Source organism: Diospyros lotus, unplaced genomic scaffold (genome assembly GCF_014633365.1).
Source record: "Diospyros lotus cultivar Yz01 unplaced genomic scaffold, ASM1463336v1 superscaf1, whole genome shotgun sequence".
Taxonomy (NCBI): Eukaryota; Viridiplantae; Streptophyta; class Magnoliopsida; order Ericales; family Ebenaceae; genus Diospyros; species Diospyros lotus.
The window spans coordinates 3575387-3700386 of record NW_026267104.1 but is presented as its reverse complement, the minus strand read 5'-3'; the positions used below and the strand labels follow the sequence as shown (position 1 = coordinate 3700386).

At 35.6% G+C, this 125000-nt stretch overlaps 9 protein-coding genes and 1 pseudogene across 17 annotated transcripts; 5 read left to right on the top strand and 5 right to left on the bottom strand.

Moving 5' to 3' along the window:
• The window catches only part of LOC127793136 (zinc finger transcription factor YY1-like), a 77552-nt pseudogene extending 60897 nt beyond the window's left edge, over nt 1-16655 (bottom strand).
• Nucleotides 16656-20141: 3486 nt separating this feature from the next.
• LOC127793135 (uncharacterized) lies at nt 20142-21869 on the top strand. The gene is made up of 3 exons (XM_052323916.1): nt 20142-20325; nt 20453-21025; nt 21722-21869. The coding sequence occupies exons 1-3, from the start codon at nt 20142-20144 to the stop codon at nt 21820-21822; spliced, it is 858 nt and encodes a 285-aa protein (XP_052179876.1). The 3' UTR covers nt 21823-21869.
• Nucleotides 21870-37526: 15657 nt separating this feature from the next.
• On the bottom strand, nt 37527-46335 carry LOC127793077 (zinc finger transcription factor YY1). 5 transcript variants are annotated; one of them, XM_052323850.1, is made up of 7 exons: nt 46093-46230; nt 44907-44954; nt 44269-44357; nt 43950-44149; nt 43126-43215; nt 38960-39103; nt 37527-38426 (listed from the first exon to the last, which is right to left on the bottom strand). In XM_052323850.1, the coding sequence occupies exons 4-7, from the start codon at nt 44130-44132 to the stop codon at nt 37872-37874; spliced, it is 972 nt and encodes a 323-aa protein (XP_052179810.1). In that variant the 5' UTR covers nt 44133-44149; nt 44269-44357; nt 44907-44954; nt 46093-46230; the 3' UTR covers nt 37527-37871. The 5 variants fall into 5 exon arrangements, with proteins under 5 accessions (XP_052179810.1, XP_052179809.1, XP_052179807.1 ...); XM_052323849.1 differs by having other exon boundaries at nt 44907-44965; nt 46093-46181; XM_052323847.1 differs by lacking the exon at nt 44269-44357 and having other exon boundaries at nt 44907-44965; nt 46093-46335.
• Nucleotides 46336-47704: 1369 nt separating this feature from the next.
• On the bottom strand, nt 47705-49380 carry LOC127793052 (serine/threonine-protein kinase-like protein At5g23170). The gene is made up of 2 exons (XM_052323819.1): nt 48460-49380; nt 47705-48319 (listed from the first exon to the last, which is right to left on the bottom strand). Exons 1-2 carry the CDS (start codon nt 49121-49123, stop codon nt 47859-47861), a joined length of 1125 nt encoding a protein of 374 aa, XP_052179779.1. The 5' UTR covers nt 49124-49380; the 3' UTR covers nt 47705-47858.
• A 7610-nt stretch (nt 49381-56990) lies between these two features.
• On the top strand, nt 56991-59295 carry LOC127792763 (transcription factor TCP8-like). Of its 2 annotated transcripts, none has more exons than XM_052323336.1 (2): nt 56991-58777; nt 58902-59295. In XM_052323336.1, exon 1 carries the CDS (start codon nt 57404-57406, stop codon nt 58769-58771), a length of 1368 nt encoding a protein of 455 aa, XP_052179296.1. In that variant the 5' UTR covers nt 56991-57403; the 3' UTR covers nt 58772-58777; nt 58902-59295. The 2 variants fall into 2 exon arrangements, with proteins under 2 accessions (XP_052179296.1, XP_052179295.1); XM_052323335.1 differs by having other exon boundaries at nt 56992-58781.
• A 3045-nt stretch (nt 59296-62340) lies between these two features.
• LOC127793060 (uncharacterized) lies at nt 62341-65225 on the top strand. Its single transcript, XM_052323827.1, has 2 exons — nt 62341-62504; nt 64687-65225. Exons 1-2 carry the CDS (start codon nt 62419-62421, stop codon nt 64790-64792), a joined length of 192 nt encoding a protein of 63 aa, XP_052179787.1. The 5' UTR covers nt 62341-62418; the 3' UTR covers nt 64793-65225.
• Nucleotides 65226-65930: 705 nt separating this feature from the next.
• LOC127793059 (probable magnesium transporter NIPA4) lies at nt 65931-75201 on the bottom strand. Its single transcript, XM_052323826.1, has 9 exons — nt 74642-75201; nt 73360-73416; nt 70280-70370; nt 70046-70206; nt 69583-69710; nt 69346-69483; nt 68027-68119; nt 66765-66870; nt 65931-66537 (listed from the first exon to the last, which is right to left on the bottom strand). Exons 1-9 carry the CDS (start codon nt 74811-74813, stop codon nt 66428-66430), a joined length of 1056 nt encoding a protein of 351 aa, XP_052179786.1. The 5' UTR covers nt 74814-75201; the 3' UTR covers nt 65931-66427.
• A 5938-nt stretch (nt 75202-81139) lies between these two features.
• Nucleotides 81140-87420, top strand: LOC127793024 (ribosome biogenesis protein BOP1 homolog). 2 transcript variants are annotated; one of them, XM_052323765.1, is made up of 18 exons: nt 81140-81358; nt 81608-81679; nt 81814-81957; nt 82331-82485; nt 82737-82854; nt 83022-83123; nt 83570-83729; nt 83852-83960; nt 84087-84189; nt 84316-84466; nt 84566-84698; nt 84820-84926; nt 85010-85083; nt 85211-85271; nt 85835-86062; nt 86209-86293; nt 86724-86902; nt 87106-87420. In XM_052323765.1, exons 1-18 carry the CDS (start codon nt 81245-81247, stop codon nt 87189-87191), a joined length of 2181 nt encoding a protein of 726 aa, XP_052179725.1. In that variant the 5' UTR covers nt 81140-81244; the 3' UTR covers nt 87192-87420. The 2 variants fall into 2 exon arrangements, with proteins under 2 accessions (XP_052179725.1, XP_052179724.1); XM_052323764.1 differs by having other exon boundaries at nt 81811-81957.
• A 509-nt stretch (nt 87421-87929) lies between these two features.
• Nucleotides 87930-92838, bottom strand: LOC127793025 (nifU-like protein 2, chloroplastic). Its single transcript, XM_052323766.1, has 4 exons — nt 92558-92838; nt 92350-92440; nt 89989-90299; nt 87930-88391 (listed from the first exon to the last, which is right to left on the bottom strand). Exons 1-4 carry the CDS (start codon nt 92687-92689, stop codon nt 88203-88205), a joined length of 723 nt encoding a protein of 240 aa, XP_052179726.1. The 5' UTR covers nt 92690-92838; the 3' UTR covers nt 87930-88202.
• A 653-nt stretch (nt 92839-93491) lies between these two features.
• On the top strand, nt 93492-117170 carry LOC127792830 (DExH-box ATP-dependent RNA helicase DExH7, chloroplastic). 3 transcript variants are annotated; one of them, XM_052323437.1, is made up of 24 exons: nt 93492-93877; nt 94614-94719; nt 94814-95004; nt 97039-97095; nt 105170-105323; nt 105414-105817; nt 106515-106733; nt 107234-107345; nt 107544-107741; nt 108026-108105; nt 108698-108820; nt 108991-109077; nt 109651-109751; nt 109856-109913; nt 110901-110966; nt 112447-112529; nt 112630-112813; nt 113499-113645; nt 113742-113843; nt 113943-114095; nt 114691-114795; nt 116552-116692; nt 116820-116909; nt 117039-117170. In XM_052323437.1, exons 1-24 carry the CDS (start codon nt 93587-93589, stop codon nt 117123-117125), a joined length of 3339 nt encoding a protein of 1112 aa, XP_052179397.1. In that variant the 5' UTR covers nt 93492-93586; the 3' UTR covers nt 117126-117170. The 3 variants fall into 3 exon arrangements, with proteins under 3 accessions (XP_052179397.1, XP_052179398.1, XP_052179399.1); XM_052323438.1 differs by having other exon boundaries at nt 97042-97095; nt 117039-117169; XM_052323439.1 differs by lacking the exon at nt 97039-97095.
• Nucleotides 117171-125000: the final 7830 nt, after the last annotated feature.

Here is a 125000-nt window from a genome sequence, read left to right as displayed (position 1 = left end):
TTTAAAACTTTGTATTCTTGTACTCCTGCTGCTAATTAAGTCCGAACTAAGACTTCTTTCTTTTTCTATTTTCTTTCTTTTGTCTAATTAATTTTGTTAGTAACCTTAGATGTTCCCAAACATATGTAACTTGACGTAGATATATAAGGGAGGGGTGTGTGGATGCATTAAATAAAAGCTTATCCAATTCTTGAGCATCTCTCATCAACATGGCTGGGATTTGAAATGATGACAAGCACCGAGCACTTTCTTTCTCTATTCTGCGACGACATGTTATACTTCAATTATATATGTAAGTTTTTAATTGTATTGATACTTCTGATTATTTTATATTTCATTATATATGTAAGATTTTAATTATTTTATACTTCAAATTAATTTTCATGTTGATTTGAGGTGGTTTGGAAACATGGCCAGAAAGTCGGGTATCACCAGAACCAAGGTTTAATTAACCGATTTGAGGGTGCTTTGGCCAAGCAAAAGGTGCTTTTATCGTGTTCAGAAAAAAAAATTGACGAGAAAAAATCAAAGAAACAAGCCAAAATTAGTTGGCGACGATGAGAGGATCGTCGAAGAAGACGACTAATTTCGGGCTAGTGGGTGTGGGTGCGAGCACATGAAATAAGAGAAAAATAGAAAAAAAGAGAGAAAAAAATTTGGGAAAAGAATTAGAAAATTAAGTTTTATTAAAATATTGTCAAGAAATTATTCGAACACGTGTTTTGAAAGTAAGACACATACGAGAAAGCTTGATGAGCTAAATTAAGGTGAGTGGTTTATTCCAAAAATTTATATGTGATATGTTTACTATGTATGTATTTGTGTGTATATGGTGCAGGAGAGAAAGAGAGACACGAGATGGCGGCCAGTGATCAAGAGTGTTCAAAGGAGAGAGAGTGACTTATGTGGGGGTAAAATAAATATTTTAAAATTATTAGAGAATTTGATAGGAGTGTAGATTGTAAATAGCAATTTTACGGGTTGCTTTATGGGATCATCTGGTAACTTTAAAGTATAGAGCATCCCCTCCACCACTCTCTCCTCTCTCTCTCTCTCTCTCTCTCTCTCTCTATATATATATATATATATAATAACGTATTTAATTTTTGATATCTGAATATATTTATTAATTAATAAAATATTTTAAAATATAATATATTTAATACCAACTAATATAAATATTAATATATTAAAAACAAGTATCTTAGATAAAAGATATTCATTTAACTTTCTTCAACTACGTGCTTTGTAGTTATCATGTACACACTAATTATTTTATAACTACATTAATTTATGATTGGTGATCTCAGTAGTCATTTTGTATTTGATTGTATAAGTAGGATTTCAATTATATAAATAAGATTTCTACTCTTATGGTTAAAAATGTAAGATTTTGATTGTTGGATTCATTAAAAATACAGAATTTTAATTGAATATGTAAGATTTTGATTGTATTGATACTTCAGAATATTTTATATTTTATTATATACACAAGATTTCAATTATATTAATAATTTAATTTAACATATATTGATGTTTTTTATTGAGTTATTACAAAAAAAAAAAAAAAAGATTATAGTATTTATATTCTGTTAGTTTTAACCTATATATAGATATTTCTTATCTAGTTCAAACCAAAAAGAACTAGAAAAAATTTGACACGTTCAGAGGCTAATTTTCACCTATATAGATATATTGTGTTATTATGTTTTCAATTGTTGTAATTTATGTTAGGAAGCTAATTTGACACATTTTAAGTTAGATTGAGTTATAAAATTAGATAAATATTTTTGAAAATTTTCAATTATTAAAATTGCTTTCATCTCTCAATCAAATCTCAATTGATATTCTCTAGCTCCGGACTTAAATGACTCATTACTTATCTTTTTTGAAATAAATAATTTTTTATTGTTATATTCGGATAACAACAATTAAAACAATGAAAGGAAATGATTTTAAAATCATAATAAAAAAAACTATTTTCTTTTATTATTCCTGTAATGAAAATTAAATAATTTTTTTCACAAAAGATTTTAAATAAAAAACTATTTTCTTTTACTATTCTTGTAATAAAGGTAGGTAAAGGATGAATAAAAGCCATGTTTCTAATACTTTGGAAGTTGAAGCAGAGGCTGTGGATAATCTCCCATTTAACACCCAGAATCACTGGGGGAATGAAGCGAATAAGAGATTATCCCCTTGAATAGAATACTTATGCGAAGGGTTTGTTGCTGCCTCGCTCTGTTGTCGTCGATCCGTCAATTGATTGGACCCGCAATTCAAGCTCGGAGTTGGGGACTGACTGGGATTCGCTCCAAAGTCCAGACGATACTTAAAAAAGACATACTTGAGTATGAGACAGAGACCACTCTGTGTCTGTATGTATCTCCGAGTTTCAAATTGTACGTTGTAGCACATATATCCAAATTGAGTGCATATAAATATATTATTGTATTTTAATTTAAAATTAAACTAGATGTAATGTAACATCCTAAAATTAAGAAAATAAACAATGATTATTAATTTTGATATTTAAAGTGAAAATATTTGAGGAATTAAAAGAAAATAATAATTTATGTTGTTTGAGAAAATAGAAAATTAAGGGTAATTAATTAAATTATTTGGGAATGGTTAATCATTATTAATTATTGTATTTGTGGGTTTTATTGTATATTTGTGAGTTAAAAGGAAATATTAATTTTTTTTAGGTATTTGGAGATTTAAGAAAATGTTTATTAATATTATTTTGAGAAAATAATTAATTTAATTGGGAGTATTTATGAAAATAGTGAAATAAATTAATTTGGTGGATTTATGAAAATTATAAGGTGAAAGTGTAATAAAGGGAAAAAGAAGTTCGGGTGTGTGTGTAATTAATGAAAATCTGTAGGTGTTGAACGTGATTTGCGAAAGTAGCCATAAATCACTTTAAATTTAATTGGAACGCATATATGTGTGAGGGAGTAGCCGGAGCCGAGTGGTGTGCGGCAAGTCGTGGGATCGATTTCGTGTGCATGCAAGGCTAGGGGGTTTTGCCCATTTAATTTGGTTAGAGGAGAGACCGAAGCGACGTCATTTCGACCCCAAAGGCGGTGGTCGTGTGCGTGGCCTAGCGGCTACCACATAGTCGCGCCTCTGTCCTTTATTTTGGCCAATTTAAAGGCCAATTTTGGCCATTTTCGAACCAGCAATTCCAATGAGCAAATTGAGAGAAGAAGACGCTCTCACAATGATGAAAATGGAGGGAATTTGGGAGAAACTAGGGATTAAATCAAGATTTAATTGAGTTTTAATTAGCGAAGTAAGTAAAGAAAAATATATTAATCATTCTGTACGGTTAAAATTTTATTTTGGATCCAATTTTATTAATTTTGGGAGTTTATATTAATTTACAGCGTGTATTATTTTAGTAGCGTTCAAGCGTAAAAACATTGTAATTTGCTAAAGCGAGGCAAGCTCCCTCTAACTTTACGATCTACTTTCATTTTATGAACCCCACGTCTTCCCTTAACTCGTTTCGGTGTCGCGTATTAATTATATAAATTGAGGATGTTATTGACGTGATTTAATTTAAATTAAATATACGACTCATTGGGGTTTTATTTACGGTATGCCTACATGGGTAAAAATTATTAGAAAGGGTCTATGTTTAAGAATTTTATTAAGCTAAATTATTTATAGTACACGGTTAGATTTAGTTAATGTAAGATATGATTTTATTAATTGCTATGAAACGTTTTACTTCGTAGCAGGAGTGCAAGAAAGGTAAGAAACGGCCATGTAAAGGCAAGTTCCTAACCCTCTCCTCATATTCTTTAATTCTCATGAAAGTCTCCGTGATTTCTCGTATTTTATACCCTCCCTTACTCCAATTCAGTTCCTAGCATTATTTATTGAGTTATTATCCATTTGGTATCACTTAAATTAAATCTGGGACTTATAGAATTTTATTTGTTATGTGCCTACGGGACTTTCTACCGCCCATATTCCTTTCAGAATAATTCCAAACCTAGCTTTGGGACTAGGTTCTTAGAGGTACGGGTTTATTTATGGACTTCTCGGGTTTATTTATGGTTCGGTTAGGGTTATCGAGCAGTGGGGCAGTAGTTGACTATCTGGTGATATTGGAGTAGACTATCGTACGGCCCCGATATGGATCGACGGGCGGACACTCCTAGTCACTGACCGTTGACCGATGCCGGACACTACTGATTAGCTTTATCGGTATGTGATTTATTGCATGATTTGATATGTTGTATTACCATTCATGGTTTGATATGCACATGGGTACGAGATACATGTTAGGGTATTCATTTATTGAGTATGCTTGGTCACAGACATACTAGCTTGGTTAGTTTGCATCTGACACTAGCATATGCATCGCGTGTGGTTTACTATGTGGGTGGAGCATGGCCTGATGCCTGGATGTATGGGCGTCAGTGTATCACGTTGATGCTTACTACGCCATTGCATTTTTATGTGCATTGCATGGTTACCGACAATTCACAATTCTCGAACGGGATGACCGTTCCGATGGAGCCTACGACTCGGTTATTCTATAGCTCGGGTGTCAGGAGGACAAATGAGAGCATTCGGGTGACGACAGCACCGACCCGAGACAACGCGCATAGGTTTGTTGGAGATATATGTTGCCTTTCAGGGCACCGGCAGATTGGTATAGAACTTGGGTGCCGAGTGTCTTGTGTGGGCCCCAAGGACCGATATGTGCTTTCATTATGTTATACTTTTGTGTTAGAGCGTCTCATGACTTGTGTGTGCTTGAGGGTTGATGTTCTAGGGAGAGTTTATTGGATATATTCAGCCTGTAGCCTTCCTTTCCTTATGCTTGCTGAGTCTCTCGACTCACTTTATTTTCCATCATTCCAGGTAATGACAGCGAAGGTCAAGGGTAAGAGAGTCAGTATCTAGCAGCAGAGTCAGTATGGTGTATAGGCAGTCCCGTTAGTCCCTGTCAACTCTGATGGTTGTGTAGGATTTATTCTATTATTTTTTACTGTGCCTGATCATTCCTCGTGTCTCATGTATGTTGGCACAGGAATTTGTATGTGTTTATTTATCTTGCAATCGCATGCATGTATTTAACTTTACTTTCGCTATTCTTATTTTTGTGTATGCATGTCAAGGTAGTTCCTGTCTTGTGTCTCATTCTTTCTCCTTTCATAAGTTTTTTCGTTCGGATAATTCAAGTGATCGAAGATATCCATACAGAGGTGCTTACGCATAATGACTAAGATATTATACTTTAAAAATGATGAGATATTCCCCTAATCCTTTAGAAGTTGAAATGGAATTTGTTGACATCCAGATTAGTAAATAAGAGATTATCCAATTCCCAAGTCCTCAGTCTTCTAGCCGCCCGTTGCCGGATATGTGCCGGGGCCCGCCTGGATTTGGGATAAAAATTTAGATAAAAATACGGAATTGCTGAGAGTCTGAATTAATGGTATTTACTATTTTGCAAAGAACACTCAGAAGTCGTCATGACGTATGCCCTTTTACATTTAATTTTTAAAAAATTATATAATGATCAAATATATGTTAAAAACACATTTTGCATTAATTTGTTTTAACCAAAAATTAGTAAGATTATTTTCTTTTAATAATATTAAGCACTGTATAATGACAAATTATAATCATAATACTAATTCATTTCATGAGATTTTTCATTTGTTTTATTTGTACGGTACCAGCTTGCTTAATCACTTTTATGGGATCATCTGTTTAAAGTAGGAATCATCCTCTCCACATCTCTCTCTCTCTCTCTCTCTCTATATATATATACTGCACATTTTTCTTTGTAATGATCAGATTCCTTCTATATATATGTATATTCTTATCATTTACCAGTAGTCAAACCCCTGATTCCTACTGCCCAAACGGAAATTAATTAAGGATGGTTCTCTCCACCACTCTCTCTCTCTCTCTCTCTCTCTCTCTATATATATATATATATATAGATGTATGAATTGAATACAACTCACAAAATTAATTAATTTTTTTAATTTTTAATACCTACAAAAATACATATATAATTTATTATATATAATTACATCTAATTAATAAAAAATTATTTAGGTGTCAAATACACATGGAGGATAAATTTCAACTAATATATAATATGACAACCATTTCTGATCGATGCCCAATTACAAATTTATAGATATACGTATATATATAATTTTTAAAAAATTAAAAATAAAAAGTAAGATACCAAATGGTAATATATAATTATATCTATTTAATTAATTATACCCACATATTCAAATGGATAGGGTTTTGATGGCCATTCAATTTTCTTCAACTACTTAGTCATCATGTACACACTAATTAATTTATAACCAATTTTTATTGGATTAATAAATATTAATTAAGAATTAACTACGTACTTTGAAATAATAAAATTTAGTTAAAAACCCAACAAATTTAGGTAGTATGTATGTATGTATGTATATTCTTATTATTATTGTTATTATCAGAATATATACTCTCTCAAATCCCTCAATATTCCTACTCAACTAATTAATAAACTCCATAGCCCTCCCTCCATAACACTTTTCTTAATTTCCCTTTAATAATTAATTGTTTGGAATCTGATAACAATTAATCCCCCTCCCTCCCTCCCCTGCCTCTCTCCGTAACACTTTTCTTGCCCTATAACTGTTTGTTTGGAATCTGATATCAATTCACAATTAAATCCGTATTGGTGTCACGTGGTGATGGGCCCCAAGACAAATTTTATCAGGTTATTTAACATTTTCAGTTTTATATAATTAATTCTTTATTTTATTTTATTTAACAAATTATTTAAGTATTCAAATATTGGCAATATCTGAATTATGTTGGCTATATGGATCCACTGATCATATTTAACATGCATGATCTAAGTCTAGACTCTTTGAGTCCATACTGGATTCAAATTGATCCCACATTTTCGTTTCAAGAAAGATGATTCGATCGTGGCACATTTTCATTGCCATCATAATATTCCTTCTATGTATATTCCTATTATCAGTGGAAAAAAGCCAAAAATTATAGAGGGGGAGAGAGACAGAGACCATGGACAAAAAGGCGAGAGAGAGAGAGGTGCGCGCACCCTGGGGTGACTTTATTTGCCCTTAGGGAAAAGTCAGGGTGCACAAAATTGCACTCGTTCAAAAAGGCCAAAACTGAGAGAGAGAGAGAGAGAGACCATGGGTTGGGGTGAGGCGCCGGAGACTAGTCAGGCACCTTCAATATCATTGAAAAGTGAAGGGGGCATTTTAGGACAAGAAATTTTGAAGGATTTTTTACATGCATGGAAGTATCAATTTGAATCTTGTATGGACTCAAGCTTCTAAAATCAGATTAATTGATCCAAAGCCAACTATATATAGGACTCAAACCTAGCTAAATCATATATACTTCTTTTTATTAGACTATTAAACATTAGCCTAATATTAATAATAGTAAAAGTACATTTTTAATGAAGAGAATTATATATGACTTGGAATAAATTATTGTATTTTTGGTTTTGGATTAAATTAGGCATTATATTTTTAAATAATCCACCAAGTACTTTAGAAGTTAAAGTTGAAGTGGAGGCTGTTCATGACCGGGCCATCCAGATTTGCGGTTGGGGTTTGTGTGGAGGATATAGTAAGAGATTATCCAAGTTTTGAGCTTGCATGTGGGATAAAACTTAAAAAGGTAAGACAAGGCCGCTGCAACTTTCCATAGAACGACTAGCGTGTAAATTAAGCTATTAATTACCCTTCCTATATATCACACTCTAAAGATATATGAGCACACTCAAAATCACAGATATATACATAAGAATACTCAAATCCTCATTCATAATCCAACTTCATCTATATATATATATATATATATTGACACATTCATCCATTTAATCTGCAAAATCTTCTGTCTCTCTCTTTGCAATGGCAGAAACTCTTTTTAGTTTCCAAACAGTTGGGTACAAGGAGTGTTACCACAACTTTGGCGCAGCCGAGGGAAGCATATATGACGGCTGCTGTGAATCCAACTTCAATGACGACATATGTTGTGCAGCTTGTGGTTGTCTCCGGAGCTTCCACCGCCCGGAGAAGGTGCCCAATATTACCGACACAAATATATCTTCCTTAGGTAATCTTCCTCAGGGATCACAACCACTTACATAAGAATACTCAAATCCTCATTCATAATCCAACTTCATATATATATATATATATATATTGACACATTCATCCATTTAATCTACAAACTCTTCTTTGTCTCTCTCTTTGCAATGGCATAAAATCTTTTTAGTTTCCAAACAGTTACGTACAAAGAGTGTCACTACAACTTTGGCGCAAAAATGGGAGGCATTCTATATGACGGCTGCTTTGAATTCAGCTCCAATGGGAATGGCAACATATTTTGTGCAGCTTGTGGTTGTCACCGGAGCTTCCACCGCCCGGAGAAGGAGCCCAATATTACCGACACATACATATCTTCCTTAGGTAATCTTCCTCAGGGATCACAGCCACTTACACCATCTCAACCACCTCCTCCACCGGCGGAGACGGTCGGAGCAACACCGAAGAGACCAAGGATAACGTACACGAAAGAGCAGCGAGTCAAGATGCAGAAGTTCGCTGAACGTACTGGGTGGGAAATAGGCGCCAAACGAGAGAAAGAAATCAAGGAGTTATGCCAAGAGATTGGAATTGGCTCACAAAATTACAGGACCTGGGTCAAGAACAAAAAGGCTGCGCAGAGAAAGAACTGATGATGGCCTAAAATTTGTTTGTGGTTTTCTGTCTGTGTGTGTTTTGCTATGTTATCTTTCCATGAAAATGTAATGTGTGCGGTTCCATTTCCATGACTGTTTCGTTTAAGGTTTTGCTATGTTATCTTTCCATGACATGTAATGTGTGCGGTTCCATTTCCATGACTATTTCGTTTAAGGTTTTGTAGCAATATCTGTTCTCCTAATTAATGAATCGAGTGGTCCTTTACTTTCGTTTGATTGTGACGGCTGGCATAGATCTCATATATGCCAACTTATTTCAACTACTGTTTATTCAACTCAAAAGAGATGGGAAAGTAACAAGTAGAAGGGTGCGCATGCAGAGAAAGAAAGGATGAAATTAAATTGTGGTTTGTGATTCTGTGTGTGTGAGCTTGTGTGTGTGTGTGTGTGTGTTTTCTTCTCGTGAAAACATAATACGTGCTTTAGTTTTCTTGGGGCAGATAGTGGTTTTTTCATTTTCTGTAACTGGGCATGCAGACAGTCATGTGATTGCTCCCAAAATGAGTGCAACTTATTATTATTATTATTATTATTATTATTATTATTATTGCTAGAACGACAGACGGTGCAAATCTTTTAGGAGTCGGGATAGGTGGGTGTTATGCAGACATGGCTTTCTTTCAAAATGCTAGTTAGTTTCAGATGCAGTTTGCAGCCCAATCACAGACAATTCTTATATATATGTGTGTGTGTGTGTGTGTGTGTGTGTGTGTATTCGAATACTCAGCTGTATATATATCTATCTACATATAATCCAATTTCTTAAAAGATGTACTATTTAACGTATTAAATTTTAATATCTGAATATATTTATTAATTAGTAAAATCTTTCAAAAATAATATATATATTTTTAATACCAACTAATATATATATAAATATTAATATATTAAAAACAAGCATATTAAATTAACTACCTAAAGCATATTCATTCAATTTTCTTCCAACTACTTAGTCATCATCATCTACACACTAATTTATAAGTGGTGTTTGGAAGATTAAGTAAGTTGTTAAGTTTACTTAGGTGTTGTGTTAAACTTTTATTGGATTAATAAATATACTTTGAAATAATAAAACTTAGTTATAAACACAATAAATTTAGGTAGTATGTATGTATATATTCTTATTTGTTTAATTTGATTCAAAATCTAATTATTATTTGTATGAGTAATTTATATTGTTGTATTTAATAATGCTTTAAAAGAATTTGCCATCTTTATAATTATGATTAAGTAAAAATGGTGTCCCACTGGACTTCTTGTTCATGAATGTGATAGAAAATTCTAGCTGTAACATTTACTTGTCATTGATATATTCTAGCATATTCATGATTGACAGGCAATAGAGAGGAAACATAGTGCCTTAATTGTAAAAATAGGAGAGTTAGGGGCCAATGCATAGGGGTGCTAAATTTAATTAACCAAATAATTAACAAAAAAAATGAGAATCAATACAATGTGATGAAAGAAGTAAACGAGGAAACTACATATATTTTTGAATGGACAGCTTGATCACCTTACCACACCCTTCATGACTTGCATGGGATATTAAAATACCTTTTAGGCGCAAAACAAAAACTCAATGCTTAATATTTGAGATTTCCATCTAATGATTAAAAAGGCAAAGAGTTTGAATCATTCTAAGTGAAACGTGGATGAATCATCCTGTCTCAATTGCAATACACAATTCACTGAATCAGTGATGATCAAATTCAAATAAAAATATATCAATTACATAGGTATATATATGTTTATTGTTTATTGAGTCATGATATTTGTACATCATTTATGTACACCTTAGACTATATAAAACACATAAATGACATAAATACCCCTCGTCTCATTGCGCCTCACTACTCTCACCACCTTGGGTGAAGATATTTTAGACATTGATATATTATTGTGTAGCCCAAAGTGTGCATAATGATGTACCAATAGCATTTTTCTTGTTTATTTAATAATTAAGATAAAGGAAGTTTCAGACAAATATAGACTTTAATACCTTGCTGTGGCTCACAGACTGCTATCTAACCCCCAGCAGTCTTATGTGCTTTCCCTTTGTATGAATAATAGGACGAAGAGAGGAAATACAATACATGCACGAAAATGGTCCAATTTATTCAGATTTTCACAACTGTTACCAATTTTCCTACTATTGTTTATATTCATCATGTTTGCTCACATGTAATTCATCTACTCAAACAGAAATATTATTGACCTTGAAGTTCTTGGTCGTCATTCTTGCAGTTAAATTTGATAAAACCCAATATCTTCCATATAATGAATACCAGAATGTAAGAAAGGGTCCATCAAAACTAGATCTTGAGTGCTGGCTTATGCTAGCAAAAAGAATGTAGTTTAATAGAGAGCAGATATGCATATGGATCGATGTCATTTGTTTTTAACATGTAATTCGATGTACATATATAAGGGATAGTCTATATATATATATAATCAAGTGCATCATTGTCTTCATATTCCATTTCACTGCTATATATAATTAACTTTTCTTATTATCGGATCCTACTCCGAACTTTTGTGTATCTATACATACATACATATATATATATATGTTTTGGCACTAAAAAAAGTTGGGTGGAGTCACAACTCATTGATTAGATTTTTCGATCAATAATTTAATTCTTGAAATTCGATTATCTAAATACACTTCTAACGAGTTCGGGAAGAACTCTTGTATTGACTTGGTCAGTGAGTTTGTTAACCTTAAATGCAACCAATTATTCGAATCTGTTGGGATTGTTCACAGGTGATAATCTAGAACTTACTCAACAGGTTAAACACGAACTTGACAGTAAGTTCACCATCAAGGACTTTGGTTTCTTGAAATATTTTCTCGGCCTTGAGGTGTCTCGATCCCTCGCCTTCAGGAACTTTCATCTCTCAGAGAAAGTTTGTTCTCAGATTTGGTGGCTGAAACAAAACTTGATAAAGCTAAGTCTTCTCCATTTCCTTTATCTAAAGGTCTGCACTTGCATCCTGATGAAGGTGCTTTGCTTCCTGCTCCTGACCAATATCGTCGGTTGCTTAGTAAACTTTTGTACATCAATTTAACCCGACCTGACATCAGTTAAACGGTTCAGCATTTAAGCCAATTCATGAACAAGCCACGACAGCCTCATCTTACTACTGCACTTCAAGTTATTAAATATCTGAAAGGGACTGCTTCTAAGGGTTTATACTATCCTGCTTCTAACGATTTGTCACTCCAGGCCTATTGTGATGCCAATTGGGCCTCTTGTCCTTGCTCACGCAGATCCCTTACAGGTTATTGTATTTTTCTTGGCAATGCATTGGTATCCTGGAAGACTAAAAAACAGTCTACTGTTTTGCGTTCCCCTGCTGAGGTAAAGAATCGCAGTATGCATGGGATCGACGGTTTGTGAGCTTTTATGGATTTCTTACTTGCTAAGGGACTTCAACATTCCCATGTCTAGTCCTATTCCGCTCCATTGTGACAACCAAATTGCCATTCACATTACAGCGAACCCCGTATTTCACGAAAGCACAAAGCACTCGGACATTGATTGTCATCTTGTGCGTGATCAGTACAAGCGCAGGGCTTTATCTCCCCAGTACATATTTCCTCGTCAGAACAACTTGTGGATGTCTTTACCAAGCTGTTAAGCTCCGCTCAACATCATGTTCTTGTTTCCAAGTTGGGTCTGTTGAGTCCCCAACAGCCTCCAACTTGAGGGGGGCATGTCGAGATTAACAAATTTTAGTTAATTAGTTGAGTTTGGTAGGATTCATTACTGCTATTTATTATTTCTGTTTTAACTAATTAGTTTTTTTTTTTTTTTCAACGTAGAAACCGATGAGATTCGCCTAGCGGCGCCTCTAGCGCAAGCGTTGCCAACCCTATAATCTACGGGCTGACCCGAATCGGACCATCGGGCCAGGCCAAGGTAAGTCCGGGTTAAAAGACCCGTGCCCGTGGCCCCTTATGTAGTTAAGCGATACCTACCACATTACCCAGGATTCGAACACACAACCTTGGCATACCTAACACCCAAAACCCATGCAGTCAACCACTTGAGCTACCCCAAGGGGTTAACTAATTAGTTAGGTTGTTACTGAGTTGTTAATGTTTCTGTTTATTTGAATAGAACTGTTGTCTCAAACTCAATATAAAAGCAAGATATGGGCATGAACTGAAAGATGAATGAGAAACATTACCTTGATTACTCTGTCTCCCGGTGTGTTTTGCTATCTTTCATCAAGCAGCAGCAGCATTCATGTTGGAGGGCGACACCGTTGAGCCCTTACGTGCAACCTTTGTAGGAGGCAGCTTCAGATTTGGATTGGATTTGCTTAGCTTCTGAACTTTACTGCTTCCTCGTTTTCCTCCAGCATAAGCATTGTGGTCACTGACTTCATCCAAATCATTGTCAATAGCAGCAGATTGCGGGTCCTTGGCATTGTCCTCGAGCAAATGGTCATCAGGATGTTCTCTCCTTAGATGAAGGTTCAGCTTGTATTCATGGATGTAGGCCTTGTCACACCCTTCGTATGGACAACTGTAAGGTCGGTCGGACGATGCAGACCCATAAGCACTAGCAGACGCCTTTGAAGTTTTTGATACCTTCTCTGACGGTTGGGCATACTTTGCCGGCACATCCACATTGTTCTGTGGCAATTATTTGATGATGAAGTTTAATACCTAATAAAACTATCAAATCCCATTTTATCTAATCAATAGAGAGAAATAACTATGCAGTTCTTCACAGAATACAAAACTTAAGTTTCCAAATTATAATAACTAAATAAATACAAAATTAAACAGAAGGAAAAATTAAAAAGATGATTACTCTGAGCTAAATGATGGTTAGATAGAATTCAGGTAACTAACAACAACTATTAAGACCCTGTATTCTTGTATTGCTGCTGAGTCCCAACTAAGACATATTTCTTTCTATTTCTATTCTCTTCCTTTTGTCCAACTTGGTTAGTAACCTTAGGTGTTCTCAAAACATTTTTCTAGTGTTGCATGTCTTACAGAAGTTATTAATGAAACCACCATAAAGTTAAGAGTGCTTCAGCATTGACAGATATCTACTCTTTGGTCCACCATAAGACAGTAGAAAATATATATCTCTTCCTCCAAATACCTGCTCTGAATCTCAAAGCATGCAGATAACACACACACACACATATATATATATATGCCTACCACTATGCACGGCAGCTTCATATCACACTCACCCTAAATTTTGACTTCCTTTTTTCTCATTTGACACCTGAATTTTACCACTTCAAGAATAGTTTCTTTTGTTTGACTTTCCAACTCTCTATGCAACTCCTCCAGACCCTTCACCAAATAAACACAGAAAATTAAAACACACGTGGGGATGTCAATAAGGCGACCTAAACTCAATAATAGGTCGTTACAAAATAATTAATAGTGAGCCTGCGAACAACTTAATTTACTTAATTATACTATTGAATAAGCTTGGAAGCAAATTAAGGTGGATTGGCTGATGCAAAAGCCCATGCTGTTGCTTGTTCAGAGGGGTGCCAGCCACAACGATCGATCAAAATCAAATATTTATAAGTTGTTTTGAGAGCTCTCGACATTGAAGGAAAAATGTTTTGTAAAGTACTTTTCAGAAATTAAAATATTTCAGAAGATACAAATCAAAACATTCAAAATATTTCAGAATGTTGTAGAAAAGCATTAATTAGGACTTAGTGTTGGTAAGTCCAAAAAGTGCAATGCAATGCATGCAGCTTCTCGAAGGTGGTGGTGTCATATATATAAATTCACCCACATTTGCAGTCAAAGAATTAATGGGTGGAGAATCTTCTTCTAAAGAAATTCAAATGTTTCAAATTATCCAATCAATAAAGAGAGACACATATACAGTTCTTCACAGAATACAAAACGAAAACTTAAGTTCCAAATTATAATAACTAAATAAATACAAAATTAAAGAAAAAAAAAAACAAGATGATTACTCTGAACTAAATGATTGGTGAGCTAGAATTTAGGTAACTAACAGAGAAAATATAAGACTTAATTTTACCTTAAAGTTATTGGTTTTGTCATTCTTGCAGTTAAATTTGATATATAAAAACCCAATCTCTTCCATGTAATGATTAAAACCTATGACTTAATGCAACAAAAAAAATATAGAAAAGATCATGAGAAAATCGGGAAAACAAACAAACAAACAAACCGAGAAAATTTTAATTATGTTGGGCTTTAATCTAATTAAGCAGATTTGTTCTGTTGCTTACGTTGGATTTACTCAACAGAGGCATGCAGGGGGTGTTTAGGGGGTGGGGTCCACGCCCCTCTCTCATTTTGCTCACGTTGGGCAAATGTTATGTTGTCTGACGTAGACAACATAACATTCTCATCAACTGAAGACTCTAAAATATTAAAATTTCAATTTTGATAGGCAATATAACATTCTCATCAATCGAAAACTCTAAAATATTAAAATCTCAATTTTGAGATGCAAAGTACACGTTTTGGGAGGAAATTGTCATATAGGTGATTTTTGAACTAACAAAACTTGGACCAATAATATAAATCTTCTACCACTAGAACAAAACATTTAGACCAAAAGGAGAAATATTGAAATATTTTAGATTATCTACACTTTACATCCTTAAATTAAAACATTTAATCCTTTATAGTTATCATCAGGTAACAAAACAATGGCTTCCCGCTGGATTTCTCGTTCATAAATGTGAGAAAATTCTAATTGCAACATTCACTTGTCTTTGATATTTTCTAGCAAAAATTGAGCCTTAATTGTAAAAATAGGGTGTTGGCATTGCTTGTCACAATAGGAGAGTTAGGGGCCAATCCATAGGGGTGTTAAATTTAATTAACCAAATAAGTATATGACAAAAAATGAGAATCAATACAATGTGATGAAAGAAGTAAATGAGGAAACAATATATATTTTTGAATGGACAGCTTGATCACCTTACCACAGCCTTCATGAGGACAGATAAAAAATCTCTCTCTCCAATATGAATAAGAAAATGTCTCTTCAGTTTTGAACTGTCCAAAAATTTAGTTTTAATGTTTATGTTTATGGAATCTTGAGGTCAAGATGTTAGAGATTGAGATTGTGTTGTATTATATGAGATTTGAACTACTTTTGATTACAGAGATTTAATATATAAAATATATCCCACCTTTCCTTTTTTATAATCATTTTAATATATAAAATATATCCCACCTTTCTTCAACAGTTTGAGAGTAAATGAAATTCTAATTCCCATAAATTTTTTATTCCGAACAAAAAAATTCATTAAAACTTTAAAATTTAAAAATAAATTCTGATTCCAAGAGTTTTTTTTTTTTAATAAAGGTATTTTTAAATCATAATTTTTTTTATATAAATAACTTAAGCCTCAAGATGTACTTGTTCATACTGAGGACAAAGCAAGCTCTTGTTGTGCACTCAACAAGCACAAGTGCATTTTTTTTTTTTTTTCATCTATAATTACAATTCGTGAAATTAGCAATACGGGCCACAAGGCCCACAAACAATTCAAGATGATCGGGGCCCAGCTTTCTAATGGACTGGCCCATTTATAATTAAAATTAAAATTGGTCAGTTTGGATCTTGCCTTAAAGGATTGACCCATCTGGTCGTGGGCCTGGGCTTGGGATTTGCATTCAAATTAAGGCCTCTTTTTAGCATTTCATGTGCGATTGTGTGATTTCTTAAGAAGAAAAATAATTATCTTCTTATTGTGTGTAAAATCAACAATACAATAGCCGAACAGTTAGGGGTTGAATACTAGTGATGGCTGGGATCGTTAACCTAAAATATAAGAGAAGTACTGATAGGGGAGTGCCTTAGAAAGGCTTACCGTCCATTTTTGTGATGAAACGCCGGTTCTTTCATATGATGAAATTAATGCGATAGTAGCAACAAAACATTACATTTCAAGGAATCTCGTTCCTCTTCCGTCAACCCCATATACGTACCCTCTGGCCAATGTTACCTTACAATGTTCTAATGTTTATGGAATCTTGAGTTCAAGATGTTAGATATTGAGATTGTGTTGTCTTATATGATAGTATTAGTATCTTAGAGCAATTACCATGATATTGAAATATATGGAATTTTATTTGCATGCAAATGAGTCTTTCATCCATTAGTAAATTTTATTATTATGAATAAGAAAATGTCTCTCTCCTGTATTGTATGTATAAGAAAATGTCTCTTCAGTTTTGAACTGTAGATATATATAATTAAGGGAGGGGGGTGTGAATGCATTAAATAAGAAGAGCTTATCCAATTACTGAGCATCTCCTACATATCTCTTGAGCATGGTTGAGATTTGTAATGACGACAAGCACCGAGCACTTTCTTTCTCCATTCTGCAATTGAATGTTTTCAGCTCTATATATGCCCTTAATTTTACATTTAATTTCAAAAAAATCATATAACTATCAAATATATGTTAAAAATTAATTTATGTTTTTAGAAAATATATATATATATTTAATAAAGTAACACGTAATAAGCTATTCATTTGTTTTCAACACGTAAGTATAACTATATAATATATATATATATATATCTTCGTATATATTGACTCCCCCTGAAAGGTTTGTCCCAAACTTCACTAAGCTACATCCATCCAACACTTTTCTCTCTCTCTCTCTCTCTGTGTAATGGCAGAACATCCTTCAAATTTTCAAGTAGCTGTTCGATACAAAGAGTGTAGCATTAATTTTGATATATACATTAGAAGCATAGTATTATACGGCTGCTGTGAGTTCAGCCCCAGTGAAAATGAAGCCATATTCTGTGCAACTTGTAGTTGTCGCTAGAGAAGATCGATGCGTATCAGAGATGAAAAGAGATCTTATTCACAATGCTTAAGGCTTATGTCAAGCGGAGAAAGTATATATATATTAATATAATGCAATTGTAATTTCCAGAAGAAACTAAAAGTCAACCTAACAAAGAGGACTAGCCATTACAACACTAATTGAAATATTTGGATCTAGCTGTGTCCAAGGCAAGGAAAATTTTATTTGCAACCACCCATTTTGCTTTCCACAGCCACATTTTCCTTTCCACACGCGCATTTTTATCCAATGTTGAGTGTGTTGTATTAATAGTCAAATAAAATCAAAGCTAAATGTTTAATTATAAGCATCTATTCATTTTATTCTTCAATTTTTCACACAACGAAAAATAAAAGTAATTTAATTCTAACCTGCTGCTTGTTTTCCTTCTTTTTTTCTTTTAAACTATAAGTAAATTTAGTTTCAACCGGTTTCATTCTCTTTTGTCCTTTCTTTTTGTTGTCCTCCACAAAATTCGAATTCCAAACATAGCTAGGTTTGAGGATTTAGACTTAATTTCTTGGTTCCTGAATTACTAAAACCTAAGATCCACAGTCAGTTTAATTATTCTCATTTCACAAAATTTCCCAGTAATAGGGACACGGAGCACATTTTAAGTATCCACAATGACTAATACAATGTAACGTATTTAAATAGCTAGCTAGGGATCATCGATCCTGTCCACCACTCATGCGCGAATCTCTTACCACAATTTGAACAAGGGCAGATGTGATAGTTCTTTTGTGAATGCATTTTCATGTGTGTGACTTTAAGTTGAAATTCAGTGACAAAGCCTGCATTTTTCATATTTCAAATTCAGATAATTAAGAGCAAAACCTTCTGAATTAATTATGATGAATTGGATGGGCTAAGGCAACACTGATGTCACATACATAAGGCGATGACTTGTCTAATTAGGCTCTCAGATTAATAAGCATTGGATGCGTACGCTAAACCAACTAATTTTCTCAGATAACTTAATAATAGTATAACTAATAAAATTTAGCATCAAGAGACTACATCAATGGCAAAGAAAAAAAAAGGTAGAAAAGATCATGAGAAAATTAGGAAAACAAACAAATAAACAAACAGAGAAAATTTTAACTGTTGGACTTCATCAATCCAAGACCCTAAAACATTGAAATCAAGATGCTCCATACATGAAGACTGTCCATTTAATTTCATTGTTGTGTATAACTTTTCTTATTATCGGATTTGTCAAACCCCGGCCCTCAGTACAAGACAAATTGAATCCTAGCTAGCTATTCAACCATGGAATCGATTCCAATTAAGCTAGAACAAAGGTGGAGAAAGCACATACAAATTGAGTGCATATAAATATAATATTGTATTTTAATTTCAAATTAAACTAGACATTATATTTTGAAAATGATCAGATAATCCGCTCGCTAATCCTTTAGAAGTTGAAGTGGACATCCAGATTCGTAAATAAGAGATTATATATAAGATTCGTTATTATCAAATATAAGTTAAAAACACATTTGCATTAATTTAAGCACTGTGTAATGACAAATCTAAGCATTTTTTTTTTTAAAAGATTTGAAATAATCATTGCTAAAGGAGAAGTAAAAGCCATGGTTCACCTTCGCCGCGATGTAGGGAGTGGAAAATAAAGTCAAAAATTAAAAGGCCAAAGCATAAGTTAAAAAACCAAAAAGGAACTGTTATTTGAAGGAGACCCATATTTCTATTCCATCATCTCCCATTAGCTCTAACCAAATGCGATTTAAATCTTTCATTTTTCGAATTTTATTCATCATCTCTCTCTCTCTCTCTCTCTCTCTCTCTCTCTCTCTCTCTCTTTCTATATATATATATATATATATATAAGAGTAATTATAGGGACATTTCAACTAGGGTTTTGCCGTCAAAACACCCATTTCTCAATGAATTTCCAGGCTTGACCGTCCCCACGTACGCATGTTACTTTCAGACGTGGTTTAAAGCCCAGCCACAAAGGGCGACGCAAATTTTTGAGCTACAGTTCATTTTTTGTTTTGGTGGCGAATTATCCCCACATCTTAATTAATGAACTTGAGGGTTTTGTGCGTGTATATACTTCGTGAATAGAGAGTGGATGCAAGTAAATGTTTGGCTAGTACTGAACCCCATACATAACAATAGCTCGCTATAGCCAACAAATAAAACTTTCTTTTCGCCAACCTGTCCATGACAAGCAAATTAAGCTGTTAAGTGCCTCTCTATATATCTCTCTGTAAATACGGTTCAAATGACATTTGTTTTCAACATGTAAGTAATCATTCTCATCAGCTTCCAGATATATAGATTTTTTTGTTATAAGAATCATCAAATCCCTCATTCCTAATCCTTATATAGATATCTTTGTCATATGAATAGTCTCATTCCTCATTCCTAATCTGACCTTCATCTGCGTATATATTGAATCCCAAACTACACTAGGCAACTACCTTAACCTACAACTCCCCCCCCCCCCCCCCCCCCCTCTCTCTCTCCTCATCAATGACAGAATATCCTTCTAATTCCCAAATAGTTCGATACGAAAACAGTGAGAGCACACATGGGATCACTATATTAGGCGGTTGCGGTGAATTCTCCCCCGGTGGGTGTGAAGGCATGTTCTGTACAGCTTGCAATTGTCATAGAGTTTTCCACCGCCGGGAGGAGATGGCAGGGGCGGATCTATGTGTGAGCTGCCCTGGGATTCAGCCCAGGGCAGCCCACAACCAAAATAAAATTTGTAGAATAAATTTTTTAATTATTTAGTATTAGCCCAGCCCAAAATCAGCCCAGCCCACCCTAATTTTTTCCAGCCCACCCACTTGCCTGCAAGCCACGCCAAGCTCGACCTCTCTTCTCCTTCCTCTCTCGACCTCGCTCTCGCTCCCGGCTCACCCTCTCTGCCTCCTCTTCTCTTGTTCGTCCGCTCTTGCTTGCCCTCGCTCTCTGCCTCTCTCTTGCTCTCGCTCGCCCTCGCTCTCCGCCTCTCTTACTGTCGCTCGCCCTCGCTCTCTGCCTCTTTTGCTGTCGCTCGCCCTCCGGCTCTCGCTGCCTTTCTCTTGCTCTCGTTAGCCCTCGCTCTCCGCCTCTCTTGCTGTCGCTCGCCCTCGCTGCCTCTCGCCCTCGCTCTCTGCCTCTTTTTCTCTCGCTCGCCCTCCGGCTCTCGCTGCCTTTCTCTCGCTCTCGCTCGCCCTCACTGCCTCTCGCCCTCGCTCTCTGCCTGATTGCCTCTCTCTTGCTTTCGCTCGCCCTCACCCTCGCCCTCGCCCCCACGCTTGCTCAGCCAATCGGTTTCGCCCTCTTGCTCGCTGCCCTGCCTCTGATTCAGGTCTTCATTTTACCCCCCCAAGCTTCCAAATTTGCTTCATTCGAGCCCAGCTACCCAGGTATGTTTTCTATTCATTCAGTTGTTTGATTCTCTCGATTGATAGCTAAATGTAGATAGTTTTTTTATTTTTCGCCCATTTTTTTTTTCTTGTTTATGCTTGATTTGTTGTTGAAATCACTGCCTTTTTTCAAGTTTTAAGTAAGTAATTTTCTGCTAATTTTGTGTCTGCTTACCTATTTGACTACTGCATTTAGTTAGGATCTTAGAAATTGGCTTGGCTGGAAATTTGAAATTTGTTATTGGAAGCCTAAAATTTGTTATTGTGAATCTGTTATTGAATATTTGAATCGACCATACTTTTGCCTTCTCTTGTTTAAACTCTAGAAATACAGTTGTTGTATTAGACTTTCATTTGCCTCAAATTTTGAATTAAATATTTTAACTGTTAGATTATTAAATTGTGTTATTTTTTGTTTGTGTATCCTTAGAATTTAGAATGAAACAATAAGAAAGGAAAAATATTATTATCTTTTTTCAGAAAGAGAGATGATTACACTTGTAAAAATATTTCAATTCATAGTGAGCAAAATCAATTTAACATAAGTTTAATGAATTTTTTGTTTTAAAACCTCGTCGAGCACAAGTTTAATGTTGTATTGACTTTTTGATTACATAAAAATTTTATTACATTAATTTTTTAAATTTCAGCCCCCCTAACCTAAATTCTTGGATCCGCCCTGGAGATGCCTATCAGCGACGAAAATGAATCTTTCTGGCCTGACCTCTGGGACAGGGTGGCTATCAGCAATGGAAAAGAATCTTTCTGGGAAAAATCTTTCTGGCTCGATGTTATAGAGAAATCACCATCATTATCACCACCACAACCACCTCCACTGGCAGCGGAGGCTTCGTCGGAGGCGGCTGGAGCGAAGAGAAAAAGGACAAAGTTCACTGAGGAGCAGCTGGCCAAGATGATAGAATTTGCTCAAGATTCTGGGTGGCGAACACCTAAAAGGTGTTGGTTTTGTTTATCTGGGCTTTCACCAAGTTGAACTCTCAAGTACAAGAATAAAGGAAAACAAACTAATCACAAACTCTCTGTTGTGTTATTGAACTGAACTTTGCAAAACCCATTTATAGGGATATTACATGCGAATTACAAGGAGGAAATAAAGCATAAATCAAAAACAAATTAATACGTTGCTAACAACCAAACTATCTGCTGAAGAAAAGGTCTTCAACTAACCTGCCTACAAACAAGGCCATTATTCTTCCATCTTTCTACAGACCCAGTCAAACACACAGACCTGGTTTGCTAACTCCAACATTCTCCTTCAAACTAGGTCTGATTGAGCTCTCCTTCAAGTTTGACTTCCTTTATACCAAGCATATCTCTCAATTTTGTGAAGCTTTTAAACGGCAATGGTTTGGTAAATATGTCTGCTACTTGCTCAAGAGTATGACAGTAAGCTAACTCCACCGTTCTCTGTTTAACATGATCTCGAATGAAATGGAACCTGGTATCAATATGTTTGATTCTACCATGTTGCACCGGAGCAAGCTTGATTGCTGATACATTGTCTACATAAATTTGAACTGGGTCTTGCTGTGGATACTTTAATGCTCCCAGCAGATTCTTCAACCATATTGCCTTACATACTGTAGAGGCAGCAGCAACATATTCTGCTTCACAAGAGGATAATGCTACAATACTCTGTTTCTTTGATGACCAAGAGAAAGCAGTTGAAGATCCAAAAAATACATTCCCTGTGGTACTTTTCTTTTCTACTGGATCACGTCCCCAATCACTATCCGAGTATCCTTTCAGCTCAAACTTTTCTCCACATGCATAATAAAGACCAAAATTTAAGGTTCCTTTGATATACCTTAGTATTCGCTTTGCTGCTTGCCAGTGTGACTCCATTGGTGTCTCCATATAACGGCTCAGTAAACCCACCCCATATACTATGTCAGGTCTTGTTGTTGTTAAAAATCTCAGGCTTCCAATTAAGCTCTTGTATTGTGTTGAATCAACCGTATCTCCTTCACCTTCTATGGATAGTATATGATTTGTCACAACAGGAGTATTAACTGAGCTACAATTACTCATCTTGAACTTTTCCAAGTATCTCTCCCATATATTTCTTCTGAGAAAGAGAAATTCCAGCATCAGTTTGATGTACCTGGATACCCAGAAAATAAGACATAAGTCTAATGTCAGTCATTTCGAATTCCCGGAACATGTTCTGCTTGAAATGATAAAACATGTCTTCACTATTTCCTGTGAACAATAGATCATCCACATAGATACACACCACCATGAATTTGCCATGTTTGACTTCCTTGGTATACATTGAATGCTCCTATGTACACTGCTCAAAACCATCATTTCTGAGATACCCATCTATTCTTGAGTTCCAAGCTCTAGGAGCTTGTTTGAGCCCATACAAAGCTTTCTTCAAGTGATAAACTTTACTCTCATCTCCTGGTACACAAAACCCTTCTGGTTGTTGTACATACACCTCTTCCTCAAGTGTTCCATTAAGAAATGCGGACTTAACGTCAAGTTGATATATCTTCCACCTTTGAGTTGCTGCAATTGAAATAATAAGTCTCACAGTATCAAATCGAATTACTGGTGCAAATACCTCATGATAATCGATCCCATATTTTTGTCGATACCCTTTTGCTACCAGCCTTGCCTTGTAGCGATCAATACTACCATCTGCAGCTTTCTTAATCTTATAAACCCATTTTACACCAATTGCCTTGTGATGTGGAGGAAGTTCAGTGAGTGTCCAGGTGTTGTTTTTCTCAAGAGCCTGAATCTCTTCTTTCATAGCAATCTTCCAGCAGTCTTGTTCATTTGCCTCATGAAAATTGAGAGGCTCATGGTCAACAGATAAACACAACAAATTTGAATCACTATCTTCATCAAAATTGATCTCATGAGTCACTTCATATAAGTCTGTTAGACTCCTTGTATGTAAAGGAGATGGTGAGCTAGATTGAGAGGTGACACCATCGGCTGCTGATTGTGGAGAAATCTGAGCCGATAATGGTGTTGCAATTGGTGTTACAGCTGGTGTCTCTTCTACACCTTGGTGATCTTCCATGAAGTGCAGCAAAATGGAGATGTAACTTTAGTCTACTGCAAGTCCGAAGACCAGCTAGCAGACCTGTTTACAAAGCAACTTTCAGTCAGCAAATTTGAACTTCTAAAGGCAAAGAATTGGAGTGTGCAGTTCCTAAAGCAAGGAGGAGTGTTAAATATTTGCTTTATGGAATGCACGTGACTTTTCTAAATTCTTGTTCCAGATATTTAAATGAACTTGCCTAGTCAATTGTATTCCTATTCTAAAAGAATTTGTTAGATGTGCAGCGATATTCAGGATCATGTTGCTTTATTTTCGTGAACGGCACCAACTTTCAGTTTGTAAATCAGCTATATATATGAGCTGATAGTTGAATAAAATTAATTATCTGGACTGCAGCATATCTATTCCTTTTAGTGTCTTCTGCCAAAGTGATCTTGGACAGATCCTTTGTGTTTTCCAAGGAGGTTATTGAAGCTTCATATTTTTCTGGAACGGTTACAAGAATTTTTTCAACAATCCTAGAATCAGGAAATTCAGTGCCAAATAACCTTACCTTGTTGGCTATGCTAAGTAATCTATCAGAGTATTCTTTGATTGTCTCTGATTCTTTCATTTTTTGCATCTTAAATTCTCTTATTAGGTTCAGCACCTTCATGCCCTTTATTCTGTCATCTCCTTCAAATTCTTTCTTCAAAAAATCCCAGATTTCTTTTGCTGTTTTGAGAGACATAATTCGCGAGAATACAGTTGTTGAAACAGCAGCAAACAAACAAGCTTTTGCCTTTGATTTCCTGGTTCTTCTTTCCTTGTGATTCTTAATTTGAGCGATGGTGGGGTTAGCCGGCAGCGGAGGAACTACATAATCTTCTTCCACTGCTTCCCAGAGATCCAAAGCTTCTAGGTAAGCTTCCATTCGAACAGCCCACATGTTGTAATTTTCTCCTTCTATGTTTGACATTTTTGTGTTTATGAATAGTGTTTGATGATCTTATCACTCACAGATCCCTCAAGAAAAAATGCTCTGATACCAATTGAAAGTTTTTAGAAGACAAATAAGATGAATGAAGATGAACAGAGCAGCTACAGCCGGCAGAAGACACTAAAAGGAATAGATATGCTGCAGTCCAGATAATTAATTTTATTCAACTATTAGCTCATATATATAGCTGATTTACAAACTGAAAGTTGGTGCCGTTCACGGAAATAAAGCAACACGATCCTGAATATCGCTGCACATCTAACAAATTCCTTTAGAATAGGAATACAATTGACTAGGCAAGTTTATTTAAATATCTGGAACAATAATTTAGAAAAGTCACGTGCATTCCATAAAGCAAATATTTAACAGTCCCACTCCCATGCAGCTACCTCATCAAAAACAACATCCCGACTAATTAGAAGCTTCTTTGTCAATGGATTATACAATTTGTAAGCCTTGGAGTCTTCACTATAACCCACAAATATACATCGCACTCCATGATCATCAAGCTTGTGCCGTCGAGCCTCAAGTATTTGAGCATAGGCAACACATCCGAAAATTTTAAGATGTGATACACTAGGCTTTATTCCACTCCATGCTTCATGAGGGGTCTTGTGCTGGACACTCTTCGTAGGACATCTATTCAGCAAGTATACTGCACATGCAACAGCTGCAGCCCAGAACTCTTTTGGCAACATTTTTTCTTTGAGTAGAGTTCTGGTCATATCCATAATGGTGCGATTCTTCCGTTCTGCGGTGTCATTCTGTTGTGGAGTATAGGCAGTAGTAAGCTGATGTTTGATTCCATTATCCCTGCAAAACGTTTGGAAAACAGTGGAGGTGTACTCCCCTCCTCGGTCTGATCTTATAGTGACAAGCTTATTGGCACTCTCATTTTCAGCGTAAGTTTTGAAATTTTGGAACACCTCAAATGCAGCAGATTTGTCTTTAAGAAAATAAACCCAAATCTTCCTACTAAAATCGTCAATGAAAGTAATAAAATATCTATTACCTCTAATTGATATAGGCTCAAACGGCCCACACAAGTCTGTATGGACAAGTTGCAATGGTGTTGTAGCTCTCCATCTTTCTTTGGTAGAAAAGGGTTATTGCGTCTGCTTCCCAAGAATACAAGTAGAACACACATGATCTAGCTCATTAATGCTGGGCAGTCCTTTTACCATACCCTCTTTGTGTAATAATTGTAGCCCATGCATATGAAGATGCCCATAACGCAGATGCCATTTCTCAGTTTCATTCTCAAGGTGGGTGGAAAGGCAATTTCCTGACATTATATTTAAATGTAAAGGAAACATTCGATTGTGAGACATCTGAACTCGAGCAATGAGTTGTTTCTCAACATTTCTCAACTCTAACCAATCCCCCTCCATATCGATCACATGTCCCTTCTGAAGTAGTTGTCCAAGACTCAAAATATTGCTCTTCATGTTAGGAATATAGTAAACATTGGAAATATGTGCAGTAGAGCCATCTTTCTGATAAATAGCTACCTTTCCCATACCAGCCACTTGTAGCTTTGATCCATCTCCTAAACTGACAGTCCCACCTGCAAGTTCTTGCAACGCTATGAAGAAGTCCCGTCTTCCACACATATGGTTGCTTGCACCTGAGTCTAGATACCAAATATTACCTTCTTTGAGTGTCTCACTTCCAACTACTAGTAACGTTGGCTTCTCATTTGAAATGTTTGATCCTTCAACAAGTAGTAATGTCGGTTCATCAAAAGTATCACTTGACTCTATAGCAAAATTGGCCATCTTGTCATTCTTGGTTGAACAATCAGAGGCATAATGCCCATATTGCTTGCAATTCCAGCATTGTACATTCACTTTCTTTTCATCATACTGAGTCCCTCTTGCCTGCACCGGGCTGCCACGACCTCCTCTGCCTCGATAAGAAAAGCCTCCACGTCCCCTTCCTCGTCCTCCAGTCGAGGACAAGCTTTGATTTCAAAGCATGTTCAATAGTAGTGCCCTCTCCATTTTTCCGAATGCGTAACTCGTGTACTCGAAGTGATCCGAGCAGCTCCTCTGTGCTCATAGCTTCCACATCTTTTGACTCTTCTATTGCTGTTACGACATAGTCAAAATTTGAGGTTAATGATCGTAACATCTTCTCATTCACTCGACTATCATCGAGCTTCTCTCCATTTCGTCGCATCTGATGGACAATTCCAAGCAGATTGGAGTGATAATCTGACACAGTTTCACCTTCCTTCATGTGAGCTTCTTCAAATTCACATCTCAACGTCTGTAGACGTACTTTCTTCACTCGTTCTACACCTTTGTAGATGATTCCCAACTTGTCCCACACCTCTTTGCTAGTGATAGCTTCTGAGATCTTTTCAAACGTGTCATCCTCCAGTCCCTGATAAAGTAAGAACAGGGCCTTCTTGTCCTTCTTTCTTTGATCCTTTAGAGTATTCTTCTGCTCCTGAGTATACTTACTTTCTTGCTCAGCAGTAGGCTCAATATCTCAATATAGCCATTGCTGACTATATCCCACAGATCTTGGGAACCAAATAACGCCTTGAATTGAATGCACCATTTGCTGTAGTTGTCTTTCTTTAACTCGGGTACTTGTAGTTGAACCAGGTTGGACGCCATCTCCCAAGATCGTGAAAAGCTCTGATACCACTTGTTGGTTTTATTTATCTGGGCTTTCACCAAGTTGAACTCTCAAGTACAAGAATAAAGGAAAACAAACTAATCACAAACTCTCTGTTGTGTTATTGAACTGAACTTTGCAAAACCCATTTATAGGGATATTACATGCGAATTACAAGGAGGAAATAAAGCATAAATCAAAAACAAATTAATACGTTGCTAACAACCAAACTATCTGCTGAAGAAAAGGTCTTCAACTAACCTGCCTACAAACAAGGCCATTATTCTTCCATCTTTCTACAGACCCAGTCAAACACACAGACCTGGTTTGCTAACTCCAACAAAAGGGACAGAGCAAGAATCAATAAGTTTTGCCAAGAGATAGGAGTTCAAGAATTAAATTACAAGATCTGGGTCAAGAACAAGAAGGCTGGGCAGAGAAAGAGTTGATGATGGCCTAATATTTATTTGTGGGTTTTTCTGTGTGTGTTTTCCTATGGGATGCCAAAGAATTGAGTTTGCTAAATATGGGCTGTTTTTTCGTATCAGTGTGTGTTCTAATTTGCTTCTTAATTTGTCCGTGTGTGTTTTGCTATATATGTTTTCTTCCCATGAAAATGTACTGTAATGTGTGCTTTGTTTATCTCATAAAAGAATAAAAGGCTCCTCCTTGGGTTTACAACAGTTAGGGCACTGACCCTTTCTTAAGGTGAGTCCTGGTCTGCATGGGGTGTATATGGTAGTAATAGAAACAGCAGTAAGAAGATTGTTGTTGCTAATTAATATATCTTGCTGTGCATAATCAGATGCAACGCAACGATAGAAAAGTTTAGAGAAATGCTACTTTTCCCCTCTAGCTAGGCTACCCCCTTGGCTACCCAAATATTTTTTACCTTTTCCATCCACTCATTCTTTTTCCTCCCTCCCTCCCCCCCTCCGTCTCACTCTCTCTGTCTCACATGACTCTCTCTACCTCTCACGAACCCCCCCCCCCCCCCCCCCTCTTTTTCTCTCTCTCTGTCTCGATTAAACACATCTAATTAATTGAGTTTTTAAATTATAAAACTAAATTATAAATGTGTTTGTAGTACATTTTCTGTTAAAACAAAATTATAAATGTGTTTGAGAATTACAACACTTTGGGCTTATAATTCAACTAGCAGTGGAGTGAAACAAATGTTTAGCTCTCTAGGCAACAAATAAAACTTCGTTTTTGCCAACCTGCCCACGACAGGGACCTCTCTATAAATCTCTCTGTAACTACGGTTCAAATGACATTTGTTTTCAACATGTAAGTAATCATTCTCATCAGCTTCCAGATATGTCTTTGTTATAAAAGTAATCAAATCCCTCATTCTTAATCCTTCAACTGCGTATATAATCCCAGACCACACTAGGCAACATGGATACACCTTAATCTACAACTCTTATCTCTCTCTCTCTCTCTCTCTCTCTCTCTCTCTCTCCATCAATGGCAGAATATATATCTTTCTAGTTCCCAAGCAGTTTGCTACGGAAAGTGTGAGAGCACCCATGTCTTAGATAATAAGTGATCTACAACAAATCTAAACGTCTTATAGTCAGCCCCAATAATTAAGAAAGATTCATGGAAAGAGTATAATAGCAAAAGCATTTAACAGTAGGCTAATGTACGTAATATCGAAAGTATGTTTTCAAGAAGGTTGGTGGCTGGCCGGAGGGTGGGGCCGACAGTGTCTGCTAGAGGAACAGTGAGAGAGAGTCGGTTGTGTCTGATACAGAGGGGGAGAGAGAGAGAGAGATGGTTTTGAGTCATTTATCACAGGGCAAAATGGTCAGCCCGGATTTGGGAGAGAAGTTGTCAGCCCCCTTGCATTAACTAATTAACTATCCCTAATACTTTTAATACCCCAAATCCTAACAGGAGACTGTTAATTAAATTATTAAAAATCCTAAGAAGGGGCTGTTAAATTATTAAAAATGCTTGTTAGAACAAAAATAAAATAAAATAATCCACTAACAAAAGCGGCCCCTTAGTAATTGGAGCGTCACCTTCCAATTATATCATTGAAAAGTCATGAGGGACTTTTTATTAGACTATTAAACCTTAGCCTAATATTAATAATAGTAAAAGTATGTTTGTAATGAGGAGTAGAAGAAACTTAGACTTGAAATAAATTAAGGATCATAACTCACTAACGATCATCCTCTCTCTTTTTATATATATATATATATATATACACTATAACAAATTTTGGATTAAGAGGCATTTAAAAATGCCTTAATAGATAGTTTCTTGGGGCATTTTAACTATTAGGGCATTAATAATAATGCCCCATGTAACTGTGCCCCAAAAACGTATTGAGGCACTTATAAATGCCTTAAAAACAATTATAAATTTAAGTTTGTTGCGACACTTAAAAATGCCTCAAAAATTACTGTAAATTTATTTTTCATATCCCCCACAAGGGCTTCTCTTAATTCTAACTTACTTCTCCCTCGACTCGAACCCTAAACCTTTCATTCTTCTTGCACACGCGTGACCACCTAATCTACATATCATCTTATTAATATATGTGTCTATGTTTATTTTATAGTATATCTAAGTTTCATTAGAATTATTCTATTGGGGCACTTAAGATTTGTCTATTAGGGCACTTCATCAGAGTGTCTTGTTAGAATTATTTTAATGGGGCATTTCAAAAATTATGCCCTATTAGATTTATCTATTAAGACACTTATATTTGTCTATTAGGGCATTTCATTGTTGTGCCTCATTAGAATTGTTATATTGAGGCACTTTATTAAATTGTGTCTTAAAATAATATTTTATAGGGCACTTAATTGTTGTGCCTCATTAAATTTATTGTATTGGGGCACTTTTTTAGATTGTGCCTTAAGATGGTATTTTAGAGGACACCTTCTAAAAAATACCCTAAAAAAGATGCCTCAACAAATCATTTTTGTTGTAGTGATATTTAAGTAATTGTACCTACGTTTCAACTAGCTAGCTAGGGTTTTGTGAGAGTGTGGGCATGTAAGTTTGTCCCGTGAGCACAAACATATATACCCGCATGCCTATTACAACTTACAAAATTAATTTTTTAATTTTTAATAGCTAAAAAATACATATATATATATATATATTATAATTACATATAATTAATAAAAAAAAATTAGTTAGGTGCCAAATACACATGAATAAATTTCAGCTAGTGAAAGATCATTAATCATGAGAGCCTATAATTAAGGAAACTCTTACTAATAAAAGAGTTATTGAAAAAAAATTCTTATTACTATATATTCCTTGGAAGTTTGATTCAATTGTTACTTCAATTGAAGAAACAAAATATCTCTCAACACCAATAGTGACAGAATTAAGGAGCTCTTTAGAAGGTTATGAGCAAAGGTTGAGTAGACAAGATAATTACATAATAGAAAAAGCCTTTCAAACTATATAAGCTCAAGATGAGGTCTCAAAATTCCAAAAATGGTGGGAGAATTAATAAACAATTTTGGAGGAGAAAATTCTTGAAACAAGGGAAATTAAAGAAATATTAATTCAAAGGGAGAAGAAGGGTAAATTCCCTCCATGCAGCATTTGCAAAAGACTAGTCACGCACCTAGAGAAAGATTGTTGGCATCTTGGAAAGACAAAATGCCAAAATTGCAAAAAAAATAGGCATATTGAGAGGGAATGTCAGCAAAAATCATCAGGCCAAGTATACTGAAGAAATGGAGAAAGAGCAACAATATTTGTTCTATGCTAGTTAATCTACCAAGAAGAAAAGAAGGTCAAATGGTATCTAGATATATAGTGACTAACAATCATGACTGGAGATGAAACTATCTTCTACAAAATTGATAAATAATACACTTTCCGATGGTCAATGGCAAACTTTTATATATATATATATATATATATAATTTTGAAAAATTAAAAATAAATAAACTTATAATCATAACACTCATTCTATAAATAAAAAGAAAATATTTATTTTGTGATGAAAAATATTTTTATCAATTTGAGTAATAGCCATTTCATTCACTCATAACGACAACCAAAACAAACGTTATTAATTGAAAGGGACTCATATTTATATTCCATCACCTCCCATTATCTCTAACCAAATGCCACTTAAATCTTTCATTTTTCGGATTTTAATCTTCCGCCCCCTCTCTCTCTCTCCCTCCTATATATATATATATATATCATTTACACACTAATTAAATAATTTATAACCAATTAATTTTTATTGGATTAATAAATATTAAGAATTAATTAATTTGAAATAATAAAATTTAGTTAAAACCCAATAAATTTAGATGGTATGTATACATATTCTTATTATCAGAATACTCTCAAATCCCTTATTTTGTGTGTGTGTGTGTGTGTGTGTGTGTGTGACATATATATACTTGGTGAATAGAGTGGATGCAAGTAAATGCATGTTTGGGTAGTAAACTCGTTTACTAACAAATAAAACATTTTTTTGCCAAACCTGCCCACTCCAAGTAGCAAGAGAACTAGCTACCTTGCAAATTAAGCTATTAATGAGCTAGCCTCTCTGTCTGTCTGTCTCTCTCTCTCTCTCTCTCTCTCTCTCTATCTATCTAAAGATATGGTGTATGAGCACAGTGAAAATCACGTACGAACGTAAGGAATCGAAGGGTCCATCAAAACTAGAGCTTAAGTGGGCTGCCACTGCCCCAGTGCCTGTTTGCCAGCATCTCACAGAGAGCAGATACGCTTATGGCCCCCCCATGCATAAAATTATAATCATAACACTCATTTTCTTTTTCCACACTCATGCCGGCGATGGTGAGTGAGGAAAAAGAAAGAAAATGGTGTAACCCAACGGTCAATGGTGGGCTCCGTGCAGAAACAGAGGTTAGGCGGTTGCAGCCTGGTTCAATTCCGTTGTTGCTTGAGACAATAGATATATTATACGTATATGTATGTGTATATATATATGAGTATGTGCGTTCAGGAGCTCCCGAACCCTGGGGTTAGCGAGAATCCAAATAACTCCTCTCTCTCTCTCTCTCTCTCTCATATATATATGAGTATGCGCGTTCATTCTCTTTTGTCCTTACCTTACCTTTTGTTGTTCTCCACGTATATGTAATTCTAATTCCAAACACATATAGAGGTTTGAGGATTTAGACTTAATTTCTTGGTTCCCGATCGAATTAATTACTAAAATCTAAGATCCACACTATCAATGAATTTAATTATTCTCATCATTTCACAGAGTTTCTCAGTAATATTAATATATATATATATATATAACAACACGGAGCACATTACAAATTGAGTGCATATAATTATATTTTAATCTAAAATTAGATAAACTAGACATTATATTTTGAAAATGATCCTTTAATTAGAAGTTGAAGTGGAATTATATTTTGTGGACATTCAGATAATTCGTAAAAAAGAGATTATTCAATTCGATTCCCAAGCTTAATTCCCTGCCCAAGTCTTAATTCAGTCTTTGGGATTCGTCTGCCGGGGCCCGCATAAAAGTAGTACTTTAGATGAACAGAGGAGCTAGGTAAGTCTGCATAGCACGTGCATTGAGGATTAAATGACTCTTCTTGTTCGATATTGAGGATTATTAAATGAATATATTATTATTGAGGAATTTTTGCAACGGGAAAAGGAGCGTACGTAATTGGAGGAAGAAACAAACAAGGAAAGGAAGGCTGCCAAAATATTATTATTATTATTATTATTATTATTATAATAATATAATAAAGGGAGAAGATATATGCAGTCCAACTGGAGGAGAATTAGAATAAAATAATGCTACACTTCCAGAATGCTTCACAGAAACTCGTACAGCTAAGTTTTATTTTCTTGCATTCTCAATCACTAAAAAATTGTTCGTCCCAGTTTTCTCTAAAATTGTGAATGGTAACACATTCACTTGAAATAAGAAACTTTGATTGCACAAGATCAAAACTTCAAACCAAGCATATATGCCATTATCTCCTCACGGATGACAAAAGGCAAACCTTGCACCAAAGTACTGGAAAGTGGAAAAATGTCCCCTGCACAGTTCAAAGATCTGATCAACTCTTTAATTTGGGGTGCATGCAAACATGAAAACTTCATCAGCTTGGTTCTCTGTTATCCATTTGACGTCTATCATCCTACCCTTAATTAGTTTGTTTGTGTATATATATATATATATATATATATACTTGGTGAATAGAGTGGATGCAAGTAAATGTTTGGGTAGTAAACTCCATTACTAACAAATAAAACATTATTTTTTTGCCAAACCTACCCGCTCCAATTAGTAGCAAGAGAACTAGCTAGCTTGCAAATTAAGCTATTAATTAATTAGTCTCTCTATCTGCTGTCTATGAGATGCTGTAAGCCCAAGTTTTGATGGACCCTTCCTTACATTCGGTGATTTTCACTGTGTTTATACCATACCTTTAGAGAGAGAGAGAGCATCCACGCATGCATGGTAGGTGAAACTCAATAATCAACACATAAGCCTTTTAAGGGAGCGGCTTAGGTTGTGTTCTCCTTGTGTTTTATTTTTGAGTTTTGAGTTTTGAGTTTTGAATTCATTTTAAATTTTGTATTTTGAATATTTGTTTTGAGATTTCTGAAAATGCATTCTCTTTGTCATTTTGAAAAATTGTTTCTCAAAATTAAAAATTGAAAACGCATTTACTTTGTAATTTTTGAAAAATTATTTTACATTTTTTTTTCTTTTCTTTTTTATTTCTTTCCTTTTCTTCCCTTTCCTTTTTCCATTCTCCAGCGCTGCATCTTCTCCGGTCGGCGATTCTGTCGCCGGCGACCACCGATCAGAGCCATTAGAAGCTCCACGCTAAGAGAGTTAACATACCCCAAAACCAACAAGATCCAACGGACAAATCTCCATAGATCTAAGATCGATGGTGGCGGCTTTCAATAGAACCAACAAGATCCAACGGACAAATCTCCATAGATCTAAGATCGATGGTGGCGGCTTTCAATAGAACCAGCAAGATCGACGGTGGCAGTTTTTAGTGGTGGTGAGCGAGGTCGATGGCGGCTTTAGCGGTGGCAGGCGAGGTCGATGGTGGCTTTAGTGGTGGCCGGCGAGGTTGATGGTCGATGCTTACAGGAGAGAGAGTAGAGAGGAGAGTGGCAGCGATGTCGATGGCGAGGCGGTCGACAGCCGATGCTTGCGAGAGGGAGAGCAAAGAGAAGAGTGGCAACGACAGAGATGGCGAGGCGGTCGATGGCTAATGCTTGCGAGAGAGAGAACAGAAAGGAGAGTGGAAATGGCGAGGTCGTTGATGCTTGCGAGAGAAAGAGCAAAGAGGAGAGAGAGCAGAGAGATCAGTTCTGTCGAGAATTTGGCGGGGTAGGGGGGTGGGAGTGTTTTCCTTGTTTTTGAGTTTTCAGTGTATTTTCACTGAAAACGCCCAAAACAACAAATGTTGTTTTGGGTTTTCTTTACAAATTTTTTAGTTATTTTCGAAAATGCGTTTTTAAAAATAACAAAGTAAACGTGTTTCAGTGTTTTGAAAAATTGAAAACTCAAAACAGGCTGAAAACGCCAACGAGAACAGGCCCTTATATTTTGATAGATTAACGTATTTTTTGGCTGACGGTGCTACCTAATCTCCACAAAATAGTACTTAAAAAGGAAATTTAATAAATAATTCTTTTAAGTTAACGTTACATATATATATATATATAAATTTATAACAATTTTATTTAAAATTAACAATAATTTGTAATAGTAAAAAATTTTATGGTTACTATATATTATGAATTTAATTCTAAATCAATTTGGAAAGACTTGTAGCTTTGAAATCTCAACCTAGCTAGCTAGCTAGCAGGACCGTGTCCAAATTAATGGATAAGCTTTTTATTCACACCAATCATTGTAATTAAGCACACAAGAGAATAAACGAGTTGGTGATGTCTTTAAACTCCTCAAGATTCAATCATATGGTTTTTGGTATGGTTTTGAGGTTGACTTGGAATTTCTTGTCATTCAAATGGCCACACATCTTTTAAGTTGTTATTCATCATATTATCACAATCTTGTTTGAATTTTGCTTGATAAATTAAAGGGCATAGCTTGGTAATTAATGAACTCACATTATTCATATATATTATCACACATCTTGTTTTAAACTATTCACACACCATGTATATATAGTTTAAAACATTTTATGTATATTTGGAGAAACAAATAAAAGAAATATGTGAGATAAAGAGTTGGGTATTTTTTATTATTTTTAATTATTTAATTAAAATTAAATAAGAATAACAAAATTACGTGCTATTAAACATTAAGTAGATTAAATAACATAACGTAGTCATTAAATTTTACACTAAAATATAAAAATATCATTGAACTTCAATTTGTAGCTTGAACTTCAATTTAATATACAATTCCATAATTTTTGTTAATTGTCGTTAAAAGAGACTAACAAAATATTAATATTTTTGTATTTTAGTACAAAATTTAGTAATTTTTTTATACTTTTATATAAAGTTTAGTGACCATTATTTGTCTTATTTAACCTTCCACATTATTAGTCATATCAACGTCATGTTTGCCTTTTTTAATTGTGATTGATAATAGTTATAGATTTGTAAAAATATTTATATTTGTGTCGTATTATCATAAATCTCAAAAATACGAAATACATTTTTTACTAATTTTTATAAACTCATTATATCATAAACGAAAATATAATTTGAGAACGAAAAGTGTATGCTTCTAATTTGTTTTGAACATGTAAGTATAACTATTTTATACATATATATATATATATATATTTATCCCCTCCTTTGTATTGACTCCCCTGTTTGTCCCAAACTCCAGCAACCTATATTCAATCCAACTCTTCTCTCTCTCTCTCTCTCTCTCTCTCCCTGTGCAATGGCTGATCATCATGCAAATTTCCAAACCACTGTTTGATATCGAGAATGTCGCCGAAATTTCGGTATAAATATGGAAAGCCCGGTATTGTTATTAGATGGTTGCAAAGAGTTCCTCCCCGGCAACAATGAAAGCATATTATGTTCTGTTTGTGGGTGTCACTGACTCTTTCACCTCCCGGAAGAGCTGCCCTCTCAACCATCTTCGCCGCCGCCACCTCCTCTGTCGGCACTATCACAAAAGTATAATAGCAAAAGCATTAAAAAATAGGCTAATGCATGTAATAGCAAAAGTATGTTCTCGAGATCTTCTTATTTGTGGTTTTCTGTGTGCGCGTACGCGCGCGTGCATTTTGCTATGTTTATCAAACAATGTAAAAGAAAAAAATGGAAGTGCTTTATTTATCTAAAAAACAATAAAAGGATTTTTTCAAGATATTTTTTTAATATCTTCTTGCAATAAAAGCGTCTTGTTATCAATTATGTTTCTCTACGTCTCAAAATGAGAGCACACATCATATACTTAACGAGTTTTGTGATATAACAATTTTGCTGTACAAATTATTTCATAGATTTGACACATTAAGAGGCTAATTTGACCTATTTAGATATATTGTGTTACTTTGTTTTCAATCGTTGAAATTTATCATGAAAATTTAATTTAACACATTTAAAATTAGATAATTAGCGTTGTAAAGTTGGATAAATATTTTTGTTATTTCTCAAATGTCAAGAATGTATCCTCTTTTTATCAAATTTTACAGATGTAAAATATAATTTATTTTTAAAAAATAATTAAATAAGGATTACAAGTGATTCAATAATGTGTTCAGTAATGCATAATCACGAATGCATTGGGTGCGCGGACTTGTAATTTAAGATAATTTAAAAAATATAGCATTTCATTTAATAATTTCAATTTGTTAACAAATAAAATTATAGCACTAAAAGATCTAACAAACAAATAACTAAAACTCAGGAAAGGAAAACTTCAAAATTTAAAACTCCTCTCAGCACAGGCACAGAAAGAGAGAGGGAGCTTTCAGTTTCAACGCTACAAATACAATGCGAACCCACCGTACGTCAACTTCAAATTAATATTTTACTTGGGAGCGGAGGAGGATCCCCGCCCAGGAGACACGGCAGATGCAGGAGACACTTATAATGTACACTACAAAGCAGTCAAAATCTTGGTACTGGCAAACGGCTGCATTCCAATTTCGGCAAATATTAAGGCATGTACAAAATGAAATCAGCTCAAACTGGGGTGGGATGGGGTGGGGTGGGGTACTCTTTGCAATCCTTCCTAGCTAGTCCTCCTCGTACTCGGTCTCTTCATCGTCGTCCTCGTTATTTTCAGCATATCTCCAACCATCCTCCACATTGTCACGATCCTCTTCTGTTTCTTCGCTATCTTCTTCATATATCTCTTCTTTGACCGGCCATGGCTTTTTTGCAGCAGCAGTATTCATGTTGGCGGGCGACACGGTTGAACCCTTACGTGCAACCTTTGTAGGAGGCAGCTTCAGATTTGCCTTGGATTTGCTTTGCTTCTGCACCTTGCTGCTTCCACGTTTTCTTCCGGCGTAAGCATCGTGGTCACTGCCTTCATCCAAATCATTGTCAATAGCAGCAGATTGTGGGTTCTTGGCATTGTCCTCCAGCAAATGCCCAGGATGTTCTCTCCTTAGATGAAGGTTCAGCTTGTATTCATGGATGTAGGCCTTGTCACACCCTTCGTATGGACAGCTGTAAGGTCGGTCGGACGATGCAGACCCATAAGCACTACTAGCAGACGCCTTTGAAGTTTTTGATACCTTCTCTGGAGGTTGGGAATACTTCGCCGGCACATCCACCACATTGTTCTGCGGCAATTATTTGATGATGAAGTTTAATATCCAATAAAACTATCATATCCCATTTTATCCAATCAATAAAGAGAGACAAATATGCACTTCTTCACAGAATACAAAACCAAAACTTAAGTTCCAAATTATAATAACTAAATAAATACAAAATTAAACAAAAGAAAAAAAAAAGATGATTACTCTGACCTAAATGATCGGTGAGATAGAATTCAGGTAACTAAGAGCACGTATTAAGCCTTCGTATTCTTGTAGCATAAAGTAACACATATATAAAGAGAGAGAGATATATATATAGAGAGAGAGAGAGATTTCTTGACCATTCTCAATTGAGATACCTCATTCTACCATTCCCGTAATTCTTGGTTCTGTTTACAATGATGAATATGTGTTATCCTATGGATAAAAAATTTAAAAAATGAAGCAGACAACCATAAATAGAAAAGTTTAATGTTTTATATACATGCAAAAATATCAAAGTGCCTCAAAGATAGATTAGACAACTAACTACTAAATATGACCCGATGACAAACCTTTTCATGATGGGAGGCAATGTGGTTCTTCAATTTATACTCATGCGCATATCTCTTACCACAATCTTGATACGGGCAGATGTGATAGTTCTCTTGTGAATGCGTTTTCATGTGTGACCTTAGGTTGAAATCCAGTGAGAAAGCCTGCATTTTTCATACTTCATTTTCAGATAAAGCAAAAACTTCAAGAGCACCAAAAACTTCCGAATTGTGATGAATTTGATGGGCTAAGGCAACACTGATGTCGCATACATAAGGCGATGACTTGTCTAATTAGGCTCTGAAATTAATAAGCATTGCTAAACCATCTAATTTTCTCAGACAAATAATAATCTAACTAATAAAATTCAGCATCAAGAGATTACATCAATTTAACTGTTGGGCTTCAATCCAAGACCCTAAAACATTGAAATCTTAATTTTGAGATGCAAATTACAAGTTTTCCCAAAATTGCCAGAACTAACAAACCTTGGACCAAGAATGTAAATCTTCTAGCACTAGAACAAAACATTCTGATCAAAAGGAGAAAGATTAAAATATTTTCAGATTAACTACACTCCACCTGGGGATGTTATCCACTGCCGGTCCCAACCCCGGATAAAGGAGGAGGGTTGTGTTAGGTAGCCGACAGTCAACGTAAAACTTAGTCGGATCCAAAACATGAACTCTAGACAAATTATGAAAAATCGTTTGGGCGTGAGCGTAACCCTTCATAGCGACGCGCTACACTACCCGCGTGTAGTGTCAAGTGAGCTAGGGCCGCTGCATCGGCGCCCGGATGTAGTGACAAATGAGCAAGGGTTCCCGCATTTGTTTGGACGGATGTGGGTAAAGAAGTTAATCCAAAATCAAAATCAAAATCAAAACCAAAACCAAAAACAAAATCAAAATCAAAATCAAAAACAAAATCAAATTCAAAGTCAAAGCCAAAAACAAAATCATAGATTAAGGATTGGGCCATGGAACATAGGAACATTAACAGGCAAAGCTATGGAAGTGGTAGATGTGATGATTAAAAGAAAGATTAATATTATGTGCCTTCAAGAGACGAGATGGGTAGGGAAAAAAGCAAAAATTTTGCCAGAAAATGAATATAAAATACGGTACACAAGAAATGATCGAGCAAAAAATGAAGTGGGGATTATTATGGATAAAAGCTTAGTAGATGAGGTAGTGGATGTAAAAAGAATAGGGGATAGGATTATTATGGTGAAGGTTATTCTAGGAAGAATGATTATGAATATCTTTAGTACATATGCACCACAAGCGGGGTTAGGTGAGGAGATAAAAGCAAAATTCTGGGAGGACCTAGAAGGACTCATACAAATGATACCAAGAGGAGAAAAAGTGATTATAGGATGTGACTTAAATGGTCACGTGGGTAGAGACGGAAACGACTACAGAGAGGTACATGGAGGGTATGGATTCGGAGAAATTAATAATGAGGGTAAGTCTATTCTAGATTTTGCAATGACATATGGGCTCATCATAACCAATACTAGGTTCAAAAAACGGGACGAACACTTAATCACATATAAAAATGTCACATCAAGCACCCAAATAGATTACTTCCTCATGAGACAAGAGGACCGGGTATGTTGTAGGGATTGTAAGGTGATACCGGGAGAGTGTTTGACTACTCAACATAGACTTCTAGTACTTGACGTCCAAGTAAGAAATTGGAAGAGAAAAAATCACATAAAACAAAATCCAAGAATCAGGTGGTGGGATTTAAAAGGGGAGAAACAACTAATCTTCAAAGAAAAATTAAAGGGTAGAAGAGAATGGAATGGAGAAGGACAAACAAACCAAATGTGAAGAGAAATGGCTAATACCCTGAGAAGCACAGCAAAGGTAGTGCTTGGAGAGACAAATGGTAGAGCCCCTAACCTTAAGGAGTCTTGGTGGTGGAATGAAGAAGTACAATTGAAAATTAAAAATAAAAAAAATTGCTATAAGGCTGTATATCAGTGCAACAATGAAGAAAATCAAAAAAATTACAAAGAATCAAAAAAGGCAGCAAAAAAAACTGTTAGTAAAACAATGTCAAAAGCATACGAGAATCTATATAAACGACTTGATACAAAAGATGGAGAAAGAGATATATATAAATTAGTTAAAGCAAGAGAAAGAAAAACAAGGGATTTAAATCAAGTGAAATGCATAAAAGATGAAAATCAAAATGTATAGTGAATGAGAGAGCAATTAAGGAGAGATGGAAGGAGTATTTCACAAAATTATTCAATGATAATGACGACACAAGAGTTAGGTTGGGACATCTTAGTAACTCCGAAGGAAACGTGAGCTATACATTTTATCAACGCATAAATCCAAATGAAATAAGACAAGCATTAAAAAAGATGAAAAATCATAAGACGGTGGGACCGGATAATATACCAATAGAAGCATGGAAATGAATGGGAGAAGAGGGCATCTCCTGGCTAACGAAATTATTTAACGCGATTCTTAAATCAAAAAAGATGTCAGATGAGTGGAGGAAGAGTACTTTGGTCCCTATATATAAGAACAAATGAGATGTTCAAAACTGTGAAAATTACATAGGAATTAAGTTAATAAGCCATACCATGAAACTCTGGGAGAGAGAAATAGAGCAGAGGCTCAGAAAAGAAACAGAGGTCTCGGAAAATCAGTTTGGTTTCATGCCTGGTAGGTCAACAATGGAAGCTATATACCTACTGAGACGCCTAATGGAAAGGTATCAAGAGCATCAGAATGACCTACATATGGTGTTTATAAATCTAGAAAAGACCTATGATAGGGTCCCTAGAGAAATATTATGGAGAGTTTTAGAGAAGAAAGGAGTCTGAATAGCCTATATACAAGCCCTTAAGAACATGTATCATGGTGCAGAGACAAGGGTCAGAACATGCGGAGAGGATACTGAACCGTTTAAAATTACAATAGAATTGCATCAAGGTTCTGCACTAAGTTCATACTTATTTGCTTTAGTAATGGATGAACTCACTAAAGATATTCAGACAGAGGTGCCATTGTGTATGCTTTTTGCAGACGACATAGTGTTGGTGGATGAAACAAAAGAAGGAGTGAACACTGAGCTTGAGTTATGGAGAAACAATTTAGAATCTAAGGGATTTAAATTAAGCAGAAAGAAAACAAAATATATGGAATGTAAATTTAGTAAGAATGCAAGATTGGAGGATGTTATAATAAAATTGGAAGACCAAATCTTACAAAGAAAAGATCATTTTAAATATTTGGGATCAGTGATTCAAAAAGATGAAATTCACGAGGATGTCACATATAGAATTAAGGCAGGTTGGCTAAAATGGAGAAATGCATCGGGGGTGTTATGTGATGGTAAAATCCCATTAAAACTGAAAGGAAAATTATATAGGACAGCTATAAGACCAGTTTTGTTGTACGGCTCAAAATGTTGGGCAGTCAAATACCAGCATGAGCAAAAGACGAGCGTAGCAGAGATGAGGATGTTAAGATGGATGTGCGGCCATACAAGAAAAGATAAAATTAGAAATGAAGTTATTCGTAATAAGGTAGGAGTAGTAACAATAGAAGAGAAGATGAGAGAGACTAGACTAAGATGGTTTGGTCATGTGAAAAGGAGACCAAAAGACGCTCATGTGAGGAGAGTGGATGAAATGAAACAATTAGTCAAAAAAAGAGGTAGAGGCAGACCTAAGAAGACTTTGGGAGAAACATTAAAGTTTGATATGAAGTGTATGGACATCAATGAAGATATGACAAAAGACAGAAATACATAGAAATCTAGAATTCATGTAGCCGACCCCACATAGTGGGATAAAGGCTGGATATGTTGTTGTTGTTGTAACTACACTTTGCATCCTTACTTTAAATTAAAAATTAATCCTTTATAGTTATGATCAAGTAGCAACTTCTTGTTCATGAATGTGATAGAAAATTCAAGATGCAACATTCACTCGTCATTAATATTTTCTAGCATATTCATGATTGACAGGCAATAGAGAGCAAATATTGAACCTTAATTGTAAAAATAGGGTATTGGCATTGCTTGTCACAATAGGAGAGTTAGGGGCCAATCCATAGGGGTGATAAATTTAATTAACAAAAAAATGAGAATCAATACAATGTGATGAAAGAAGTAAATGAGGAAACTATATATATTTTTGAATGGACAGCTTGATCACCTTACCACAGCCTTCATGAGGACAGACAAAATCTCTCTCTCCTGTATGAATAAGAAAATGTCTCTTCAGTTTTGAACTGTCCAAAAATTTCTGCAAGGCAAGCCCATGACTGAGTTAAAACGTTCAATTATTTAAAGGGAAGAACTAAACAATCAATTAGTTTCAAAAAATCCTCAAAATGTGAGAAGAGAAAGGTTGATCACAACATAAGTGACCCAACCTGCATCCACACGATGCATATGGAAAATTATGTGGACCATTACTGGTTACATTTGTTTTTTCAACATCCTCAGATTTCTAGCATTTCAGCTCCCTAGTTTTCCGTCTGTTGAGCTTTTGCTAACTGATTTTTCATAGTATAACACTTCAAATAGCATATCAGCTCTTAGTAATTCTACTAATAAATTGATCATCAATGGTTCTGACATTACACTTGAATCAATCAACATCTCATATTAGTTAAAATTGTGTTAACTAGGAAATGCAAGAGCTGTTTGTTCCCTTCCAGTATATTTTGTTGTCAGTGTCAGATTCAATTTAATGTTCATAAGTCACTAGAGGGCCAATTTATGCGTATTAATGTTTGAAGGAGCATATTCTTTGCTAACGTCTAAGGTACAAAGTACATGAAACATGGATATGAATGCTACACTGAACTAAATGAGCTCCCTCATTGAGATGAGTTGGTGAATTCATGATATTTTCAGAGTGCTGCTTCAATATTTTGCTGCTCTTCCAAGTTACAACACATCTCATAAGACTTACAGAACCCTGTCAGTAACAAAACAAGCAAGACCATGTTAGATTAAAATTTAAAACATTACCTTTCCACACCCTTCATAGTGGCAAACATATTGTCTCTCTCCATGGATGTGCGAGTGCTTTCTCAAAGCTCCAGCATCAATAAATGTCTTCCCACAGCCCTCATAGCTACAAAGGAAAAGGACCTCTGTAGTTGGCTCTGGTTCTGGCTCTGCCACTTCTGGCTCGTTAGATTTCTCTTTCATGGCCTTCAATGTGGCCTCTATAAAAGGAATGGCACAAGGATAAACATTATCTCTATATGACTAAAGCAAAAGGGAAAGAATAATGGTTGCAACACCCTCAGTGCATTCTACTACCCCAGTTCAATAGCTATCCAACCTTTAGGTAATCCAAGCAATCAAGTCCAGTGTTTAAAATCCTGACCATGTAAGGGCATGAACCAAAGCCATCCGGCCAAAACAAACCATCTGCATCTTGATTAACCCACAGATTGGTCAAAAAGCATTGAGCACATTCTCTTATGTAGACTAAAAAACACAAACATGCCTAGCTATCTTCATGACTTTGTGTCCAATGCATGTTAAACAGAGTCAACATACAGACACTGTTAATATCTTTAATTTTCTTGATAACTGGAGACATTTTACACATACACAAGGCATTTTGCCATTGTCTGAACAATCTCCACACACTTATTCAATACAGTGAAACTCAATGGATGCTTAGCTACTTCTGAAATCCTACATTCTCTTAGTTTTGTCAGCAGAAGTTTACTTAAATGTATAATTGCAACTCCTCTCTTCCCTTCCCCCCCCCCCCCCCCCCCCCGGCAAAAGGCCCCTCACAAGACAAAAAAATGTAAAGGCAAGTAGAAAGAAAGAAAGCAATACACACGTCATCTTTCTCAATAAAATATCAAGATAGCAAATTACTTAACCCACTATACTTGTTCCCCTTATATTTAGAGATGACAACAAAATTGGAATAATGCATGATGCAGAACAACCAAAACCAACCTGTAACCCATTTTAGAAGATAGCACTTCCCCCCAGTTGCTACAACGTCTTGGGGCACCCTAGGAGAAAAAGATCCGGTTACTAAAAGATTCACACAGTAAGCTAAGAAACATGATTGGGATGTTAATTCAATAAAGTAGGATGTGTTTATCATCCCATTAGTAAAGAACTTAAGCACATATATCTGTGTGCATGCATGCAAATCATCATGAGGAAGAAGTGTTGGCTAAATTGTAAGGATTTCATCATTAACTCCATCTTATCGTAACCAAGCTAGTGTTCATGTTGAATTATAAGGATTTATGGTAAAGTAATCTGACTACGACACATAAAATACTTTAGATAAAAGGAATGGTTTACTTTACTAAAAACAGAAAACACTGATAGAATGTTCAAATTAGATTATTAATATCTGTATAAATTCAGATTTCTAGCAAGTTTCAGAAATTTTCAATTCTGTTCATCACAATTATATGAACTATAGTAAAAGATTTTGCCCACAGGAAGAGATGTACAGTCAGAAATTGTCACTCCGCAAATATGTATATCAAGTTTTTCCTTTTTTTCAAGTTTTCTATTCAATCATGCTTCATATAAATAGATTTTCAATCTTTTGGATTTTTGAGGACAAAAAATGTTTCACATCAAAGACTCCTCGTACAAGCCAAAGAAACAGTGTTACAGTAACATCAGTTACAGGAAAATGTTTCATAATTTGATCTAGTTCTGTTAAGCATGGGAAGTACTTCAATATGACCTTTACTAACTCGGTTGGGTTGAACCAAACAATCCTCCTCTGTCTTTTTGGTTTTTTTTCTTCTTTTTCATTTCGTTAACGTAAAAACACTTGTTCCTTATTCTCATCTTTCTTTGTTCTGTTTATGCGGCTACAGCAACTAATAACACTCCCACGAAATCATAGCTTGTCGATGTTTCCAGACCCCAATATGAAATAGATTTAGACCCACGCTCAACTGAGTGCAAAACAAGAATTTCATCAGAATGTGCCCCAGTTTTCTCCTTTCTTTTGCCACGAAAACGGAAAAAATGAGAACAAAATAGACTCAAAACGCTGATTCTCTATTAATTTCATCAGAATTCCCAACGACAAACAAGAATAAAGGCACAGATACACATAATATATAGTTCTAAACATGTAGAAGATGAGAATAGGGGGATGTATCACCATTCCCTGAACCATTTAACGGCGGGGGCCTTGGACTTGGTGATGGGGCGTCTGTCAAAGAAATTGTGATTCGTCTGAGTCTCCATCGCTCTCTAATTCAAACGGATTGTCTTCGAAACAACCGAGTTCCAGAAACTAGGGTTAGGGTTTCCACAACAGAGACACAGAGACTTGGATTCCAGGAGCAGACGTCTGGTTCTAATATTTTCATGTCGGGTTGAACCCTGCTTTCATAGCATTGCAGCAATTGAACGAAGGAAAAACCGGCCGTTTTTTTTTTAAACGGACCGGCCAGCCAAACTTAATTCCATGTAGACCCCGTGGGTTTCAAAACTAAGCTAACTCCTAGGGAGTTTGATTTATTTGCAGTGAGACCCCGTACGTTTGTAATTATCCGTACCAACCCAGTTTTCCCTTTTGTTGACCAGATGTCTTGACCTGGGGAAAATATCATTTTACCATTGAAGTCGATGAAAATCAGTTTTTAGTTCTTAACAAAGATTTGTATAAAAGTTTTTACGTATTATAAGAGTGAGAGATTATCTCTATTTATAGAGATTGAAATTGATAAATAAAAAAATATTAATATCTTCAAGTGTCTTAACAGGATGTTCATTCAAATTAAACTAAATTAAAACTGAGAGACTTAAAAATTTTGGATAAGTCCCAATTAGTTTTGAATATTTTTTCATCACAAAGAAAATCTAAACAAAAATCAACCGATTTATACTTTAATAATATAATATATTATTATTATTATTATGAATAAATAATACTATTTATTTTCAATCGATTTTTGATCAACGGGGGGGTCCTGAACCAAAAACCAATTAAATTTACCAAGTGGGCTGAAAATCAAACTGATCCGATTTATAAGTTTAATATATCTACCGAAAGTGATGTTGCAAAATAATTGATATTCCAGCATTTAAAAGTATGAGATTACACAATGGTGTCACGCTTTCAACACTTATATACGTACTACTACATTTATTGATATAATAATAATAATAATAAAGAATGTTATATAAAAGAGAATTCCTATTTAAAATGGAGAAATTAATTAATTAATTAAACACCATTAATTTGAGATATTGAAGCATGGCTTTCCCAAATTCCCATAGCCCACCAACTTTATCCGGGGAATCTTTTTGTCTGATCAGTGAGAAAAGCGGCCCTCGTGCAACAGCAGCTGGCTGCTGCTCCCAACTTCTATGTATTAATTAATCTTAATTTTTGGGAAAACCTTCGACGGCCCAAGCTGTCCCATGTGTTGTGTTGAGCCTTTTTATATCTATTATTATTATTTGCTAAATATTACTTCATAATTAAGAATATCGATTTATGTAAATCTGGGATAGTAGTCTTTACTAATCTTGTGTTTAGAGTTTAAATTCAGATGAAGAATATCTGATATATAATTAGAGGCTCGAAACGAAAGCAAAGCTTTCTCATATGTATATATATATATATATATATTCCCGCCCTCTCCCTCACCAACTCTTTGAAAATCTTGCGCTTGGACCGTATGCTTTGCTTCCTTTAATTAATTTCAATTTTCTTTGGCTTCGAGGGACTAGGCCAGCTACTAGGGGACGACACCTACAACAGCTGAGTTCACGGTTCTTGTAGCTGAAATATATATATATATAATTTGTGTCTATATATATATACAATTGAATGATATGCAACAAGCAAAAGTTTATATAATTTGTCAATCATTTTAATGGGTCGGTTAGAACAAATGAATTAACCTCTTGAATTAATCATTCCAGGGTAACATCAGCCAGCACCTCTCTCAGCAGCATCTTCCGCCGTGAGAACGCGTCGCTCTGGCGATCACCATCTCCTGCGCATGTTAACGTCGAGGTGGAGGTGGAGGAGGCGGCGGCGCTCTTCTTTCGTTTAATCTCCGTTAATCTAGTTCTTTGCCTTTTCAAGAGACTAAACTTAGACAAAACGTTGATCCAAAGGGGGAACCTGTCCGGCTCCACGAAACAGCTCTCCATCTCTGCGACAATTTCCGCCATTGATGGGCGGCGATGCTCTTCTGTTGGGGACACACAACGAGCTGCAATGTGTAGAAAGCGCCTTATAGTGCCCTCCATGTACCATGGCATCTCTACCCTCTTGTCACAAACTTGAACTATTCGATTCTCTTCGATCAGAGGCAGCGCCCATTCAACGATGGAGGACGAAACTCTCGACACGTCGATAGCTTTGGTACCTGTTGGAAGAAACACGAGACTTAAAACAATAAACTTTTGTAGCTGAAGATGCAGCTATTTTCAGAGAGACTGATTGATTTATATGGTATAACATATAAAAACTGAACTCAAATTGCGGAAGAGTGATAAATTAAAGTACCACTGATAATCTCAAGCAACACGACTCCGAAGCTGAAGACATCATTTCTAGGGCTGAGCTTGCATGGGGTAGTGTAATGAGGATCCAAGTACCCAAAAGTCCCGGCGGGTCGGCTCAGCGATTCTACTCCCCGACCAGCCTCGTCCCTTCGGACGGCGAGCCCGAAATCCGCCAGCTTAGCCGTCCAGTTGGAGTCGAACAAGATGTTAGCCGACTTGATATCTCTGTGGATGACGAAGAATTGGCTCTGGTGCAGGAACTGCACGGCTCTGGCGACTTGGAGGGCGATTTGGGCTCGCTTAGGCCACGGCGGAGGCGGCGTCTCGGCTGCGTGAAGCAAGTCGTGGAGAGTGCCGTTGGGCAAGTGTTCTATGACAAGGACTTTGTTCTTGGAGCGGTCGTGGCTTGTTCCGACGAGGTTGACGAGGTGAGAATTCTGGGGAAGAGAAGATAGTATTCGGGCTTCGTTCTCGAGCTTGGAGTTGTCTTGAAGCTTCCGAAGGCCCAGCGATTGGAGCTTTACGGCGACGAGCTTGCCGCCGTTGAGGATGCCTCTATAGACACGGCCGTGGCTTCCTTTGCCGATGAGCCGAGATGGAGAGAAGTGATCGGTGGCGGCTTCAAGCTCTTCGTAAGCAAACTCTACCATTTTAGAACTCTTCATGAGGAAGAAGAAGAAGAAAATGAATATATATGAAGTATAGAAGGCAGAGATTGAAAGAAGACTAAGAAGGAGTATCTAAATATAATTTTATATATTAAAAAACTTAATAACTAATTAACTCATAAACTTCTCTAATCACTATGAATATTCAATTTTTGTCACCATTAAATTAACATCGATCTAACTTTAAGATATATATAATTAATGTGATTATACATACAGAAGATGGAAACTATATATATATAATTAGGGAGAAAAGGAAAAGGGAAGAAAGATGCAAAAGGAAAGGAAAGGAAAGGAAGGCTTTGGAGAAAAAGCAAAGATGTGTGAGGAGGCAATGCATTGAGATGCTATATATGCTCCATTAGCTGGATTGGATGTTGGCGCCGGCCCCCCACCTAACTTTTCTGTTCGTTCTCTCTTTTCTTTCTTTCTTTCTTTCTTTGACAGAGTTAAAGTGGGTTTGGCCCAAGAGGGCCCACAACTTTTATTAATTTTCCTTTTTCAAATTCTTCATTGTGTTTTTATTATTTTCAAAAGCAAAATATCTAAGAATCTTGATTTTTTATTTTTTTTTTTGGGTTATGTTATCTGTCTATGATAATGAGTTTATTAGATAAATATTGGTGATGTTAGAAAAAATAGGTAAATTCATGTGGACAAGAAAGCCGTGTTGCGAAGTCATGTCAAAAGCCAACAGTCAGCCTTTAAATGGTTAAACTTATATTTTTATTTCTATATTTTTATGTTTCTTATATAGTTATTTAAAAATTTTATTATTTTGATTATATTTCTAAATTTTATATTTTTGAGTCAATTTAGGTCATGTACGTACCTTAACATTTTTTTTTTGTGATAATTTAAAGTTTTTATTATTTTAATTACATCTTTAATTCTATATTTTTTAGTTAATTTTTAACTCTTAAATTTTGACATAAATAAAGTATGACATGTATTTTATCATTTAATTTTATCTCTTTTGTTTACACATAAAATTATAGGGATTAAATTAACTTAAAAATACAAATTTAATGGTATAATTGAAACAATGAAAAATTTTAGTTAACACAAAAAAAAAAATATCAAAGTATAGTTAAATTGAACATGAAAATTAAGTTTACGGGTGTAATTAAAATAACGAAAGATCCAAATAACTATATGAAAAAGATATAAAATTATAAAAAATATATATATAATTTTGGCCAGTTTTATATTGACGCTGACCATGTAACTTACAAAGGTTTTAAAGATTCATAGGAACAAAAACTAGAAGTGTGCAAAAAAATTGTCAAAAAAATATCTCTATTACCAAATTTATTATTAAAATAGTATTTTATGATTAATATGAATTGTCAAAAAAATAAAAATAAAAATTAATATTTTATTTTCTAAATTTATGTTCAAAAATAAATCTAAAAAGAGTTGAAAGTATAAATAATTATTGTTAGAATTACAATAATTTCACCTAGATAATTAAAAATGGTCAAAACATATTTTCATAATAGATAATAAAATATAAAATTAAATAAAATAATTTAAAAATTGGTGAAAGGAATTATATTAGTTAATAAAATATATAGAGAGAGAGAAATTTAAATTTTAAAAATCAATTAAATGAATAATGTCAATTAAATTTTAAAAATTGTCAAAACATATAACAATTTAAAAATGTATTAAATAATATTAATTATAAGACTTAAATAAATAAGTTTTTTTAATAAATTTAAATCTGTAAAATGCATTAAATGGTATTAACTATTTTATAAGGGGCATATAAGTAATTGATCCTTATTTTGAAAGAACCAAATAAATTTATTCAATAAAAGAGGTCGGATAAATTTATCTTAAAATGGAAGATAAGAGATCACGTGAGAGATTTTCTAGAAATGATCCAATAAACTTAACAAACACGTTGAAAATACCAAACATCCAAAATACTTCTCATATCTAACATTTTCCCCCTTTTATCTTGATTAACAAAGAATCCCTAAAGTAATATCATCACAACCAAACCCTAAAACAATTATTCTTGTATTTTGACTACGCAAGAATCCTATAACCCAAATCAACATACCACGTATGATCAAAGTCTTGCCTAAATTGAAAAGTTAATCGGTGAATAACTTCTATGTTATCAAATATATATAACGCTTAATGTTTCTAAAATGAGTTATCGTATCATATTTTAACAATAAAAATTATCTCAAAGACAAGATGGTAATCAAATAAATGACATCTTTAAAATACAAGTCATTTTTATATGTCGTGGAATATTTAAATTTACTTTATTCTTGATTGGCTTAATATATATTCCTTAAATAGACTGAATTTATGTAGAATTTCTCTTAAAATTATATAGTATTTTCTCTTTATTATAATAGGGATTTTTTTTTCTCCATAGTTGCTTTCTATGTATACAAAAAGCAATGTTAATCCTTATTCTAACTATTAAATTTTAATAATGTACTTTATTTTTAGATAATAAAGTGCATATATATTAATGTTCTCAATTATTTAACACAATTTTATTAGTTCGTGATAACTATATTGTATTTTGTAATTTTTTATCCAGTAATAAAATTATTTTAGAACTAAGAAATAATAAAAATAATACACCTTATCTAAAAAATAAGATATTTATTGAAACTTCACCATTATCTTAAAGTGTTATTAATCATAAATGCTCGCAAAGGCATTATTCTCTCTCTATATATATATATATATTTTTAAATATAAATGTATAATAGCAAACTTTATACGAATGGAGTATAAAGCACATTCATCGATCTTAATAGAACATGGGCACGTTATAGTGCACAGTTTGTTGATTATGAAATAACTAGAGCATGCAATAAATTGTGGGGTCCAACAGTCATTCCGTGAAAGATGTGGGCAACTGTTGCTTTGTTAATTAATTAGAAGTTTGAGGTTGTGCTGTATTTTCAACTAAAGTACTGGTGTCGTACGCTGGTTGTTTAAAGATTTGAGGTCGGACAGCTATTATGGCAAAAATGTTAAGTCAACTGTTACTTTGTCAAGATTTGGTAGGGGTGTTCAAAAAAATCGATAGACCGCAGAAATCGCCCGCACCAAATCAAACGGCACCGAACTGCGTGGTTTTTTAAGAACGCGGTCTGGTGCGGTTTGAAAAATACCCAAACCGCGGTTTATGCGGTTTAGGGTGCTGGCGGTTCGGTTCCAAACCGAACCGCCCGACTATATTAATAATTAAAATAAATAAAAAATAAAAAATGAAATATATAAAATAATTAGATTATTTTTTGTAGCAGACTAGCAGTCTCATTTTAAATAATTTTTTGTTATCATTTTGGAACCAAAAATCGCACCAAACCAAACCAAATCGGACCTAAACCGCACCAAACCGCACCTAAATTACACAAAACACCAAGTTTCAGCAAACCGCACCAAACCGCACCGCATTATGCGGTGCGGTTTGGTACGGTTTGTCCGCACCAAATCAGACCGCTCGGTCTGATTATAGGTGCAAACCGCATATACGGTTTGGCGCATTTTTTTGGCCAAAAATCACCCAAACCGCACCATATACACCCCTAAGATTTGGGGTGGCACGGTTAATTTCTGAAATATTTTGGGTTGAATTGGTTTTATAGCTGAAGATTGTGGTCTGAATGCCAGGGACAGCAGGTCTTATTGTAATTCATTAAAGGTTTGGGTCAAACAGTGACTTCTCCAACAACTTAGGGTCAAACCTTGATTTTGCTAAGTATACGAGGGAATCACTAATTCAATTCAATTAATAATTTCGTGATGAATCTAGTCACATTAACATGATTAAGCATAGGTAATACTAATCAATGTTGTTAAGCTATAATAAATACATTTTATTTAAAAAATTAAAATGTATTTATTACACTTTATTTCTTTAAACTTATAAACAATCTATCATTGATAATAAATATAAATATAATTAATCGATTAATAAAATTAGTTAAGAACTGAAAGCAAGATATAATAAATATACATTACTTAAGTGGTTAGGTCAGGTGAATATTTTTTCTTTTTTGCTAAATAGTTTTCAATCTTTATCAAATTTCATTGTTACCCTTTTATCTCTTCTGCGTATCATTTTATTATTATCTAAGAAAAATGAAGTTAGAACTAATAATGAGCATTCGATTAATTCAATTATTGAATCAATCGAAATGCTAAAATCAAATAGACTAAAGTTGTATAAAAAATTAAATTGAATTGATCGAGTAAACTAAAAAATTGAATAAATCAAAAATTAAAAAGATCAAACAAATACAAAAGAAACCAAACTGATTGAAAAAAAAAATTAAAAAAATACAAAAAAATCGAACTGAACAAATTAAAAAAAATCCAAAAAAACCAAACAAAAAAGGAAAAAAATCAAAAATTTCGATCATTCAATTATTTTGAAAACTAAATCAAATCGAAATAACAAAAATTATCAAATTTGATAATCAAACTGAATTGACTCTTAGATAAAATCAAACTGAATAGATATTGTCAATTTATTTAATTTAATTATTTCAATTAAATTGAATTTTTGCCCACCCTAATTTAGAATAAAAGACTTTTTGTCATACACAATGTGGATACCTCATCACATAAATGCATGAATATATATAGTATAGATATAACTACCCCATTAGACAACAATAGAATGGCTTTACCCGGTTAAATCATAGTCTTAAAAATGTTTTTTTTTTTTCTCAATTAATGAAGGGAAATAAATCTAGTTGGATAGGAAAGTAAATATGGGGAATTGAAAAGGGCAAAAGGGGGAAGCAGATGGGAACAGAAAGAAATGAGAGTCAATCCTGAAATAACGTTGAAGTAGTGGGGGACTTAAAATTAGGAGGGTACTGTCCAATAATGAACCGCCTTCTGTCTCCTTTCTGGAAGAAAGCAGTCCCGTCTGACACCCCTCTCATTGCTATTACAATTACAATACGAACGCTGTTTGATTGCCCTTAGTAAAAAATTTTGCTACTTCGGACGGATGAGATTGGAGATAGGGAAAATGACTGGCAATGGGAGAGTCTCCATCATGGGTGCATGAACAATAATTCCACTGTGGTTACTGTCCTTGCCTGTCACGCACCACACTCAATTCAATCCCAATTATATTATATTATATATATATAATAACACAATTCTATTTTCATATTTACAAATATACCCACCCCTCTTGCATCATTGTGTCTCTAATATCTTATTTTAAATAAGATCATAATCCCCATTTTATTAAAAAAAATATTAAATTAATATATCGGCTATCTATTTAGACTATACTATTAAACCTTCAACACATAAGTAAAATTCTTGTTAGTCTTATTGTCGAGACTTTTCAAGTTACAATGTAAGATATCTCGAATATGAATAGTTTCTTTTGATAGTAAAAAGAAGAGTTTGACATATAACATTCTCTAAGAGGGGGTTTGTTAATTAAGATATGAGGTGAAAAAATTAAGATATGAAATGCATCTCAAATTTCTATCATTTTTAACCTGTTTGTTAAGTTTATCTGATCATTCTTAGAAAATTTATTAATGATCTCTTATCTTGATCTTTCAAGATATGCATATCTTTCATCTCCCTCAAGATAAACATATTTTGATCCTTACATATAAAAAAAAAATGATGTCTATATCTTCTAATGCATTCAAAATAATTTAACAAACAATTTAATAAAAATTTTAGAATGTTTCCCAACTTTATCTTGGTCATTCCATATCTTGGTCTGAAAATTATTTCGAATTTATCTTGGTACTCCCTTATGATACTCATCTTAACAAACGCTACACAATTGAGTAAGAGTTATAAAGGTAGCTTCATAATTAAGGGTAATTTTCTTAAGTAAAAAAACACTAAATTTTGTGTTGTTATGATATAATTTCACATGACAGATGAAATTAGTAGAGTAATAATCATGAATATGAAGATATATATAGGCATAACATGTCATGGGTAGCAAGGAGAGATTATATGGGAATATTAAATTGGCATTGCATTGTACATAATATAATGAGACAAGTTGATGATTGGAGGTGGGTTGGGTGTGGATATATTTGAATTCAATATGGTTCATGATTATCTACTCTTAATTAATAAATATAATTTAAAAGATCAACAAAGTGGGTCCAGGTGGAATTACCTGGCTGATTGGTGTTTCTTAATCACAAAAATTTTCTATTCATATAAAATTCACATAAATGGATTTGATGATTTGAGCACACCTCATGTTTGATATAGCTGGGTTTAGTTTTCAGTTTGACAAGTCTGCCCCTTCCCCACCACTATCCCAATGTATGGACATGTTTGACACGTCTAACAAGTCCTTCATATAATATTTGGCTGTAATTGATTCTTATCATAAAGTTGTATAGACATTAAAATTTGGTCAAATTTATATTTTTATTATTGTATTTTTATATTATTTTTGTATAATTATTTAAATTTTGTATTATTTTAATTATATTTATAGATTTATATTTTTAAATTAATTTAACACATATATTTTAATATTTTTTAATATGATAACTCAAATTTTTTATTATTTTAATTATCTCTAAATCTTCATTTTTAATTCAATTTAATTTATATACTTTAACATTAATGGAGTATGAAATGTAATTCATTATTTTACTTTATTTTTTATAAAAATATATGAATTTAATTAATTTAAAAATATAAGTTCATGAGTGAAATTGAAATAATAAAAAGTTTTAATTATCACAAGAAAAAATGTCAAAGTATAAAAATTAAATTGACTCAAAAATTAAGTTCAGAAATATAATCAAAATAATAAAAAGTTTGAATTATTATATAAAAAAATAAAAATAAAGGGATAAAATATAAATTTGACCTTAAAATTTAGTAGAGATATTATCAATTTTATGAATTATCTTTGTCTAAAATTAAATTAAATTAATGTAAACTTTGTTTGACCCCTTGAGCCTAACTTAACGGTCAATTGAGGGGGTTATGTTATGTTTTGTTATATTTATTTTGTATTATATTATCAAAGTAATATAAAAAAAATAAGTTTAGTAGTCAAACTTAATAAATAAAATTGTTATCTATTTTATGAAAAGGTAAAAAAAAAATATTACTTTTATTTACGTGCAATTTAATCTATTTTCTAGAAAAAAAATTATGATTTAAGGTAAAAATCATGCTTTATCCAATATTATTTTTTTCTAAATTAAAAAATGAAGGTAATTATGATATAAAATTACGAGAATTTAACAAATATCAAATAGACTGGAGAACTCCAATTTTTTCCCATAACCCCCGCATCTCACGTGGGAGGGCAATTGTGTCTTTTTAACTCGGTGAGACATGGGTGCCCAAAAAATAAAAAAATAATAAATAAAAGGAAGAAAGAGAATGAGGGGGGATGAGCTGTCATCGACTGCATTAGATGCTTTTTTATCTGATGCTTACCTTACCTTACCTGCACTGTCCATCTGCCACCCTGGACTCTCTCTTTCTTTCTTTCTTTCTATCTTTCTTTACTGCCCAGTGAGTGCCTGTGCCTGTGCCTGAGCCTACCTAATTATTCTCCCCCTTTTTTTTATTTTTTCCTCAAAATATATTTATATAAGAAATAATACTATCAATGAGACATGATGGTAATAGCACCTTTCTGGGTATCGTCAACAATGAGTCACATTATCATTAATCATAATTATATACACGATATGAGTATATTAAGCTATGCTTTTAACTATATCAGTGACGTATATATATATATACATATATACACCCAACGATTAAAATTTAGGTACCACATTCTATAATTATATACCGAGTAAGAAAAAAGGCTATCTTTAACCCTACTTTAGTAGGAGCCCAGCTGGGACTGGGAGACCCCACGAGCGGCCTCCCCTTCTGCCATTTTTCTACTTGCTTCGGTCCCCCACCTCTCTCTCTCTCTCTCTCTCTACTGCTACTGCAAATTAAGCTCTGAATTCATGAGGTTGTGAACCGAAGAAAGAAAGAAAGACAGCATTCAATCAGAAGCCCAAGGAATTGCCCCCACAAAAGCCTCCTAAACGCTCTCTCTTTCTCTCTCTCTCTCTCTCTCTCTCTCTCATAGGAACCGGCGGCGGGTGGGGGCGGGAGGGCGGGGAGGATGGGGCTGACGATGAGTTATCAGAAGAGAAGTAGGAAAAAGGGAACCCAGTAGGATCAGCTTTGATTTGAACCAACGGATACTACTACAAAAAAATTCCAGCCCAATTGAGCCCCACAAAAGTAATCCCCCACATGGAGCTTAATAAACAACCCAAGTCCACCTCCTCCGCCACCGCCACTTCACAGCCGCACCTCCTCCGCCACCAGCCTCCCGCCTCCACTTCCTCTTCTTCTTCGCCGCGTGTGCTCCTTTTTGAGGGCCGTTCTCATCAAGCCCATTTGACGCGCCCTGCTGGCGGCGGCGGTGGAGGAGCAAGTGGGTCAGCTGCGGCCTCGCCGTCTACGTCCTCCACTAGCGCTTCGACCGCTTCCGCCACGCCGCCCCACCTCGTCGACGCATCTCTCGCCATCGCCACCAGATCGGAATCCACCGACCCGACCAAGAAAAACAACCAACAGCTGGCAATTGCGACCAATCCGCCGAAGCGGTCGACGAAGGACCGACACACCAAAGTCGACGGCAGAGGGCGGCGAATCCGAATGCCGGCCACTTGCGCGGCTAGGGTTTTCCAGTTAACCAGAGAATTGGGGCACAAGTCAGACGGCGAGACAATTGAATGGCTGCTACAGCAGGCGGAGCCAGCGATTATCGCCACCACCGGCACCGGCACCATCCCGGCGAACTACTCGTCACTCAGCATATCCCTCCGGAGCAGCGGATCCACCATTTCGGCGCCGCCGTCCAAGTCGGCGCCACTCTCTTTCCACAGCGCCTTAGGGTTTCACGACGAAAGCTTCACTCACATGTTAGGGTTTCAGCATCAGCAGCCGCATCTTCTGACAGCCGATCAAATCGCCGAAGCCATGCCCGCCGTCGCCGGCGGAGACAATTCGGAGGAGAATTACGTGAGGAAGAGATTCAGAGAAGATTTGTTCAAAGACGAAACCCAGCCTCCTCGAGGCGAACCGAATTCGCCTTCAAACAAGCAATTCAAGAGCGGAAACGACAATATCCCGCCACTGCCGAAGCAACAAGAAGCTGGACCATCGTCGAGTACGCACCGGAGTATGATGCCGGCGGCGGCTATGTGGGCGGTGGCACCGGGACCTAGCGGCGGCGGCGCCGGCAGCACATTCTGGATGTTGCCGGCCCCAGAATCCCAGATGTGGCCTTTTGCCACCGCACCATCACCAAGCGGAACCACAGTTCAGGCGCCATTGCAGTTCATGCCGAGGTTTAACATTCCACCTGGAAACCTTGAATTTCAAGGGGGAAGAGCCATGTTAATGCAGCAACAGCAGCCATCTCAGCATCTTGGATTAGGAATTTCAGACACTAATTTGGGCATGTTGGCTGCTCTAAATGCCTTCTCGAGATCATCTGGCTTGAATCATCCATTAGAGCATCATCAAGAACAACAACAACACCACCACCACCACCACCAGCCTCAAGCTACTGATCATGGTACTGGAGATGAAGATCCAACTAGCTCTCAGTGACCAAAAGTTGGTATATATCTATTAATCCTCTATTTCTCTTTATAATAAAATTTCCTTTTTTACATTTTCCTAATCGGCATATATAGAGCTTAAGAACTAATTCTGGGTTTTAATTAATTTCCTTCTGCAGATTATGAACCTCAACTTATGATCAGTTGATCGATTTATTTCGTGGCTAATCAACACACACACACACACACACACACACACATATATATATATATAGAGAGAGAGAGAGAGAGAGAGAGAGATGGGAGGCATATAGCTCTGGTTCTAGTTAATTTTCTTGTTCATTCTTTCTCTTCTCTTTGCTTGTGGATTAAATCTCTAGTTTGTTGTGGAGAATTTGAGTTGTAATCTGTCAGCTTGGTGTGGTCCAAAGGGACTTAGAAGTGGAGATATATACATATAGAGAGAGAGAGAGAGATTATAGGAGGATGATATACATTGATTTGAGTTCTAGTACTGTAAATTTGCTGCTTTTATCCACATTAGAAAATGATAGCCAGCAAAACAAAACAAAAGGGAAATAGTTTTTTTTTTCTTTTTCTTTTTTCAATTATAAGTCTTTCTCCCTCTCTGCTAAGGCAGTAAACCAAATATTTATTGAAAACGGTTCCCATTAGGGCAGACTTTTGGGGAAAAGAGTGAGAATGTTCTTACAGTAACTCGTGTGTTGGACTTGGAGGAATAGGAATCCAGTTAACGAATGCACTTCTAATCCCACTGTCAGTCGCTCAGCCTCGGCCTTAACAATTTATATTCACATTTACATTATATATATATATTCCTTAATTTCATCTCATCTGGGTTACAATATTAGCTTGAGATTTGTCCTGATTATATATTTATACTAGAAAGAGATTTAAGTATATTACTTGGTTTAAGAATATAAGGGTGCATGTGATTTGATAATTTTGAATAAGAATTTATGATGTTATAGATGTATCAAAGTACTCACTCAATCTAATATCACATTAAGTGTGCGAGAAAAATAAAAGTTTTTTTTATAACTAACTTACGTCATATTAAAATATGAATTTTTAACTGATTCAGAAGAACTTTTCTAACCGAAAAGAGTAGGTTCAAATTTAACTGTCGATGGATGCATGTTTGTCGAATAAATAAGCATAAATATCCCTCAACTACATCGATTAAGTTAACCTAGCTAGTCCATCCAATTATACCATAATCAATGTTCTATTACTATATTTAGATGTTATTCATGCGACTTTTAATAACCTTTCATTAATTAGGTTTTAGCTAGTGATAGCATCACTAGTCCCTTTACTAATATTCTATAGTTAAAGATAAGAAAAGATGATGAGAGAGAGTCTTTTTCATGCATTTTAATTCTCATGATACGTTGAGCATCACCTCAATGGAAGAGTATTTGGAGTTAATCGAATGAAATTATTATAACTCAAATTTAAAAATTAATTTTAATTAACACTTTAAAGTGAAGACTCTCAATTAAGATATTGTGACATTAAAATAATTTGTAATAATAAAATAATAACGAGAATCATATTATATCGCAATCAAGGATTAATTTTTTATATATATATATAAACATGAGATAGATATAGAGATGGCAAAATGGGCTTGGCCCGCTAATCGGCCACACAACCCCCTCCCCCCAAACAGCCCTCGCACTCACCCTCTTTCTCGCACTCGCCCTCTGTCGCCCTCGCCCTCGCTCGCCCTCTGTCGCTCGCGCCCCTCGTTCTCAGTCTCTAGGCGGGTTGGGTGGCCCATTTGGCCCGTCTGGCCTGCGGGCTCGTGTAGAGCCGGGCTAGGGCCAGCAATCTGCTGGCCCGTTTTTAAGCGGACCGATTTGGCCCAACCACTTGGTGGCGGGTCGGGCCGCCGTTTGCCATCTCTAGGTAGATATATCAATTTTCTTTAAAAAAAAATATAGAGAATAATTTGTTGACCCACTTGAAAATATTTGATGGAGTGAAAGGGAGTGACGTGAGCTGCTCACTCCACGTCAGCATTCACACGGTGACGGCGGGGACCGAGAGCGACTTCCGTTACGGAGTTGCACGGGCGAGGCCTGCAGATCTGGTAAAATCGTGTGGGGGTATTTGCAGTGGGACCCCTGCAGATATTTCTATTGGTGGTTGGCCCCACCAAGGTTTTGAAAAATGCCAGATAGGCCCTTGCCTGCCCTAAAATACAGGTGAAACAGCCCCAAATGACATCACTTAAACCTCACTGCTATTAAAAACATGTCATCTATCTACTGAGCCATATCACTGTGCCCAGGCCCTTTTTTGGCCAATTATGTTTGTTTTGTGAAAGTTCTTCAGCTCTCCACCTAAAGTGATTGATTTGACGGCAAATGCCAGTCAATGATATTTTGCTTTGCTTTGCTTTGCAGTGATATTCACTCAAATTATTATAAGAATATTGTTAGATTTTTGCATAGGACATGATCAAACCACTCTTATATTAATCTTTATAATCACATTATTCTTAATACATTTGTTAATTATATATTTAAAAAAATAGCAATTGTATATAATAAGTTCACATAAAATATATGAAAGCAAAGTATTTTTTAATATTAATTTAGTTTTTATATATTACTACATAACTTAGCCTAAGTTCAATTTTAAATGCCGATATACGAGAAAAATTATATTAAGTGAAAAAAAATATGATGTTGGGTCTTTGGTATATAAAAGATTAAAATTTTATATTTTAATAATTAAAAATTATTATTTTAACTTCTTATCTTAAGACACAAAAAAGGAATATAAATGAGAGTAATGAAATTAAATTTAACAAAGAGAAATGAAAAAAATCAGTTTTGTCATATTTTGTGATTAAGAATAAAAAAAATATAATATTTTTTGGATTAGTAATTCTAGATTTAGGTATTTGGGATATAATTTTTTTTAAGTTAGATGTAATTTGATCTTTTCTTTATTAAGATAATTTTTAATTTAATATGTCTTTTTAATATAGACTTTTTATAACATGACACTTTCTTTATATGTTTTATGTGGCATAAATAAGAGATCTATTTTTTAATAATTAAGATATAAAATCTTAACATTTTGCGCATTACAAACTAAACATCATATTTTTTAATTATTGAGTGAGCATAATAAACTAATTAACCTATTCAAATACTGTCAAGTAGTTATCTGTATAGCGTGTCATTAGTGAAAACAGTATATTCATACATGTATTAATATTCTATCATAATAAGAATTTAAAAGTAATAATTTTTAATAATTAAAATACAAAACTAGTGTTTTATACGTCAAGAATTAAACGTCATATTTTTTAAATTATTAAGAGAATGACGTATTTATTAAGTTTTAATTAATTTATCAAATACATATCTTTTGAAAGTTATTGAATGTAAAAATATTATATTATCTGCTTCACATAACATAATATTAATTCGAAATGGACAAATCTGAGAGCGCCGCCTGCCCCTTGTCGGATAAATCTGATCCGAGTAACAGACAAAATCTGATTGAATATATTCGAAATTTATTCTCAAAAGTAATGGCGGTTTCATGTGATTAAAAAAAAAAAAAAAAACCCGGTTGGCCGCCATTCTTGATTCTTGCAGTGGTCCAGCTTCAAAAGCAATTGGGGGAGGGAGAGCGAGTTTAGGTAGAAAGATGGCGGAGCAGATGAAAGAACCGTGCAAGAAGGCGGCGTGTGACATTCAATCGTGTCTCTCCAAGAACAATTTCGACTCCCGAAAGTAAGTTCCTTTATCTCCTCCTTTCTTTTTCGTTGCTTTGCACATTATTCCTTCGCTTGCCTTGTGAAATCGCAGGTAAAGAGAAATCATTTGAAGGTAAGGGTTTCCTGTTTGCAATTGCGATCGACTTGAATTGTGGGCGTTTAGGTTTCGGAGAATTGCGAGAGCACTAAATTGACCTCTAGATTTGTTTGATGCATCTGATTTGTGTCGATTATATCCTTTTTTCCTTGTGAAATCATGTTACTTGTTAACCTCTAACCAAACATCATACTAATACTGTCTGAACCTAAAATTGACGAATTAGGGTTTGGGGGAGGTCCTTTTTCCCTGGTTACGTTTATTTGAATTATTGGGCTCCTATGGTCAATGATTCGCTAACAATTAATAGGTACTGTTGGGAATGTGAGATGGAAAGAATATTTCTATATATTGTCTCTAATAATGCTTTCACCAGGGCAATATTTTACACATTTCTGTCTTATCGTTCTGGTTTTGTTTATGTGATAACCTGTTTGCAGTTTTGTTAATGTAATCTGGTTTTATTTCTCACATATTTTCTTTTTGGTTTTCCACAATAGCAGCCTAGCAGTTGCTTCAAATTGCCCAAAGGAAATTAGCTTCAGGGTCTAATTTTTTTGGTGCTTGCCCATGAATCGACCACTCAAAACAGTAATTTGATTGTCTTGCATGCTTAGGTTGGCTTGAATTGCGAGTTTCCTGCACGAGCATTGGTATATATCTCTTTCTTCGGAGTGCACAAGTTGAAGTAGATCTTCATAAGTGCTCAGTCTCTAATACTAATTAACTTCATGCTTAATTCATTTGCAACAATATATAATAGTCCTTTTTATTGTTGGGTATGTGTTTGAAGCACAGTTGTAGATAGAACGGTTTTGGCCTAGATTAACTTTTTTTTTTTTTTTACCTTGACAGTAAGATGTATTATCGTCTTATAAGAGCAACTTTATAACCCCATCTAGTGGGATTACCGCTTGTGAGTGTTGGTGTAGTACAACCACTTTATGCAAATTTCTCTACTTATTTTCTTTTTTATTTGATTCATATTTATCATTTTCATGGAAATGATTGTTCTGAAGGAAAACCGCTCTCAATTTGCATGTGGTCAATTGTGCAAGAAATGTGCTGATTGACAAAAGGTGGAATGAAGACCCATCAATTAGCTGCTAATAGTATCTATCGAAGCTTTTCTCATTTGTTTCGCTTTTCCCATCTGAAAAAGAATAAATAGAAAGCGAAAGGGTATTTAAAGAAATAGTGGGACCTGTCATCATTTAGATCATGGAAGTTAAGTATTGTTCTAGGTGCCTTTATGATGTGTAGTTGTCTGTACAAGCATTGGGGATTTGCTAATTTCATGATTAACAAACATGTGAAAGGGAATGGCTGAGGACAAGCTCACAGTTGCTTCCTGTTTATACTCTAGTGAGAGGAGATGAATGGGATTCCCTTTGCTGGTTGTGGGTCAGTTACCCAACTTGACTCTGGAATATAGCCCAAGCCCTTTACCTAGAGATATTTTGCTTCAGCAACTGTTTTATTTTCCTCAATTCCTACACTAATGCCTGCACTGTGCAGCTGCAGTCACAATCCTATTGGACTAACCATTATCATACAAGTGGAGAAGAGCTATCCATGCCCAAATTACTTTTGCTTTTCCTTTTGTTTGGGGATAGGGGATTGGAGATGACATTGACCTGCAATATTCCAACTCTAGAGTACATCATTGCCTAACCATAGTTAGCCCCACAATTTTGTAGTTCATAGTACTTGTGGTCTGCTCTGAAATTGGAGGAACTTGTGACAGCAGTGTGTTCACCATTCTATTTATTTCTTTTTTTGTCAACATTCTCTGATAGACTAGTTGAGTTAAGAGAGTCTTACTTAAAATAAGGTTATGGATAGAAACAATTAGTAAGCTAAAATTCATGCAACCAATCCTACATAATGAGATTAAGACTTGATCTGTTATTGTTGCCAGTAAGGACGATATTAGTTCTGTAAATTAGTTACTGCTCTACTTTGTGTGAAGTAAAGCGGTAGGCTAAACAGGGTTCAGTTTGATATCTACAATGTGTTTAACTAAGTGTTTAGATATGTCTCTGAAATTTAATCACATCAACCTTACAATGACTCATTATAACATTTTGAAATCTTGTAGGTGCCTTAAAGTGATTGAAATGCTTCAGTCATGCTGCGAGAGGTGTAATTATAACTCAACGCATTGTGCTTCTTTGTCTGGTCTTCTAAAGCAAAAGCCCAAGTAAGAGTTGAACAACAACCATGTTCTGCCCCAAGGTGGACGTACCGTCTTTTTGCATTTTTGGGTCTTCTTTGGGGCCACCCAGAATCTAAACTCAAAAGATAAAAGGAATAAGTGGTAGTTGCCAGAACGTTATGATTCAAAGCTGGGTTTGGCTGTAGAAAGTTGAGCCTCCACCACAAATAGTAACAAGGCACCATAATGGGAGGGAGAAGGAAGAGAGATTTCAGGTACATTTGCCTAAAGATGATATTGTAGAATTATTTAAAAAAAAAAGAAAAGATAGTTCATGTTTCAATAACACAATGATATATACATCAAAAGTTGTGGCTTATGGGTGTTTTTACTTTGATTTGAACTCAGTTGCAGTTATTTGCTTATGTAAAGTAACAGGCATGAATGTATCTTCTTCATATTTTCCCCTTTTTTTCTTCACAGTTTACTTTTTTTGTGACTCGATTGTTCCAAAGAATTAAGGTTTTTCAAATGTTTTTGAATTACAGACCTAAAGCCAATTTAGATTTCTTCAAGTCAGACCCTACTTTTAGTTTTGCATTTGTTTGTAAAATATTTTTCATGTGATATATAAAGTGAAATTATATATTTTATACATTTTTAGAAAAATGTTTATAGTTAAAAACATACATTGAACATATTAAAAAATTTAATAATGTGGTGTGAGTACTAGCCTGATTTGCTTATTGAGAAAAGAATATTAGCGTAATCTCTTGCCAGAATAATAAAGCTTTTTATTTTGAGTTTTATCAAAATATTTTTTCTATTCTATTTTGATTTAAAATATTTTATAACTAACCAAACAGAGAGAGCTTTATGAAAAGAAATGGGAGAAAAACAGGAGGTACGTTACAAGACTGAGTTTTAGTTTAAGATGGTGCAACATTTATATCCATATATTCATAACAATAAAATTAATTTCAGTGGACATAATAGTTGAAAATTATATAATACTCTTTACATTATACAAAAATACTTTTGACACCCATATATATATATATATATTTGTATTGCCAGGTACCTTAAAAACATGAAATAATTTCTCATCCCAAAACAAACGAGGCTGAACAATAAAATACACGATTAACCAATACAGTCAAACCATGGCCAAGAGAAGACCCAAAAAAAAAAAAAAAAATGATTGCCATTCCGCTTAAATTTTTAGGAGGAGACGAGATTTGATGGTGAAGGGCAATAAATGTTACAAGTACTGAGAAGCATTGATAAATGACCTACACACTTTCCTCCTAATGGCAAGGTCTTCGATTCAATGGAGATAATTACATTGTAAGCTTCAAAAATAACTGTGGAAAGTGAAGAAAAACAACTGACCTTTTACGAGACTTGTCCCTCCCTTGCACCACCCCAGGAGTCCGGGGTTTGACGTTGTATCTCAAGGCAAAGGCACCCCTCACGTCACGCGTTCCGTACAAAAAAAGGGGGGAAAGAATGAATAAAATAGAAACATCCCTTCCCCAACGCAAGCATTTGGGGCTGCACGATTCCAATGCCTTTCTTTGTAAGAAATACAATTTTCACATATACTCCATGTCCCTTCCCCAAGAGAAGCATTTACCAGTTTCGCCGGAATAGCAGGATACTACCCATACCCTACCCCCCCCCCCTAAGTCAATCTCAATGAATCCTGCCGCTTCAGAGGAATGCTTTCCATTACAAGGCCGTCCTCCTCGTCTGTTTGCTTGAGGAATCGCACGGATGGAGATGTTGACAAACCTGCATTATTACGATTGCCAACGCTATTAATCCAACTGTTCAGAGAAACTTGTGAACATTTCCAAGCAGGAAAACACCAGAACAAAAGGTTTGTGCTTGTGTAAATTATATCCTCCTCCATTTGGAAAGAAATGTAAGTCAAAGCTAGCCGGCCTTCACCATTCACTTGCTGTTGCAATATCACAATTTTATAACAAACATACAAGAGAGAGTAAATGAGAGCGTACCGTCAGTCATGTCCTTTGTTTTGTGAAGGAGAAAGGTTCCCGAGAGGATTGTCACAAACCCACACATTTCTGTTACAATCTGGGTTGGATTCTGCCTATCCCAATCCTAGTATACAAAGAGACAAACTCAAAAACTTGAGCAGAACAGTCAAAACTTTTCATAAAGCAAATGCCTGAAATGCATATCAATCAGCAGTGTAATGGAAAATTGAAACAAGCAGCTAAACCAAAATCATTTCTTTACAAAATTCTACTACCCAAATCCAAAGATAGAAATGATGCACTCCTGTTTTTCTATTTTGTTTTTATTTTGTTTCTTTTTTCTTAGTCCTTAACCCCTTTTACAGATAACATTTTCAGACAAGCCTACCCAACCATGAATGCTTTTTTGAAAAGCTCATTCAAGTCCATTCAACTTATCAATGCTGTTTTTTTTTTTTTGGGGGGTGGGGGGGGGGGGGGGGGGGGCGGGGGGGGGGGATCAACAACTTATCAATGCTTTGCTCTCTTCTTTTTCAAGCAAATATACATCTGAATTAAAAAGGTATTAAGGTATTCCCATCCATGGACATTATATTTTGGGTTCTTTCCAGGATATATTTCTTCTAGTAACTCTTGTCAAAGGATAATATATTGAAGATGTCCTGCCTGCCATGAGATAAGAGTAGAACAAATATTCATTTTACTTTTTCCAGACCAACCTAATTCCTACTCCTTTTCTAAAAAGGCAGGTACCATGACCCAGCACCTTCCAGGACCCCTATCATGAGAGCTCTGGTAGCAGTAGTTTGTCACCAGATGAGTAAGAATTCATGTACAGGAAACAAGATGAGAAGCAACTGCTATGCACCAGGTTAGAATGCAACATTTCTTATAAAATACCTACTCAAAAAACGCGAAACAGTTTATTTGGGGCCCCACTCATCCTCTTTTTCTCTTTGAAATTTATATCCAATATTCATCTAAATTTATAGGAGGCATGAAGAAAATTCAAATGGGGTTCCCCATGATGTATTCTCCAACATAAACTTTCCCATAATAAGATGGTTCTCCTCCTCAAAACTACTCCTTGAAACTTTTATTGAAGCTGCAAAATTTTACTTTTCATCCCTTTCCAGAAGAGTTGTTTTCTTTGCCAGATATTTTAATCAGGGGGAATCAACTCCTCGTGATGGTTCTACCATAGCAGTTTCCCAGATAACAAATATTATCGAGTGAGAATGCTTGTTAATTAGTTCATCTGCATATCTGCATAGAATTACCTTAAACATGATTACACTTGCCAAAATAGTAAGCGATGTGAACATGACATAGTATATAGGAGATACAACAGCTGTGTTGAATGTGTCAAGCGCCTGCACTCAAAGTAAAGCAATGAAAGGAAAACATGAAAAAAATTAGTATATACATAAACTAACAGCAAAAATGAACTAAAAAAATAAGGAAAAAAGAAACTAATGGAAGGGAACACAAGGCCAGTTAAGTCAAATGACTATCCATAACTAGTATAACAAACAGTTAAAAATACTAAAAAATTTAAGCCGCTTCTTGTGAAAGGAATCTATATTGTCAGATCACATGCTAGCCATGCTGCTCATTTAAAAGTAATCCAGCAATTATACTCAAAGAATTAATTAAGAATTAAATTATGTGTACACAGAAGAGATCACAAGTTCTTAAAGAAACCAGAAGAAGAAGAAGAAATAGGGTCATGCCCCACACATATCATTGCTATGTGCATTTTGCTCAGTAATTCTTCTTCTTCTTCTTCTGTCTGTAACTCAATTTCATAATTTCACAGTTCATCCTTCTTAGATTCCAATAAAAGCTTAGTAACTCTTGTCTATGGTGCCAAAGGTAGAGTTGCTTTCTTGTCTGAAATAAGTCATTCAAGTATCAAAGATTTCCTACTCACAATTGACAGTTCATTTACGACGCAAGTCTACCTGTCTATCCTGTACAGGTGTGTAAAAGCAAACAGTTACATGAATAACCTGTTTTACATCTCATTTAAGCAAGGAATAAGCAAATATAAACCAATTGCAGGAAGTATCCACAAAAAGTTTCACACATGAACATGGTATCAAAGCAACAGTGATTATTGAGCTGCAACCAGTAAGGTCACTGGCTGACACATAAATCTTGTATGGGATGAATCAATCATCAAAACATCAATTTCCTACAATAGCCAGACTGATCACTAGCACAAACCAATGCAATCCTGGATTATTTTCTGTGGGAGCATGTCACTTCACAGAAGCTTATTGGATATTGGACCTAACCCAACCCACTCATATTTGGCTGTTGTTGTCACTGCAGCTGAAGAAACATTCAACTCAAGTTTGGACCAACTAGTTCCATCAGCGCAGAGAGAGAGAGAGAGAGAGAGAGAGAGAGATAACTACCAGTTTTAGAGTGTTCAAAACTAGCAAAGTTCAAGAGTTATCTTCAAAATGGCAACTGCTAACATAAAACTAATGTAAATCATAAAAATAAAGCATGTACAGAGCAGAAATTAACTGAAACCACCAAGATAAAAAATATAACAAAACTGAGGAAAAGAAAATAAAATGTGATTTACCTTATTTAAATAATTCATTTGAGTAATAATACATGTGGCAACAATAACAGTGAAGGCCCATGTTTGAGGATATATTAGTTGGTTCATTCCTGACAATGTTAGCTTCAAGGCAATTCCAAGTGCTTTGACACTCATGACCTGTCAGAGAAATACCATACAAAATAATAAGGAACTGGTGCAGGAAATGGGGATTGTAATCTCTCCAACAATTAAACCAAAAAAGGGGCCAATACATACCGACAATGAACCAACTAGAGAACAAACTCCAATATAGCACATTATATGCGTCTGACCATATTGTGGGATATAGTGAAATATAATTATGAAAACAGCTATTAGCACCAGAACTGCATATAAGAGAAAAACTACACACAAGAAAAAAAAAATTAAATCCACATTGTAACACTATAAAAAGTTAAAACGAGAGAGAGATCAGCAAAAAATCAATATAAACAGGGACTATGCTACCAAAATTTTTAATGCAGAAACTGTTACCAGAATGATGTGGTGGTAGCATTTTCAACATCTAAGCACTTTGATGACTCATATTTCAAAGTGATAAAATCCAAGTCTACCATATCATTCTTGTTAGACTTTCTGGTTAATTTTTCCATTATGCAAAGCATTACCCAATAAAAAAGATAAAAAAAAAAAAAATGTGAAGGATTAACAAGAAGACTGCAATAAAGGCAAAAGTTACCTGGCTCAGTAGCAAGGTCCCACACTTCTGTCACAGATTCGATCTCACGTTCTTGAGGAGCATGTAGAACAATGGTAGTAGAACCAACAACACACAAAGCACAACCAAGAATTCCAAAAATATGTAATTTCTCTTTTAACATGACATGTGCAAGTGCAGCACTGCAAAACAACATTATCTTTAGCAACAAATCACAGAATAAATTTAAAAATGCTGTGTAATTTTCTGGCGTGCCTGATAATAATGCTGAGCGCACCAAGAGGAGTAACCAGAATAGCTGGTGCAAATGCATAAGCAGCAAAGTTTGCAATTTCTCCAACAATCACTGTTACAAAAATGACCTTCACATTACATTTTCATAAAAACTACTGTATTTGACAATAGCAAAGAAACTATTGTACTGGATATGCAAGGAAAATAAAGTTGAATAGCATTTCAGTTCCTCGCAGGAGTTACCATAGACAGCAAAAGAAATGTGAAAGAGATTATAAATTACATTAAAAAGTCTTATATCAAATGTTGACCGAACAGAATTGGATCTCTGAAATAATGATTGCACAAATACCTAGGCACTCAAGCTTGAATGTTTAGTAGCAGAAGTTCAAAGAAAAAACAGTAAGGCAGTTTTACTCAACATTTTATGTGTTAAAAGAAGAATATCTATATCTAGCAAAAAAATAACGAAATTAATAATATTCATTCCTTTACTAAACAAGTTTGAACTAATTGAATACTTAATCTTCAATCTTCATATAATAATAGATGCTCCAAACATGAAAATTTTGCGGTTTACAGATTAACAAATGAGAGCATGCCTTTTTCTCAACAATAAAGTTGCTCCTTTATTACTGGTTACAGGTTCTAAGTTGTAGAAACAGCCTCTTCACAAAACAAGGATAAAGTTATGTAGAAACATGGCCCTCTCCCAACTGTTGCAAAGTGAGTTGTAGAAAATATTTCCAATGAGTAACCCAAATTTCCTAGATGCAAGCAAAGTACTATAAAATTTTTCTCGTATATTTTATTTCTTACAGAGAGGTCTTTCCTTGGCATGTGAAAAATCTCATGTTCTTATATAAAGAGGAGCTCGAGTGAGCAAGATAAAGAAAAACTGAAAAAGTCACCTTTGTTAGTCCACCTACTTTGACGTGAATCATCTGGAGTCAAAACTATAGGTCCCTTCCAAGCTGTGATTACAAAATAGGCTTTTCTATATTTTATATAACTGGTTATCAATGTTGATGAACTTTGATGTCAAATCTTGGATTTTGTACAAACTCTTTGAGTTCATGTACAGAGGATCTAGTACCTGGTTAATCTTATTTTTTGGTACATGGACGGTAGCCCCTAGGTACCTTTCTAGTCTTATAAAAAAGTATATATTTGCTGAATAACAATGGTTCAGCTGACAACCTGAAGAAATAAGGTCATGGTGACTACAGATTCTTATTATAAAAAAAATAAAAATTCTTGAACAAATTAACAAACAATTGCAATAAGAAAAATTGCACTATCCACGATTTTAAGAAAATTTATCAACGAAAACCTTAAACAAGTTCTACAAAGTGGGTATGATTGAAACTACCCAAATGTTGCTGTCAATTTAGGAATTAAAAGAAGTTTTATGAACTTGCAGTTTGTTAGATTATTAAGGATAAATCACACCCAGATCCCCTGAGGTTTGGAATTAGTATTGGGAGTATACTTCTCACTTTTCAAAAATTACACTACCTCCCTCTACTCTACTGTTCAAACATTATATCAGATCATCCCTTGAGGTTATATTTACGTTACACGGGGTACCCCTGAAGTTTTATTAAATTACACAGATATCTTAACAAATATTTGACTGAGAAGAGCTCAGTTTAATTTCCAAAATGTGGGAGGTACATGTTCTATTTAGTGAAACCTCAGGTGCCAAGTGTAATTTACCCAAGTATTAAACATCAACTCACAAAAGCTTAAAAAAATTAGAAAAATGAGTGATTTGATCTTTTATATTATTATTTTTCCTCCCAACACACCCTATCACGTGTGGCCAAATTTAGTGCATAATTTGAATATTGTTAATGGATGAGGGTTGAACTTAGGACCTTTACCTAGTAAGATATTAATTTGTTAATTACCAATTCATCTAAAAGTTAAAATACTAGAGACAGTGGTAATTTTAGGTTTTATATTATTATATTTTCTCTCAACACAGTTTTAATGCAATTTGTCTTTCCTATTAAATATCCACCATTCATCCATATGAAGAAGCAACAACCAAGTCCTCGAATTATTCTTGTGCCCCCCAATAGACAACCACATTAAGCTTCAACAATTTCATTGCCATAATAAGTCCTCAAGGATGAATTCAAGTTTCAATCAGCAGACAGAGACTTTTCCTTCAGCTTGTAGGAGGTCGTTAGGTGTAAGAAAGTAGTTACCTTTCAACAAAACCTTTCTTGGTATGCGGGTTTGGAGGTTACTTCCTGGGATAATTATAGGTGAAGGAGGGTTATTGAGTTAGATATGGTACTTTTGTGTGGTTGGACAGGAAACATTAAAGGCCATTTTTGATATTTGGAGGGGCATTACATGTCTTTGGGTGATTTTGTTAAGGACATTAAATGTGGAGAATGGAGTTCAAATTTATTTTGGCTACATAGATAGTGTGGATGTAGACCCCACCCAATTGGAATTAAGATGCATTACAGTTGTTATTGTAGTCGGTGTGAACATAGGCCAGCAGGTGCTGTTTTCCTTGACCTTTCTGGGTTAGCGACAGAAAATGCTTTCATTAGCGAGTGCGCCTAGTTATCTGCTAATGGCATTACCTGATCTCCAGAGTTAAGGCAGAATCTTTAAAAATAGGAGATTGACTTTTTCATAGCTTCTTTAGAATTTCTTCAAAATTGGAGATTTCAGGGTAAAGGGAGGATAGAACAACATGATGCACTTCAGGACAGCGGACCTTTACAGCATAACCCATAAAACGAATTATCCCTCCATCTCTGCACTAGGCATGTCCTACAACCACACGTAGCTATGCGTATTCAAATAAGCAAGTACGCAACAAAATACAAATCACGAACCAATTTTTAGGGAACTACAAGAAAAATAAAGAACTCAATTACCATAAAAAATCTAGCAATGATCTTGAGAATATATAAATACAACTACTTCTTATCGAGCTTCAATCCCACTACGTGGGGTTGGCTACATCAATTCTAGCTCACCGGTCATTTCTATCTATGACTTTATCTTTTGTAAGACCCTTATAACTCATCTTAACAATTTATGAATAACAAAGACAAATTATATAAACTTACTTGTTATCATGCCCACCCACCACAATGGTTCATATAAGTATGAGTAACCTCCAGCACCTGCCAAAATAATTGGTGAATATTTCTTTAACTAAAAAATTACGTGCTAGGTAAGTTGGAAAATAATTGTGGTAAATTATACAAAAGTGTGTAAAATAGCAACATGATGGGTAAATGCTACTGAATGAATGATGCATAAACATTGTGGATAGGTATCATAACATATGCACATAAGAAATGCCCCTTCATGTATTCAATACGCACTTAAAGGGTACAAAAATAAATCAAAGTGAATGTCACTTGTTAAATTAATTATCTAAAGTTGACAACTTCCAAATAGATAGCACCCAGGGCAAGCAAATACAGTGTTCTAGATGTACAAATTCAAGCCATGCTAAACTCGTAAACATGTCTGCTGTTGAATCCTTCCTACTCTTAGAGTTGCATTTAACAGAAAAAGCAGTATACTACGATGAATAAAACTAGGAGCAGTATGAGGGAGAATGTGCAAGTAGAAGCTTTGTGATATTAGCAACAAGTGCCACAGACATATAAACAATTCTGTAAAAGAAATCTAGGAAATCATTACCGTTTACAAAATAAATAACTTCACAATCTAATTTACTAAGGTTGAGAGTTCCAGAAATCCAAATCCTAAAAATTGTCCCATCCCACCACCCCAAAATCATGCCACATGAGACCCAGAGAGAGAGAGAGGCGCCATTCTAAGACAGCTACAGCTAGAAACATAAAACTCCTGGATCTGAATAATATATACAAGAAAGCTGGTTGCAATTCAGAAAGCATGTAATCAGGTCACTCATTGGTTTGGTTGGGCAAATGTTCTAAATGCTGGACCTTCAGATCAGGTAATTTTTCCAATTTACTCAGTCAAAAGATATTTGTTTGTCATCCCAAAATTATGCAACTTCCAAATCAAGTCTTCCTTTGCTGCATTGTACAATTATTGTCCTTAATCTCTTGATCTACACTTAAATAGATGCTTTGGTGAAAATAAAGTGCAACCATTACCGAAAAACAAATCAGTATGGTTTGGGCAATAACATGCCAAACAGCAGTAAGAACCTACAAACCCCACAAAATTTGCACGGATATATCGGATTCACGGGAAACTACAATAACCGAAGCTGCAACATTACTTCGTTTCACTACCACACCTAAATAGAAGCCACCAAAACTGATAAAAATAAATAAATAAATCAAAATGCTGTTGCTATATCTATGAAATCGATAAGATCGAAGTGAAGAGGAGAAGGCTACAAACCTGCCCTAGTTCCAGAGGCACCGGCCTTCTTGAGGCCCTTTTTCTTGACAATGAAGCTGGCGCCGATGAAGAAGCTGGACGACAAGGCCAATACCAAGCCCTTGATGTTGTCGGAGGACATGCCCCTGTAGGAGTCCCTCCAGCTTTGAGAAGAAACCGCCTCCGCGGCCATGATTGCAGACCAAAACAATAAAACCCTAGTTCTCGCAGGTCATCCGTTCACTGTAACACTGTCACTCCTAGATCTTCTTCTTCTACACAGAAATCGAATTGAATTGGCCGTGTACGCGATTGTACGCACGCATAAACGTATGTTCGATTGAATTTCACTGCACGAACTCTGTCTTTTGTAGAGAGAGGTAGTGCTTGAAGATCTGTCAGCGGTTGCGTGCGATAGAGAGAGAGAAAGAGATAGAGCAGCTGGGAGAGTGAAGCTTCTTCTTAGCTTTGGATCGGGAGAAAGATCGAAAGGGAGAAATCGGTGGATTGTAACTGGTTTTATTGTGACCAAACTAAGGACTCTTCTCCGACTCCTACTTGGCCTTCGTTGGAAAATCCGGTTTCCAGATTCCGCCATTAGACCCGACCCGTTTTCTGCTTCTTGTTCCTTGAACTCAAATCCTTAATTATGTGGATTTTTTTTCTCTAAGTTCGGTCTAATCCTCTGCACCCCTGAGTGAGCAAAATTTGGTTAGCTGAAATAATTTAATCAAATCAATCGAAATTATTAGTTTGATTCGATTCAAGTTAAGCATCATTTTAGTTCGATTTTTATTTTTGATCATTTTAATTATTTTAATTTATTTAATTTTATTATTTCAATTACATAATTTTAATTTATTTAATTTTTCTTATTTCGAGAACCAAATCTACGGAATGCTCTCCCCTACCCTAAATGTCTTATCGTCCCTAAACTCAATAACAACACACTATATGATAACATTAAACTTATATGATTAACAAATTTGTTAATCATATAAGTTTAATGTTATCTTTTACATTAGTTCGTAAATCATTTAAAGTTGGGTAAATTATATGAAATCTTCTTATATTCAGGGTCATATATAACTTACTATTTATGCTTTTAATTGCATCAAAAGACCCCTTACACTTTTTAAATATTACAATATGCTACCGTCTGTTATTATTATATAGAATTTTGTGCAATCTATTAAGTTGATCAATGCAAAATTTTGTATTTTATTAATATATAAATATTTTTATGTAGATTGCTACATAAAATTATATATAATAATAATGAATGATGGTTGATTGCAACATTTAAAATGTGTAATGGATTTTTTTTGTGTAATGAAAAATACAAGAAGACAAGTTACGCATAATCCTTAAGTGTATTGGGATTTTATATAATTTATCCTATAAAATTTAATCTTATGTAATAAGTCTAATAATATCAAATATCATACACAATGTCATTTGATAATCCAATTTTATCCTTTTTTTTATGTGCAAACCAAAGCATATTTTCACATCATAATCTAGTCACAACAAACCAAGAAAGCATCTAATTTAAATATGACATCACATTATGATGTATAATATTTAAATAGCAAGGTAGAAGTCCAAAGTTTTGAAAATATAAGGCCGTGTTCTCTTTGTCGTTTTCGTGCCATTTTCTGTTTTCAATTTTTCAAAACACTCAAAACATGTTCTCTTTGTTATTTTTGAAAACACATTTTCGAAAACAAGTAAAAATTTTGTAAAGGAAATCCAAAACAAGAAAAACTCGTTTTGGCTGTTTTCAACCAAAACATGGGTAAAAAATGAAAACACGGAAAACAGCATTTCTTCTCACGCAGTGACAGACGCTCCCCCCCTCGAGCCCCAACCTTCATTCTCGAATCTCCTCTCTCTCTCCTCTCTTTTGTCTCTCTCTCAAACCTCTGCCAAACACTGCACCCGCCATCTCCGTTGCAGCCAGAGTCGCCGTCGACCTCGCGTGCCATCTCCGTCGCTGCCAAGGCCGCCGTCGACCTAGCCCGCCACCATCGAAAGCCGCCATCGACCCACCCTTCTCCCCCCAAATCTGGTAGACCCCATCCATTCTCTCCCTCTCCTCTCTTCTCTCCAAAACACCCAAAAATCGCAAACCCAGAAACAGAGCACCGTCTCCGCCACCGCCGTCGACCGCATCAACCACTGCCACCGCGACCACCGCCGTCGACCGCGCCCGCCACCGGCCGAGAGAGTCCCCGTCTACCCCCCACTGTCGCTCCCCTTGCATCTCGTGTCCACCATCATCGCCTCCCCTCTGTGCAAGACCCCATCCGTTCTGTGTTCTTTGTTTTGAATTCTTTTTTTATTTGATTTTTGTTTTGTTTTATTTGAATATGAATGTGTAATATGATATGTAATATATATTTTTTTATTAATTTATAATTTATTAATAATTGTTTATAATTTATTTTAAATTAAATTTATTGAATAAAATATTACAAAATGATGTTTTTCAAAATTTCAAAGCAAACGCGTTTTCTAGTTTTTTGTTTTAAGAAACAGTTTTTCAAAATGACAAAAAGAACATATTTTCAAAAATCTCAAAATAGACACTCAAAACACAAAATTGAAAATGAATTCAAAACTCAAAATTGAAAACTGAAACACGAAGAGAACACCACCTAAAAGTTTTAGATTTGAGTCCTATTATAAGTAAATTTTGACATGTATTTATATTTGTTATCAACGAGTAAAACTACGAGTACTTTAATTAATTATGTTTATGTAATTTAAATTGTTTTGATTAGAATGTACTTGTATTGAAAAGAAAAATAGGTATGACACATAGTCAAGCTTAATTTTATTCTAATTTCTATTATTATAAAAAATACAACAATTAATATTTGTTGTGTGAAAACATTGTAGCCACTATAGGGCGAGGCAAACAATTGACAAGTGTCTTCTCATAAAAATATGTAGTGGATGGCTCTAATATCTAATTGCTTGATAGGAGTATCGAATAAGTTATCGGTGTATTTTTGATAGATAATTAATCCATCTAAGAGTATATTTACATGTGTTTGGAATATAACTGTACTCATAAAAATAAGTTAGAAGGTATGTAAAGATTCATCACTAGCATATGTCATTCAATGCTTAAGTTAGTATGCGAAATAAAATATTCATCCGATAAAATTTTTAGAGGTTTCTGCCAGGTGTGCAATAAAAAAAGGATGCAATTATTGAACATAAAATAGATACATTTTATGACTATTGATAAGTTATTTATAGTATTTTTACCAAACGTCGAGGATAAACATGTACATGGTGATCGCGAGGACTAAAGTCATTGGTCAAATTTGAACGGGCTTAATATGAATCTTTATTCGAATAATAAAATGGCCAAGGAAGTCATCCGAAATAATATGAGCCTTGCAACGAGTTGTCAAAGCAGGTTCTTGGTCTCTATACGACATGCTCGGGCAATATTCTGGGTTGTCAGAAGGTGTTTTCAAATGTTGTTTATTACTCTGAATTTAATATATTATTTCTGAGAGAGATTACACCCAATTAATATTGTAAGACATTATATAATATATGGAAGCATCTATGTGCAGTTTAATTGAAAAGAGGAGAGCTTGGGGGTAGCCATGCGGCTTAGTCGAGAGGGCCCACATGGGATTATACGCATGCAAGTTGCAATGTGCGACTGGGGAGGTCATTAAGAATTTTTGGTAAGTTATGAGGTTTAAATGTAATTTCAAAAACTTGGAGTGGTTATGTGCACATACACTAGTGAGGAAACTTGCAGGTCAGGTGGTCACCCGTGTGCGAAGAAGCTTGGGCTGCTGGAGGGGGAGGGATCGAACCATGTAGCATGCAGGTATGCGCCCATGCGACGAGCGCGGACTCATCGTGCAGTCGAGGTTGCATGGCCACGCGGCTTTCTGGGACAGGAGTAGGAGCAGCCACTTGGCACCCAGAGAAAATATGAGTTTGGAGAAAGGCAATGTGGCATGGTGGGCCCGAAAAGAAATGTTGTTCAAAGAGAGGTGTAGCTAATCCGGAGAAATCGTCACGTTCGAAATAAACATGGGTTCGGAGAGGCGCGACCCAGCCTGAAGAGAACTTGAGTCCCAAAAAAAAATGCCAGCCCAACTCGAATAGAACATAAACTTGAGTCTGGAAGGAAATGCGGCCTGGTCTGGAAAGAACATGGGTTTGGAAAAACTATGAGCGCAAAGAAAACTGGGTCCATTGAGTTTGGAAAGAAACAACTAAGCGTGAGTCCGGAAAAGAAGGTGGCGGCCCGTGAAGGAGCACACTTCAAAATGAACGTTTAAGTCCAGAGAGAATGTGACTCTCGAAATATATTAAATCTGGAAAGAATGTGATTGGAAATAAGCTGTCTTGGAAAGATGAAAAAAAAGCTCCCTCAAGAATGAAGACAAGTTGTCCGGAAAGAAACAATGTTCTTTTGGAAATAAATACCAGCCTTGAATCCCAACTCTTGGGAACCATACTAAAAAGTATTTTTTGCTAATTTTGCTGTGTTATTTATAAGAAAATGTGTCATTTTTTTCCTTGTACATTTTTTCCCTCCAAATCATGATAATTAATATTATTAATTATTTACTTACTATTTATTCATAATTTATTATTTGAAAATTTATGCCCATTTGGATATATTCATTAAAAATACACCCACTCCTATTTATTTATTACAAACATCTCTAGGTGAATGCTTGACAATTCTATGTCACAACAATTTCAAATTTATATAACACAATTAATTATCATATGTATTTAAGATTTGAATGCATATAAAATAAAATTAATTAAATTATAATTGCGGGGCCATGCCATTGGTGACATATAGCCTATTGCTAGATGTCAGGCACTATAATACCACAGTTGCTTGAATTCTAAATTTAAGTTTGAATACAATAGAAATAATAATCAGTGACATTCGTAAAAACTAAAAGGTGATTAATGTATTTTAATTTAATATTAACCTTTATCATAAATTTCCTTAAATTTTGTGTGTATAAAATATTTTATATAAAAATTTATGTATAAAATTATAATATATATTTTTAAAATATATACATTATTTTGATGTTTAAAATAATTACAATAACTACCTCTCATGTTTAGAAAAATACAGTAAATGAAATGTAATGTCATATACTGTAATTTACCCTTTATTGTTACCTAAATTTTAGTTAAATAGATTTAAAATAATTAAAATCCCTTTATATTTAAAGTCTCTCGCTCCATCTCTTGAGATTATTATCATTGTACGGTCTTCCACCGCTCGCACATTCAATTTCAACAGAAAAGATAAATTGCAAGAGGATTGTCATCACTAAAAAGTTGTGTTTATTCAAAATTTTATAATAATAATACATACAAATATTTTGCAATTAAATAAAAATATTTAACAATCAATTTCTTTAATCAAAATAAGATTTGTTTATCATTTACAATGATAAATTATAATTTGTTTTTATTAATTTATCTAATTAGAATAAAAATTTTGTTTTTTTACGTAATATAGTGGAAGGTATTTTAGGAATAAAAAAATTTGGTGCCTCATGTACGGTGTTGCACATTTAATAGAAAATAGATGTTCAAATTCATATTTTTGATCTTATAATTTTTTTTGTGTGATCATTTAAATTTTTTATTATTTCTATTATACTTTTGTATCTATATTTTTAAATTAATTTAAATTTTGTATTTTATTTTTTTTCATGTAACAACTCAAATTTTTTATTATTTCAATTACACTAACATACTTACATTTTCAAGTCAAATTAATTCCTATACTTTGATATGTAAAAAAATAAATTAAATTGACTTATCTTAATTTATTTTTTTTACATATAAAGGTAAAAAGGGTTAAATTTACTAAAAAATGCAGGTACATGGGTATAATTGAAACAATAAAAAGTTTAGATTGACACACAAAAAAATGTCAAAATATAAAAATTAAATTGACTGAAAAATATAAGTTTAGGGGTGTAATTAAAATAATAAAAAATTTCAATAATTACACAAAAAAATGTAAAAGTATAAGGCCAAAAATATAGACTTGACCAACAATAAATAGATAGATAAATAAAACAAGAGCATATATTTTTCAATAAATAAAAAATATGACATAAATTATACAAATATAAATCTAATAGTTATTGTTTTAAGGTATATTTTATAAATATTTATCAATGAATAATTATTTAAATTTTTATGTTTTTTTATTTTTTTGTCCAATATGGTATACAAAATCATGACCTTTAATTAACTTCACAATGAAGTAACAAAAAATCATACTAGAAATATAAGTAACAAAAAAGTTTATATTTTGACATTTTTTGTGTTTTTGCTAGATTTCTAATATTTTCCCAAACAAGGTCTTTGTGATCTGGGAGGGTCGGGTCGGGTCGGGTCATGTCAGCCCTCCGGTCATTGGCGTTGCCCTACCCGATAGGTTTAAAGTCCGACCCGCCATGCATACAAAAGACGCAATCGGTTAAAGCCTCCCTCCTCTCTGTTTTGGCCCTAGAAACCTTCAAAAACCCTAGCTGCAACTGTGAGTTTCTGGGCTTGCACTTGTTCGGAGAGAGACGGATTACTATACAGATGAGGCACAAGAACAGGGAAGAGTCTGCAACAGATAGAGAACTGGAGCACAAAGTAGTAGAAGAGGCAGCGGCCGAGGAGATTCCTTCCAGTTCCGGATCTGACGACAACGAGGTACTTGACATTCACTTTTTCTTACTTCAGGGTTTCTGGTAGAATGGAGCATTTAACAAAGAAAAGTGCTGACGGTTGAAGATAACTAAATTTATAACTTTTGTCGTAGTTGAGGTCCGATGCTATTTCACCATTGAGTTTCTCTCCTTTAGACACGTAATTTCAGATGGTGTACTCGTGGAAGATTAGTTTTGATGCATGCTGTCTGCTTTTATGATTTGTTCAATGAGTTAATCTCCGTGGCTGTAGGATTTCGACGAGGATGATGGCATATTGACAGAATCAGGATCAGAACAGAGTGAATTCCCAGCAGAAGACAAGGTACGGACTTCTTTGATTTTAGATTTTGTGGGAATTTACGTACTTATTTTCTTCCCTTTTCCAGTTCTTGTAACTTCTAAATTTAAATGCGAGCACCTCTTAGGTTTGTGATGGTTTTATTGTAATTGTAGCAGGAGATGGGTAATTCTAGTGATGATGATGGTGGTGCTGATGAGTCTAGTGATTATGATGGCTCTGATGATGACCACAGTCTGCAGGATCAAGCTAGTGACGAAGAACATCAGGGAGTTGAAGAGAGCGATTCTTCTGAAGATGAGGTGTGTTATATTTTTGCTTTAAGCTTTTTGTGCAAGTAAGGTGTTGACTCTCTTTTTCTCATGAGAAAAGTATAGACTCTTTTCAGAATCCAAACAGAAGGTCAGGTACTACTTTCTATAGTTATTTTTTTTGCCAACTATTGCAATTTGCAACTGAAGTTCCTAATTGTCATACCGTGCTTTTTTAAATATGGTTGCATTATTTTTTTGGCAAGTAAATATGGTTCCATATTAAGCTGGTAATGAATATCGTCCAGTTTAAATTGCAGTGCGCATTGTTGTTACAGACTTAAAGTTAGTAAGCCCCTACTCTTGTTTGGGTAATTTTACATTTTTACTTCTGATCAATATGGTTTCTTTGTTCACAAGATAGGTTGCTCCTCGTAATACAGTTGGGGATGTTCCTTTGGAGTGGTACAAGGATGAGGAACATATTGGGTATGACATCAGAGGGAAGAAGATCAAGAAAAAGGAGAGGGAAAGCAAACTGGATTCATTTCTAGCCAGTGCCGATGACTCAAAAAATTGGTGAGTTCTCAACCTTCACGATCATGACTATACAGTTGTGCCTGGTACTGTGGGTACAATCAATTCTTACCTTTCTTTCTCTGCTATCTGGATACAACTCCCAGAATTTGTTTCTTTGAAAATAACGTTGACATCTGTCAAATTTTAATGAGTCTAACTCAAATCTTCATTCAACTGGCTTTGAATCTGTCCAACTGTTGAATATGGGACTGTCTATGTTTACCCTTTCTTTAATATACCGTTAACATCAGGCGCAAAATCTATGATGAGTACAATGATGAGGAAGTTGACCTTACAAAACATGAGACTAAACTTATACGGAGATTGCTGAGTGGACAAGCACCGCATGCTGACTTTGATCCTTATGCGGTTTGTAATTTTTACTCTTTTGTATATTGCCATTACCTTATTGTATGGTTCTTGTAGATATCATAAATCTTTTAAATTTGCTACCGGAAATTCCAGTTCTCCTATATTTTGTGTGCATGATTTTCTTGAAGTTTCCAAAGTTTCACATTTCATTTTCTTGAATGCAGCCTTATGTTGATTGGTTTACCTGGGAAGATGCTAAACACCCACTTTCTAATGCCCCAGAACCAAAGAGGCGATTCATTCCATCAAAGTGGGAGAGTAAAAAGGTGCATTTTGTGGCTTTTGATTTTCTAAGTATGTAAGATAATGAGGTGTTATGCGTAAAAAGTAGGTTCTTTATTCATTATTTGGGAAATTTAACTTGTGTAATCACTGATTATGGTTGCCCTTGTGTCTTCACTTTAGATTCCTACGTGGGATTGTGGTTATGGTTGTGCTTGTGTCATTTTCACTTGCTTCTTTAATATATCACAAGGCTTTGTTGATACCGAAATGTTTGATGACTTTCTACTTCTGCATCCTTTTTGCATAATCATATTTCTAGTTGATTTTTTCCAACTGAAGATTTTTGGGATGCAACAATCTGAATTCGTTGCTAGGTCTTAACATAGGTAAATGCCAAAAGTAGTGTTGGAGAGTCTGCTAGATGTTTGAAACTCTGTGGCTGTATATGTTTCTGGTCTTCATGGTTTGACTTGCCATCAACTGACAGGTGGTTGAGTATGTGAGGGCTATTCGGAAGGGATTAATAAAATTTGACAAACCAAAAGAAGAATCACAGTTCTATCTTTTGTGGGGAGATGATTCTGGCTCATCTGAAAAGACTAGTCATGGATTGGCTTATATTCCTGCACCAAAGCCGAAATTGCCAGGTATCATCCATTGGTCTGGCATGGACATTAATCATTAATTTCATATTTGAAGTAATGTTCAATTTCTTTTTAAATGTAAATCTTAAGATTTGTTGTTTCATTACTTTGGATTTAACTTTCAGGGCATGAGGAATCTTATAATCCTTCTCTAGAATATATTCCAACCCAAGAAGAGATAAATTCTTATCAGCTTATGTTCGAGGAGGACCAACCTAAATATATTCCTAAAAGGTATTGTTCATATCAGTCTTCTTGTTGGCTTTCCCAAAAAATGTCAGTCATCATTATTTAGCTGTCATTCAATTGCTTCTCTTGGTTAATGCTAAACAAAGTTGTAATAAGTTTCTTCTTATTTAGGTTTACATCTTTGAGAAGTGTTCCAGCCTATGAGAAAGCTGTTAAAGAATCCTTTGACCGTTGTTTGGACCTATATTTGTGTCCTAGAGCTCGGAAAAAACGTGTAAGTGTGGGGAAAAATTCATAATGCCTGATATGTGATAATGTAATTTGGCATTTCTTCATTGCCTTGTTTATTTTGCTTTCTAATCTGTCATAATGTAATTACCTTTCCTTCCCTATATTCTAGATTAATATCGATCCTGAATCTCTAAAGCCAAAGCTACCAAGTCGTAAAGATCTTAAGCCCTATCCAAGAACATGTTATCTGGAATATAGAGGCCACAAGGGTGCCGTTATGTCAATTTCTACGGAGGTTTCTGGGCAGTGGATTGCTTCAGGTTTGGGACCTATTCTTATATCTATGTGCTGTCTCTAGTTTGAAGAATCTTGAAAGAAAGTATTTATCATGTACGTACTATCTACAATGTTCTGCACAGGTTCGACTGATGGAACAGTGCGTGTATGGGAGGTTGAAACAGGAAGATGTCTTAGAATATGGGAACTTGGTGAAGCTGTCCAGCATGTGGCATGGAATCCTTTGCCCGAGCTTCCAATATTAGCAGTCTCTGTGTAAGTCTAATGCACTTAATAGGGTTTTTCCTCTCTCTCTCTCTCTCTCTCTCTCTCTAACACATGCACGCACACTTACACACACTTGTCCATACATTTAACTACTATTAACTTTTTGCAGGGGACAAGATGTATTCCTTTTAAACCCTGGATTTGGGGATGACGAAGTCCAGAGAAGGGTTAAAGAAGTACTGCATGTTGAAACACCTACAGCACCAGATCCCTCTGGTTAGTGAGAATTAGGCATCAGTTTGGATGGTTATATATGAAATGGTTATGGTTGGATCTTTTCATGCGTTCCTGTTTCACAGGTAATAATACTTCATCCACTGTGACCTGGGCTCAAGACAATAACCACAAGGGAGTTCGATTAAAGCATTTTAAGGTCAATGTTTCATTCTGTTCCATTATTTTATTCTTGGACTTGTCTGATGATATTGAGATGAAGGAAAACAAGATTGAATGTCCTCGTATTATCAATCAACCTGCTTTCTTCTTTTGCAATCTTGCAGACTGTGTCTTCAGTAGAATGGCATCGGAAAGGAGACTACTTCTCTACAGTTATGCCTTCTGATATCCTTGTGCTAATTACATTTAGTTCTTGTTTTACTAAATTGCAGACATGCATGAATATTTGTTAATTAGAATTCAAGGGGCTTCAGGGTAATTGTTTTCCTCATGAATTTTATTCCCATTAAGATGTTTAATTTTTTTTTTCTATTTCTGGTGTTACGTTTATTTCTTTTTCAGTTTGGTGGTTAATTTGGTAGAGGGCTCATTTGTCATTTAAATATCCAATTTTATGGGAACTGACTAGAATAAAACTTCTTGACAAGTTTTCTATGTGGTGTATTGCAAAAGAGATAATGTCTTCTAATGCAAATTCAGTTCTCATGAATTGAATTTATGCAAACATTCTGATATTAGTTGATCCGAGAACATGAATTATTGGTCATGCATTTTGTTTGATTACTTTTCTTTTTGAGCCAATCATATAGGTGGAGTATTTTGAAAATTAGTGTGCTATGCTTCTCTGTTATGAAGTGCATTATTTAGAGCTGCAAGAGTTGAGTTTCATTTGATAGGCCAGACATTTGTCCATTCATCTTTATGGTATTTCTTAACTTCTTTGTTACGTGAATCGAGAGCAATATTGATACACCTACTATCAAAGAAACAAACGCAAAGAATTCCTTTCAAGTTGCATGGGCTTCCAGTTTCATCTTCCTTCCATCCAACCCGTTCTGTCTTCTTTGTTTCAACAAAAAAGAATGTTCGCGTTTATGATCTATTGAAGCAAAAGCCCATTAAGAAGCTTGAAACTGGACTCCGTGAAGTCTCTTGCATTGCCGTTCATCCTGGTGGTATATCTCTGACTTTGAGCTGTTCATTTGTAATTTGATTGATGGATAGGTTCTGTAGTTTTTGTTCTTCACACTCAAGGTTAAATCTAAGAATTGTCGTGTTCCAATTTCTGCTGTATATGTCTGAGGTGGCTTTTATACTGCAGGTGATAATGTCATTGTGGGGAGTAGAGAAGGAAAATTGTGTTGGTTTGATATGGACCTCTCATCCCAACCTTACAGAATTCTAAAGTATGTCTTCTTGTCGCCCCCCCCTAATGAGAATGTTTTTTTAAAAGGTCTGCAATTTTTTTGTTTCTTTATTTATCATGGCGAAGACCATTCAGATGCCTCTTCTAACTTTTAATAGCAGAGAGAGAACCTTTGAAATTAACAATGCAGAAATTTGTGATATATGGGCAAATATCAGTAGGGTAATGTATTGATTACTGACTTAAAACATAAACCAACTGGTGATCATGACCGTGTAGTACTTGTTTGCCTGTGCAAACACATATAAAGGTTTACATACGCATGTAATTTTATAAAAAAAGGTTTCATGCATTAAAAGGATAATATTCTAAAGTGAGAGAATGATGAGAAGGTATTTTTCTTCTGTAGTTTGCTTACTCTTCTTTTATAAATTCAACATAATGGCTCTTTCTGGTTTTACTCATGTCAGGTGTCATCCAAAAGATATTACCAATGTGGCCTTTCATCGTTCCTATCCCCTATTTGCGTCATGCTCTGATGATTGCACGGCATATGTTTTTCACGGCATGGTTTACTCAGATCTAAATCAGAACCCTCTTATTGTTCCATTGGAAATTCTCCGAGGGCATGAAAGTGAAAATAGAAGAGGTTAGTGCTTTTTATATCATCTCTATTTTGTCCTCCATCTAGTCCTAGCTAAAGGATTAATTTTAGTTTGGATAACCATCTAATAAAAAGGAACAACCTTGAGCAACCTAATGCTGCGACTTACAAATTATGAAGAGTATTAACTTGATATGTCATATTGAACTGTGCTGATATTCTCAATCATTCTGGGTCTTCTTTGTTAGGGGTAATGGACTGTAAGTTCCATCCTAGACAACCGTGGTTATTCACTGCTGGTGCTGATTCGGTGATCAAACTTTACTGCCATTAAGCGACGCGTGGGCCGGCCTGTTTTGGGTGTTTGTGGAATTTGGCTCGGCTAAAAATGGTGGCGGGTCGATCTCATTGAAGATTGAGGCCAGCTCAAATATGTATCAGATATCTCCATTTATTTAGTTGTGGGTAAACTTGTGAAAGTCGTATCCCTATCAAAATTTTGCCGTCTTTACCTCATAATGAGGACGCATGTTATATGATCAATTCAACGCATTCCTTCTCAATTTGTTTTGTGGGCTGTGGATGGCGAAGCCAACATGGAGAACTATAATCATTTCCTTCCATAGTGAGTTGCTTTATACGGAAATCTATAGTATTTTATTATTTAATAAATTAGTTTTATTAACAAACCATCATGCACATTGGATAAATCTTATCCAGCTAATTAGTTAGAAAGATATTTATCTGTAAGTTCTATTTTATTTAAAATAAGAGACATCCATCGACATGGCTTAAACACTTTTCCAAGTGCAGCATGTACATGTTCTTATTTTAAAATATTCTATAAAAATAACTGTGCAATACCTTATCTTAATTCGATCGGCATTTGGGATTAAAAATAGGACCTGAACTTTGAGAAAGTAATCGATCTTCTAAGAGAAAAAACTTAATTTTGCAGTGTTTAGCAGACCAGATATTTATTGGGCAGTGTTTGTTACTGTGATTTTGATATCTCAAATCAATGGAAATAACACATCAAAATATCACGAGTCCACAGGCACAAGTCAGCGCATTTTGCTTCAAGCAATTATCCTGCTCGTGGGTTGTCCAGTCAAATAACACTGTTTAATCTATATCAAGTTTATTCTGTACAACCGCAAAGAATAGCTCCTCTGAAAGCATTGCACCCAAATAAGTTCGGAACTATACATAAGCACCAGCTATCAATTGTGTTTTACTCGTTTTTATGGCCACTCCTCCAGTCCCTTCTTTAACAAAGTTTTAAAGCACCCTCTGGTCAAGCCAGATTACTACTCGATGCTTCTTCCAACATGAAAGTCGGGTCTTATAGAAGCTGAACTGCTGCAATTGCTGGTATTTTCTCCCGTAGTTTCTGTGTGACTGCCACTCGAACGGTCATGACCCCTCCTGCTGGACCAGTGATTCGAACTTTCACAATTGGTTCTTCAATTGCTACGAGTTCAAGTGTTCCACCTGATGCCCCAACTAGGTAAGGCCTTATTTCTTCAAGGACCTAAATTGATTCAAGTATTGTTAGCCAACACGGAAACTGGGAACAAGGAGGAGAAAGAGGAAGGCTAGCCCAATTGAGTATTATTAAACTAGAGAAAAGTAAACCACATAATCTTTTCGTTATATAAATAATGCCAAATCAGTAGTGATTAAAGAAGATAACAAGGTCACGAATGAAAATGGTCCTGAAAAAGTCCTATACTAAAACTGGAAGAGTTTGTAAACCATCATAGGCACCCAAAAAGTGCATCACTTGTATTTATGCCTTTACCAATATCGCTACATATTTCCATCACTTGTAGTTAACAAGAGTATATACTTAGAATTGATTTTGAAGCTTCAACATGGTATTTCAATTTGAACAGTCCTAAATCCTAATAGAATGGGCATATGCAAAAATTGGTCAACCACACAGGGGCTGTCCCTTTTCATTTTCATTTAAGTAAATGAAAACGTAACATGGTTGACAATTTGTTTTTTTTTTTTTTTCAACTCTGTTGTTTTTCTTATTTTTGTATTTTCCCCCCACCCCTCCGGCTGTTAGCGACTTCTCTGGCATGAGGCAATTGGTGGCGTAGAGTTGTAAGCAGTGAGGGATGGAGAGAGAAGAAAGTGAAATTGTGAAAACACCAGTTTCTTGTTTTCAAAATTTTGAAAATGAAAATGACTAACCAAACATAATTTTCTGTTTTTGCTTTGAAAATAATGGTATAACAAAACTGAAAATCCCTTCCAAACAGGCCCCTCTGAAAATTTGGAAAGAGAATGCCTTTGGGATGGCTTGGGCAATGGATTAATTGTTATTTTGTTAATTGAGAAATTGTGTGAACTCCTTTAGATGGTGGAGGTTTAGATATTAGAATGCTAAGGTGTTTAACAAAGTGTTTACTCATAAAAGTTTATGGAGATTTGCAAAGGAGAGGGCGAGGAGGAGTAATTTTAAGAAAGTTACAGGCTAGGTGGTGTAAGAGGCCTAATCATTTGCTGAAATGGGGTTGGTTTTTTGTGGAAGGTTATGATGATCATTTGGACTGAGTTCTATAGGTTTATTTGTTAAAATAAACCACTGGCTTTTGTGGTTGCACCTCACCTGATCCTCAGATGTAGCATCATTCATGTATCATCTGACCTTGCTCAGCCTTCTAATCAATGGAGCAGACTTCACTCCAACCTCACTAGAATCGTCACACCCAACATCCAAAGAACATGCTATGACTAGAAAGCAAGCCCAATTATCTTTTTTTCTTCTCCTTTTTTTGGGGGGCGGGGGGGAGAGTAAAGGGTCTGTGAGGAGAGTGAATGAAATGGAACAAACCTTTAAGAAAAGAGGTGGAGGAAGACCAAGAACTTGATGGGAGACTCCTAGGTATGATATAAGGACTTTATGGAATATAAGACCATAGATAGACAATTGATAAGCTAAAATTCATATAGCCAACCTCACATAGTAGGATTAACGCTTCATATGTAGTTGTTTGTCGGGTGGGGGAATCTATGAGTTCATATGCACCCTTATGTGTCTAAAAACATGGTAGAAAATGCATCTGCTCTAAAAGCTCTCATTTTGTAAATGGTATTCAGCAGAAATTAATTATTACCTTTTCTATGTTTTCTTCATTCAGCTCAAGGCCGGTTTCTTCATCTTGTATTGTTTCCACTGCAAATATTTCAGGTATCTTCTCCAACAAACGACGCTCAATTCCCATCTTCATAGTCATTGTAGAACTTGGACAGGAGCCACATGCTCCTTGTAGCTTCAACCTCACAACATTCCCATCTATTTCATGTAATGCAACATTACCTCCATCGGCAATAAGATATGGCCGAATTTCATCCAACGCACTCTCCACATTTTCCTCAGTTAAGGGCAACCCCAAAACTGAATCTGATGTGGCAACAGCCTTTACAACTGCAAAACAGAACACAGAATAAATTAGAAAATTGAAAAAGAATACCTGATCTTACTACAATAAAATAAAATAATTAAGGATCACCTTGCAAATTATTCAAAAGAAATAAAGCATATAAGAAATCCATGAATACAGACAGTATTAGAGAGGACCCAACCTGTTTATGGTTAAAACACAACATGGAAGAGACCATGAAAAGCCCATACTACTGAGCAAAAAGAAAAAGCCCATTTTGGGAAAGAAATCAAAACTTCAGGCAGACTCATACTTTAAGAGAATAATATCTGAAACAATGACTTTAGCTTTGCTATCAGAACCGAAATGAACCAGTCAGTTAAATTAATACAACTGCAAAGCGACAAGTCAGTTGATCCAATTCAGTCAGTTGAAAAAATCAAGAAATCCAGGAGCCAAAGTTAGTTCTTAAAATTTTAAAAATCTTAAATTGACGCATCAATCAGTTACACTAGAGCCAAAGGCTGCTATCGGGGTGAATTGTTACAATGTGTGCCTCTGTTTGGAGAAGCGCACATGCGGGTGCAGGTCGGTCTAGTTTAGAGAGCCTAGATTCTCTTCTCCCCGTACGGATCCCAGTGATCTTACAATGAACATGAGTTTTTCCATTGTAAATTTGTATGGAGCAATCCACAAATTCCGGTGAAATAGAAGATCTACGTGACCAAATTGTCCTGTTCAAAAAATCTCTCTTCTTCTTCATTATCAACAGACACTGACTTTATTAGAGTAGGTAACCTGGTTCAAGCAGAGTCTAGGGGTGAAATGGCAAGTGCCACACTAATCCTAGTCCAAGCTAAAAGGCTATGGCCGCCTCCTATGCCTTTAAGCCATGCCCTTAGAGTAATCCTTGAGAACATATGGTTCACTGTAGCAAAGAAAGGGAGAAAAGCCCTAACTAAAACTATTAGTAAAAGGCCTTTAGGATTTACTTAGAAGGTAAGGCTGGCTTTCGAGCTGTAGCTTTACAACAATAGGACCCTTCATTATTATTAGGATGATAGGTTGCTATCGCACATTTTCCCCACTAGATAGGGAAGGCTTTCGATTGAAGCTGTCCTTCAAAAGTGAAAGTAGACTTGCTTTCTTTCAACACCAGATCTGTAACAGCTGATTCTCTTCCTCCAAGAAGCAGGAAAGGCATACTACTACCACTAATTCAGTCTAATTGGCCTAAGGTCTTAGAGGCAACTAATTATGAATTCCAGGTTCAATCTAAAGTTTTTTAGTCTCCTTACCCGGCAAAGAGAAAGCAAAAGATTTTACACTTCAACTAGCAGCATGAAGCTACCGCTACCAGTGTTACTTGTGTTCGAATCTTACAACATATGGCATATGTCACACAGTAATAAGATGTGTTTAAGTTGAACATGTCAATCAAGAACTTGCCTTCATTGGTTTAACATCAATTCGGTATATAAGTGTTCTACGAACTAATACAGCATGTTGAGTACCAAGTAAAATTAGGAAAACTTTGTTGGATCAAGTTTCTCCAATATTCCAATATCATCAAATAAAGAAGAGCAATCCATAATTCAATTTCTTTAAAGTATTCAGTTTATGCACCGCAAGATATGTTCCTTCTTTAACTTGTAGGACATGTAACACAGACTCAAATCAGCTCCACTCAGTGAGCCTTTCCCCTCACTTCTTGGTGTTCCATGGATCCAGATTCTCCCAGTTGATCATATTGGAAGTTGTATCCTTGAGTTTAAAGTAATAATGCTCTAACCTCTAGGACTCATACCCAATTACTACAAAGGAAACAGCCGCAGCCTAAATAGTCATTTTTACTCAATATACAAATAACGATAATTTATATTGAAAATCACTGATTAACAAGAAAACGAACCTATTTCAAGCATTCATCAGAAATTACTTATTCCAGGCAAAAACAAGATATCAACAAAGCTTTGATTCCAATGTTAACCGCATTACATCTACGGATTTTACACATAGATACAAATTAACATCTGACAAAACTATCCCATAATCAAATAACCAAAATTTGTAAAAACAACCGGAAGAGCTCACCTGGCCTGTATCCACCCGTCCTGCCGTCACGTGCAAAGCTCCGCCTCACCATATTACTCACCGATACTCGAGTGCCAAATAAGCTGGAATTCTGATTAAACAAATTAATCAAAAAATTAAGCAAATGACATGCATAAACAATCAACTACCTGTATAAACCACAAGATAAGTGCACTACAAAGGCGCAAACAGAAACAGAGAGGGATACCTTGATCGATGACGCGGAAAAGGAGCGAGAACGAGAAGATGACGGAGGAGAAGGATGTTCTAGGGTTTGCTGGGCCCTGCAGTACGAATAATAACACGGCGATGATGTACTACTCAACATCGCGCCCTTCATCTCTCTGCAACCGTCTCTCTCTCTCTCCCCGATCCGAAACAGAAGAAGCTACAAGGTAGATGTTAGCGACGACCGGAAGAGATGAGAAGACGAATCCTATTGGCCGATCTCTCCCCTTCCTCGAGCGTTCCGCAGTTTCTCAGCTTCGTTTTGAGCCGTTTATTTATTTACTTTTTATTCTATTTTTTCCAATGATATTTTCCTTTTCTTGCCATGCTGGCGGGAATTTTTTTTATTCTATTTACCTCCCTTTTGACGACGAATTGCAGGGCTGCCCTCAGAGAATGATAGAATTCCAGTTGTTGGCGTCTAGTACTCCTGTGATTTTTTTACAACTATTATTATTATTAATTATCAATAATACTAAATTAAAATGTATTTATATCTCCTTGTTCAGTATAATTACATCACTCATTAAAATTATTCTTTCGTTAAAAAGTCAAATTGTTAAAAGTTTTTAAAAATAAAAATAATGATCATGACGTAAGAAAGAAAATATAACTAATAATCATTCAAAAAAATATTATACTCTCAAACAAATTTGATAAATAATTATTATAAATTAACATGATATATACAGTATTATACTTAAAATAAATAATAAATTTATCCCCTAGAATTATTATTAATTTTAAATAAAATTATTATAAATTTATATATATGATGCGAATTTATGTGAACTGAAAAATAGTATAATATATTTTTAGTTTTTAAAAATTCGGGAAATTATGCAAATGGAAATATGGAAATTAGAAAGTCGGTCATAAATCAGGCCATCGGCTTGATTCGAAGAAGATCTCGACGGTCCACCATTTTAAAGCCGGCGTCCCACCGGCCTCAACGTCTTTACTCGCCCTTTCGCCCAATTCCACTCTGATCACGAGTTCTCTCTCTGAAATGGCTCCGAAGAAGAAGCAGCAGAAGCACAACTCGTTATCGTCGTCCTCGTCATCTAAAGGCAAATCTCAATCTGGTCCGAAGCTCCATATAACGGCCGAGAACGAGCAGCGGCTCCGCCGGCTCTTGCTCAACTCCGGCCGTTCCGGACCGTCTCAGTCCGTCCAAACTCCCGTCGACGAGTCTCTCTCCAGAGAACAGAAGGCCAAGAAGCTCCGGTCTATCTACGAGAAACTCTCCTGCGAAGGCTTCTCCGACGATCACATTGAACGCGCTCTCTATGCTCTTAAGGTTACCTCGAACGTTTACTAATTATTCGAAGTCCGTTTGGTTCACGATAAAATATAGGAAAACAAACTAGGAGTAAGCCTCTTGAACGCCGCTTAGTTTTACTGTCTACTTCACTTCATCCGTGTGCCTCAATTGTTTGTTTTATTTATTTTCACCAAACACATTCTGCATTTCGAAGCAAATTTGAGTTCGAAGTCAACAAAAGACGCACATTATCATCATATCATGTATTTTCTTTTTATTTTTTTTTGCATCTTTAGGGCAGTTCGTATATTTGTTTGGCTCCTTAACGTGTTACTTTGTTTATTGATTTGCTTATTTTAAATCCAGCATGTCGGTCTCCTTTCGCTTTTGTTTCTCAACTTCGTTGTCTCATGATAATGGATATCTGAGATTTTTGCTTATAGAAGTTTATTCAAATTCTTCCTATGCTTGTTGCTTCCATTATTTGGTTGAGAATAATGGTTTATCTTCAAATAGATTTCAACGTAATTGACATATTTTTTTTCCACATATCAGTTACGTGCTGTTCAGCATTTTAGTGTTTTCATCTGTTTCCATGTATGTCTAGTCTTCATTGGAATTTGTGGCCTATTCTTAACCTTTTGTTATATTTGTGATTTGTTTCATTTTCTGGTGGCTTGTAATTTTCCCTTGGAAAGGCAAAGGCTCGTTCTCATAATTTACTAATGCTATTTTCAGATACTAATGTTTTTGTTTTCTTCCTACTGCACAGGAAAATGTTACTTTTGAGTCTGCTCTTGATTGGTTATGTTTGAATTTGCCTGGGAACGAGCTTCCCCTGAAGTTTTCTACTGGGGCTTCTCTGTATACTGATGGAGGTATTCTAAGAGCAAGTTCACAGCAATTGGTTGTTTGGACATACAGAATTGTGCTTTGATAATTCACAACATCCTACTTAAATAATTGCTTTAGGAGGTGCTGTTGGCATCATATCAACTGCAAGTGAAGATTGGACTCCTGCCGTGGATTCATCTGTCAAGATTGAGGAGGAAACACCTGAAACTACTGTTAGAGTTAAGAGCCATTCTTATGAAGATACTTTAGATTCTTGCCAGTCGTCCCAGGCAGATTGGATCCGAAAATATGTGGAACAACAAGAAGAGGTACACGGTATCCTTTTTCAAAGTATGTCACTGCTAATGATTCATAGATAACACCATGTCAGAATGATTATCATGTTCTCTTGCTTAGTTCTCTGTAAATCAGTCTACCCGGTAGTGGACACAAAACTGTGTGACATAGTTTAATGCATACACAGAAAAGTTTTAAGCATGTAGATACTATAACTGAAAATGAAACAAAATAAGCCCTTCTGCCAATTCTTCCACTAGCTGATTACTTGGTCTATATTATCAAGTTGTAATGTAGTTGAAGATAATGAAAGAAGGATCTCCTTCTCTCGATTTTGCAAGCTGAGAAGTCTTCAACTCAAAGCAGGAGAGAGAGGGTGGGTTAGGGGATGAGCTATATGTATGATATGTATGCTTATGAAGAAGAAAATTCCAAAGTCTTGCATTCAGCTAATACAACCCTAATTTCTCATTCCTATTGATCAACTGTTAAAGAGTGATCAATGTGTGTTTAAATGGATTTCATAATTTAACAGTCAAGCACTTTCATGTGATTGGAATCATTAGCATATGGGTTTTCTTTTGCCATGAGCGGATGATGGTGTTAGCATGGAAAGTAATTTGTTTAAAGGTCATCATGGTTTTAATGATATTGAAAGAAATATTGGACTGAATGCTTGTTTACATCTTTAAGAGTTTCTTGGGAGGAGAAATGGTGTCTTTCTGTGAAGGGAATCATCTAAACAGATCTTGGTAAATCTTTAGGATCAAATAGCAAGCAGTTCGGCTTTTTCAAATGTCTAGCTTAGTATCTCTCCCAAGTATAATCTTAACTAAAATGATGGTTTGTTGATCTTATACTTGTAGGCAGGAAATGCATATAAACTAAAAGAACAACCATTTATTTGGTAAATATTAGTGTCAATACTTGATTTCCTATAGCTTCTTACAGAATATTGGTTCCCTAGAGACTTGTGTTTCCTCTGCAAAATTCATGGGAAACCATATTCTGACTGAATCATTCAGTTCATGGGAAACATTATTGTTGTCCAGAGTAGAGAGAAAAGAGATACTTATTTTCCCGCCATCCTGCATTTGGTTCTTAGTTTTAGAGAAAAGGAAACGGAATGGACAAAAAGATAAGGAGAATTGTTTTCTTTCTCAATTCATTATTGGTTTACGTCATTTTTTTCAAGGTAGAAATTACCCCTGATTTTCTCTCATTTTCTTTGTAAAACCAGCTGGAAAGAATTGGCTACTTATCCTACAATTCTCACTTTATTTTCATTTCTCTTCATTTTCCATGAGATCGTACACAATCATAATGGCTTTTGTTTGGTCTTTCTCTGAGAATTCATAGAAAACGTTACTCTTAAAGAAGATTCAATCTATTGAAGAAGTGTTCACAACTTGAGATTGGCTTGATGTATCCATGGCTTCTCTTCTTATCTAATTCAACTTCCATATATTTGTTTGTATAAACCATAGATAACCATGTTTTGAGGCACCTTTCATTCTTTGGGAACCTCGACTTTGTTTTCATAGCATATTCGAAATGAGTCAACTTGTATTTTTGAAATCAATCATACAATCTAAAATAAATTCAAGCAAGATGCGTTGAAGTACCTCCTTCCTTAATCAATTATTCCCATCTTCATTTATTTGCACACTTCAGTTCTCATCCTCATACTTGGAGTATTAATGTAGAGGTGTTATACTTCTGTTTTTTCTATGCTTTTTTACTTGCCTATGTGCTTTTGATATGATATTTCATATCTTTTGAGTTTCTATGTTTTTTTTTTAAGTTTTCACAGGCTTCAGTGGCCACCTTATCAAGTTCTTTTTAGTGATTTCATTAGGGCATGTGCTTTAAGTGATGATTTTTTGCCCCTAACTGGAAACCTCTTTAATGATGCCCAAATGTTAAGAAGTTAAGAGTTGTTTTTTCAGTTATTGAATACTTCACGGCATGAATCAGTACAGGAAATGCTGTTGGTTTCTTTGAAACTTTCTACCTACATACTTTTTCATGGTTGATGCAGTAAAGGAATAAATTTTGGTTTTTAGCAGGATGAACTTGAAGAGTGGGAAACTGATCTAGTTGATAACCATTCAGCCGAGAAGGTAATTTCAGGTCTCTCTCTTTCTTTCTCTCCCTCTCTCCCTGTACTACTAAAAAGGAAACATTATGCAATGGTTTCTAAGGAACATTAGTCAATAACCAAGGTTTTTCCCTTCAAATATCAGTGTCCCCCTATATGTCTTGCTCATCAAGTAGTGATGCTACTAAACACATGAAACTAAGGACACATGAAGGACTTCAGGGGTAATCGTACCCGGTCTTAAGGTTATTTCTGGGTAATGGAGTTGGTCCATTGGGTTCAAGCAGGTTGTATGTGTGTTTTGGTATAACATCAGTCTAGCAAGTTTGTTGAACTCAAGTGCAAAGTTCCTTTTGAAAATAAACACACAGATGGATGGAGAATGAAGACTATTCCTTTTTTTTTTTGTAGTTATTGAAAAAAAGGGCAAAGATATAATACATAATTGTGTGGAAGTTCTATTTATCCAAAAGGGGTGGAAATTCTACTAGAACTTTAGTGAAGCCTCCCAAAAAGGAAGACAAAAAATGTGAACCAGAAGTGCTAAGTGAGCTAAATAATTTAAATGTCTCATAGGTGTTGTCTTGTGTTAGAAGATACCGAGATTCATATTTAGAGATTCATATGCCCCGAGATCAATATTTCCATATTTACATATTCCTTTCCTAGGAGATCCTATTTTGACCACATCTCACCAGCTGTATTCTAGGTTGTATGTGTTTCCTAATTACAGTAGGATATAATTAGGCAATTGCCTAATTTAGAGATTAGTTTCTTCATTGACCAACTGTATATAATTGTGTAGTTCTATCCTAAGGATAATAGATTGGATAACTAGTTACTCTTGATGTGGTATCAGAGCCCTAGGTCCATATTCCTGGAATCGGGCACCGACTTTATTCTTTCTTTTGGTCGTAGCCAGTATTAACATCCGATTCACTTTAGTAGCTACCTAAACCCTAGAACCATGACAGACACAATTGAATCTAGCAGTACAATAGAGGTACCTTTTGCTGGAAGCAATGGCTCAACTTCGAGTGGGGAGCTGCAGAACATTTAGGTAGCATATAGATTGAATGGAAGGAATTATTTGAAGTGGTCTCAGTTAATCCGAACGTTTTTGAAAGGGAAAGGGAAGTTGAGTCATTTACTTGGAATCAGGCTTAAGAAGGATGATCCTACATATGCAGTTCGGACGAGGAAGATTCATTAGTTATGTTTTGGTTATGGAAGTTCATGTTGTCGGAGATTAGTGACAGTTATTTTCCTAAGCACTGCTAAGGGGATTTGGGATGCAGTTAAACTCACGTACAAGCAACCTAGAGAGGATAAGAAGGCATCTGATTCATAAAAAATGAACAACAAGGACTCTTTATGGTACAACTATTGTAGGAAGCCTCGTCATACCATAGAGAAGTGTTGGAAACTCCATGGTAAGCCTCCTAAGAATGGACAACTAAGAGGATAGGGGCAAGTTTATGTGGCTAATAGCCATCAACCTATAGAGGGAAAGGTCCAAGAACAAGCATATTCAGTGGAGCTCAATTGGGAAGAGATTGAAAAACTAAGAAGTCTGTTGGGGTCATTAGAAAAGAAAATGGAAACGGGAAATGTTTTCAATACAAAACGGAAATGGGGAAACAACATTTTTCTAAAAAAGTAGGAACAGAAACACGGGGTAAAACATAAATAAAAAACATATAAGGGCTTTTTTATAAATATAATTTTTAATATAAAAAATAGTTATTCAATCTAAAAGGAAACATAAATTCCTTCCACAATGCATTAAAACAAACATAAATTTAAATTCCATAATGCATTCAAACAAACATAAATATAAAGTCCACAATGCATTCAACCAAACATAAACATAAGTTCTATGTTTGTTTATAGTTGTAGATAGGATTCACGACGAGCAACTAGGCATCAAGCAACCAAATTGATGGCGACAAGAGGGAGCAACTAAGCAACCAAATTAACAGCAACACGAGCACCAAGCACTGAGCAATCAACAGTGAGAGGGAACGACGACAAAAGGGCATCACTGTATTAGAATGGAATCGACGATGGCACAAGCACCGAGCAATTGGCAGTGAGAGGGAACAACGACAAAGGGTGTGACTGCGTGAGAATGGAGAGAAGACCGAGGCTCGAATTGACGGCGACACGAGCACAGAGCATCAAGCAATCAGTGGCGAGAGGGAACAACGACAAAGGGCGTGAAAATGGAGAGAAGACCGAGCAATCGAATCAACGGCGACACGAGCACCGAGCAATCAGCGACAAGAGGGAATGATGACAACTGACACAGGGCGTGAGAACGATGACGAGAGGATTGAGTCGATTTTTAGATTCGGACTTTAGAAAAAATTAGGGCTAAGGTGTGAGTTACTTGGGAGAAGGAGAAGAATATATATATTTGCTGATTAGAGACATAATTGTTTCTGTCTCTAACCAGTTTCATTGTTGGAAACGTGTTTCTGATAGTTTTCATTAATTGCGAAACGACCCTTGAAATGTTTATGAAATTACAGAAATGGCCCAAAAAATGTTTCTGGCCATTTTCAATGTTTCTGAAATAGGAAACATCTCGAAAATGTCGAAATGGCGTCTCTGAGCTATTTCTGTGCATCAGAGACTTGGGACAGGTACTTGTATTCTGGCCTTTATAGGTATCTCATGTCTTTCATGTTTCGGATATACCCTCCCAAATACCTAGATTCTTGAGTCCGGAGCCACAAATCATATAATCTGTTCCTCCCACAAATTTATATCCTATATGCCATGTCTTAGCACAAGAAAAATAACCACGTTAGATGGGTCATTAATAATTGTGGCTGGCCAAGGAGATGTCCTTATAAACAGTCACCTCACCCTTAAAAATGTCTTCCATGTTCCTAAGCTTTTCACCAATCTCGTGTCAATCTAAAAACTTACCACATATTCCAATTGTAATGTTATTTTGCATTCATCCTTATGTGAATTTTAGAAACAAAGCACGGGGAGGGTGATTGGGCATGCTAGAGAGAGAGATGCTATCTTGAAGATCTTAGTGGTCAGGTTAATAAAGGGAGAGTTTCCCTTCTGTCATTCCTAGTTGAGTCCTCCAAGTCCAATAAAGATAAGCTGTGGTTTCATCACTTTTGTCTTGGTCATCCCTTTTTTAGGGTTCTTAAATTGATGTTTCCTTTATTGTTCAAAGGATTAGATGTTGAGAATTTCCATTGTGATGTGTGTGAACTTACAAAACACAAGAGGGTTTCATTCCCTATCACTAATAAAAGAAGTTCTCTTCCATTTACACTAGTTCATAGTGATATGTGGGGCTCCTCAACTGTTCCTAATATTTATGGAGCTCGATGGTTTGTCTCCTTTGTTGATGACTGCACTTGTGTGGCTTTGTTATACCTTTTGGAAACTAAATCTGAGGTGTGCACCATTTTTCCAATCTTCTATGACATGGTTAAAACTCAATTTGGTGTTGAAATAAAAAGATTTCATTCTAATAATGTCAAAGACTATTTCAATCAGTCTTTGTCATCCTTCTTTCACGAAAAGGGCATAGATCATGAATTTTCTTATGTCCATACTCCTCAGCAAAATGGGGTGGTCGAAAGAAAGAATGGTCACCTTCTAGCTATTACAAGAGCTCTCATATTTCAAAAGAATGTCCCAAAAGAATATTGGAGAGAAGCAGTCTTGATAGCTACTCATCTTATCAATCGACTGCCCTCAAGGAGTCTTGATTCTCATAGTCCAATCTAACTCCTTACCAAATTCTTTCCAAGGTTCAATGCCTTCAATGGCCTTAACCCTAAAGTTTTTGGTTGCGTATCTTTTGTCCATATACACACTTCACATAGGGGAAAACTTAATCCCTGTGCCCTCAAATGTATCTTTGTTGGGTATTCTTTCCCTCAAGAGGGATATAAGTGTTATTATCCACCTACCAAGAAATTTCTTATCTCAGTTGATGTCACCTTTGTGGAAGATAATTCCTATTTTGTTCGTCCTTATCTTCAAGGGGAGACTTCCTTCTTGGAAGACAAGGACAAAGATCTATTTCTTCTTAACTTTCCTTCTTCTTTGACTCCTTTGGTCTCTAACTCAAAGAACTCACAGGACATGATACAGGGGGAGCAACCACCAACTTCATCTTGTCCACTATAGGTGTATTCAAGAAGAAAAGCAGTAGCCCCTCAACCTATGTAGGCTACATCCTTTGAATTGGGTCCTAGTCCTATTATTCCTACTCCTAGAATTGAACCTATCACTAAACTTGTAACTGACCCTGATCCAAATGACCTTGAACTTCCTGCTAGCATCAGAAAGGGAACAAGAACTTGTACCAAACACCCTCTACACTTGTTCATGTCCTATACAAACCTGTCTCCTAAACACAAAGCTTTTCTCACCGGCCTAAACACAATTCCCGTGACTAAGACCTTTTCCGAAGCAATAGGCAATAAGAATTGGAGGAATGCCATGGAGGTAGAGATGGCAGCACTGGAAAAAAATCACACTTGGGAGTTGGTGAAATTACCAAAGGGGAAGAACTCGGTAGGATGCAAATGGGTGTTCACAGCGAAGTATAGATCAGATGGGTCATTAGAAAGGTACAAAGCATGATTAGTTGCTAAGGGATATGCACAAACATATGGGATGGATTATCTTGAGACATTTGTTTTAGTGGCTAAAATGAACACTGTAAGAGTGCTATTGTCTTTGGTTGCCGACCTAGGTTGGAAATTGCAACAGTTTGACGTCAATAATGCATTCTTACATGGTGACTTAGAGGAGGAGATCTATGTGGAAGTATTGCCTGGGTTTGGATCAAAGACAAGGGAAGATGTAGCATGCAGGTTGAAAAAGGCCCTATACGGACTAAAACAGTCACCAAAAGCATGGTTGGACGGTTCACCAAAGTCATGCTTGGTATGGGATATAAACAGAGTCAAGGTGATCACACTTTGTTTGCACATCACTCGGCTACAGGGAGAGTAACTGCATTACTTGTATATGTGGATGATATTATAATAACTGGTGATGATATGGAAGGAATGGAAACCTTAAGAAGCTACTTGTTCAAAGAATTTGAGATTAAGGAGCTGAGCAGATTGAAATATTTTTTGGCTATTGAGGTTGCTAACTCTAAGCAGGGAATCTTTATATACCATCAGAAATGCATATTTGACTTGTTGACCGAAATTGGAAAGTTGGGAAGTAAAGTTGTTAATACACCCATAGAGCCTAATCACCGACTAGGAGATGTCCCAGAAGATGGTGCAGTGGATAAAGGTTCCTATTAGAGGCTAGTGGGAAGGCTTATTTACCTCTCACACACACGACCAAACATTACTTTTGCTGTGAGTGTGGCTAGCCAGTTCATGCATAATCCTAAGGAAACTCATCTAAAAGTAGTGTACAAGATTCTACATTATTTAAAGGGGACATCAGGTAAAGGCATATTGTTTAAGAAAGGGGGAGAGCTATCTCTTGAGACTTATACTGATGCTAACTATGCAGGGTCAGTTATTGATAGAAGGTCAACATCGGGGTATTGCACATTTCTAGGAGGTAATGTTGTGACTTGGAGAAGTAAGAAACAAAGTGTTGTAGCTCGGTCAAGTGCTGAAGCAGAGTTCATATCAATGGCCCTGGGAATATGTGAGTTACTATGGATCAAGATACTCTTGGAAGACCTAAAACTCAAGTGGAAAGCACCTATAAGACTCTACTATGATCATAAGTCAGCTATTAATATTGCTCTTAATCCGGTATAGCATGACTGGACAAAGCATGTTGAAGTAGATAGACACTTTATAAAGGAGAAACTAGATAGCGGCTTGATTTGCACCCCATTTGTGCCTATTGGTGATCAACTTGCAGATATTCTTATAAAAGGACTTCCTAGCCTTGTGTGTCAAAGATTATTGACCAAGATTGGAATGCAAGACATTCACTCACAATCTCGAGGGAGAGTGTTAAAAGATACTGAGATTCATATTTAGAGATTCATATGCCCCGAGATCTATATTTCCATATTTACATATTCCTTTCCTAGGAGATCCTATCTTGACCGCATCTCACTAGCTGTATTCTAGGTTATATGTGTTTCCTAATTACAGTAGGATATAATTAGGCAATTGCCTAATTTAGAGATTAGTTTCTTCATTGACCAACTGTATACAAGTGTGTAATTCTACCCTAAGGATAATAGATTGGATGACTGGTTACTCTTGACATCTTGAATCATGGATGAGTCATGACTCCCATTTTCAAGGATTTGTAGAGTCTGGCCACTGTTGCAATGAGATAGTTGTGGGAATTGTTCTGAAAATTGAAGTTTTTCCCACTCAGGCTGATTGAAGTGACATCCTCATAGAGAGGGTTACTAACATGCTAAGACCTTGGCACAATTACATTTTAGTTGGCATTAATGATGTTGCTACCTCTATAGAGGTCCACTCTGGTCAATCTCAAACAAGGAAATCTTTAAATTTTACCCAGAAACTATGATGCAGTATTCTTCTATGACTAACTATTGTCAAAAAGAATTTCCAGGGTTCTATTTGCTGAGATTTGCTCTATCTCAATTGTGGAGAACAACTAGGCTAAATTCAGTAATAATCTCAAATCACTCATGTCTCACACCATTAACAGGGTTGCAAATTGTAATTATCCAGAGTACTTTCCAGTATTACGAAACACCCTTAGGTGAATGCATTTTTAATATCTACAAAGTCCAAATATTAACTGATGTTAGTAAAAACCCCTGTGGGTGGATGTTATATGATATGAATAATGTTAGTAAAAATGCCTGTTGAATCATGTTTTTCTGTGAAACTGTAAGGAAACAGAAAATCTTCTCGTGAAATGTTTTTCAAGTAGCATTTGAAGCCACTAAACTAATGGGTGGAGTATAGACAATCACTCTATGTAATATGGACTAATAATATAGCTTCATTAAGTTTCTATCTCAGCATATATTTTAAGATATAATTCTGTGGATCCTCCCACTGTCTGATTTTGTGATCACTCAACAATTTGATCTCACAACTTTTATGAAGTATTTGCATTTTAAGAGTTTTGTATGTATTCTATGAATTGAGTTGATGGGAGCTAGTTATAGACTTTCTGCAACCTAAAGAATATAAAAGATTGAAGAAAAAGCTGTTTGTTGTCATTTTGCTTTCAATTGAACTTAGGTTCTTTTGTTTGGTGATCTAGAACAGATAAGTTAAAAATGCATACATGGCCACCTCCGTTTAGAAAATTAAGTTCTAGCATGTAGTTGCATTATTGTCTAGTAATGTGTGCCAGGTAAACGAGTCTCTATATGCTGAGGGAATTAAAAAATGAGTCTCTAAATGAAGTCATGTTTTCTAGTTACTTCGAGTCTCTATATGAGTCTCTGTATGAAGTCATGAACCACTCTTTGCCTGCCAAGGTCTTCCTCACATCAGGGATGTTAAGCTGATCATTGTTGGACTTGGACATGATTTTTTTTTTCTTTCAGTTGTCCCAAAAAAGTTGTGGAAGAGAGATGCTTTTCTTTAACATTTACCTATTCAACATGCGTTTAACCTTGGAAAAGTTAAAAAAAAATTGGTGTATATGCTGCTCCTGTCACCACTCATCAATGCTGGTGTTTATATGATTTGGCGATGTTGAAAAAATTATCAAACTGGGTTGGTAGTTTATGGACTGTTTGCATTGTAAGTGCTGGTTCCACTATAGATCAAAAGCATGATTGGGTGCTTTTACTGTTAATGTCACCATACTACTGCCATACTGTTGGATATCTATTAGTTCTTTTCAATGTTTTCATGTGGTTGAAGTGATGAGGTCTTCTTTGTATCAGCTATTAATATTATGCATATTCTTCTTGCTTCTTGTTACCTTCTGGAAATCATGTTTCTATAGGAATCCTCTTACACATGTTTACAAAAGTATGGCGTAATATCTTTTTGTTTTGTCAAGTCCCAAAATATCTTTATTTATTCTAATTTAAGGAGTTGAATTGAACAATGTGCTATTGTATTGATTTTTGATGATTAACTATCTTATTGTGCAATCCTTGCTCCCTGTTATAGGTCCCAAAACCAAGGGTTTCTTATGATTCTCTTGCCAAAGAATACCAAAGTGCAAGATTAGAAGCTATAAAAGCCAAAGAGAGGGGTGACAAGAAAGGCCAGCAACAAGCAGGCCAAGTTATTCGCAAACTCAAACAAGAGATGACTGCTCTTGGTTTGAACTAAACTACTTTGAGTAATCCTGTAAAAGTTTTTTTTATTCGACATCATTATTCATGCATTTGTAAATTTGTTTGCTCAACAGGACTATCAGATGACATATTGTCATCTGGACATGAGAGTCCTCCCTTTTCTGTAATGGAGGGCACATCTTACAGTTCCTTGCCTTCCAAGTCCCCCGAGACTGTTCCATTTTGCAATGAAGATGATGTGCCACCTGTTATACATGCAGTTGAATCAAAAGTGAATGGCAAAGATAGGGACGGGTGCACCTTAATGGACTGTTCACCTGAGAAAAGTGCTGTAAATGTTTCTGTCCTGGCTCTTGAGGAGGAACCTGGGAATGCAGGGCTTGGTGATTTCTTCTCTGAAGATGTTTTGAGTGGTCAAGTTTTACCTCCAGCAGTTGTAGAATTAGAAAAGAAAGAGAAGATGAGAGAATTGGCCAGTGGGAGGAATTTAGAAAAACTAGAAGGTATATGGAGAAAGGTAAAGAACAGTAAACTTCTTGTTATGATGCATATTATGATGGAGGAGCTTACTTTGCAATGTTTACTTATGACAAAAATTTTGCTACTATTCTTGATGCATGCTGAAATCTAACTTTCTGACTCCTTCATTTATGTATTATATATATATTTATATGTATATATTAGGTGCAAATATAACTAACATCTGCATGTTCTCGTGGTCTTGGAGCAGCTGTAATGGCTAACCAATGCAATTTGTTGGCCTCATGTTCAAACATCCGACCCTTCTCAAACCCACAATGGCAGGAGCCTTGTGCCCTAGATTAATTGTTTATATATCTTTTACATACACTGTTATTACAAAGCTGTTATTTGTCAAAAAATGTTGAACTTAAAAGTGAAAAAAATGAAGGAATATAGCTTGTGGTTTTTTAGGCTTAACTTTATGTTGCAAGAAATTTCATTGAGTATCCTATGCAATTATCTGCAGCACATTCTTGTTGTTGCAGCTTAAAAGTTCACAAACCTTATATTTCTTTTTATTGGAGAGCTCTATTTCAATCTGAACTTTTTCTATTCATTTGTGGCTTTGCCTAGTTCTCATATTTTTTTCCCCTTTTCTTCTTTTTTATTTTCTTTTCTGTTGTATGTTCATTTGTGTTATGGTATTTCATAATACTTAGTTTTTGTTTTATGGTGTGCCTAAATGACTACAGGGGGACCCACAAAGGATTCCTAAAGCTGTTCTTCAACAACTGTGTCAAAAATCAGGGTGGGAAGCACCAAAATACAATAAAATTCCTGGGAAAGAAAATAATTTTAGCTATGCAGTTAGCATATTGCGTAAGGCTAGTGGGAGAGGCAAGAGCAGAAAAGCTGGAGGTTTAGTTACCCTTCAGCTTCCAGGTCAGGATGAAACTTCTGGATCTGCTGAGGTATGAATTGACCCCATAACTTTATGGTGATTGTTTAATATTATCTCTGTCTCTATGATGCACAATACGCATGAAGGAAATGGCAGGGTAATCATTCTGAAAGATAAACTGCTTGAAGTCTAGGATCTTTTGCAGTGTTAGCCTTTTTATTCATACAATGCATTAGCTTGTCATCTTTGGAGTTCTGTGGCACAGTTTTCCTTCAAGGGAAGGCATTACCCAAAGGGAATCTGTCAATTCAAGGTGATAAAGGAAGCCAGCATATCCTGTCTACGAGAACCAACCCTGAGCTGTATTTGTAGAGAGTGATAGCTTTTGTTATTAATCAGCTCTTTGATCCATGTTGCTTCATGTCAGTTACTACTTTACCAGGCTGTTTTTACCACCTGTATCTGTTCAGGAAAGATGTTCTTGTTCAGCTTTCTTCTAAGATAATCACAGAAGTTGGTTTCTGCTTTCTTGTCTGTGAACCACACTTGATTAAGTATATCTGGTTTCAGGATGCACAAAATAGAGTTGCAGCATTTGCTCTCTATCGCCTGTTTGCAGATCTCCCTGTCCACCTGCTTATTACGGAGCCATATGCTTCACTTGTTTTGCACTGGAAGGAAGGTGACATTTCTTACATTCTGTAACATAAAATTAATGGGCTACTACTATCTTCTTGAATGCTTAGATTTCTTTTTTCTATATTTTTTGGATTTAGAATCTCCTCAAAACTATCTGTATTTTTTTTTTCTTTTTTTGCATGCACAGTATAATTTTGATATGTTATTCTCAATCCATATAAAATTGCTATATTGCATATAGGGGAATCATTAATCAAGATAAGAGATGGTGAGGAAGATCGAAGGGCTACTTTTGTGGATTCATTACTAAGTGTTGAAGGCTCTGAATCAATTGCTCCTGTTGATTCCTTGGATGGCTCTCTTCAAGAAAAATTTGAAAAGCCTCTTGTGCGAGAAAATGTTGATTCAACTGCTTCTCCAGCTGATCTGAAAGCTGAAAGTATGTTAATGAATTTTTCCATACGCCTTTTATTTCCAAGAAAAATTTGTTTACTTCTCTTAGTGAAATGAAATGTGGAATATTGGATGGAGACAATCATGGAGATATGCTCCATCCTTGTAGGGAGAGCACAAGTTGGTTTTCCTTCTCAAATGGTAAAGCAATAATTAAATAATACAATAGGCTTTAAGGTCTAGAAGTAATCTTTTTTCCCGCTTATGGAAACAACAACAGTAATCCTCTTTAAAATCTTCGGAGTTTTGGTTTGTTTTCTTCATATGCAGGTCCTGACTTTCATAAAGAAGTAGAGAGTTCCGGTCTGAAACGGGAACTGGAGAGCAAAAAGAAAATGCAAAGTTACAAGGTTAGTATGTTATCCTCACATTGCTTCTTCTGGGAAGTGTTCTAGTGGTACCGGTTGTAAGTAAGGTTCGTGGCCTTTCATGTTCATATATCATTAAGTGCACGGATTATTGAAATCTGCATCCCTAGTGGAATATTTATGCAACAACTGGGTACCTAGACCACCTTATCAGAAGAAAAAGAAAAGAAAAAAGGAAAATAGTTTGGCTGACCATGTTTGAGGACTGTCGGAATTCATTTATCCATTTCATTTCCATCAAAGTTGGGCGGTCTTGATCTTTTCTTATGTCAGTTATTATATTTTATCTCTTCCTTCAAATTAGTGCGAGCTAAAATCCACGTAGTGAACCCCACTTATTGGGGCTAAGGCTTGATATGATGATGTTGTAATTCTTCAAATTAATTCAATGCCTTGTAAACAAGATTAGGGTGTCTATGAATAAGAGAGCTTTTGCTAGTTGTCATTTAGCTATCATTGCAGCAAGCTATCTAAATTATATTGGATTACGCATATATGATTTTTGCATTTTCTTACTCAAGTTTTATATATGGATCACTTATGATCTTGCTGTTTGTTTCTTTTTCCTATGTAGCGCATGCTAGAATCTAGAGCTGCTCTTCCTATTGCTGAACTGAGGGGTGATATATTGCAATTGCTGAAAGATCATAATGTTCTTGTTGTTTGTGGGGAAACAGGTTCTGGGAAGACAACCCAGGTATGAAATTAAATTATTTTCCTTTACGTGCTTACTGTAATTATGTTTATCTCTGAAGCATGCAGTCTTATACCCCATTTTAAGTTTTCCCTACCCTGTTAGTCATGTTCTCTGGCACACTCTTCCTTTCTGAACAGAAATGCATGGTATTCTGACTAAAATTTTTGCAGGTCCCGCAATATATATTGGAGGACATGATTGAAGCAGGACATGGTGGAAACTGTAACATTATTTGCACACAACCAAGGAGAATAGCGGTCAGTATAACAATTATTATTGTAAGATAAAGACTTTGCTTCAGCACAAGAACTAGACCATTATTATGGCACAGTTGTGAAGGAAGTCACTTGCCTGTAGTGTTGTTTATCTAGACATAAACTTTAGCACTCAGGGAAGAATCAGGCAAGGAATAAAGTGGGAATTATTATGGATAAGATTTTAAAGTATGGGGTAATGGATGTGAAGAGAAGAATAGGAGATGTGATTATTGCTGCTAAAATTGTTGTAGGGGAGAAGAGACTATGAATTTGTTAGTACATATGCACCATAAGAACCTATGAATATTGTTTTAAGAGTAGGACGACCTGATTGACTGACCTCATCAAATAACATTTGATCCTTCTAGTCATCTTTGTTGATGAGACTCATATAAGTACTACTGCTACCAATTGTGTAGGCAAGGGATATTTTATTTCTGTTTGTTAAGATTATTTATAGCACAATTCCTTAGGTTATTTATAGCAAAGTTACTTGCCAACATGCCAATTTATATAAGCTTTTCTGTGTACAAGGTGATTGTGAGGTTTAGGTTTTTTTCTGTTATCTTGTAGGCTATCTCTGTGGCTGAAAGAGTTTCTGAGGAGCGGTGTGAATCTTCCCCAGGTTCAAATGGTTCTTTGGTTGGCTATCAAGTGCGTCTTGATAGTGCAAGGTAATTATGTTAGTTCTCATGCTATTACTGTTATTTATTTAAGTTGATCCATTCAAGCAAACTGTTTGACATGTGTCTTTGTTTTTTTTTTTGTGGTCTTGAAGGAATGAGAAAACAAAGCTTCTGTTCTGTACAACTGGCATTCTTTTGAGGAAAATTGCGGTAGGCCTGGTGTCCCATTGATCATTTTTCCTTTGTATAATATCAATATAATGAATGTATGGCACTTAATTGGATTCCACTCTTGATAGGCATTTGACCAGTGAACATCTTTCTCCTGAATATATTTGGTGATGTTGTTGTCTTCCATGTTCATTGCCTGCTAGAACTTACTGTCTTCTGCTTAATCCTTATTGACTTACCGCGCACATGATGGTCTTTAAGTAAGTTGCACGCTACTCTTTTTCCCACTTGTAGAGCCCTTCATTAGTTGAGTATTAGCCATCTGCCTTTTCTAAGAGCTTTATTCTAAACATCATTCTCCTACTTCATGCTTTCTAAAATTTTTAGGTATAGAATGACATTTGGTTAGTGTGTTTTTGGTGTTTGTTGCATGTGCCATATCATCCTGGTGCATTTTCCCTGGTCTCTTTATCATTCTATTCTTTTGGGATGGTATTGTTGCTGCTGCGTTATTTGCAACCTAAAAAACTGAATGTTAGTACATTTTTACGTTAAATGTAGAAAATGGTGTATAAATTAATTAAGCTTAACTATGTCTTTGTGTTGTTGGAGATGGGGATCAGATGAGTATGAAAATAGATAGATACTATTACTAGATACCTTGAGCTGAGTCCATGTCACAGAGATTGAACATATGGTTTGCTTGAGTCATTGCAATGAAAGTTGTTAAAGAAAAGGATATGCTTGTATCACCAAACACCTGAAGTTAGATACATGTAACATAGGTTCTGTGTATAGCCATCAAAGCATTAAATTCAAAGTCATAAAGAAAAAGATGTAATCTTGCACTTCTCATTTTACTCATCCATCTATTGTTTGTTGGTAAAGACGTTAAAATCTTGAGTCACTATTTAGTTTCTTGCAAATACAAGATGTGCTCCCATTGATCTTTTTATATAGTTAGTGATTTGCAGCATTGGGGTCATGTTATACACTAGCCTCATTGTTATGAATCTCATTTTGCAGGGTGACAAAAACTTGACTGGTGTTACTCATGTCATAGTTGATGAAGTACATGAACGTTCTCTTCTGGTGAGTTAGACTGAAGTTGCAAAGTAGAATACTCACAGATGTATAACGTTATATAGATATTAAAACTTTGAGGTTCTGTTCCTGTAATTTTCTCACCTTTGCACTTTTTAACACTCATAATTTCACATTTTCTCTGTGTTTGGTCCACTAGTTATCAACCATGAACTTGATTGGTTGTACTTAATTCTCATTCATCATTGTTGTTAGCCAAAATTATGTGATTGATTGACTAATTGTAAAAGCCTTAAATAATTATTCACTTTTGGATTTATTACTTGTAGAACTTCAACTTTTATCTTTTCCATTCATTAGGTTGTTGCACGTTGTCACCCAGTGGATATGTACTCATTCTAAAATTAAGTGACAGAAACCTTCTGCTGAGCAATCATAGTTGGTGGCCTTATAAAAGAATAGTATTATTTATTTATATTTCAAACGGGGTAAGTGATTTTTACTGTGGGTGGGATGTTACTTATAGTCCATTTTTCTTCTTGATCTCTAATTTTATATTCCTCCATTTGACAGATTTTTAGAGAGATCATGAGTTTGGATTCTCTTAAGATTTTTAATTTTGTTTCTGGATTTTATTTTCTTTAGGACTAGGAGTTTAGAAACTTGAGTCTTAATAGGCCTGGAGGTAGTGCCCCCCCGCACCCACACAGGCACGTTCTTTTGTACAATTTTGTTTTGGCACCCTATGTGAATAAGGTTGTGAGCATATACACACACTGACAATTTTAGACTTGTTATGATGTGACTATTCAAGAAAAGGAAGATGTTACGCTATCCCTTTGGATACGTAGAGGAGTTGAGGATTTTGTGTATGACTTGGGGAGTTACATTGATCGGCTTAACGGCTGCCACCAAGAGAGGCACCAAACAAAAAATTAAGGGTACTACATTAACCCAAAGATGTTACTGAAGCAGTTTGTGGAGTCTGACTTATAAAAAGCTAATGATGCTTTCCATGGAAATATCCCAGTAACCATTTCTTAAATTGAGTTACTAAAATTGATTCATTATGGTGGGATGCTGCTGTGTTAATTTCCTTATCAGTTCTTGTTGGGTAAAGCCTTTTCATTGTTTAATTTGGTGTAATTTCCTCATCCATATTAATTATATACTAATAGATTATCTTGGCTTGTTGATCATGATGCTTATTCTAATGGCCGTATCAGTTACTGCCTCATTACATGGTGATTGATGACTTTGTGAGTGATGCTCTTATGAGTTGTTTCCTAATATGATTTTATTTACAAAGAAATTGATGTCACTTTGTTGGCCAGTGCCAAGCTAAACAATGTTCTGGCTCTGTTTATTTTTCATTGGATCAGTGTTAACCAAAGTAGTTCCTTTTTTCACTCAACAAGTAGATCAAAATACAATGTCAGATATTTTTGGTAAAAATATAGAAACTAAGACTGGTAAGCCAGTGAAGATCAATTGAAATAAAATTTGACGAGTCTGTTTCCCATTGCAGGGTGATTTTCTTCTCATTATTTTGAAGAACTTGATTGAGAAGCAATCTGCTCATGGCACCAGAAAATTGAAAGTTATTCTTATGTATGGTTGCAACTCATAAATATTACGTACCCATGCAAATGTTTGTTCATAACTAAAGATTGTCTTGCTCTTATGTATCATCTAAATTTTCAATATTCAGGTCTGCTACTGTTGATCCAGATCTGTTTTCAAGATACTTTGGTCACTGCCCAGTAATTACTGCTCAAGGCCGGACACATCCTGTCTCAACTTACTTTCTTGAGGATGTATATGAAAATATTAACTATCAACTCGCTTCTGATTCTCCAGCTTATCTAAGAGATGATATGTTAAAAAAAGATAAGGTATCTTAGTATGTGGATCTTAGATTACTGTGTTTTTTTTAGATTTTAAATTTGGCCTCTTCTTAATCTCTAGTCTGAAGCTCTCATCCCTTCCCTTGTCTGTAAGCATTTTGTAGGTTTAAATTTGGAATTTGACATTACATACATTTTTGCTCATAGCATATATTCGAGGGGTAGAATCCATGTAGCCGGGCTGCCCACTTAGCAGGATTAAGGCTTGATATGTTGTGTGTACTTGTCAAGTCTTTGTGTATTTGCTGATAAATTCTCACGCAACATGTATTTATGGTTGTTATCGTTATTGAAGTCCCTGTTTAAACACTTGCGGAAGGCATGGATCTTTATCCGTTCCTACCATATCAGCTCTTTGCTCAATTCCTACAGTCAGAGCTGTCTGCTTCCTTTGGGTGTGTGACATAATTAAACTCAAGTAAGATTTACTGTTGGGGGTGGGAGACATGTATACTTTTTTCCAATTGAGCACAATGCTATTGGTGCTATTGATACTTAGGACTGGTGTTTGCATATGTGGTTATAATTTTGGTACTCAGATAGAATAAACAGAACTACAGAAATGTGTAGAGTTCTCTTTCTATTTGTCTGTCATTTTCTTAATATGTACATTGGTAATGAATTTTTATATCAATCATCTGAAGTATAAATTCTTGAAATTTGATGGCTACAGAATGGTCCTGTTAGCAACCACCGAGGGAAGAAAAATCTTGTCTTATCTGCATGGGGTGATGAAACTTTGCTATCTGAAGATTACGTAAACCCGTATTACACTTCGAGTACTTATCAAACATATGGAGAACAAACTCGACAGAATCTGGTTTGATGTCTTTCAAATGTACCTTTCTAGTGTTCATTGCATGTAGTATATACTTTTTGTGATGATGACTTCATTTCTTTCACAAACCTTCTGCAGAAAAGGTTGAACGAAGATGTCATTGATTATGATCTTCTTGAAGATCTGGTACATTTCATTGATGAGACATACCCGGAGGGTGCAATATTGGTTTTCTTGCCAGTGAGTTCAACTATAGCTTTTATATACATCTTTTGTGTTAATATTGTTATTTTTCAAATAGTGTTCAATCTTGTGTTAACTGCTGCTGTTGCATAACAGGGAATTTCAGAAATCCAAATGTTATATGATAAATTAGCAGCTTCGTATCAGTTTAGTGGGCAATCTTCCGAGTGGCTGCTGCCTTTACATTCCTCCATGGTTTCAGCTGATCAAAAAAAGGTGTTTCTTCAGCCTCCTGATAATATACGGAAGGTAAAGTTTTCTGTTTCTAATGCTAAATCTTTGTGCTTTCTTATAGAAGGAAATATATTTCTTAACACATTTTTGTTATGCATGAAAGTACTTAGAATTATTGTTGTTGAATTGTTAACTGCCATCTTATTTAAAACCTTAAGCTGTTAGATAGAGGGATAATTTTAACTTTTTATATTATTATTTTATTCTCAACAAATTGTTATTAAACAAGGGCCCTCTTAAAATGCATCTACATCCCTATGTTCAGATGATAATTCTTCCACTCTTATGTATCGTGCAATTCAATCAGATCATCAAATTGATTTTAGAATATTAGTACAGCAAGGGATGAGATCAAATTGATATTTTCATGTTTTGTACTAGCAAGCTAGCCTGTAAGGAAGGATCTAAGAAATGATGTTTGGAGTGCCCACAGAAGAGTGAGAATTGATTCTTCATGTTAATTGTCTGTTCTACACTTCTGCAAACAATGAGAGAATCTGCCTGCTGCAGTGAAATCAGTGGAGAAAGTTTGATAATTATGTGACCAACTCCCTTTTCTTGACTAATTAATTTAGCATCTTATTTTCATTTCAATCTCTGAATGTCCCAGGTTATAATAGCCACAAATATTGCAGAGACTAGTATTACAATAGACGATGTGGTATATGTGATTGACTGTGGAAAGCATAAGGAGAATCGATATAACCCTCAGAAGGTTTGTTCTTTGCTTTTTCATTACTGTTTTGACACCTGACTTGACAACAGATCCCAGCATAACCTGCAGGTCATGCCCTTATTGATTTTCATATCAAAAGATTTGGTTGGTTTGGTACCATTTTTCAGATGTCCCAGTCAAGTGATGATTTATTAATAAAATTGTTTTCACATGTTAAAGATTTTCATATTAACTAAATTGGTGAGACACTTAAGTGAAGGATCAGAAAATAAGGTTTTCTAATATCAACCTGTCTTGTGCATGCTATTTAGAGAGAACTTTTAATCCATAATGTTAAATATAAATCTTGTCCATAACTTTGTGTGTTTTCATTTTCTTCCAAATCTCATACTTTTCATGTTCTGGATTGTTTAAGTAAATTTGGAAATTATTTTATTTCATCTTATCAGAAGTATTTAATAATATTTGTTCTATTGTTTAATTGTCATAACTAAATTGTGACCGTTGTCATAGTCAGCTAGCTGTCATTCAGTTGAACCCAATTTAGGATTATAGTCATAGCTCTCTCTCTCCTCTCTCTCATGTAATATTATAGATAGTTTCCTATGACAACAATAACAATTGGAAGCCTTAATTGCGGTGCCCCACTCTTGGTTAGGCACAATCCCACATCCAGTTTTGATTTTATGAGTAACATCATCCCTATCTACCATTCTTTTTGAACAATTGATCCAAGATAAATATAAATATAATGATTGGATTTCATTCTACCACTATTATAACCTAGCTTTTTTATGGATCCTGTTCAGCAACTAATCATTTTCAGTGTTCATTATCTGTTACTAAGCCTAATTCTTTAATGTAGTTGTAGAAAAGAAATTAATCATATTTGTTACTAAGCCTAATTCTTTAATGCAGTGGAGAAGAAATTAATCATAGTTGCACTAAGATTATCCCTAAAGTTGTGAGCACTTATTCTTTTTTTTTTTAATATTGATATTTTTGTCTTTTAATATTCTCTAAAGTTTATTATGTTGTAACCTATGCATATTTTTAACAATGTAAATATTTGTTCTTTGCATAATTATTTACTTATACTTATTTCATGCATGCTGGGTTTGTTTCTTAATTTTTTACCTGTACCCTTTGTGAAAAATATGAATATCCTCAAAATATTAGTTGTTCAATTATTCTTCTTGTATAAAATTTCTATATAGAGTTTGGTTCCTTTTTTTTTTTTTTTTTTTTTACAACTTTGGTAACTCAGAAATGTAAATATGGTGGAAAAACTTTGGTTATATAGACTTAAAGTTTCCAAACAGTTTCGTACATAAGTGGCATTACATATCAAAACAAAATATTGACGCTTCAAGGACTGGGCTGCACATAATGTTTTATGCCCAATGTCTATGATGAGATATAATCCATGCATAACATATATATATTTTTTTCATTTTTGTGTAAAGAGTTGTTCAAAATTGAAATTCTCACTGTCTGCAATATGGAGTACCAAATTTCAGTATCTGTTTGTTTAGCTTTTATGGATGACTTGCTACTACCCTTAACATGAATAAAGTAGTTTGCACAAAGGAACTTAGAAGTGAGATAGAACAAGAACCATGGACAAGATTGATTCAACTCGTGTTGCTTCAGATTCAAAGCCCATTAGCACCTTCACTGTCCAGCATTGAGTTCCCTGTCAGCATTCATGCTGAAAGATGTAAATTATAACCCTGTGATTGTTGTTATGGTGGTATTATTTTTTATATTAAATACTCTTCCATTCAACCACTAGAAATTATCTACCATGGTGGAAGATTGGATATCTCAAGCAAATGCAAGGCAGCGTCGTGGGAGAGCAGGACGTGTAAAACCTGGAATTTGCTTTTGCTTGTATACACACCACAGATATGAGAAACTTATGCGTCCATTCCAGGTATTTAGTGCTTCAATAAAATTCAGAAAGTGTGTTCAGATTCCTTTCTTATTTTAAAATTTCAAACTAACTTTTTGTTGGTTATTATGGCCATTCCATTCTTGATGATGCATACTTCTCGACACAGATACCTGAAATGCTGCGGATGCCATTAGTGGAATTGTGTTTACAGATAAAACTACTTTCCCTTGGTAACATAAAGGCATTTCTGTTGGAGGTATGAGATATTGTTTATAGAAAAATGCCATTAGCGGTTTTATGCACTAGGTTATGAAGTTTCTCTTCTTTCTTCTTCTGTCACTGACAATTGTTCCTTTTTTGTGTTTGCTAATTTTGATGTTTTCAGGCTCTAGAACCGCCAAGAGAGGAGGCCATAAACTCAGCTATTTCTGTGTTATACGAGGTATCGTTTCAATATTCTTTTTGGTTTTGAAATTAGTGCTTCAGATAACAATGCTTGTTGATTGTGTGCATTACCTTTACCAATATATGTAGCATAGTTGTTGAATTAGGGGGTTACATATTGTAAAAGAGCCTTATATAAGATGTATTTCTCAGTATGTCAGACTTGTGACATTGCATACTTTTACCATTGGGTTAACCCTGGGGCTAGAATAGTTGGCTCATCTTGCTTTCATAGTTGAAGGTCATGGAAGTGGGACTTTCCTCCTTGTACGACACTATGCCTGTAGAACCCTAGGCAATTGCTCAAGCATATTCAGTGCCTAGCTGTCATGACCCTAGGGTTTCCTAGGATTTGAATAGGAATTTAGAAGAACATAATGGGGAAGGAAACAGAACAGAAAGAGGGAGAAGTTGAGAAGGAAAGGGAAGGGTTTAGATGGACAGAGAGGAAGAGATAAGAGTGAGGGGGAAAGCAGAATGATTTCATTCAATTCATCCATAGCCCCTATTCTCCATTCAACAGCCTATTTATAGGCTGTGCATTTATTACCCAGCTAACCAACTAACAACTCAAGTACCACTACACACTAAGGAAAATACAAACAAGAAACAATTACAACTAATGCCCTTTCAATATTTGGACTACAACTACTTAAAGTTTACCAATTTTTGCTCTTAACTTATGTAAACAACAATAATACAAGGCTTAATCTAGGTGGGGTTGGCAGTTGGCTACATGAACTTTGGACCTAAATCCATCTCTTTCCATGGCCATATCCTTTACTTTGGCCATTATATCTTATGTCATGTTGCTCCATATCTTATGTAATGTTGTTTAGTATCCAATTGTTGCCCTCTCTCCCCCCCTCGTTTTGAAACACCCTTCTCTTTAGTGTGTGTTTCCACATCATAAATTGGGATTTTTTTTTGAAAATATTTCCTGTAAAGGCCCTTCGCCAACTCTTATGATTTACATCTTGCTTTCAAATTCCATTTCGTTGTTTATTTTTCTCAAATTTAGTAGAGATTATTCTCCTTAGCGACACTTAGGGAGGTTTACCTTTAGTGGCCTCACCTTTCCACCTTGTGTTCAATTTAGTTTATCAACCAGGTTCTTTGTGTGTGCTCATTTTCACGAATCGAATCTAGTTTAATTAATAACTTGTATTTAAGAGTCTAAAGTTGTATTCTCTTTGCTGTTTTCAACCCGTTTTGAGTTTTTCAATTTTTCAAAACACTGAAAACGCGTTTACTTTGCTATTTTCAAGTATGTATTTTCAAAAACAAGAAAAAAATTTGTAAAGGAAACCCAAAATTACATTTTTTTTGTTTTGGGTGTTTTCAGCGCCCCCTCTTAGTTTTTCAAAACACTGAAAACGCGTTTACTTTGCTATTTTCAAGTATGTATTTTCAAAAACAAGAAAAAAATTTGTAAAGGAAACCCAAAATTACATTTTTTTTGTTTTGGGTGTTTTCAGTGCCCCCTCCCCCCCTATCTCGCACAGACCCAACATCTCTCGTCTCTCTCCTCTCTTCTCTCCTTTCTCTTCTCTTTTCTTCCCTCGGCCGTCAATTGCCACCGCCGCCGCCGTCGACCGCACTCGCCACTAGCGGTGCGAGCCGCCATCGATTGCCCCCTGTCACTCTCTTGCTGGTTTTGTCTCCTTTCTCCTCTCTTCCTTCTCATGCTGGTTTTTGGGTATGTTGGTTGATGGGCCCTTAGGTGTCGGGTGATTGCCTCTGATCGCCAAAAACCATCAACCACGATGGCCGGTGACGACTGACAGTGCGTTTTTTACTTGTGGTTGAAAATTAAAATTGGATCTACGAAAATTCAACCGTTAAATCTGGCATATTTTTGTGTATGTTAACCCCCTTGGCTTAGAGTTTCTAATGGTAGGCTCTGATCATGTGAATTTCTGGCCAGCGGTGGTTGTCAGTGACGAAGAAGATGCACGACTCCGGAAAAGAAGAAAAGAGAAAAAAAGAAAAGGAAAAAAAAAACGAAAAGAAGAGAAAAAAAGAAGAAAAAATTATTATTAAAATTTGAAAATAAAATTATATTTATTTAAAATTTAAAAAATGTAGTATATCTATATTATAATTAAAAATATAGGATAACATATAGTATATTATTAAGTGTATAATTTAATATAAATTATTGTTAAGATGTATGCCAGTAATTTATTAATCAAATTTATTGTTTTATTTTAATAGTAGAATTTCATTAAAAATAGTTGATTTTATTATTTAATAATTAAATTTATTGAATAAAATATCATAAAAGAAGTTTTTTCAAAATTTTAAAGTTAACACCTTTTCTAGTTTTCTATTTTAAGAAACAGTTTTTTAGAATGACGCATTTTCAAAAATCTCAAAATAGACACTCAAAACACAAAATTGAAAATGAATCCAAAACTCAAAATTCAAAACTGAAACACGAAGAGAACACCACTTAAATTTTGGATTCGTTTTGTAATATCAAATTTAAAAGAAAAAAAGAAGATTTTTCAGGGGACCTGACCAGGAATCTTTAGAAACTCCTAGAATAAATTTCTAAGTCGCTACAACCCAAAATATGAACGTAAAAGTCATTCATTTCAACCAAAAAAAAAAAAGTGATGTGCCTTGAATGAAAACTTAGTTCAACGAGTTTGGCATGTTGGATACATTTGATATCACCAAAATAAAACCTATATATGCTTTTAGTGCGACACATAAAAGCACGTATTAGCATTTACAAAATATGAACATTCTAAAAAAATATTGAAGCTTCAAGAGCCTATGTTTCAAGAACTTCTTTTCCCTTTGAACAACTTGCATTGCTTGGAACATTGGGATATTCTAGGGGATGAACCTAATTTAGAAGATTGTACCTTCTAAGTGAGGAACTCCCCCCAAGATAAAACATTTATATAAAATTTGTGCATGAAAGAAAATTGAGGTTTCTACTCCACAATACCACTTGGGACAATGTTGGCATGCTTCCAAGAGCTTTCTCAATCGGCATTCTTAAGTGTCTCTTGGAAAGTCCTCAACCACATCATGTCAGGCCTAAGCAAAAAAGCCACAAAGTAAGGATTTGTGGGAGGGAGAAACTCACCTTGGGTTCTCTTGGAGAAGACCTTGCCCGCTCTTTTTAGCTTCCCAACTTCTCCTTGGTCTCCTTGATGGCAAGTTTTTTCCTCTCTTCCTTCCTTCTCTATTCTTTTCTATTCTCTCTCCTCTTACACTTGCTTCAACTTTGTCAAGTGGAAGACCATCTTCCAATTTATAGGACTCCTAATTTTTCACACCAAGAAGTCAATTAATATGAGGGATTTGTTTTTTTGAGACCTCCTTGTCTTGTGAAATGTATCTATATACACATGGAAGAAAGGAGGAAGAGGAAGGGGGTTAATGGGATCAATGGGGGATGGCTTCCAAGCCATCCTCCCCAATGGTGTAAGGGGGTCCATGGCGTAGGCAAGCAGCAGAAGCTGCTCATTGTATTGGGCCATGGGGTCCCTTTCATAGAAAGGGACTCATGTCCCCAGGTGGCCTGGCATGCCAGCCCGCTGGGCCACCTTTTTCCTAAAACTAGTCTTGAAAGTATAAAATATATATTATACATACAGAAAACCGGAAATCAGTCTAACTGCAGTCTGGACAGATCAAACGCTGTCATTTTGATCTTCTCCTCTCCTTATTGCTTTCTCTTCCTGTTTTCTTCTTCTCTTCTTTTCCCTTTTCTCCTCTCTTCCATTTTCTGCAGTCGTTCTCCTTTCTTCCAGCAGGGTGACCAATGTTTGTCAGCGATGCAAGGTGAAGGATCTACGGCGAGGCAACCCGAGTAGTTTGCAGATCTGACGGGAAGGATCGATGGTGAGGCAACCAGGTGTCTGCAGATCTGATGGCGATGAAACAGCAGCAAGGCAATGAGAAGCATCAACAGTGAGGCAACCGCGAGTCTGCCGTTCTGATAGTGACGAAATAGCGACAACCCTTTGCCTTCTTAGTCACTGGCGTGACCCTTCACCTTCTTCGGTCACCGTTGCTTAACCTTCCTCAGTCCGTTGGCTGTTGGCCACCCCCGCCGAAAGAGAGGAGACAGACTGCAGAAAGAAAAGCAGAGGAGGAAAGAGTAAAGGGTAAAGGGAAAAGGAGATGAGAAGAAAGGGGGGAAGGGAACGTCGGTTTGACCGGTGATCAAAACGATGCTGTTTTGTTCCATTCAAGCTGCAGTCCTCCGGACTGATTTTAGGTTTTCTAATATACATATTGTACATATATATATTCAAGACATTTGACCCATTCACATGTCCACATAAATTATTCTCCAAATTTAATTTTAACTCATTTCCTTAAGCCTCTAAATATTCTAAAAATAATTTGGGGTGTTACAACCAACCCCCTTTAAAGAAATCTTGTCCTTGAAATTTTTCTTGGCTTATACTTGTAGCCTTCAACAAATAAAATGGTCTATCACCCGGTCAAAGTGCTTAGTTTCATTAACGAGTCAAAACACCACAACATTTTGGAAGACTTTAGTGAGTCTTACCACTTCACTTCCATTTCTTGAAACAAGTGAGGATATTTCTTCTTAATGGCATCCTTGAGCTCCCATGCCACTTCTTCCTTCGGGTGGTTTCTCCATTGAATCTTGACTAATGGGGTCACCTTGTTCCTCAGAACTTGCTCACGATGATCCAAGTTTCGCTTGAGTGACTCCAAATAAGTCAAATTATCTTTAAGCTCAATCATCTCCACACAGATCTCATGCATCAGATTTAGTATGTGTTTTCATAGCTGTGACACGTGAAAGTCTTTGTGAATGTTGGACAAACTTGTTGAAAGTGCCAAATGATATGACAATGACCCAATTCGTTCCATTTTTGTATTGTGGCCTCAACTTTCCTCTCTTGTCATCCCTTGATGCTAGATGCCATGGTGACAACTTGAGATACACCAGATCTCCGACCTCGAATTCCAAGTTGCATCGCTTCCGTTTGGCGTACGACATCTGTTGGCTTTGGGTAGCTTGAATTGTCTCTTGGATTTGTCGTATCTTCTCACTCGTGTCTCGCACCAACTTGCGTCCCATAATTTGCTTATCTCCAACTTCAGTCTAACAAATGGGCGATCGACACTTTCTTTCATACAATACCTCATAAAGAGCGATCCCATTGCTATTGTGGTAGCTATTGTTATATGGGAACTCCACCAATGGTCGATGTTCCTCTTAACCACCCTTAAAGTCCAAAACGCAAGCCCTCAACATATCCTCAAGCATCTGGATCATCTTTTTCGATTGTTTATCAGTTTGCGAGTGATAAGTGGTGTTAAGCTTCAACTTAGTCCCCAAGCAATATTGTAGACTTCTCCTAAACCTTGAAGCAAATTTCGGGTCTTGATATGAGATTATGCTCACAGGTGCTCCATTAAGCCTAACAACCTGATCGATATACTGCTCTGCAAACTTGCGCATAGGCTAACCCATTCTCATTGCCAAAAAGTGTGCAAACTTCGTGAATAGATCCACCACAACCCATAGCATCGTTGCCCTTTTGGCTTCTAGGGAATCTTGTCACATTGTCCATCATGATATGCTCCCACTTCCATTTTGGGATTTATATTGGTCGCATTTGACCCACTTGTTTCTGATGCTCGATTCACTTGTTGGCACGTGTCTCATTGTGCAACCCTTCTTGCCCCACATGTCTTCATTTTTGGCCACCAATAGATCTCTCTAAGATCTCAGTACATCTCGGTGGTGCTAGGGTGTATAGTGTGACAGGTTCGGTGTGCTTCTTCTAAAATCAATTGCTTCAACCCAATCTGTTAGGCACATCATTCTACCTCGAAACGTGAGAATATCCTCATGCATCCCAAAATCAAAACTCTTGGGCTGACCATGCTCATCTACCCACAATTTCACGCGTTTGTCTCTCGCTAGCGCCTTACGTATTTGGTTAATCAGATCCAGCCGAACCGCCAGGTTAGTGATAAAAGTATATGGTCCTTTAGGAGCTACTCTCACCATCAATTGGTTAAAAGCCTCCAATAGATGTTGCTCATGGGCCATCAACCTGGCTACAATAGTAGGCTCCCTCATATTCAAAGTATTGATCACCACGTTTGCATGTCCTGGGTGATACTAGATGGTATAGTTGTAGTCCTTGAGGAACTCCATCCACTACTACTGTCTCATGTTCATCTACTTATGCAAGAACACATACCTCAGGCTCTTATGGTCAGTGTACACATCAAATGCCTCACCTATAAGTAGTGCCTCTATAGATACAAAACATATAATATAGCTACTAGCTTCAAGTCATATGTCGGGTAGTTCAACTCATGCCTTTTCAATTAGTGTGATCCATATGCGATCACTCGTCTGTGTTGCATCAACACATAGCCCGACCCTCCTCACGCTTCAAGAACTTAACATACAATTGGTTTTCCCATAGTATCTACAACACTACCCTCAAGCGTTCCTCATGTTCCTTGTCGTTTGAGGAATACATCAAAATATCATCGATGAAGATGATCACAAACTTGTCCAAATAGGGTCTAAGCACCCTATTCATTAGGTCCATGAATGTAGTTGGTGCATTCATGAATGCGAATGGCATCACCAAATATTCAAAATGCCCGTATCGAGATCTGAATGCAATTTTTGGCACATCATTAGGCTTAATCCTCAACTGTTAATATATGGACCTCAAGTTAATCTTTAAGAACACCTTGGCTCCCTGTAGTTGATCCAATAACTCTTCAATGCATGGGAGCAGATACTTCTCCTTAATTGAATCCTTATTCAACTAACAGTAATTCGATATGGCGGTATTGATATCGAACGCAAATGCTTGGTAATTAGCTCAATAGAGAACTCGATCTCTCTCGATGGGGTAATCTCGATAAGTTTTCCAAAAATATGTCCACACACTCTTGCACCTCTTTGGGTTTAGGTGCCCCCATTTCCTTTGCTCGAGCATAGGCTAGATACCCTTATGTTCCTTTTGCCATCAATCTCACCGCTCTCAGGGCCAAGATCATGTTTCTGCTTCCTTGACTATTTTGTCCTTGAAACTTGACCACGGTCCCTCTGAGTCCTTATAGGGTCACAGTCTTTATCTAGAATATATGTTGGCATCATATTTGCATAGAAAATCCATCCCTACGATGATGTTGAAGTCATGCACGTCCAATAGAATCAAATTCGCTTGAAACTTGATGTTACTCATTTGACTTTGCAGTATTTACATGACCTTAAAGACTCCATGGTCTTCCCTATTGAGGTCGAGATCAACATCACATACCTTAAAGGTTCAATCTTTACCTCCAAACTCCTAGCCAATGCATGTGATATGAAAGAGTGTGTAGAGCCTGGATTTATCAATGCATGCATAGGAGTATTCAACACAAAGAGAATACCTTGAATGATTCCCAGGTTGGCCTCCACGTTCTTCTTCGTTACGTTGTAGACCTTTTTGTATTGGGACCTTTTTTTGTCATTCATCCTCGATGGCTGCTCCTTCTTCAAGCAGTTCTTTGAAATGTGTCTAGGCTGATAACAGTTGTAGTAGATCACATCCCTTGGTGCGGCCAACACCTTGGTTGCATCACCTTTGTTCTTTGGACACTCTCTTGAGATGCGTCCTGGCTCCCCATAGTGGTAGTAGACGACAAGTCCATGCGGGCACTTCTTGTCTGGATGCTTCTTCTTGCACTTAGGGCACTGCTTGCCCTTCTGTATCTTCCCGTGCTGGGGTCCCAGATGTGGGTTCAGCTTCTGCACCAATCCTCAAATTGGTGCCATCATCGCACCCTTTTGTTCTGCCATCCTCGTCATGATCTCTTCAAATGTCATTGCCTTGAATACCATGTTAGCTTATGACTCAACACGGACCAAACTTGTTTG

What these genes read in the sequence shown, in the direction of transcription:
- LOC127793060 (XM_052323827.1), top strand. Translation starts at nt 62,419, where the DNA reads ATGGCGGAGCAGATGAAAGAACCGTGCAAGAAGGCGGCGTGTGACATT. An exon ending in AACAATTTCGACTCCCGAAA is followed by an intron (nt 62,505 to 64,686) that starts GTAAGTTCCTTT and finishes GAAATCTTGTAG; the next exon opens with GTGCCTTAAAGTGATTGAAA.
- LOC127793059 (XM_052323826.1), bottom strand. Translation starts at nt 74,813, where the DNA reads ATGGCCGCGGAGGCGGTTTCTTCTCAAAGCTGGAGGGACTCCTACAGG. An exon ending in GTGGGTGGGCATGATAACAA is followed by an intron (nt 70,371 to 73,359) that starts GTAAGTTTATAT and finishes TTTTTGTAACAG; the next exon opens with TGATTGTTGGAGAAATTGCA. An exon ending in GGACCTTGCTACTGAGCCAG is followed by an intron (nt 69,711 to 70,045) that starts GTAACTTTTGCC and finishes TCTTGTGTGTAG; the next exon opens with TTTTTCTCTTATATGCAGTT.
- LOC127792763 (XM_052323336.1), top strand. Translation starts at nt 57,404, where the DNA reads ATGGAGCTTAATAAACAACCCAAGTCCACCTCCTCCGCCACCGCCACT.
- LOC127793077 (XM_052323847.1), bottom strand. Translation starts at nt 46,178, where the DNA reads ATGGAGACTCAGACGAATCACAATTTCTTTGACAGACGCCCCATCACC. An exon ending in GTTAAATGGTTCAGGGAATG is followed by an intron (nt 44,966 to 46,092) that starts GTGATACATCCC and finishes TTTTTCTCCTAG; the next exon opens with GGTGCCCCAAGACGTTGTAG. An exon ending in TCTTCTAAAATGGGTTACAG is followed by an intron (nt 44,150 to 44,906) that starts GTTGGTTTTGGT and finishes TTCCTTTTATAG; the next exon opens with AGGCCACATTGAAGGCCATG.
- LOC127793025 (XM_052323766.1), bottom strand. Translation starts at nt 92,689, where the DNA reads ATGAAGGGCGCGATGTTGAGTAGTACATCATCGCCGTGTTATTATTCG. An exon ending in TTTCCGCGTCATCGATCAAG is followed by an intron (nt 92,441 to 92,557) that starts GTATCCCTCTCT and finishes TTGTTTAATCAG; the next exon opens with AATTCCAGCTTATTTGGCAC. An exon ending in GACGGGTGGATACAGGCCAG is followed by an intron (nt 90,300 to 92,349) that starts GTGAGCTCTTCC and finishes TCTGTTTTGCAG; the next exon opens with TTGTAAAGGCTGTTGCCACA.
- LOC127792830 (XM_052323437.1), top strand. Translation starts at nt 93,587, where the DNA reads ATGGCTCCGAAGAAGAAGCAGCAGAAGCACAACTCGTTATCGTCGTCC. An exon ending in GCGCTCTCTATGCTCTTAAG is followed by an intron (nt 93,878 to 94,613) that starts GTTACCTCGAAC and finishes CCTACTGCACAG; the next exon opens with GAAAATGTTACTTTTGAGTC. An exon ending in ACAAGAGATGACTGCTCTTG is followed by an intron (nt 105,324 to 105,413) that starts GTTTGAACTAAA and finishes TTTGCTCAACAG; the next exon opens with GACTATCAGATGACATATTG.
- LOC127793052 (XM_052323819.1), bottom strand. Translation starts at nt 49,123, where the DNA reads ATGAAGAGTTCTAAAATGGTAGAGTTTGCTTACGAAGAGCTTGAAGCC. An exon ending in GTTGCTTGAGATTATCAGTG is followed by an intron (nt 48,320 to 48,459) that starts GTACTTTAATTT and finishes TTCTTCCAACAG; the next exon opens with GTACCAAAGCTATCGACGTG.
- LOC127793024 (XM_052323764.1), top strand. Translation starts at nt 81,245, where the DNA reads ATGAGGCACAAGAACAGGGAAGAGTCTGCAACAGATAGAGAACTGGAG. An exon ending in CTAGAGCTCGGAAAAAACGT is followed by an intron (nt 84,190 to 84,315) that starts GTAAGTGTGGGG and finishes CCTATATTCTAG; the next exon opens with ATTAATATCGATCCTGAATC. An exon ending in TGGGCAGTGGATTGCTTCAG is followed by an intron (nt 84,467 to 84,565) that starts GTTTGGGACCTA and finishes TGTTCTGCACAG; the next exon opens with GTTCGACTGATGGAACAGTG.
- LOC127793135 (XM_052323916.1), top strand. Translation starts at nt 20,142, where the DNA reads ATGACAGAATATCCTTCTAATTCCCAAATAGTTCGATACGAAAACAGT. An exon ending in GATGGCAGGGGCGGATCTAT is followed by an intron (nt 20,326 to 20,452) that starts GTGTGAGCTGCC and finishes AATTTTTTCCAG; the next exon opens with CCCACCCACTTGCCTGCAAG. An exon ending in ATTCGAGCCCAGCTACCCAG is followed by an intron (nt 21,026 to 21,721) that starts GTATGTTTTCTA and finishes GATGCCTATCAG; the next exon opens with CGACGAAAATGAATCTTTCT.